The sequence below is a fragment of the Glandiceps talaboti genome, chromosome 8 (genome assembly GCF_964340395.1).
Source record: "Glandiceps talaboti chromosome 8, keGlaTala1.1, whole genome shotgun sequence".
Classification (NCBI taxonomy): Eukaryota; Metazoa; Hemichordata; class Enteropneusta; family Spengelidae; genus Glandiceps; species Glandiceps talaboti.
The window spans coordinates 15,797,475-15,916,459 of NC_135556.1; the positions used below are offsets into that span (position 1 = coordinate 15,797,475).

Genomic DNA, 118,985 nt, shown 5'->3' on the forward strand with positions numbered 1-118,985 from the left:
AACACCGACACAGAGGCAAAACACTTACCGGGCAATATTGGTTTATATTGCTCCCCGGTTCATATCCCTAGCTCGATACACCCTGGCCATTTCCCCCTTTGCCAGGTGTATCACATCTCCGGTTAAGTTTCTATTTCATCGTAAATGGACGACGTAATTCATACATGTGATATATATTCGTATGCTGGTCAAAGAATGAAATTACCTTATGTAGTATACTATAAATCGTATACAAGACCGCCAATGCCGCTGTCTTGTGTATTATACATTCATGGAGCACAAAAAGTACCTTTGAATTCTTTTTATTATTTTTGGTACAAATCGTTGCATATTGGCACCATTAAAGGGTGATACGCTCGACAACCTAAAATTATCACAAACGCGAACAGCATGGTTTCCCTAGTTAAAAGGAACACTCGTGTCATAGGTTCCAGCAGCTGTGGTTATGATATGCTAAACAGTATGTTTCTATCTTTAGAATATTGCTTTGTTTGGAATGGTTCCAATTTATAGACCAGAATTCGCTGGGTATGAATTAAATTCAAACAATAAGCGACAACTATATTTTATTATGACTCAATGTCTGATAAAAGGATGGCTGATTTTTAATGTAAAACTCAACACACCTCCATATCACTGTTACCAGCATAATAAAAAGGTAATATTCAAATCACAACTTTCAGTTTGATATAAATATACATTGTTCACACATGGTTTGTCTACTGGGCAGGACGTTTTGTATGCTAATACATTGTCAAGTTCATATTTACAAGCAATATTACAGAGGCCAAGGTATAAATCTACATTTAGAGACTAAATGTAATGTTTAGTGAACTTACACTGGGGTGATCTGACACAAAGCTACCCCACTCTATCCACGGCTGAATCATGCTGGTGTCAACAATAGTGCATTTGGTAAGAGGAACCACGAAACGAAACAATACACATACACAATGATAGATTGTTCTCGATCAGTTAAACGATTTCACAGGTCAGCATTTGTAATCCTGGTGATATCAAGTGCTACAACTAAGTTGGTACCAGTCCGTGTTGACTGGTTCGGTATATTGACAAAAGAGTTGAGAGTGCGATTGTTTTATGTACAATAGTTTATTGGTATTACACTTTGAAGTACCCATGAAAGAATACTTGCCCAATATAACCAGTGGGTCTATTCCGTTGAAATTAGCATAGGTACGTTATAGTGACAGGAGACAGGCTAGCTGGCCCGCTGGATCATTGTTTTTAGATTTTTTATCACAGCATAGACAGGTGTATTATAAAAGCTGCCCAACATACAGTGAATTGAGTATGGGAGTGTCAGTACTATAGAAAACAGAACTGTAAAAGTATTGGGCGTCTTGCACATCACCATCATCATCATCATCATCATCATCATCATCATCATCATCACAACAACAACCCCACCCCCAAAGAATCCCAAACAAAAACAAAGCAAAAAACAACCCAACATCATAATCACCACCACCACCACCACCACCATCATCATCATCATCATCATCATCATCATCATCATCATCATCATCATCATCATCATCATCATCATCATCATCACCACCATCATCAGCTGAAAAAACTCATAGCAATATATATATAGACACTTTCTAACTGAAGAATTTTTATTTTTACTTACATGTAAAATTATGTGCAATTCACATATGGAAGGTAGATGTTGCCCAATTCAGACCATAACATTCGAAAGGGTATTTCAGTGATGACTTTACATTGCTACAACCATAAAACTATTCAGATGTCTAAGATATAAACTACTGAAGTAATCTAAAATTATCACCTATAAGTTCCAAATCTGGACAACAAAGTGTCGTAGCTCTTAACTGTATAAGTAGGAAGTAGTATTTCAGTGTTATAATGACAACGTTTGACGTACACACACACACACACTGTCCTCGCACATTTGCTGCATTATGAACTGACTGCGCATAAGAAAGCGTCCTCCTTGTGAAAATGGATTTGAACGTAAATATTTAGCTTGGTTGTACCAGAAAATAAGTACAATGGATGCAATAATTATTATAGTGATCTACCTTTCACAAGAGAGAACTGCCTTGAGACTTGACCATAACAGATGGAAGTTTAAGATTGATATTCAACTGTATTAAATCATTAAAAAAAATCAAAAGGAGAGATATTTGTTGCTACACGATTTTCAAGTTTGCAAAATAAATCACGGATATTCACATTTCGAAATGATCGAACATGACAGATGACCATTAGTATCTTAATAATCTACAATTACATGTATATTACATTATGTTATATTCATTGGACTAAATGCAGTATGACTACCAATATTATGATTATCGTATGTCCAGTATTTTTGTAGACTATGTTTGGATTCAGACTGCGATAGTCAAGTGGTCTGAAGTTGGGATTAATAGCTGCGTCCAAACATGCAATATTTGATTGCTGTATTCTTGCAATCTGGATGTATACATTTAGTTGTGGCTGTCACCTCGACTGGTTGCTCTAATGGGTAACACAGCGATTTGGCACCCATTGATGGAGCACCAGGCTCGATATCTTGATCCCTGTGTTAAAGTTGGAAATATAAACAACATGATCAATTAATTGTTGTGAACGCAAAACTATTGGTAAAATATTTCATTGGTGTAAAATTTATTGACAAACTCCACTTTCACCCAATCATTCATGTTCAGCTGTTAAGATGACTTACAGAAAAAAAATCTTGTTTAAGAAATTGTGAGATTGGAGTTTTGTACTGAGTTGATTCTTCCATGATAAAATCTTTTCGTTAATTTTGTTGAGACTTACTTTGCACTACCCTTCTTTATTCGTTCTTCGCATGGGATTTCGCCACAGAATGGTGCCATGATCAGCTGCTCAAGAGAAAGAGAAACATATTATTCAATATATTAGTTTGGGGCAAGGATAAGCTATGTTTCTATATTTGAAGGTGTATCCTTGTGCAATGAAGTAACCGTTCATATCCATCCGCAAACATAGAATTTTATCCTCTCTATATACATCCGACCTTTTGTCACAGACAAACACTTTGCAATCTCACAAACGATTGAGTACTCGACCGATGTCACCAACTACACAGGCTATTTTTATCATCTTTGGAGTGAAACTTACATTTTTCTGGTCAAGAAAAGTACAGAACTCGTTCCAATCTGTAGTCACTTTCAAATGTTCATCACGTTGTTTCTTAGCCCTGCAATAACAAAGAATAGTAATCTTATTCAAATGCTATAGTCATACACTATGTTCGACAGTTAAATCAAAGCACATGGCAGTAGAAACGTTAACACAACACAATTGTCCGTTCTGATTTTTGTACAAGTTCAACTGAGAGAGGGAAATAATAAGATAAACTGAATGATGATCTAAGTGTTTGAGTGTTTTAACCTTGAAGAGGGACCTCACAGGTCAGTATCAATGTCTGACTGGCCATTTCTATGTCATATATATGAGATAAATATTCATTACTCACGATAACTCTATGGTGTAATAAGATAAAGATAAGACTAGAAGATGTATCATTATTTTTTAAACCTAAATACTTGTATATATCTTCACTCTGATAGTACAAAGTACATATGTATCTGAAATGCCATATTAACCACCGAAACTCACTTTTTAAAGAGGTTGTCTTGTATATCTTCCAGCAATGACTTGATCTGCTCAACAGCTCTCTCTTCGGACAGCGTAAACCTTTTCGCCAGTATCTCGACGTACTGCAACAAACTGCTTCTGCTTCAAGTCCCGTGGTCCCAGTTCTATACGTATGGGCACTCCCTGTCAGAAAGCAAATTGATATAAGTATTGCATATTCACTTCATGTAGTGAATGCACCACAAGATACACAAAACTTAAACAGGGCGATGTAGTAAATCAACTTAGCCTCGGCTTTCCTTTTACAATTTCGAGTCACACATACAACATTAACTCTATGATTATGAAAGATAGTTTGATTATGATTAATAGTCAAAAAACACCATCTAACCTTTAACTCCCAATGATTGAATTTCCAGCCTGGAGAATAGTTATCTCGGAAATCACCCTTGGCTTTGATATCAGCATCGCTGAATATTTTTACGTACTGCTGACACTTTTCCATCAACTCTTTCTTGTCATCTTCAGATAGTGTTGCAGTGATGCCACATGGTACAATGATGGTCTACAAGGAGAACAATTAAAGAAAGGTCATTAAGATACAGTTGTTGGGGAGTAATAATATTCTCCAAAATTTACAAACATCCTGCGAAATAACCATAATACTAAACCCTGAGTAATGGAATACGTGCTGCTGAACAAAGACAGTTTGAGGATACACAGAAGGGTGTGGACAGCTTGTTTAGAAAAGTTTCACTGTTTAAGTTACATGTATGGGGACGAAGAAAATCATACGTGTACGTCCTTTTAGACTCACTCTAGTAGTACATCCGTCTACAACATTTTATGGAGGATGGGAGCATTACATGTGAAATTAAGGCACTAACCTGTACGCATGCAACTCTTGGTGGTAATACCAGGCCCAGATTATCACCATGTACCATACAAACCACACCGATGGTACGAGTTGTCACACCCCAGGAGTTCTGATGTACATATTCGTGTTTGGAAGGCTGAAAGAACACAAAGAATTTTTGAAATTTTCGAATCAAGCAAATGCTGATGTAAAAATCACCCAAGACCTGGTACCACCTACATGTAAATGTTACAAAGCATAAATTTTGCCATCTCTCTCATCGTTTTGGAAATACATGATAAACAATGACAACTAACTGGCTATCTTAATACAAGCTATCTAATTAAATGAACTATCTGTTGTTTTTGGTTAATATAATAGTTTGTGTTAAATTTTGAAAAGTTATAGCTCCCTTGAAAAAAGCGTTGAATGGCACGTAGTCTCACCTGTGCTGGATCTTCAAATGTAATGTCGAACATCTTAGAGAAATTCTGCCCAAGGTGATGAGACGTTGCACCCTACATTTTATAGATAAAGGAATGTGAGTACGATTTGATTTATAACAACAGAAGTCTATCAAATTTAAAGTTAATAAACAACAATATTCTTCTTCTTCAAACTTGTTCAAACTTGCTTTGCCTTAAGCAAACAATAGAGGCAAAGTTATGACCTAATTAAACAAGAATTCGAAGGGGATTGTATTCCAGCCAGTGCTAGTCACTCTGTAACCAGTGACATTGAACATTGAAGAATCGAGTGTCAATCAACGGAGCAAGTTACCTGGATAGCCCTACCATTGGCAGATATGTATGCTTCGACAGTGGTTGTGAAATCACCTCCGGCAAACTTTTCCTTTTCTGTTTTCTCTCCCTTGACCACTGGAATGGCTAATAATTCCTCATACAACTTGGCATAGAAGTCAAGGATGGTATAAACTTCTTCCACGGCATCTGCACGATTCGCCCAGGCTGTGTGACCCTCTTGCCATAGAAATTCACGTGTTCGCAGGAATGGTTGTGGGTGCTTAAATTCCCATCGCTGTCAAATACAAAAGCGTATTTTTTATGCAAACGGAAAATATGTGAAATATCAAAATAAATCAAAAGAAAAAAAATCACTAGCTAGTCTTTCTACACAATTACCATAATCTGTCATTTATTAGATATCCTATAATTTTTGTACCCACAAACGTGTAAGATGGTCAAAGAACTTAATTTATATACTCTTCAATTACAACAATTACATGGGTTAGGGCATATAGGCTTGCAAAGCCGCCGAAGTAAACCAGATATGCAAATATTGTGTGTAAAGGCTCGTGATTTACTTTAAGTCGAGATTGAAATACTTACCACAACATTGCACCATTGGTTTAATTTCAAAGGCAGGTCTCTGTGTGATTGAACCCACTTTGCATATGCTGGATACATAACTAGAAAGGGTAAGTATTTCAGGTTATTAGTTGAAATCATGGACGTCTCACAATAACATTGCTAAAAATATGTAAAACATATGCAAAATAAATCGTCAACTCTTCGTACGTCTGAAGTCATAAAACATGTAAACGAACAAACAAATAAACAAATAAATGAATAAATAAATAAATAAACAAATAAAACAAACTCAAAATTAATACTGATTACCTGTTTCACTAGTTGGTCGAATAGCAATGGGTTCAGTGAGTTCTGTTGAACCTGATCTTGTTACCCAGGCAACCTAATTATTTGATATACGTCAATAATATTATGATATTAATAAAAAATCAAATCAAATCAAATCAATAAATAATTAAATATATAAAAGATCTGATTTACAGATTCACAATAATTCTTTGTGTATAAATAATGCAAGACCTAATTAGTTCTTGTTAATTCCATAGAGAAGATATGTATAAGTTTCAATAGTCTCAGAATTAATAATATAGTTTTGAGATATAGAGTTCACACAATCGACAGACAGACAGACAGACAGACAGACAGACAGACAGACAGACAGAGACAGACAGACAGACAAGGACATAACGCACCTTTCTCTTATCGAAGGTAAAAATGATAGTACGTGTCCTCATTAAAACTGTTGCCTCAGATGGAATAAAGACGCTGCATACATATATAAATTCCATTAGAATCTTTCATCATTATCATATCGATAAACATTATTCAATTAAAACTTACATCCACAGACAAGGAAAGAAACCTTGAATACTAATTATGACAAATAGTCAGATACATCACCTCTGGAGCAAAGTCAGCAATGTGTGTCTTTTCTCTTTCTAGTGCACTCTGAGATACAAAGATTGGAAAGTAACAGTTTTCGACACCAAGTTTCTTTATCCTCCTATCAAAAAACAATTTGATTTCCTCCCATATATTGTACGCCCAGGGACGCAAGACGTAGCAACCACTGACGTCATAGTACTCTATCATTTCAGATTTGGTGATAACCTATGGAAATGGAATTTGGGGATATAAAGATGGTGGCGAGAGGGAGGGGGATAACAGAAAGAAGGGTAACGAAAAAAGCGGGCGACAAAGAATTCGTTTATGTGCTTTATTCCTTCACCTTTACTATATGATATACAATGTATGTTTAACCATTCAGATGTCTTGAAATAATTGTATGTACGAAAAATCCCATGTGTTGGAACAAATCTTGATGGCACTTATGGTACCTATTGATAAGAAACGTATTGGCAAATTCAGAATAAAATTTGACGAAAGATAATTTCTGTAAATAAAATGAAAGTCTACCTGAGAATACCAGTCGGAAAGATTTTCTTCTTTCTTAGCTTCCATACCCAATCTTGATTGTTTCTTGGCTCCGTCTGTACTTGATTTTTCATATAATGATTTATCAACATTGCTTTTATCAGTTTCATCTTTACCTGGTGGTATAGGAGTATCTTTCTTTTCTTGGTCAGTAGACATCTTACTTGGTTTTACATCTACTGGAGTGTGGTATCCTTAAATAAACAAATGGTGTACGTACGAATTATGAGGACAATTGGGGGCTTTGCTATGGGCCACATTGCCCCATGAGAGTCAGTAGACATGTTTATGCAATTAAGTGAACAATGAATATTCATGACTTTTAAGTGGCTATTACATTCAGTAAAAACGTCATGAAGCTGGTCGAGAACTGCAGTCAGTCCAACTTCAATGACAAACCAATTAGGAGACGTGAACTTGAGATTGGTAAATATGAATAAAGTTGACAATTCCTTTATAGTCTAAACTACGTTAATACTTTATTACCGACGTTTTGACCCCCACATGGGAGATCTTAGAGGGGTGGGGTGGGGTGGGGGCATTTCTTACCGCTGCACTAAGAAACGTGCGTGTAATAACTGTGTTGTCTGTGGAATGAATTACAATTCATGTCAATACTTATTGAATGAAAAGTTTCTGACCTATGGTGTACATACTTGGAAGTCAGTAAAATAAGTTGCCTCAAGGTTAGTATGTAATAAATCATAATAACGATATACGTGTGTAAGTACACTGCCACATAGCTTAAAGGAAGTCATTCAAACTGTTTTACCTCACAACATGAAACGTTTATAGGGTGCTCGGGACATTTCTAAATTGCTAAAAAAATGACCAGTATAAAAAGGAAGCAAACCGGCCTACAGTTATTGTACTGAAATGTGAAGATATTAGTGGACAGGTAAACTGTAATGTATACTCAAGGGTTGTTGACTTCGGCCATATTGTTCAGTCACTCAAACATAAAACGGATATTTTGACAACATTGGTTGAACAATAATTCGTGGTGGTGGTGGTGGTGGTGGTGACAGTGGAGAGGGTTGGGGTTGCGGAAATGATGGTTGGGTTAGTAATACTTTACTATTGACATCGCAGTGAAATCTAAAAGGTCAATTAGTAATTTTTCATTAGTTGGTATAACTATTCCTTACAATTTTACACAGGCTGAAAACGAAACTACACGATATATTTGTTCCATGGGTGACGACTTGGCGAAATAATTCAGTGTTCGTAACATATAGTGAAAAGTAAGATAACGTTTGCAGTATACCTCAACATATACAGCACGATATTAGTTTTTGAGTGTGAATATTTCTGTTTTTATAAACCTGGCATAGGGTAACCGATTTTACCACGAACCAAAAACAGTTGCATCATCAAGTATACATTATACATAGGGGGCAGCATCGCAAACGATTTGGTAAACATAGTAATATGTGAATTGGACTAAGCTGTATATTTCAACATGAAAAATTATCTTATAATATATCATACAGTGAATTCATAAAATAACTATATCAGCAAACAATACAACTGACGTCACAAAAGTGGATAAACTACAATAATTTTTTTAGTAATTCATCAGACCAGAATGCATAAAATCCATAAGGCTAGCTATAAGAACGTTGTCTTCTTGTCGAAAATGTCAAACGTACAGAGATTACACCACACGGGCACTAGTACTGTTATTCGCTTACCTTTGATTGCACTGACTGACAGGGCAGGGCCTCTTCTCAAAACGTTTCGGACTAGGAAAAGTTTAAGTACTGATTCAGAAAAGTTGAGTAACAGTAGTGAGTCGTTCGTGTATCTGATATGAAACCCTTCACTCGTTGTCATTCGTTGCTGACTGGGTAAATCAATTGCTGTTTTATAATCCTGTAAATACTACAGGAAATTAAAGGCATGATCTCAAGTATGAATGCAACTTTGTACGTATAGCTGGCGCTCTTTAAAACTTCAAAAACTTCTGTCGGTGCCAACTCTGTGTAGTCATTGACATGGGTATCTTGACACTTCTGTTAGCAAGATATTTCTATGTTTTTTTCATCTTACCTTTACGAACGTTCGTTCGACGCCATGGAATATTACATTAAATTGGATTTTCGTACTCTAAAATGTGTTATGTTCCTGATAAACCCCTTTGCAAAGAGGGCGTCAAACCAGAGGTGAACTTTTACTTTAAACACATATTCAGCTAATAAATGAATCAAACTGGCATTGTGTTTTCATGAAAATATAGTCGACAAACCTATCATTTCTGTAGTAATAGAACATTTCTTATAAAAGTCCAATCCACGAATTCAAATTTCCATCAAATATTTACAAAATTCCATAGCATTCGGTAGGATTCTACAGAAAGTCTATAACCATTCCCTAGAAAACTATACCCTTAGATTCTGGCAAACATTCCTAAAATGGCTGCGTACAGTTAATGAAGCTCAACATGGCAGAAAATTACCCAAGTTTTGACATTTCAAAGTCATTATATGTTTCATTTTATTTCTAAAATTCACGTACATATCAACAAAGATCTACTAAAACGCAAGTTGCAAATATGTTTGATTTGACCTTTCCTTTAAAAGTCGGTGGTTTACTATTAAAGGATTGAATATGCGAGTGGGAACATATAGAAACATAATACAAAATACCTTTGCAACAAAAAATTGATGTATATATCAATTTCCAGGCTGGTATTATAAAACTAACAGGACTTGAAACAATCGCTTTGATTCAAATATCACAATGTGGTCAGAAAAAAAGCAATGTAGGCGCCATAATCACCATTTGTTGGGAGGCATAATTAATTATAGTGTAACCCCTTGTCCAACATACACGTTAACCGACTTACTTCTGAATAATATCAATAATTCCAGCCTGGTGCCACTATCTGTTTCTCGTCACTTTCATGGGTTGACTATTTTTAATATTTGGATGAAAATAGAACATGTAGTTACCATGGGTCGCTCCAATATAAATTGCCCTACACGGAGCCACCTTCAACAACTGTTCAATCATCGATGAAAACTATACTTTCCCTACTCATTTTTTTGCAGCTTTTCATGTTTTTTTTTCATGTGAAAGTATCTCGGTAGATCACAAAAAAGCTGGGCGAGGAATGTTTGTGTATAGTTTTGTTTGTTGGCAGAAAAATTTGTTCTACTGAAATTATTGAAAAGAAAAACGCTCTTTCCTTGATGAGTTAAACACTTTCATAGTTCATTAGTTTATAGCGTGAGCTATCAGCCTGTTAGTTTAACCAGTCATCATGTCTAGACTATTAAAGTGACCATGTGGATAAGGACTAGGTATTTATTTTTGGATTTTTAATTCATAAAACATTTTTATCACGGTTAACTACTTGAAAAACGAATGTGGCACAACATTGACCAAATCTGTGTTTGTAACTCAATACATTGCAAAAAACTAAACAATGTGTAAAATGTTGTTATTGTATGTAAAATAACAACCATTGTATTAATCTCTTACAAAATAGTTACATTTTGTAATACATACAAGGACTTGGCATATGTTCTTCGACGTTGATTTTTCAAGCAGGAAGTCGTGATAAAATTGTTTCATAAATCAAAATTCCAAAATGAATACACAATCCTTATCCATAAGGCCACTTTGACATATATACTCCCTGCTTAGAAACTTTAGTACAATAAAATTTCAAGCAAGCAAGCAGACAAACAAACAAAATATACGTTATATTAATCCTTTATGAGGATGAAACACAGTGGATTACATAATAACCGCTGAAATGGAACAATACAAATAAATGATCTCGTACAACAGCTGCAAGGACATTGTCATAATGCCATTTAACACATGCAAGATATTTATTCTAGCTGTGTATAATTAGACGTATCAAATACAGCTGTGCGCATGCTCGAATTCGTTTTACGAAGTAGGACCTAGGATCTAGGAATAACTACGCCAACATGTCCTCCGAGGAAAGCAAAGTGGATCAACAATACAATGCTGATTTGGGATCGATATATCACACACCTAAAGAGGAGACAATGACACCTATTTCTGCAAGTATAAAAGGTACTTTTATGATTTTAAAATTAGACGGTGACTTGAAATCAGAATTTGAAATGTACTGCTTGATAATTTGATGTTATACTGATGACACAGTCAGGCAACATAGAACATGATTGCCTTTTTTGATTCAAAATACAAGATTTACTGCCCATACAATGGTCGAGAAAATATAAATCACAAATCCGGCATCCTAGTACCACAGAATGAATAATTTTATTTTAATATTTATAAAACACAACAACAACAACAACAACAACCACAACAACAGCAACAACAACAACAACAACAGTTTTAGTTTTGATAAGCAATTTTCATAATTAATAATTTTGGGTAATTAAGCCATATGGAAGAATGCACACTTCAAATTCCATAAAATGTGGTTAAAACCTGTAAGCGTGTTGGCATAGCTTTTTTTTAAAGGTCTGATGAGTAATTTGCACAAATAATAATTTTCAGTAACCAGGTTATTTCTTAAGAATGCATACTTCAAAATTCATCTAACTTAGTACACACATAAGACATAACAAATCACACGTATTTGACATAATGTTATTTTTTAAAAGTAGTATGGAATTGTGATGTGTAATTTGCATAAATAATCATTTTTTTATTATTAGGTATGCTTTAAATTTCATATAGTTTCATATAATTAATTTATTTTCCAATTAAGAGGTACATCATGTAAAAGAGTTATAGCTCAGACTTTTGCATTCCAACAATATGTGTAGGACCAACAAATCTATGGTATTGCCCTTATGGGATGCATTCAGTTTAAATCTGTTCTTGTACGTATAAAAAGTACAGTGGTACAGATTACAGTCAAAAGTAAATAGTTGATTTAAGCAGTACGTCGACTACTGAATTACGACTCTGGTGATTTTACGGACTTTATTGGAACAGTTGACAATTTAGAAAAAAATAAAATGGCCCGATTACGGAGTACGGAGTACGAAAATACCCTTGGCAACCCTTTAATAAGTATTGAAACCCCTTGTTATTTTACAGGTGTGATTCCTAGTTGGTTAAAGGGCAGCCTACTTCGTGTGGGGTCCAATATGTTTGAAGTTGGAAAAGACAAGTATAATCATTGGTTTGATGGTTTGGCTTTGTTACTTCGCTTTAACATCAGCGATGGTGACGTCACTTTTCAAAGCCAATACCTACGAAGTGAGACTTACAAGAAATCGTTGGAGGCCAATAGAATCATTGTCACCGAAGCAGGTACAAGGGCCTCTCCTGATCCTTGTAAAAGTATTTTTCGGAAAATATTTTCGTATTTCATTGATGATGATGGTGATTCACAGTCGGATAACAATGCCATCAGCTGGGTTCAGATTGGTGAGGATTTCTACGTGTATGGAGAAGGTACCCAGATAATGAAAGCCGACAAAGACTCCCTGAATGACATGAACCAAAAGGTCAGTTAATTACCAGTAAACAACTCCGGGTGATATGCCCGGCCCCAAGGTTTTGACCAGTTGACGACATATACAAATATGCAATTGATAGTCAAGGCCACGTGTCACCATTCTCGCAAGCCGGAGCAATTTTTCCTGGCTGACGCAAAGAAAAATAATGAATTTCGGCGTTGGCTGATAAGACTCACCGTAGAGGGCGTGTGATGTATGACGATGACTTGTCACATGTGTGAGCGCAGGGTAAAGGATGAATAATTAATTTTGTTCTCGCGATTTTACGGATTTCTCATATCATTTTTCTTCATATTTCAAATTTTAAATATTGCCACCATAACTATTGTTCCCTTTCACTGTTTTTGCCTATTTCCGACAGTTATCACTGTCTTATCAGAGTTTACCAGATTTGCATTCATTAGTCACTAGTATAGTGCTAATCCTAGAACAACCTCACTGGCAATGTGCATTGCATAGTAAGTGTACACATCCACTGATAATGATCCGACTAATGGAAGCACACTGTCATTTCTTTGCAGTTTGATATCTCACAGTATTTTGCCCTACATACTTCAACTGCTCATCCCCACACGGCTGAAAATGGAGATCTATACAATATGGGATCAAACTTTGCCTTTAATTCATCGTACAAGATTGTAAAAATCCCGAAACCAAGCCCCGGTATGTATATAATGTTTGTGTCCTATTTAATTTCAACACTTTGTTTGGCTGCTATTAATCAAGATGAACTTATGTTATGAAGATGTGGCCTTTATACACAGAGTCTTAATTTGCATCATTTTTTGAACGAAATTGTGCTGTTTGTAATTTTAGTTTTTTTTTAACTGAGCACATGCATATTGAAGTTTGCTTTTTGTATAATACTTTCCCACTTTGTGGTCAAAGCGCTTTCCAATTATTACCCCTGGCATCTATAGCGGCACAACGGACATTTTAATCCTCAACTCCCTGGGAGCATACAATCCAATGCAGCCTTTATAAGCGCATAGGATTAAAGCATTCACATTGCAACTTTTATCCTACCAGGTCCCCAATTATACAGCTAGGTAGATAATTACAATATAGCAGCATATTTATATTTCTTGATCAATGAACAGGCACCGACGATCCACTGAAAGACGCTTCCCTAGTATGCTCCTTTCCAGTGAGTCAGTTCCATCCTTCGTACTATCACAGTTTTGGTATGAGTGAAAATTACTTCGTCTTCGTGGAGCAGTCATTGGTGATCAATCTCCTGAAATTACAATTCAGGAATATGACAGACAAATCAGTTCTTGACTGTTTTGAGTACCGCGGAGATCAACCAGCTCGTTTCTACGTGGTTAAACGTGATACTGGTGAGGTTCTACCTATCAAGTATACAACCATTCCATTCTTCATGTTTCACCACATTAATACTTATGAAGAGGATGGTCACATCATAGCAGATGTCAGCGGTTACAAAGATGGCGACGTATTTCCCGATCTGTATCTAGAGCCACTACGGAAGGGTATTGTACCAAGAGGTCCCCAACCATGGAGATTTGTTTTGCCTTTAAGTATAGACAAGGTAAGTAATTTACAAGTTTTGTTTATTTTTTAAAAGTACATATACTTTGCCTTTGCCTCGATTCGGATAATAAACTGCGAGATTCGTCGTTGGTGGCGCTCTGTTTAGCAAACAGCGAATCTTTCATCAGGCTATGTGGATACATACACGCTAAAACTGCACTAGCTGCAACTGGATTTAAAAAATATATATATATAATGACTTATATTGTTCACCATGACATGTATTCAATCTATACGGGAAGGCATATGCAGTACATAGTATTTTGCAATACAACCAATCAAATTGTTTTTGGGGTCCGCACCCAATGATTATCCACAAGACGTGACTTGTTTTAAAAAGCGAGTCATTCACTCGCTCTTATTACACAGCTGACGGGTTATAAAAATGCAAAAGTGTAAAAGGAAATGTAGACTATTCTTAGACTACTAGTCCAATATTATACATGTTGGCCTGCATGCATTTGTAGTGGCAAGATGCAAGGGCGATGATGAAATATGGAGTGAGTATTCTAAAACAAGATAGGAGTGATAATTGAACAGAAGTGGTGACATACTAAGTATTTTGTTCCTAAAATACCTTCGTACACAATTTTGAATGATTACATTATCAAGATGAATGTTGGCAATTTTAACATCGATCAACGTCGTATCGAATTTTGAAAATTATTTGATTGATTGATTGATTGATTGATTGATTGATTGATTGATTTATTCATTATTTGATTGATTGATTGATTGATTGATTGATTGATTGATTGATTGATTGATTGATTGATTGATTGATTGATTGATTGATTGATTGATTTTCTTCAATGGAAAAAAAATATACAGAAAGCCGCATTAGGGACGGAATGTGTCAAACTAGAAGGTATGACTGCTTCAGCTGTTAAGAAGGGAAATAACAGCGTATATTGTATGTATGAACCACTCATAGACTATGGTAAGTGAAATAGGAATGTCTTAACTTCATATTTCAGTCACCAATATCAACAATGTCATCCTTTAAGCAGTTAAACCGTGTCACTGTTCTAGATTTCAACATTTACTGTTGATGTGTGTTGTATATAAGCACACGGTTACCTCTTAATTATATGCACTCATAGCATACTATACTGGGTACGTAGAACCCTGCATTCATAGAATCTCACACCTGGTAAACTACTTACATTTACTGAAATAACCACACAGAGAGCCTTACCAAAAGGTACACAGATGAATGATATATTAAAGATGTCAGCAAAGAAAGCCCTTGTATGCAGGTAAAATAACAATTTTACATGTACATTTCAGAACTTGAATTACCCAGAATGAACTATGATCATTATAATACCAAACCATACAGATATGCATATGGAATGGGAAGATTCTTTCAAGACGTAAGTTAAGTTTGTTTCTATGATTGAACAAATTTTGTAAATAATAACTTATATACACAAAGAGCAATCGTGACAATTACAAACATCATACGAAGAATTTCAAGTTCTGCTTTTAAAAGATGAACCAGTCACGTGATATCAGCTGAGTGTGTAGGAGACAGCGATGAAGATATAGAGGCAGATTTAAGAATTATGCATAATGTTAAAAAATTCTATTTTTTTTCGAAAATAAAATTGGAAATATTTCGAGTTGTTAAGTATATCGAGAACTGATGCAGGTAAATGTTGGTATAGTAGGAACAAAAGTTGTCTGGTCGTCATCATTTATAGCGGGAGATAGTGAGATAATTTGGGCCTTTTGCAATCATATCAAGCAGTCTTCCATTACTATAATTTATGTCTGCATAGCTGGTAAAAATGGATGCCAAAGAGAAGACGCACAAACTTTGGCATGAAGAACACTGCTTCGCATCTGAACCTATATTTGTACCTGCACCAGATGCAAAGGAAGAAGATGAAGGTATGTTTTCATTTAATAGGTTTTCAACGCTCAGTTACTGTACAATAACACTTCATGTATTCGTATTGTGACGAGAATTGGATAGGATGACCCTTCAGGTAAATTCTACAACCACTACAAATCTGAAATGATTTATTGTTGATAGCTATAGGTGGATGGTTTGAAAAAATTGTAACGACCCAAATTTTCAGTGTAATATTTTTTTAACAGTCAATCTTTATGTTATGTGTTGCATGCCATGCCCATACGTTCTCGTAGTTCACCTGAGAAAGCAAATTTTCCATTTTAATTAGTCCGGGATAGAAATTTCTCCAAAGGCACATATTTTCCCTTTTTGTGATATTATCATTATACACAAATACTAGTATTTAGAATGTCTCTCCTTTATATTCAGGTGTGGTATTGTCTGCTGTCACAACATCACAGGAGTCAAAACAGGCTTTCCTCCTTGTATTGGATGCCCAGACCTTCACAGAAATAGCACGTGCCGAAGTACCGACAGAAATTCCTGTTAGTGTCCATGGCATGTTTGCGCCAAACAAAGAATAAGACGGTCAATAATACAGACGCATGCGCAGTTACATTAAGATTAAAATCGTTCCTTGAATGTGCTCAAACGTAAAGATAAGTCTAAATTTGAATTTTTTGGTATACACTAAATAAATCTGGTTAATATTTTATTTGTAAGGGCCATTATTTGGATTAGGAAAGAACACGACTTGGTGATTTGTTTCACCAACAGCGAATACAATTTAGTATTAGCTCCGTTTCATCGAGATTTGATTGAAATCAATCGCCAGGTTAATGGGCAAACCAATGCATACTGTAAAATGTTTGACAAAAATTCATTTGTGGCAGTCAGTCAACATAATTTATTGTAAGTAGAAGGTTTAACATCTTTTACCATAAACCTAGATATTTATTGATATTTACTTTTAAATTTTAAATGCAAAAATAATGGTTTACTGAAGCTTCCCACAGAAACACTCAGTAACAGTTATTCCTCAACGACAAACCCTGACTGTGATTTGAATATCTGATAAACAAAACAACCCAAGTTTTAGCTATATTATATGCGAAGCTCCCAGGACTGTGAGAGAGTCTAGTATATCCCTAGGTTTCGTTGATATTTCCCAATAAAAATACCCACATTACAGGAATTCTCTGCATTCTGTAATTGTCGGTCTGTCGGATTTCACAATGAATCTACAACAAATGTACAACATTGCTGTAATTCTGACGGTTCTGTTGAACATTGATGGATTTTCAATACTAATATAATATATTTGAGTTTACTATATATTTGTTTGCCTTTATTTTGTAACCATCTGTTTATTATTTTTGAGATATATTTATGTTGTAACAAAGTATTCTCATATATATATATATATATATATATATATATATATATATATATATATATATATATATATATATATATATATATCAAGATCTCAACTATTATTATGATCTATCATAAATATTTTGTCCTCTTAAATTCTTAAATTTAATATTATAAATATAAATATAAATATAAATATTAAAACGACAGCAAGCAATATATAGTTGGGAAAACGTTAGTCTTAATTCCATTGTATTTTAAAATAATATTTGAATATATTCAACCTAACATTTTCTGATGTGAATACTGAGTAACAACCTAGGAGAGCGTGAACGGGCTAAGAGAGCGTTTACATTAAATTTCCCGTGGTTCGAAGTAAAGCGGGAAATTATTGTCTGTGCATGACGTAATTACGTGCTAATCGTTACGTTGGCAAGCTTTGCACAGGTGTTCTGTGCAACGCGGTGTATTTAAACGAATGTTTGGGAGTATTCGTCAGTCGAGCATTGCCACTGTGTGCAGTGATATCCACTTCAAAAAAAGTTTGTTTTTTAGTCTGGCAAAATTCGGTTTCTTTCGGAATTCATTTTTTGTTCAGTTGTTTGCTTCGATTGATATTTTGCAAAGCCTTTTTCGTATTCTGTAAAAAAGATACTCGACTTTTTTAGCACCTGCAGCATTGCATTCGAGTACAGGTTTCCAGACGTTTTTCCCCTAAAAATTGCAGGGTTTTTATTTCTGATTTTTCCTGGGCGGCCAGGTGCTTCTTGTACTTTTTGAGATTCGTTTTATGCAGACCTCTTCCGTAATGTTTTCCAGGGTCTTTCGCAAGTTTCGTACCGGTAGCCAGTGTGGCTGTCCGGCTTTTCAGTACTTCTTGTATTGTTCTAATAAAGTTCTGCGTGGCCGTGCACACATTAAACAGGCAACGCTTCCTCCTACTATGATTTGCGTCATGTGAGTGTTTGTGTGTGTAGTCTGGTTAAGACATAATATAGTCATCCTTCTATCTAATTATACACAGCTAGAATAAGTATCTTGTATGTGTTAAATGTCATTATCACAATGTCCTTGCAGCTGTTGTACGAGATCATTTTTATTGTCCCATTTCAGCGGTTATTATGAAATCCATTGTGTTTCATCCTTCATAAAGGTTTAATTAAAAGTATATTTTATTTGTTTTTTTTAAATTTTAATGAATAATTTCAATGTATTAACATTTCTAAGTAGGGAATATAAATGTCAAAGTGGCCACATGGATAAGGATTGTGTATTTATTTTGGAATTTTGATTTATGAAACAATTTTATCATGGCTTCCTACTTGAAAAAGTCCTTGTATATATTAACTAAATCAATTGTAAGAGATTAATACAATCGTTGTTATTTTACATACAATAACAAACATTTTACACATTGTTTAGGTTTTTGCAATGTATTGAGTTACAAACACAGATTTGGTCAATGTTGTTCCACATTCATTTTTCAAGTAGGAAACCATGATGATAAAAATGTTTTATGAATTAGAAATCCAAAAATAAATACCTAATCCTTATCCACATGGTCACTTTAATAGTCTAGACATGACTGGTGAAACTAGCAGGCTGATAGCTCACGCTATAAACTAATGAACTATGAAAGTGTTTAACTCATCAAGGAAAGAGCGTTTTTCTTTTAAATAATTCAGTAGAACAAATCTTTCCGCCAACAAACAAAATTATACACAAACATTCCTCGCCCATCTTTTTGTGATCTACCGAGATACTTTCACGTGAAAAAAAAACCACATGAAAAGCTGCAAAAAAAATGAGTAGGGAAAGTATAGTTTCCCTACTCATCTTCATCGATGATTGAACAGATGTTGAAGGTGGCTCCGTGTAGGGCAATTTATATTGGAGCGACCCATGGTAACTACATGTTCTATTTTCATCCAAATATTAAAAATAGTCAACCCATGAAAGTGACGAGAAACAGATGGTGGTACCAGGCTGGAATTATTGATATTGTTCAGAAGTAAGTCGGTTATTTAACGTGTATGTTGGACGTGAGTGATACTGTAATTTATTATGCCTCCTAACAAATGGTGATTATGGCTCTTAGCTTGTCTTTATTTTGCTTTTTTCTGACCACATTGTGATATTTGAATCGAAGCGATTGATTCAAGTCCTGTTAGTTTTATAATACCAGCCTGGAAATTGATATATATACATCACAATTTTGCTGCAAAGATATTTTGTATTGTGTTTCTATATATTCCCACTCACATATTCAATCCTTTGATAATAAACCACTGACTTTTTAAAGAAAAGGTCCAATCAAACATATTGGCAACTTGAGTTAGTAGTTCTTTGTTGATATGTATGTGAATTTTGGAAATAAAATGAAACATATTGACTTTGAAATGTCAAAACTTGGGTAATTTTCTGCCATAGCTTCATTAACTGTACGCAGCCATTTTGTGAATGTTTGTCAGAATCTAAGGATATAGTTTTCTAGGGAATGGTTATAGACTTTGTGTAGAATCCTACCGAATGCTGTGGAATTTTTATGGCAACATAATGCCAGTTTGATTCATTTATTAGCTGAATCTGTGTTTAAAGTAAAAGTTCACTTCGGCTTTGACACCCTCTTTGCAAAGGAGTTTATTAGGAACATAACACATTTTGGAGTACGAAACTCCATTTCAAAGTAATATTCCATGGCGTCGAACAACGGTTCGTAATGGTTTAATATCAACGATTAATAGAAATATCTTGTCTAACAGCAGTGTCTTGACGCCTTTCTCAATGACTACACAGATTTGGCACCGACAGACGTTTTTGATGTTTTGAAGAGCGCCAACTATACGTACAAAGTTGCATTCATACTACAGATCATGCCTTTAGTATTTACAGGATTATAAAACAGCAATTGAATTACCCTGTCAGCAACGAATGAAAACGAGTGAAGGGTTTCATATCAGATACACTAACGACTCACTACTGTTACTACATAATGCAACTTTCTGAATCAGTACTTAAACTTTTCCTAGTCCGAAACGTTTTGAGAAGAAACCCTACCCTGTCAGTCAGTGCAATCAAAGGTAAGCGAATAACAGTACTAGTGCCCGTGTGGTGTAATCGCTGTACATGTACGTTTGACATTTCGACGAGAAGACAATGTTCTCATAGCTAGCCTTATCCTGGTCTGATGAATTACTAAAAAAATGACTGTAGTTTATCCACTTTTAATACGTCAGTTGTATTTTGTGCTGCTATCATTATTTTATGAATTCACTGCATGATATTTTATATGATAATTTTTCATTTTGAAATATACAGCTGCAAAGTCCAATTCATATATTACTATGTTTACCGATAATCGTATGCGATGCTGCCCCCTATGTAAACATGTACATGTATAATTGCATGATGCTACAGTTTTTGGTTCGTGGAAATAGGCTACGTATACGCTATGCCAGGTTTACATAAAAACAGAAATGTTCACATTCAAAAACTAATATCGTGCTTCATATATGTTGAGCAAACATTATATTACTTTTCACTATGTTACGAACACTGAATTATTTCGCCAAGTCTTCACCCATGGAACAAATATATCGTGTAGTTTCGTTTTCACCCTGTGTAAAATTGTAAGCAATAGTTATACCAATTTATAACGATATAAATTGTAATTTGACCTTTTAAATTTCACTGCGATGTCAATATTTACGTATTACTAACCCAATCATCCGTTCTGCACCCCCTTCCACCACCACCACCACCACCACCACCACCACCACCACGAATTATGGTTCAGCCAAATGTTGTCAAAATATCCGTTTTATGTGTGAGTGACCGAACAATATGGCCGAAACCAACAACCCTTGAGTATATGCATAACAGTTTACCTGTCCACTAACATCCTCACATTTCAGTACAATAACTGTAGACCGGTTTGCTTCCTTTTTAGCAATTTAGAAATGTCCCGAGCACACTATAAACACTTCATGTTGTGAGGTCAAACTGTTCGAATGACTTAATGTGGCAGTGGCACTTTCACGTACACGTATATCGTTATTATGATTTATTACATACTAACCTTGAGGCAACTTATACTACTGACTTCCAGGTATGTACACCATAGGTCAGAAACTTTTCATTCAATAAGTATTGACATGAATTGTAATTCATGCCACAGACCACCAGACAACACAGTTATTACACGTACGTTTCTTAGTACAGCGGTAAGAAATCCCCCCCCCCCACCTCACCCCATCCCTCTAAGATCTCCCATGTGGGGTCGAAACGTCGGTAATAAAGTATTAACGTAGACTATAAAGGAATTGTCAACTTTATTCATCAAACCAAATTTTACCAATCTCAAGTTCATGTCTCCCAATTGGTTTGTCATTGTAGTTGGACTGACTGCAGTTTTTAGTGAATGTAATGAATATGCATTGTTCACCTAATTGCATAAACATTTCTACTGACTCCCATGAGGCAATGTGCCCCACAGCAAAGATCCCAATTGTCCTCATAATTTGTACGTACACGATTTGTTTATTTAAGGATACCACACTCCAGTAGATGTAAAACCAAGCAAGATGTCTACTGACCAAGAAAAGAAAGATACTCCTATACCACCAGGTAAAGATCAAACTGATAAAAGCAATGTTGATAAATCAAGTACAGACGGAACCAAGAAACAATCAAGATTGGGTATGGAAGCTAAGAAAGAAGAAAATCTTTCCGACTGGTATTCTCAGGTAGACTTTCAGTGTTTTATTTACAGAAATTATCTTTTGTCAAATTTTATTTTGATACATATAATTATTGCAAGACATCTGAATGGTTTATAGTTAAACAATATAGCATATCATATATAAGTGAAGGAATAAATCACATAAACGAATTCTTTGTCGCCCGCTTTTTTCGTTACCCTTCTTTCTGTTATTCCCTCCCTCTCGCCACCATGTTTATATCTCCAAATTCCATTTCAATTTACAGGTTATCACCAAATCTGAAATGATAGAGTACTATGACGTCAGTGGTTGCTACGTCTTGCGTCCCTGGGCGTACAACATATGGGGGGAAATCAAATCTTTTTTTGATAGGAGGATAAAGAAACTTGGTGTCGAAAACTGTTACTTTCCAATCTTTGTATCTCAGAGTGCACTAGACAGAGAAAAGACACACATTGATGACTTTGCTCCAGAGGTGATGTATCTGACTATTTGTTATAATTAGCATTCAAGGTTTCTTTCCTTGTCTGTGGATTTAAGTTTTAATTGAAATATGTTTAACTTGTGTTATCGATATGATAATGATGAAAGATTCTAATGCAATTTGCATATGTATGCAGCGTCTTTATTCCATCTGAGGCAACAGTTTTAATGAGGACACGTACTATCATTTTTACCTTCGCTAAGAGAAGGGTGCGTTATGTCCTTATCTGTCTGTCTGTCTGTCTGTCTGTCTGTCTGCCTGTCTGTCTGTCGATTGTGTGAACACTATATCTCAAAACTACAACATTAATTCTGAGACTATTGAAACTTATACATATCTTCTCTACGGGATTAGCAAGAACTAATTAGGTATTGCATTATTTATACACAAAGAATTATTGTGAATCAATAAATCAGAACTTTATATACTTATTTATTTATTTATTTATTTATTTGATTTGATTTGATTTTTTATTTATATATTTTATTTACATATATCAAATAATTAGGTTGCCTGGGTAACAAGATCAGGTTCATCACAACTCCCTGAACCCATTGCTATTCGACCAACTAGTGAAACAGGTAATCAGTTCTAATTGTGTGTGTTTTATTTGTTTATTTGATTCTTTGTTTACATGTTTTATGACGTCAGATGTACGAAGAGTTGACGATTTATTTTGCATATGTTTTACATATTTTTGGAAATGTTATTATTAGACGTCAATGATTTCAACTAACCCGAAATACTTACCCTTTCTAGTTATGTATCCAGCATATGCGAAGTGGGTTCAATCACACAGAGACCTGCCTTTGAAATTAAACCAATGGTGCAATGTTGTGGTAAGTATTTGCATCCCGACTTAAATTAAATCGCGAGCCTTTACACACACTATTTGCATATCTGGTTTACTTCGGCGGCTTCTGGGAGCAGACTTTGCAAACCTATTTGAATTAAACCATGTATTTGTTGTAATTGAAGGGTATATAAATCAAGTTCTTTGACCATCTTATCCGTGTGTGGGTACAAGAAAGACGGGATATCTAATGAATGATAGATTATGGTAATCGTGTAGAAAGACTAGCTAGTGATTTTGATTTATTTTGATATTTCACATATTTACCGTTTGCATAAAAATACGCTTTTGTATTTGACAGCGATGGGAATTTATGCACCCACAACCATTCCTGCGAACACGTGAATTTCTATGGCAAGAGGGTCACACAGCCTGGGCGAATCGTGCAGATGCCGTGGAAGAAGTTTATACCATCCTTGATTTCTATGCCAAGTTGTATGAGGAATTATTAGCCATTCCAGTGGTCAAGGGAGAGAAAACAGAAAAGGAAAGGTTTGCCGGAGCTGATTTCACAACCACTGTCGAAGCATACATATCTGCTAATGGTAGGGCTATCCAGGTAACTGGCTCCGTTGATTGACACTCAGTTCTTCGATGGTCAATATCACTGGTTACAGAGTGACTAGCACTGGCTGGAATACAATCCCTTCGAATTCTTTTTTAATCAGGTCATAACTGTGCCCCTATTGTTTGCTTATGGCAAAGCAACTTAGTATTGTTGTATATTATTATAAATCAAATCGTACTCACATTACTTTGTTTATAAAATGTAGGGTGCAACGTGTCATCACCTTGGCCAGAATTTCTCTAAGATGTTCGACATTACATTTGAAGATCCAGCACAGGTAAGACTATGTGTCATTCAACGCTTTTTTCTTGGGAGCTATAACTTTTCAAAATTTAACACAAACTATTTTATTAACCAAAAGCAACAGATAGTTCATTTAATTAGATAGTTAGTATTAAGATAGCCAGTTAGTTGTCATTGTTTATCATGTATTTCCAAAACGATGAGAGAGATGGCAAAATTTATGCTTTGTAACATTTACATGTAGGTGGTACCAGGTCTTGGGTGATTTTTACATCAGCATTTGCTTGATTCGAAAATTTCAGAACATTCTTTGTGTTCTTTCAGCCTTCCAAACACGAATATGTACACCGGAACTCCTGGGGTGTGACAACTCGTACCATCGGTGTGGTTTGTATGGTGCATGGTGATAATCTGGGCCTGGTATTACCACCAAGAGTTGCATGCGTACAGGTTAGTGCCTTAATTTCACATGTAATGCTCCCATCCTCCATAAAATGTTGTAAACGGATGTACTACTAGAGTGAGTCTAAAAGGACGTACACGTACGATTTTCTTCGTCCCCATACCTGTAACTTAAACAGTGAAACTTTTCGAAACAAACTGCCCACAACCTTCTGTGTGTCCTCAAACTGTCTTTGTTCAGCAGCACGTATTCCATTACTCAGGGAGTAGTATTATGGTTATTTCGCAGGATGTTGGAGAATGTTATTACTCCCCAACAACTGTATCTTAGTGACCTTTCTTTAATTGTTCTCTCTGTAGACCATCATTGTACCATGTGGCATCACTGCAACACTATCTGAAGATGACAAGAAAGAGTTGATGGAAAAGTGTCAGGAGTACGTAATAATATTCAGCGATGCTGATATCAAAGCCAAGGGTGATTTCCGAGATAACTATTCTCCAGGCTGGAAATTCAATCATTGGGAGTTAAAGGTTAGATGGTGTTTTTTTTAACTATTAAACATAATCAAACTATCTTTCATAATCATAGAGTTAATGTTGTATGTGTGACTCGAAATTGGAAAAGGAAAGCCGGGGCTAAATAAGATGATTTACTACATCACCCTGTTTTGTGCATTTTATGAAGCAAATATTCAATACTTTAATTTGCTTTCTGACAGGGAGTGCCCATACGTATAGAACTGGGACCACAGGACTTGAAGCAGAAGCAGTTCGTGGCAGTGCGTCGAGATACTGGCGAAAAGGTTACGCTGTCCGAAGAGAAAGCTGTTGAGCAGATCAAGTCATTGCTGGAAGATATACAAGACAACCTCTTTAAAAAGTGAGTTTCGGTGGTTAATATGGCATTTCAGATATATATGTACTTTGTACTATCAGAGTGAAGATATATACAAGTATTTAGGTTTAAAAAATAATGATACATATTCTAGTGTTATCTTTATCTTATGACACCATAGAATCATCGTGAGTAATGAATATTTATTTCATATATATGACATAGAAATGGCCAGTCAGACATTGATATTGACCTACGAGGTCCCTCTTCAAGGTTAAAACACTCAAACACTTAGATCATCATTCAGTTTATCTTATTATTTCCCTCTCTCATTTGAACTATTACAAAAATCCGAACGGACAATTGTGTTGTATTAACGTTTATACTGCCATGTGCTTTGATTAAGTGCTGAAAATAGTGTATGACTAGCATTTGAATAAGATTACTATTCTTTGTTATTGCAGGGCTAAGAAACAACGTGATGAACATTTGAAAGTGACTACAGATTGGAACGAGTTCTGTACTTTTCTTGACCAGAAAAATGTAAGTTTCACTCCAAAGATGATAAAAATAGCCTGTGTAGTTGGTGACATCGGTCGAGTACTCAATCGTTTGTGAGATTGCAAAATGTTTGTCTGTGACTAAAGGTCGGATGTATATAGAGAGGATGCAATTCTATGTTTGCAGAGTGAAATGAACGGTTACTTCATTGCACAAGGATACACCTTCAAATATAGAAACATAGCTTATCCTTGCCCCAAACTAATATATTGAATAATATGTTTCTCTTTCTCTTGAGCAGCTGATCATGGCACCATTCTGTGGCGAAATCCCATGCGAAGAACGAATAAAGAAGGGTAGTGCAAAGTAAGTCTCAACAAAATTCACACGAGAAGATTTTATCGTGGAAGAATCAACTCAGTACAAAACTCCAATCTCACAATTTCTAAAACAAAATTTTTTTTTCTGTAAGTCATCTTAACAGCTGGACACGAATGATTGGGTGAAAGTGAAATTTTTCAATAAAGTTTACACCAATGAAATATTTTACCAATAGTTTTGCGGTCACAACAACAATTAATTGAAATTATATTTCCACCTTTAACACAGGGATCAAGATGTCGAGCCTGGTGCTCCATCAATGGGTGCCAAATCGCTGTGCTACCCATTAGAGCAGCCGACCGAGGTGACAGCCACAACTAAATGTATACATCCAGATTGCAAGAATACAGCAATCAAATATTGCATGTTTGGACGCAGCTATTAATCCCAACTTCAGACCACTTGACTATAGTGGTCTGAATCCAAACATAGTCCACAAAAATGCAGGACCTATGATAATCATAAATATTGGTAGTCATACTGCATTTAGTCCAATGAATATCACAAATCTTCATAAAGTATAACATATACATTATTAAAATACTAATAGTCAGCTCCAATCTGTCATGTTCGATCATTTCAAAATGTGAATATCCGTAATTTATTTTGCACAATTGAAAATCATGTAGCAACACATATCTCTCCTTTTGATTTTTTTATAATACAGTTTAATATCAATCTTAAACTTCCATCTGTTATGGTCAAGTCTCAAGGCAGTTCTCTACTGTGAAAGTTAGGTCACTATAATAATTATTGCATCCACTGTGTTTATTTTCTGGTACAAGCAAGCTAAATATTTATGTTCAAATCCATTTTCACAAGGGGACCCTTTCTTATGCGCAGTCAGTTCATAATGCAGCAAATGTGCGAGGACAGTGTGTGTATACGTCAAGGGTTATCAGTGTAACACTGAAATACTACTTCCTACTTGTACAGTTAAGAGGTTAGAGCTACGACACTTTGTTGTCCAGATTTTGAACTTATAGGCGATAATTTTAGATTACTTCAGTAGTTTATATCTTAGGCATCTCAATAGTCTTATTGTTGTAGCAATGTAAAGTCATCACTGAAATACCCTTTTGAATGTTATGGTCTGGATTGGGCAACATCTACGTTCCACATGTGAATTGCACATACTTTTACATGTAAGTGAAAATAAAAATGTCTTCATTTAGAAAGTGTCCATATCATATATATTGCTATGAGGTTTTTCAGCTGGTGATGATGATGATGATGATGATGATGATGATGATGATAGTGGTGGTGGTGGTGGTGATGATGATGATGATGATGTTGGGTTATTTTTTTATTTGTTTCTCTGTAGTTTTTTTGGGGGTGGGGTTGTTGTTGTTGTTGTTGTTGTACGTTGTTGTTGTAATGATGATGATGATGATGATGATGATGATGATGATGTGCAAGACGCTCAATACTTGTACACTTCTGTTTTCTATAGTACTGACACTCCCATACTCAATTCTGTCTCCTGTCACTTCAACAGACCTATGCTAAATTCGACGGAATAGACCGACTGGTTTTATTGGACAAGTATTCTTTCATGGGTACTTCAAAATGTAATACCAACAAACTAGTGTACATAAAACAATAGCACTCTAAACTCGTTTGTCAATATACCGAATCAGTCAACAAGGACTGGTACCGACTTAGTTGTAGCACTTGATATCACCAGGATTACAAATGCTAACGTGTGAAATCGTTTAGCTGATCGATTGAGAACAATTTATCATTGTGTATGTGTATTCTTTCGTTTCGTGGTTCCTCTTACCAAATGCACTATTGTTGACACCAGCATGATTCAGCCGTGGATAGAGTGGGGTAGCTTTGTGTCAGATCACCCCAGTGTGAGTTCACTAAGCATTACATTTAGTCTCTAAATGTAAGTTAATACCTTGGCCTCTGTAACACTGCTTGTAAACATGAACATGACAATAGATTAGCACACAAAACGTCCTGCCCAGTAGACAAACCATGTGTGAACAATGTATATTTATATCAAACTGAAAGTTGTGATTTGAATATTACCTTTTTATTATGCTGGTAACAGTGATGTGGAGGTGTGTTGAGTTTTAGCTGCTGTGCAGTTTAAAAATCAGCCATCCTTTTATCAGACATTGAGTCGTATTAAAATATAGTTCTCGCTTTTTGTTTGAATCTAATTCATACCTAGCGAATTCTGGTCTATAAATTGGAAAGCAATATTCTAAAGATAGAAACAAACTGTTTAGCATAACATAACCACAGCTGCTGGAACCACATGTACAGCTGCTGGAACATATGACATGACTGTTTCTTTTATCTAGGGAAACCATACTGTTCGCCTTTGAGATAATTTTAGGTTGTCAAGCATATAACCCTTTATATGGTGGCAATATGTCACGGATTCAAAGGTACTGTCTGTGCTCCATGAATGTATAACACACAAGACAGCGGCATTGGCGGTCTTGTATACGATTTATAGTATACTACATAAGGGTAATTTCATTCTTGACCAGCACACGACTATATATCACATGTATGAGTTATGCCGTCCATTCGTGATGAAATAGAAAATTAACGGGAGATGTGATACACCTGGCAAAGGGGGAAATGGCCAGGGTGCATCGAGCTAGGGATATGAACCGTGGAGCAATATAAATCAATATTGCCCGGTAAGTGTTTTTCCTCTGTGTCGGTGTTTATTTAATTACAGCCAACAATTAAATGTCCGTCTGACTAAGTCACATAATAGGCACCATTTTATATTGTTGTAGACAAATACACAACCATTGATATTCCAGTTTATCATTTCAATACACAGCAGGTAATATTAATTTCCATTTCTACCAGACATATGGCAAACGAATAATTGTATGAATCATGTCCAACGACATGTTAGAGGAATACCATTATCGATAAACATGCATGAACACATGTACATGCGCATGTACCACAAGCAATTAATTTCAAAGAGCTCCACCAACGAACCACTGTGAATGTAAATTAATCTACATGACGATTTAATGATTGCATATCATGGTCAAATGACCTCAACAATCTGTATGGACGAAATGGTTTTACTGGATGTACAATGCTTTCGGTGCCCGGTTTCCTGAATATGTACATACACACCAGAGAAATTCGTTATTTTCGCAATGTCCTTCTAAGATACAGACTACAGTGCAGTGCAGTGCAGTACATCAGGCTCAACTCTAAGTCATGCAATCTCCAATTCACAATTTGTCTTTAAATTTACTCCGAATTTGCCAAGGGACAAGAGCAGCTCCACTCAACAGACTTAACGTCCCAAGCACACAGTAGGCATAATCGTAACTCCCCCATGTATCGTATATTCTTCCTGCAAAATAAAGCAAAAGATATACTATATCAAATATGTGTGTTCATGGAATTCACAATGATGAACGTTGTGACACTTTCCATGTAAATGCAGACAAAAGTATACGATTTGGAATAAGGCATTGTACATTGAAATTGGACACGCTCACTATTGTTTCATTTTGATAATCACTCCAAAAATAAATGTTATTAATACAGTAAGGTCATATTTAATGATAGTTGTAAATATAAATATTGTGATTTTCATCCATCCATCCATCCATCCATCCATCCATCCATCCATCCATACATACATACATACATACATACATACATACATACATACATACATATACAAAAAGTAGTAACTACTTAAAATTATCTATATTGAAGAATTAACATTTCAAAAAAGTAAGTTGGACCATGTCACTTACCTGCTATAGGTGGTCCAATGACCATGCCGGTTCCTAACGAAAAGAACACCATGGCAATACCAAATGACACTTTTTGTAAGCCAACAAGCTCCCTAGCGCAGACAAGACTCACTGAAAAATATGTCCCTGAACACATGCCAAGTATCCCACTAAGAATGCTGAACCCTATGTAGGTATCCGCTAGTTGAGGTATTAAACAGGCAACACCAAATATGGATACACTTAATATGTACGTATTCATTGCCGAAAGTAACTTGAAATGGACGATTACACTACTACCGACGACCCTGCCAATCACACTGCAGATTCCAGAGATAGAGACGAGGAAGGCTGTTTGCTGCGAAGTACCAACCATTGCCACATTGGAACGTGGCTGTAAATGTAGCATAGCCCCACTATATGCACACCCAAGTAAAAACCTGGAAACGACAAACGTCATGAAACGGGGCTCACGGTATAGGGCAAAACAGTCTGCCAAGTAAGAGTTTCCCGATTTTGTCTTTTCGGGTGTACAATCTTCACTTTTCTCAGAGTCCCGGCATTCACCATTTTCCAAGGCATCAGTTATTGGTCGTTGGCCCCTTTTACAAAACGTATTCTCCTGTGTGTTTTTTACAGAACGTAAGGGTCTTAGAATCGCCCCACAAACTAGCAGATTCCCAATAATGGCCGACTCAATTAAGAAAGCTCCTCTCCATCCGTACCGATCGACACAGGCTTGTACAATAGGCGGAGATATGAAAAGCCAAAGTCCAGGTCCTACCATGGCAATGCCAGTTGCGAGTGGATATCTTTGTGGGAAATATCTTGCAGTCATCACGTGCAGTGGGGACAGGCTTCCGGAAAAGCCTAGTCCTACAAAATATAAGAAATAGTTCGGTCATCGTCATACTATTAGTATTTACTTATCTTTTACTGAAATGTGTTGTTGGGTTATCACTTTAAATACAATCAGAGATTTTAATATTTGCCATATCATGTTTTGAATTCGAAAGGCTAGTTGTTCATGCATAGATCGCCACTATAATATGGCATACTATTCCCAACCCCGCAATTCAACCTCAGTCAATTTCACAAACATACGCTCACGCAATTACATTTTGTAAAAGGTTTCTTCCTCTGAATTTACTGTAGGATAACCGACAAGCATTTGTAGTTAGTTCCATTGACTTGATTTTATATTATAGTGTACGTATCGTACCACGTATGGTACGTGTGGATTACTGACCCGTTGTGACCCCAATTTGCATATAGGCATTATTGGCGTTCCATTTTCCTAAGGACCAGGGCAATATTCACGTAGCAGGGAAGTATTATCCGGGATTGCTCTGATTATAGAAGGCATGTGTGTGCCTGATAATGTGATGTGTTTACACTTATTGCAGGCCTTATTTGGGCAAAAGGATACGTCATATAGTTACCCCCAGTGCTGTTATTCAGCAACTAGTATTTGCTTTCGAGGTATTTGCTTCGGCTCAAGTTTAGACGTCTACAAGCACTCTCATTGCCAGACAATATGTGTATATTACATGACATACCTGTTATCAATCCAATGGATACATACAGATAGTATATATTCCAGGCAAACTGACTAATGAAAATGCCAAAAGTCGCTAAACTGCCAAAAATTATCACCGTATTACGAGCCCCGATACGATCAGATGAAGATGTTCCAATGAATGCTGGAGGAGACCAGAATAGAAGAACATATTTTTTTTAGGATAGTGATGAAGTTAGGCAATAATATATACTCAATATAGTATCATGTTCTTTAAAATACAGTTTAGCATTTCAGTGACAAGTGTTCATCGCCTATACAATCGCAGAGAGGTATGTGTATTACAATATATGCAATGTAATCAATTTCCGAAAGTCTGAATCAAACAGATAGATGATCACAAGGAAAGCAAAATTATTGTAATTTTAGCAAGTACAAAGTACTGTATACCAAATATCACACACTTTGACATTAAAGCAACCATTTTCTATTTACCTAGTGCGAACGAAATGCATTGAAGTGATAAAAACCAAGATGTTTCTTCAGCTGTAGCGTTGAAATATCGTCTTAATTCGATAAATATTGGACTCATTACAAAAGCGAAAGTAGAAATGATGGCATCACCAGTTCCTGTTGCTAAAACGACCATCCAGCCCCACCCTCCATCGGGACCCTTACCAATAGGCATCACTTTCCTGTCCATTTTCAAGTCATACAAGCTCACTCGGAGTTAGCTGAAATAAAATGGCAGCAGACGTAAACTGAATGCCCTCGGAAAGAAAACGTGATTTTAAATCTCTGTGCCGTAACACATAATTGCTTGTATATATGACATTGCTCGAAGGCGAGTGTGAAGGAAGTGTGAAATGACGTTATCCGTGTGATTTCAAATCATTGAAATATTTGATTTGGTGAATAAGTTGTATTCTGTGCTACAAGGTGGGTGATGTCCATTTCTGCATTATATACACGACACACACACACATACATACATACATACATACATACATATATACATACATACATGTACATACATACATACATACATACATACATACATACATACATACATACATACATACATACACACATACACATACATACATACATACATACATACATACATACATACATACATACATACTATCCACTGCAATGCAAAATTATGAACTACATGTATCAGTATATAATAGCTATTAGGATAGGAAATACAGCGCGGCGCGTCAGCGTTTCCATTTACGACTTCCCCATGCTGCGGTAGATCTAGAATTAACAACGACAAGTTCTCTAATTCATTATTATCTTTCCGAAGTTTACAGACATGGATACTAACACAATCTGATTAAAATCTGTCTTTATTTACCTGTAAAAAGGCTGTATTTCCATCGTTTTGCGTATATGTCGTTTGTTCTGTTCCAGGTGACCGCCGCCTTCCCACATCCTGAGACCACTACTAGAGCTACATCTGACCCTGAGATTCAAACAGGATTGTCAATGACAGGGTCAGATGTGAGAATATGGCGGCGATCACCCGGAACAAAACAAACGACACAAAACGGTGGAAATAGACATCAGAAGTAGCAACTATTCTGTTTATTTGATTTTTAATCTACATAATGACCTCTGTTTGGACTTCTATCACAAGTTCAAGGAGTGGCCTACATCCTTTGATCTCGCAGGCATAGGCCCATAGAACAGTACAAACGATGAGTGCTGGCTGATAGCATGGCACATATGTCTGTATATGTTACAGACTACCAGAGCAACTACTGTCACCACAGTGGTATCAATTTATTGTTTTACATTATCATATGCTATGCCTATGTTAATATAGTTTTGTAGGTTGATTTATTTGCTTATTTTTCGTTTCAATTAAGGCTGATAATGAGCGAATGGTGATTTACTAAGAACTTCACGTCCCATTGGAGGTCTAGAATACTGGGAATCGGGCAAAGATAGACGTAAACCGTGTAATTATTTTGAATAATCTATTCAAGTTTATACCATTTATTGTTGATACATTGCCTTCAAGGTCACCTTCATAAATAAATTGTAAATCCCTACATGAGGCCTTGCCCTGTTTATGGTAAGCTATGTAACGGATAACCACAGTCACTTGTGAGCTAATATTCTATTCCAGGATGGTAATATTCTAGTCTAGGATGATCATAATACAAAACAATGAAGTTATTATAGGTATTTACGATATTCAAAAAAATACCGTTGCCGGTATTTGTTACGGAATATACTAATAATATTAATGATCATAAATAAATATAATATATTAATTATTATGATCAAATGGCGTTTCACTATCACTATTGACTAAATTCCAAATATCGTCATAGATAGAGAGAATAGAAATAAGGACACATACTATAGTCTCAAATCTTCCGTTCAGACAAGTAATGGCGTCGTCGCAAACCACGCCACGGCCTCTTTTAAGGCACCGTCCAAAATAATGTCGCGGAAGAATTAACAGCTCTGGTTTTCGAGAATGGGTAAACATGATTGTCCGATGGTCACCAGAGAGCAGAGAGTACTAGTATCGACACTGTTTTCCATGACGCGTGAGGTTGTTTCCCTGTATAAGATCATTTTGATCTGCATCAATGTCTATCATATCATGTTCATTGTCTACTGCACGCACTATGTTATAAGGAATGTTGGCATGAATTATGGAGGTCATACGATTTCTAGGTCACATTGCGGAATAACGTAGTGTGCATCCTACACTGCACTGTATCACTTCCGAGATAAGTACTTTATCTCATCCACGCGCATGCGTATTTTTGTTACTGAAGAAACCACTGTGGAATATGTTGTCTGATGGGTTAAGGCCGAGTTAGTTTTGTTTACGAAAACAATCAAACAAACAAACAAACAAACAAACAAACAAACAAACAAACAAACAAACATACATACATACATACATACATACATACATACATACATACATACATACATACATACATACATACATACATACATACATACATACATACATACATACATACATACAAACAAATTAAGAAATAAAGAAACAAACAAACACTGACAAACATCAACAATAAAGTAACCCTGAATCAGTATTAACTGCAATGTTACGCTGTATTGTATCTTTGTATTTAGTATGTATATGCGAAAGTCACAATTGGTATGTACAATATGTGTCAGTATTTCCTTATTTATTTATTTGTGTGTGTGTGTGTGTGTGTGTGTGTGTGTGTGTGTGTGTGTGTGTGTTTGTTTGTTTTCGTAAGTGAAACCGAGTCTGGGCCCTTCCCTCTTTCTCTCTCTCTCTCTCTCTCTCTCTCTCTCTCTCTCTCTCTCTCTCTCTCTCTCTCTCTCTCTCTCTCTCTCTCTCTCTCTCTCTCTCTCTGACTCTCTCCCACTCTCTCGAGATCTCTCTCACTCTCACACTCTCAAGCTCTCTCTCTCTCCCTCCCTCCCTCCCTCCCTCCCTCTCCCCCCCTCTCTCTCCCTCCCCCTCTCTCTCTCTCGCTCACTCTCACACTCTCAATCTCACTCTCTCTCACTCGCGCGCGTGCGCCCGCTCTCTCACACTCTCAAGCTCTCTCTCTCTCTCCCTCCCTCCCTCCCTCCCTCTCTCTCCCTCCCCCTCTCTCTCCCACTCTCCCTCCCCCTCTCAAGATCTCTCTCTCTCTCTCTCTCTCTCTCTCTCTCTCTCTCTCTCTCTCTCTCTCTCTCTCTCTCTCTCTCTCTCTCTCTCTCTCTCTCTCTCTCTTATATTCTGGTATGTGTGGTGATATATACAACTATCCCAACCTGTTATATGAACACTGATAGACTAAGTTATACATTTTACAAATAATAGTTGCGTAAAGAAAAGTGATACCACTTGTGTGAGAGTTATATATCGTCAACCGGCTAGTAACTTCAGCAACTTATTCTTTTGTGTATATCATCTTTGGACATGTCTTCATAAAAAATAAAAAAATATCCCAATACATCGTGTATACAAGGCTAAGAAGGCCTTGGACCTTTTGTTTCTTTTTGTGGTCAGAGGATTATTGTAGTCGATCAGGTCTATAATTCTCATTTTCCTCCGCACTGTGACTCTAAGAGCTCACGATGTCGGATTTACTTGGTTCAGACTGATCGTAATTCATAAACATCCTCTTTAGTCTTTGAACAAAACAATCACATTTGGATTCAAAGAACAGCAATATGATTATATCACCAGCTACGACAAGTCAATGTCAACACAACAACAAAAGCATTTATTTTAATGCAAGTGCAAGCAAGGCCACGTACGGTGGGCAACTTGCCCCAGTAATAGTATGTAAAGTAGCCTATCAGCAGATCACGATCTGGACGGCTCTGCTGCCCTCAACGCCAAAATGTCGATATATGTATGCCTTCAAGATGAGTACTGACTTTATATGGCCCAAAACAGGACTTGTTTCTGGTCATGATGTGTTGTCTAGAGAGATGTGACGATGCGAATAGTTATTTTGATTTTTTTAAATTTTCAACAAACCTGTCGCCCAATCTACTATTTATGACAGTTACTGTTCTTTTTTACAACGGGTAACACTGAAGTAAAGCACTTTCTCTATGTGCTACACTAATTTATAGCATTCATATTACAACGGGTAACACTGAAGTAAAGCACTTTTTCTCTGTGTGCCAAGTTTTTCGTCATCATCGAACAGTTTTGCGCACGAGCATTTCAAATAAGAAAGCTTGACACTTCTCGTCTGCTAAGTGAGGAAAGCAAACACACACAACAAACACGTCTAGTGCAGTTGTCATCACAACGAGGTTGACATAATTTAAGTGATGTATTTGTCATTTGTTCTAGGCCTACAACATAGACGCAAAAGTGTATAAATGTCGAACGATAGCGAACTTTGGACCATTTATCGCTTTTGTATATATGTCATATTTTAAGTAAGTTCGCCAACAAGTTCCATATGTGCGCTCAAACCCTATATTCGCCGACTATATTCATGCAAAGCAGAATGAAAATGAAACATTTACTAATTAACTAATTAATAGTACACTTCTCAATAAATCCAATAAGTTCATCCATGTAAGGAAAATCATGTTCACTATCCCAGTTTTAGAACACGTTCCGATTTGAAAACGACGAGACTCACTGCCAGTCTGAGAGTAATAAGGAGTTCTCCCTTCTGGTTATTACAATGTATCCTACACGACCCCAACTAAAAGAGGACCTACCTTGAAGATGTGGAACATGAACTAGTATTGACGCTGTGCATCAACGAATTGGTTTGGTTTTCCTTCCTACGAATTATATAAATGCAGCAGAAAATCAAAGTTATGGCAGCAGGTAATATTAAAGGTCAACTGTGAGGGTGTAAGTCATATCAGTACATCTTTGTTGACTAAAAAACATGTCAAATGTTAGACTTACATGTCTAATGCTTGTATGAGGCGTATATATGTCATATGAAGAAAATCATAATGTAACATTAACACAACGAGCATGCGTGATGTTAATTGCATATCTTTACACATGAATGTTCCCGCCAAAAAACACTTACATAGCCCTATAGCTAGTTCAAATAATAAAACTCTTATTATAAATTGGCATCGCTGTAAATATAATAATAAATAAAGCAATAGGCACTGTGCCATATACGGAGACCTGGTGTTTCCATCCTAAGTAATGTCTATTTTTTCGTTTGGCGCGCAATTATTTAAGTAGCTATATGAGAAATATGAGGGGATTTTTAGTTAAGTATGAACTTCTACAAGAAAACTCAACGAAACAACAAAGATTACTATTAAATTTGTGTTTGTACACAATAATTGCAAAAAATGTCAAAAAGGTGTAACACTTTTAATTTTGTTATAACAGAGGCAAACAAATTGGGTGAACAGGAGTAATCACTATAGGTGTGAGAAGCGCGATCGCCTGTTTGCCTTGTCACATCGCTTGTCAAACGAGGTCACCTTCGACTTGGGTCAAATCACCTGCTTTCTATCGAAAATCTTGAACGGATGTTGTCTTTTTCTTACTATAGCCATTTAAAGTTCACAAGAATCCGTCTATTTTGCAAAATTTGTAAATTTTGGGCGAAACAACAAATGGGCGAAAACCCGGGCAGAAATTTACGACATTTTGTTTTTCGTCATCATCGAACAGTTTTGCGCACGAGCATTTCAAATAAGAAAGCTTGACACTTCTCGTCTGCTAAGTGAGGAAAGCAAACACACACAACAAACACGTCTAGTGCAGTTGTCATCACAACGAGGTTGACATAATTTAAGTGATGTATTTGTCATTTGTTCTAGGCCTACAACATAGACGCAAAAGTGTATAAATGTCGAACGATAGCGAACTTTGGACCATTTATCGCTTTTGTATATATGTCATATTTTAAGTAAGTTCGCCAACAAGTTCCATATGTGCGCTCAAACCCTATATTCGCCGACTATATTCATGCAAAGCAGAATGAAAATGAAACATTTACTAATTAACTAATTAATAGTACACTTCTCAATAAATCCAATAAGTTCATCCATGTAAGGAAAATCATGTTCACTATCCCAGTTTTAGAACACGTTCCGATTTGAAAACGACGAGACTCACTGCCAGTCTGAGAGTAATAAGGAGTTCTCCCTTCTGGTTATTACAATGTATCCTACACGACCCCAACTAAAAGAGGACCTACCTTGAAGATGTGGAACATGAACTAGTATTGACGCTGTGCATCAACGAATTGGTTTGGTTTTCCTTCCTACGAATTATATAAATGCAGCAGAAAATCAAAGTTATGGCAGCAGGTAATATTAAAGGTCAACTGTGAGGGTGTAAGTCATATCAGTACATCTTTGTTGACTAAAAAACATGTCAAATGTTAGACTTACATGTCTAATGCTTGTATGAGGCGTATATATGTCATATGAAGAAAATCATAATGTAACATTAACACAACGAGCATGCGTGATGTTAATTGCATATCTTTACACATGAATGTTCCCGCCAAAAAACACTTACATAGCCCTATAGCTAGTTCAAATAATAAAACTCTTATTATAAATTGGCATCGCTGTAAATATAATAATAAATAAAGCAATAGGCACTGTGCCATATACGGAGACCTGGTGTTTCCATCCTAAGTAATGTCTATTTTTTCGTTTGGCGCGCAATTATTTAAGTAGCTATATGAGAAATATGAGGGGATTTTTAGTTAAGTATGAACTTCTACAAGAAAACTCAACGAAACAACAAAGATTACTATTAAATTTGTGTTTGTACACAATAATTGCAAAAAATGTCAAAAAGGTGTAACACTTTTAATTTTGTTATAACAGAGGCAAACAAATTGGGTGAACAGGAGTAATCACTATAGGTGTGAGAAGCGCGATCGCCTGTTTGCCTTGTCACATCGCTTGTCAAACGAGGTCACCTTCGACTTGGGTCAAATCACCTGCTTTCTATCGAAAATCTTGAACGGATGTTGTCTTTTTCTTACTATAGCCATTTAAAGTTCACAAGAATCCGTCTATTTTGCAAAATTTGTAAATTTTGGGCGAAACAACAAATGGGCGAAAACCCGGGCAGAAATTTACGACCTCAGAGTCAAGTGTGCTTCACGAAATCGCCGAAAAATCCGTATTCCTAACAATTATTCCAAAATTGATTCTTGTAGCACGAAGGGAGAAATATAAGTCGAGATTGTCGCTTTTATAGTATCTAAAATTATTGTGAAAGTTATGGCGAGTTGAAAATACCCCAAAATACGGCTGGTGAGCACTGAGCCAGCCACCATCGTAAACGTACAACACACTAGAAATGTACACAATGGAGGCTCACGGAGATCCCAAAAAGTACTTGGTCAATGAGACTGAAATTTGGTGAGATGTTTCTAGAAGTGTTATTCTGCAGATTTTGTTCCAAACATTTTGACACAATTGGCCCTAGCAATCATGACTATGCCCTTAGCAACAACCAAAAGCCAGTATATTTTGCTAAAATAACAACATCATCTGATAGGCAAGTGAGTAAACTTTCAAAAAATGTATGTAAATATCCTAACTAGCAACTCTGACAACGCCCACATCAACAGCCAAACGATGGTGTATTTCACAAAGATAACAACAGGGATTCTCTACAAGTGAACAAAACATTCAAAAGGTGTGGGCAAATATGCCTAGCAACAAGACCACACTCATAGCAACAGCCAAATGGTCGCATATAAGGCAAAGATACAAAGGTGGATTTAAAGACAAGTGAATAAACATTCGTGTCATTTCCGTAAAGCTGAATTGTTGATTAACTTTTAATTTTAATGAGTAATTTTGCACACACCAACCACAACAAAGAGCGTATGTCCCAACAAAGCCTTAATTTGTTTAATTACTCATGTTCGGTAATTAGGTTATATCTTAAGAATGAAAGCTTTTGTTGCTGATCTAACCTCCCCCCCCCGGGGGGGGGGGTTACGTTATCTATTAACTGATCATTCCATTAATGAAGTTTTGAGTCATATGTAGTGTCAAGTTCTCATTGTGTCATCAGTGATTAAAGGTCATTGTCCTTTAGTCAGTAATCCATGCATACATTACATACTATGAATATAATGACGTCATAAAATACCTACCAATCATCTTAACACAATTGGAAAACACGTGTGTACGCCTACGACCTATACAAAAAATATATTGTAAATATAAAACATATTGATTCAAATAGTTGCAAAACAATGACATTAAACCTCTGCACACGTGTTTTACTTTCTTTTTACTTTAGAAATAATCCAACGCGTAATCGGAATTTTACAGCATACCTCAAGGTCGCGTGATATGTCACTTGTATTGTATAAGGTCGCGTAAGAGTTATCCATTTTATTTCTTTAGTTTCCCATCACACCCAAAATTAGTAAAAAGTACGTAAGTATGCATATGCATATGTCGATGATGTTTTCGATTAATAATAATGCTACCCCAGTCTAGATGTCACAGAAGTAGGTGTCAAATGAACTTACAGATTCAGAAGGCTACTATGAACCATTATGCTTACAATTTGACTTGCTTAAGGTTCCAAATTTCTGTAAAACTAAATGTAGCTTTTGCCCAGGGCTCATCGTGTCGCCATCTTACTATCAGAATGTCGTTTTCAAGATTCTGCCACAGAGGGCGTTATTTTGATTTTTGTTGGAATTTAAGGGTCGGTTGGAACTCGAGAAACCAAAAAATTAATAAGGCCATCCATGACAGATAAGAGATATCTCGGTGTTACGCAACACGAATACTTATTCTTGGTGTAAATATAATTCAAGGGCGATCACACCTGAATTTCTGGATTTTTTTGACGGTTATCGGGAAGATAGGAAATCACTTTGAGGGAGTCATTGGTTTAATCTGCCGCACTGCTCAGATTCCCACGCGCTACATCGTGACTAAGGCCTGGTGCACAACAGGTAGGTGATAATGTAGAACATCGTCGCTAATTCACTATTTTCGGCCAAAGAAAATAATTTAACAAATTTAGTTATCCTGTATTTTAGGGGCAGATCTCACTTTGATTTTAGATTTACATTTGGGTAAATATCTCTAGTAATTCATTCGTGCAAGAATTTGAGTTCAAAGATACCAATTTTTACGAAAAGAAATTTAATGTGTACGCTTTCGTATATGTTCGGTGGGAAAGTTGTTAGCTATATTCATTCTCGTGACTCAGATTTCTAACTTTTCTGACCTCGAGTGTTCAGAAGTTACCGTAAAAAGGTATAATTATGTAACGATGACTTGTTGATTGAATATGTGTACATGTGGAATAAGAGAGATGTTTGTTATCGTCAAGGTTATGATAGGCCAGTGAGATCAAATATAATGACAGACGGTTAAGTTGAAACAGAACGGCTTCTGGCTCTACACAAATCTGACTAACACTGTTATTATATCGTCTGTCAGGCTATATAATTGTTACATTTCAATCAGTCGACAAAACCGGGGGAAAAATCATACGTCATACAACACACTTTTTCACACTAGCTTATATCAAAGGGGGGTCCATGTCTCCGCTTTTGCCTTTCTGGTTTGAATCCAAAATATTGCATATATCTCATACCAAATTCCCAACTACAGCCACAAATACGAACTCTGAACTCTGAACTCTGAACATTGAATTCTGCGTCAGTAAGGTATTAGGCAATAGGCGATTGGTAAGCTTCCTTTTACGTCACAATCGCCAGATTGCTAATCCCCTCACATTGAAAATATTTGACGAGGTGTGAGATCATAATATATATAGTGCATGAATGAAAATGCTGTACTTTAAATCCAATTCAAGGAACTATATATTGTATTCTGGTATACCATGGTTTCGCAAAATCTTCAAAAGAAAATGTTATTTCTGATATATGTTCTCTCCACCCATGGTGTATGGTACAAGCAAGCTTTAAGGCTCGATATTCACTTTGATATCTAATCGGTGGATAAACAACAAATCTCAGCTTCACCGATAAAAAATATATTAAAGGCAACCTTTTTGATAACCCGATGACGTCATCAGTTGTTAAGTTAGGGTGTACATGCTAAGTTTATATGTTTTGGGTGTAAACTTTGGAGCACATTTATCAATTGAAGTTTAATATTGCTGTTTTCTGCTATCACTTGCCCAAACTCAAACCTGGCACGTGTATCAAAGTATAACTCATAGATAATCAAATGAAAACTGTTAGGAAATCTCTTCCTATGCAATCAATTGTTCTAACAATATCAAAAGACATTATGTATTGTAATGTAACGGATGGTATATATCAACATTATATGAGAATAGATTAATTAAGGTTTTATGTAAATATTTTCACTTGGAGAGTAAAAAGTTATAAACTCAACTTATGTCACTTTTAATACATGTGATCCTGTAGAGGGCGTCTGTAGGTAAAATGTAAGAAAACCCATAATTCGAGTGCAATTCTCTGTATATGAATGAGTTGTTTGTACATATACATGCACCTAAAATCCTGATTTTCGTATCCCCTCAAGAAAATTCGCTACATTAATTTTTCTGACATGGTTTTACACAACGGCTGTATGATGCTTCACCAAAATTAAAATAATATTATAATACTTGAAATATAGTATTATATGATTTATAATGTATTTGACACATTCTCTCCTCCCTCCCCCCCCCCTCTCTCTCTCTCTCTCTCTCTCTCTCTCTCTCTCTCTCTCTCTCTCTCTCTCTCTCTCTCTCTCTCTCTCTCTCTCTCTCTCTCTCTCTCTCTCTCTCTCTCATCACCTGTATACAGTATACTCTCATATCTGCTGAATAATCATGAAAATCACGAAGATTATCATTTACTCTGTTATCTGCTTGGTGGCGCTGTCACAATTGTCTGAATGTGGAAGGCCAAGAGGTTCCAAACGTCTCAACGCTAAGTTCGACCGTCATTCTAAAAGACGTATAAAAGACGTGGACAGATGGCTGCTACACACGAATGAAAAAGGCGATGAGGGCAGTGGAGCTGATATGATAGATGATAATGTGCCAGCTGAGGTAAGCTGTACACAGACACAAACCGTATTACACTTCAAGTTTGGCATTTTCCACTCAATTATTTTACCTCTATCAAACACCGGCACCTTTTCTTGTTTTTCATCAGCAATTCTAACTTCCCTATGGACACATACCTAGCGATCGAGCTTTTTTGAATTCAGTAATTACTGTCAAGAAATTACTATCATACAGAAACCGAAACAGCGCTTCCAACGAAAACCGTTAAAGTTCAATCCGAAATATAGCTTTGTCTCGGGCAAACAGACAAACCAAAATTATTTCGATGCGCCAAACAATTTATCGTCGTCATCTCTTGTTTGTTTACAAACCACTGCCTTGCGTACAATATAGTATAGTACAATACAATACAATACAATACAATACAATACAATACAATACAATACAATACAACTGTTGCACATTAAAATCCTCTTACTATTATTAAGTTACATACACGGAGTTCTTCTATGTAAGACGTGTTATTTCTGATTATTTTTTCAAATACAGTAAAGTTGTTTGTCGCTAAAGTTGTCTGATATTAAACATAATTTCCAGCAAATGATGTAACTTTCTTTAAAATTTGATAATTTTATATCTATTCTGGTATCTACATGTAGCCAACGACACCTAGTCAAGAGCACGAGGACGACGACCTTGAGGACAGCAACGAAAATCCAGGCGACGAGGAAAGGGATGAAGACCAAGACAGCGAGGAAGGTGACGAGGGTCGTGAAGAAGGCAACTGTGGAAAACGTGGTAGAAAACGAGGTAAACATGGTAAGGGGCGATGCGAAGAAAAGGACATGCCTGGAAAAGGCAGTAAAGAACATGGGAGACCAGGAAAAGGTAGTAAAGAACATGGCCATGGAAGACCTGGAAAAGGTAGTAAAGAACATGGTAGACCTGGAAAAGGCGGTAAAGAACATGGCCATGGTAGACCTGGAAAAGGTAGTAAAGAACATGGTAGACCTGGAAAAGGTGGTAAAGAACATGACCATGGAAGACCTGGAAAGGGTAGTAAAGAACACGGAAGACCTGGAAAAGGTAGTAAAAAACATGGAAGACCTGGAAAAGGTAGTAAAAAACATAGAAGACCTGGAAAAGGTAGTAGAGTAGAGGGCAGGCATCGACACATGTAAAATTATGGTCCTTGACCTTAACACTGCCATTCCTTTCTGATTGGCTCAAGTTCTGAGACAAAATTTGAACCACACCAATTCATTAAAGTCTAATCAGTTGTGTAAATGTGGACCAGTAGGATAGAGATTATAAGGTGAAGGGTTTAAACCGTGTGCTTAGTGGCAACATTGATATAAACATTGATATTAGTATCATTGCTATCGTATACTCCCCAGGGAATTGAGATATCGTAAAGGGTTGTGCCACTATGTATATGTGTCATGGGGTAAATACTTGTGCTAGCGTTCTGAACATTAACGGTACAATTGTGAGAAATCAATACAGACATAATCAACCTTTTAAAATGTATAAACTCAGCTTGTGCCCCTTTCACAGGAACACTACCAACAAGAAACCATTCAGTCTGCACGTGTATGTGATCGAATTGTCAATAAAGTCATACACAAAAAAATGATTTGTTTAAGTTTTTTATTATAATTCTGTACACCATAATCCAAAGCATTATACAAGGAATAGAAAAGAAATGAAAGATATTCTCTCAAGTATTTATTTTATTTGTTAATCACCATTTCCTTGCTCAAAAAGGAAACAGAAATGCATGTGTAACAAAGCAAGTGTATTGAATATAACTTTGTACACTGACCAGCTACAATGCACTTTTTCAATTAATTTTATTAATTTGAATGTCAACATCTTTACAAGGATGACACAGAGGCTAGAGATGAGTAAAGATATTATATTATTTGATACTGGGTGTCATATATTCGACTACTTGACATCTTCATTTAAGGAAAACTTCTTTAATTTTCAAACAAGGGGCTTCCGTACAAGTAAAAAAAATCACAAATTTGAATTTGTTTTGGTTTCCATAGAAACCAATCCTGGAAAGTGTGCCTTTTTGCACTTTAAGATCGATTGCACATGCCTTCTTTGTTTAAAGACATGCTCCAAACTATCATCAACACTATTATGTCGTAGGAAATAAGGTTCACAATTAGCTGGCAATTCACATAAGTTTATAACACCATACGTAACAATGTCTACTTATAATAAACATCAAGTGATATTACTTGATGCCTTTACATGAGGAAGTGAACACTACAGACTTCACAGTGTAAGACATAGATATATGAGATGCAATATAACCTTTTGCCATACTCTAAATCAATGATAAAAATTGCAAATATGTTTCCTTGTCTCTCGAAAACGTCAACTTAAGGAAGCGCAATGATAGACACCACTTTTACCTTTACTGCTACTATTATTATCACAAAATAAATGAATCAATTCAATTCAATCAATCAATCAATCACGTTTCTATAGCGCTGATTTCCACAGCAATGTTCTGTTCAGTAGCGCTGAATGGCTAAAGCACATCATGGGCTTTGGTGAACGAATAAGTCTTCAGTTTTGTTTTGAAGCAATCCAGGCTGGAGGCTTGTCGAATGTCAAGTGGCAAAGAGTTCCATAATTTGAGGGCGACAGATAAGAATGAGTGATCTCCATAGGTGATTTGTCTGTAATTTGTTATTCAGGGTTCGTACACTTAAAGCAAAACAAAATTCCAGGACTTTCCAGGGGTTTTTCGTCAGTTTTCCAGGGGTATTCATATTGATTTTGGCCATTTTCCAGGGGTGTTGACACTAAAGTAATGACTAATTAAGAAAAAATTTGCGCTGCTACTCCATTTGAAAAAAATATTGATGCAGGACTGACAGTAGAAAGAAAAAATTGCTGTCACTCTGACTGGAAAAAAAAATTGCTCCCGTACCTACTTCCTCCATACCCCCCCCCCCCCCGAAATCAAATGGTTCTCCCCTAAGTAGCCGTTTCGTCAAGCTGGTACACTGATCGTGTAAGATTGAGTCGCAGCATTCGTCAGTCTAATTCAGACATATACAGAAAAATAAATAATTTTTTTCTTCAAAATTTTGAATGAAAACGTCATTTACGTTACGAAATTTCGAGCTATGAATAACTGAATACATTCATCGCTTGCGTCTCGATGTTAATGTACGGATGCCACGAGTTGCGGAACATCGCGATTTCTCAACTTAACTTGACCACTGACGAATGTTACTGTACCGAAAACATAAAACAGTAGTTTATTTTTTTAGAACATGTAACACAAATACCCATTTATCGACGACATAAAAGTCAAAACCGTACTTCCACAACCCGGAAATTCAACTGCACTTCCCTAGGCCGTAGTATTGCCATGCCTGAGTTTCTAGTAGTAGTATGTCGGACTCGTGCGCCGAACTTGTAACAATTTCTAGTCGTGGTTGATGATGCTTTGATACTCGCTACAATGTTACGATAATCTTGTTAACAGACCCACTGTTACCCCTGGCCGGGACTGTTACAATATCATGTCCCTGAATGGCGACTGGGAGATGGAGTAGCAATATGCAAGATCGAAACAAACACTGCGGTGCCCATTCAACTACGCATAGGTACGGTCTGTGGGGCAAAGTGTCTCGTGGAACGATCGTTTGACTGTCTGGGTCTAATCGGCGTGAATTTTGATTCACCACCGTGGCGAAAGACTTTGAAAATATTTTCGACATTTTACATTTACGAGATTCAGAATCATATGAATGGGTGGCTCGAGCACAGACATGACGATCGTCAATATTAATTGATCGATTGGTCATGATCATTTTCCAGGGTTTTCCAGGGGTAGGGCACATTTTCCAGGGTTTTCCAGGGTTTTCCAGGGAGGGTTTGAAATTCCAGGGTTTTCCAGGGTTTTCCAGGACCGTACGAACCCTGTTATTGTACGCAGATTCTTGTTTGTAGAACGCAGAGTCAATGAATCAATAACATACGTACATAAATAAATATGACTATATATATACTGTACATACTCAGGTTAAAGCCACCTCTCAGATGTCAGTGTCATCCATCATTTCCTTTACACAGCTTAAATCAAGCATTCTGCAAAGATCTACCATCATGAGGGATATCTGATCTTTTCGCAATATCAAATCTTGGAGAAGGAAGCATACTGGAATAAATACTTTTAAGTGGTTAATACAAATGATCTGATAATTGCATAAATCAATCTATTAATATATTTCTTACAAAATCAAAAACATATTTGAAATCTTATGATGACGGGGTAAACTTCTAAAATCATATGATTTATCAGATTCAATGAATCAGTTTAAACCTCTCTACACTACTTGTTGCTGCTACACTTTCCATAATCCTGGTTTCACTTTGGAGCAAGATCAATAATTTAATGTAGGATAGTTTGGTGGTTGGGGGTTTGAGCCATTTTAGTTCTCATCCTACAGAAATGATTTTACTTTTAATAGATCTGTTTTGTACTCCTAAATACAAATATTTCTAAAAAAAATGTCAACAGTGGAAAAATTTCTGCTATAAATGTATGGCAGTAAAATTCATTAAAGTGTCATTAAACGAGCTATTTTATTCCTCACTACATACTGGCTTTGTATTCATGATAGCACTACATACATACTACACAGATTTCAAATTGATTTGTTGTCGAAAACAATTTTCAATTTTGACCAATTTAGTAAGAAGGGGGTGGGGGATCTGAGGCCTAACGGTAAGAATTTAGTTTTTTATTCGGCATTGAACTACTGATCTTGCCCCTTATCAAGTTTGGATTTGGTTTGGCGTGATTTATTTACCCTGGAGAGGAACTGTGGGTTTTACTTAATAATTATACAAACTGGATAATCGAAACCCTAAGATATTCCATCTAATGAAATAATGATTACTCCAAACCATTCCTGCCTATTTTGACTAATTTTATGACTTTCAAGCCCACAGAAGTCTCTGGTATTAGTTAGGGTGTGTTACAGAGAATAATAATAATTGCTATATTTGTTTTCAAGACCAATAAATATAAAATGATGAAAGCATAATAATTTCTATGAGAACCAAATGCCACCAATAACAAGACAGGACACTGTTTCTTAAAACCTCAAGGTGTATCACATGTATGTTTCTTCTTGGAAATGCTGCAATGAAAATGTGAACTGCTACCATAATTATGAAACATGTCTGTTTTACATGTGTAATTGCATTGGTCTATGACTATGGATGCCCAGGCGTAACGTTCAACATGTACATTCAATACCACAGGCATGCATCTGTACATGTTGCACCAATGTTTAATAAATACAAACAAATACATGTTTAATTAACCCTGTCCATGAAGAGTGACACAAGAACAATAAAAGACTATATTGCTATTCTACTTAATAGATTACATGCATAAGTGAAATAAAGATCATCTAAGGATTTCATGAAAACAAAAGGAAGACTAAAACATAATATCATTCTTTCCAAATTGTCTCATATATATTTACCATTAACCCATTGCCAAGATTTTCTGTAAACTTTCCCATAAAAATTTTGCCATGGTCTATTTAGTAGTGAAACTAGAATTGTAAAATGGGTAACTGTGACTTTACAAATAACATATAATATTATACAATAGCTGTTTCCTCGTTTACTCAAAGATGATAAATTGATTGACAGCCAGTTTTGTGGCATGACTGCATTGGCAGCAAATTTGAAGATGTGGATTTGAAAATGCTGTTGCGATAATGTACCCAATATACATGTAAGGTATATAAAATATCATTTAAATATATGAAATTAATTACTTTCCTTGGAAATAACTTAAACAAATACATAGACCCTCATTATTTTAAAATCAATTAACAAATTTGCTAAACTTGGTGTTACAGTTCCTGCACACTTATTGACTTTTTCCCGAAAACCGTACTTGTGGAAGTTATTATGAAGAAAATATGCATTTAAAGTACATGTATATTGAAATTGTGGTCTTTCTCTCTAATTAAATTCAATCATGTGAAAATGAGTTGACAGAAAACTACTAAGAGATGAATCGTACAATATATAGACTTGTATATACTTCAGGCTTGTAAAGTAACAACCCATTTTTGCCATTGTACCTCTTTGATATATACTTCAGACTTATGAGGTAACAACTCATTTTCCTGGCCCCATTGTACCCTTTTGTTACAAGGCCAATGTGATCTTGGTCAGTTTTATTTGGTCTTGACGGCAGTACATCCTGCGGCACAGCACAGACAACAACAGCAGAATGCCAACATGATATACGTAGCATTGGTCAACCAGAAGGCAAACTTGTAGAGAGGCTCGTAGCAATAATCTGGAGAGGAAATGTCATCATACACTGGTTCATATGTTCTATAGATCCACACATTGCCTAGAGGTAAGAAAGAAAATATGTAATATATTGTCTAACTAATAAATAATATACATGTAGGAATAAGGATTGAGAGAGTTCTACTGAATCAAATGTATCATTCAATATACAGAGTATGATAACAAGCCTTCAATTGAAGACATAGTGCCCCCCTCCCCCCCCCCCCCCCCCCCAACTTGTGTGTTTTATTGCAAAGTTATTGAGAAATTTGATGGGGTCTCCAGATACAAAACTGCATAAATATTGACCAATTTGCTATTTGACATTGAATATGGAGGTCAAAGTCAAAGGTCACGGTATAAAAAGAAAGCTGACCTTTGGGGTATAGGCATTTAAAGAGTCTTTGAGTATTCAACTTCTTGAGTTAATGTAGAAAAAACATTTCGGTCCTTTCACCTCATTAGAAAGTCTCATTAGAAAAGTCATCATTGATCATATGAGGTTAGACACTTGAATGGTGTCCATATGTATCAAACTTTTGGAGACAACATGCAATATGTGCTTTTGTATCATAAAGATGGCAGCCATTTTGTTATATTGGTCAAGATCATGAAATTAAGTGACTTGCATATATGTCTCACAAAGTCAAACGCAAGCCATGATTAAATATTATTGCTTGAAATGTTTTATTCAAAATTCTATGAAGACTGACAAGGTCAAAGGTCAAGGTCTTAAAAGAAAGCTCATATTTTATAATGTGGGTTTAGGCACTTGAATTGAGTCACTATGTATTATACCTACAAAGTTATGATGCATATTGTGAAATTTAACAAAATAATATGGACGCCATTCAGCCATATTTGATTTGTTGGCAAAACAAAGTGACAAGCATATGTTTCACATAGCATGTTATCTTTGTGCCAGGTTTGTGTGAAATATGTTGATGTGTGCATGCACGGATGGACAGAAGGAAGTTTGCATGGACAGACACACTCACGGATGGAACCCAATGTAATAGCCCCCTCCGGGCGGTGCCCCCTTGCGGGCTAACAATTTACACTCTGAATAGTATGTGATTGGTGATTGGTTCGAAAGTAAATCATATGACTGTCTCATGGCATTGATGAACAACTGCTACCACTGAAGTTAATCAATTTGCCAACTGTTGTTATATTTTTGCTTACACACACACACACACACACACACACACACACACACACACACACACACACACACACACACACACACACACACACTCAACTAGCCATCCACTCAAGTTAATACCAATTTGCTGCCCGCCAATTTAAAAACAAAAAAACAAAACAAAACAAAAAACCAAGAAAAACCCCCCAAAGAAAAACAAGGTAATATCTTACCTGCTATAAACCAAGCAAGCAGAAAACAGTTTAGCAGTGAATTAAATGGATCTGATTTGACATTATCATCTGGATTACCACTATCATCTTCATTGTGTCTTTTCACTCTCTGACCCAATGATACTAAATTCTTCAACACTCCAAAACAACCTCCAACTATCAGGTATATAGGTATGTAAGGTTCAACAGGACAATCGTGTAGATAGAGTGATCCTAATAGAGAGAAATATTCACCAGGTATGTATAGTAACTACATGTATGAATCAACAAGGCAATCATGTACATGTGCTTGTAATATGAAATTATACCGGTATGTGCTGCCAAACAGCGCCTCTAGTGGCAAAACAGCAGAATCTTTCTCTCTTTTTTAATAACTAGAATATGGCTCATTGGAAGAGTGGTATTGAGTTGAATAATTTGAAGAAAAAAACATCACTTTATTTACTCAATTACATGCCTACATGTAGGGTGTGATGTTTTTTACATAAACAATTTTCAGACATGCGAGTACAAAAATTTTAACCAGTACACAACATAATTTGATGAGTTGACAGCATTTGACTGCAAACTATCAACCTTGTTCACTCAATGATAGATGGTGCTCACAGTGACCAACTAGGTAATATCCCTAACACATACCTACCAGGTCTTTTGTCCACATACACACACACACTCACACACACACATTTACAACCAAACTGTACTATTTTGATGTACAGATTAATTAAATAATAATTAAGACAGATAAACATAAATCTTTAATGTATGTCTAAAATTATGAGATTACACAATTTCTTTTTAAATGATATAACTTACCCATGACAATCATTGCTACAGGAATGGCCATGATAAATGCAATTGCTATGGTACATCCCACTGAAAAAAACAAGACCAATGTCAGTTTAATTCCCCAAAACTTATTTTTATTTCAAATGAGGGGTTTTCAATTCTGTTACCTAAAAATTACACTGTGCAATGTGATTTGTCAGTTATTGTTTGTCAAGATTTGAAATATGTCTATCTTTGTCTCAAAAACGTGTCCCATGAGCGAAACACCAAACCAACATCACTTTAGCTGTATGTATTAAATATAGTGCCAATGGCAGTGTAGCAAAGTTGACCACACATATATCTATGCTGCTGCCAAAGAGAAGCAAGCTGCAACTCACTTCATTGCTTCATCAAAGAAATACTCTGACCAGGTAGGCATTGAAGGGGTGGAGTGTTACAGGTATCATTTCATCAAGGGAGTAGCGAGAAGTAGACAATATTTCCAAGGTGAAATATCAAGTTATCCGCAAACAAACAAGATTAATAAATGAAGTAATATAGATGACAATGAATGAAATCATTTCAATAAGTGAGTCTTTACTTTTCATAATTTTAGAGTTATTATATAAAAGGTGACATGTTCTCTAGACAAATACATATACATTGTATAGCTAATATTTGTGTACTGGTATCAACACCAATACAAAGCATGTAAAGATATCTCTGATAATCCTATACACAAGATTTGAAAGTATCAACAGCACTCGGTAACAATCTGTCAAATGGATGAAATGGCTAACTTTTGACATTCAACCACTGATCCTGGAGTGAGCAGGATATGCAACTAGTGGCAACATCGATGGCTTAGGGAATATCCAGTGTATGATGTTCTTTTGCATAATCTAGATAGTATGGTTGATATGCACACTTAGTGTTTATTTTTGAATGCTAAACTTCTGAACTATCCATTAAGGGTTCCTACCTTTGCAATATATAATCAAATTTTTGTACGATCATGTATTTATTTTTTGAAAGCTCAACCACTTATCTACCCATTACTGTTGCTATCTTTGCAATAAATTCTGACATTTTGCTGTTGATAATGGCATAGTCTTCATTGCTAGACATATTGTGTCAATTTTTGGAATATTTATACACTTGACTATCCATCACTGTTGTCATCTTTGAACAAGCCATCATTGAAAATAATCCCAAACTGGCTTGGCGTATGACAAACTTATTTTCCAAATTTAAGTTTGACCCTGAAGACAAAGGTCAAGGTCAAGAGTCATTGTCTGAATAGTAAATTTACCTCTAACAATGTGGGTGTATGCACTTTATAAATGGAGTCTCCTGGTATAAAAACTTCTATTTCTAGAGTTGTTGAACAATTTACTATTTGATCTTGAAGGTCAAGTTTAAAGATTTAGTATCCAGCTGAAAGAATACTGCTACAAGGAAAGCTTACCTCTGATAATATGGGTGTAGACACTTGAACTGAGTTATAGTAGGAAGACAAATTTTGGCTATTTGACCCTGAAAATGTTGGTCAAGGTAAAAAATTAAGGCCTCCTTAGAAAGCTTAACATTGATAATGTGGGATAGACAATTGATTGGTGTCTGTATGTATCAAACCTTTGGAGATATGGGACAAAATGTGTTTATCACAAATATGGCTGCCAGTTTGCCATATAGGTCGAGGTTGTGATCTAATAAGTGAGGTGCATATACCCCAGATAGTGTGTTACTTTTGTGTCAAGTCTGGTTGAAATTGAATGGACAGATGGACAGAATGAACAGAACCCAGTGTAATAGCCCCTTTCGGGCGTTGTCCCTTGGGGGCTAAAATACATGCACAGTAATTAGACTATAATTTGAAATACAACTTGATCAAAACTGAAATAGTCCATGACCTATATACACATGAATTTGATTGATAAATGAGGACACATACAATCTCTGAGAAATATTCGAAGTTTGATCAAAATTATTGCAACTGTTGTACACTGTAATGGAAAATCAACAGAATTCTGCTGTATAGAGCAAGAAGATAGTATTACACTGCATGGTGCATTTTTGTTAGCCTGCTGAGTTAGTATGAGAAAACGGTACTGAGTGCTTGATTATTAGCTTGAATAATGTGTAATGTGGATTGAATACCTTGATCATGTCTGTAAGAGACTCCATAAAATGTAGTGCATCCATTCCAATTTTGTATCCATTGACATGTGTTGACTCACACTAATGCAAAGAATCAAAATTGGCTTCATTTCATGCCAGTTTACTTCTTTTACGTCTCGACCAATTTAATATACCTTGTATGCACTTTGCCATTAATCCATCTATTTGGCAATGTGGACCATTTCACATTAACCTGTCTTGAATACCAAGTAATGTTTGTATTCTCCTTTAACACTTCTACCTGGCTTATTAGCAGGGATTTCAAATGTGTCATGGAGATTTTGATATGTTTTATGCATTTTGATGTCATGAACAGTGTGTGAAGGAGACAACAGAGACCACGAAGAACATTTGTATGATTTCGAAGGTGACTTGATAAGTAAAGAATCACTTAGGGCTATGCATTTAGATGATGCATAGTTCCTGTGCTTTATTCAACAGGAAACACCAACATTGATAATCATTATATTGAAAACTTCAGACTTCAGGCATCAATCTGTGAGAGTGGAGTGGAAAGCTTGGCTGATCAACATGACATTGTACCTTTTGGATTTTTAATGTGGCAAGATTTCCAACTACCATGTCAAGTATTTGTTAATGGAACTGTCGATTTCCCATTTACTTTCCTATTATCTTGTTCTTCATACTTCATCGATTTTGTTGAATTTCAGATTTGAAGCCCAGCAGAATTTTCCAATTTGATCTACATGTAGACTACGCATCGAATCTGAAGTTATCTGACATAAAAATGTTGAAAATGCTTTATATGAGATTAAGGTGACATATTTTAGTCCCAGTGTGCACAAACAACATTGGCTTGGAATCTACCAATAAATCCTCAATGATTTGAACTGAAATGGAATTTTCAAACTTCCCTTGAGATATCATGGCGTCACTTTCATGTGAAACCAATGCATTCCCTTCTAATACAGCATACCACAGTGGCATGCTGTTCTCAAAATAGATATAGGGGGTTTCTGCATGTCTGAAATCTACATAAACTGAGACACTATCAAGCAGACCTCAAACTCATCACAAGGAATCAATTTTCAAGTGTTAGTCAAGTGTTCATGTTTTTATCAGGCAAAAGACTGACTCAATAGGCAAATCTACTGTTTTCTTGGTTTTTATTTAGCACATGTGAGGAAGTTCAAAGCTATTCAACTTGGCACCAAATAGTTGATAACACCACATTGACTAAACTTTCCTTGTCTGAACAGAACAGCAAAGGAACCAGGAGAAATCGTGTTCACAAGTCTAAAAGTTGTTCATTTATGCAAAGAAAGAATTAGCAGCAGTGGATGTTTATTACAAGGACACAAATGACAGACTAAGCTTGACTGAGGGAAAAGTTTTAGCAAGTTTAGCCGAGTTTTTGGCAAGTTTCATCACCTGTAGGAAACATGACCATATTTGAAAGTTTGTCAAAGTTACATTCAAGACATGCTGCACAGTATGTCAAAAATGTTCATCAAAAATGCAACTTTAAATAACACGAGATATTGACACCTACATGCAGTGTATTGTCTTGTCTTTAATGTGAAACATTGTGTAGAAAATACCATATAAGGCAACAATAGTGTATCTTGCAACTTTGATTTTCAGGGAAATTTGTCCATGTGTAATTTTTAGAAATGTTCAAGTTGTAAAATCTCTACAGACGTTGCCATACGAAAGCCTGTTCAATAATAAAAGAAATTTGGGAAATTCAGCATCTTCCTTTAAAGGAAATTGACATATTTTCCAATAGAGTTAATACAACATTCAGCAGCCATTTTGAATTCTTAAATGTGTTAATTTTTTAGTATGTCATTTTGACCTCTATTTAAATGTATTTTATGACCCGCAATTTATTTCTTGATTTGATATGGGTGCATTTTCTTGAACAAAATAACAGTAAAAATATAAGAATTTTATTTCCAAGGTGCACACTACGTTAAATGCATTTGAAGACAATCAGACATTACAAGACAGTTTTGTACATAATCTACAACACTAATGTCTACAAATGAAATCTCTATCATTGAGTTAGACATCATTTGGAAAACAAATTCCCCTGACATAGCTCTGAGATGTCAGTGAGCAGATGCGATTTGTTTTCCAAAAAATGTTTGACTATACAAAATTGTCATTTAGTACTATGAATCCATAGTCAAGAACATCCAGTCTCTCGTGACAACATCTAAATAATACATGATCTAGACAATCAAACTGTGTATTTTCTTTATGGAAAGTGTTATTTGGAATTTATCTGTTTTATTTGGAATGCTCATTCACTTGGGCACAGTAGATATCTATTGCTATGAAGGCTGTTATGCAGTAACACCATGAGGTGTTACAAATATAAGTTTTTCATCACACATCATGTTCTCAGGCATATACTCTTTCCATATTAACACTGAAAACACACCCGTGCTATACGAATTTTACCCTAGGGAATATAGAATATGACAATTGCCTTGCATGATCTATGCAAATTGAGGTCACTATGTGTCACTAGTCCATACCACATGACATGCTCTAAGCCAATCACTGAAGGCTGTATGAATACAATACCATAATAACATTAATAGCTAAGAAAGTTGTATCAGTACATTTCCAAAGGATTTTCAATTATCTATGATATTGCAAGTTCAAATTTCTATATTTATTTGACAACTAGAAGTCATCTTAGACAAATTAAGAGTCTCAGAGCAAAAATTGAGGAAAAAGTGAAAATAATTTCAAATGAAAATAAGTTACTTTAGAGTGTTTATAAGATTATATACAAATAAATGTACATCACACTGCATGAACAGTCTACTGTGCTATTCATCACAAATGGCAACACTCAGACATTATACATTTTGTCATCACTGTTTTACTCACAACATGTTTCCAGACTGACTGACAGAGACAGAATTTAATTCCCTAATACATAAACTTCATATTCAGTCATTTGTACGCTAATGGTCAGAAACATCAGTGACAGACTTCCGTAAGATAAATTGAGTTGAACATGAACCTCCTTTGCTTAACAATACCATTAAGTAGGGTTAATGCTTTCTGTGTAGCTATCTACAATCAATAGGTATTTATATGTCTATGCTGTGTCTACGTGCCCAATACTATTTGATGGTGTGCTCATACAGCATCATTGCTTATTGACTCTGACCCTAAATGTCACATGTGCAGACCCTACATTGAACATTTACTTTTAGTGGATGGCTCCATTTTTGTTAAGGCTTACATGTTTACATTTAGTAGATTCAATGCTACTATCAGCTTTATTGAAGTTTATTCAGTACATTAGGCCACTGGCCCTATAGTGTACATTATGAAAATAAGGATACAGAAAAAAAACTGGAGGTAGTTACAAGCAACATGAACATCACAGAATTATGATCTTGTCCCTTAATTTAAAACTATATGCAACAAATTTGCCTAGATTCTGGATTGAGTCCTCAGAAGTACATAGCATTAAAATTGAAATTTTTTAAAAGGTGAAGGGTAACGATAATAATATGGAGCAATAAATGTACATCTTTATATATGGAACAAATTAGAGCGAAATGAAATTCATCTTCGACAAGATTACGGCTGCAAAGTTGACAAGGTAACTTGAAATTTTCACCCATTCTCAATACAGAGATTGTGTTCAGAGGCGTGAAATTTGCTAAGTGCTCAATGCAGAAATTCATTGTTAATATACAGAAAGGTATACATAAACATGACAGAAACTTTAACATGCATACAGTGCTACTGAATCTGTGATAAACTGGTTTTACACAGATGGGAAGTTAAAATATCTAGTTTGGGTGAAGAATCTGCATCATTCTGTATTCCAGTTTTGGTTTCAGAGAGGTAAAGACTCTCATTACCAACATTTTGTTCAGTACAGGCAATATCAGCATATGGCAGCTACATGTACATGTGTATTATTTTACGTCACTGCTACAAATTAAAAGAACTCTAGGCCTGTACTTTTAATGCTGCTGAATATCATTTGATACGTTTTCAAAAGAATCTTGTATATTATACATAAAATGTGATTTCAAATTTTAAATTAAGTAATTTAACCACTAGAAAATAGTGAGCCTAAATGTGTGTACTCTGTATAGGCAGCAAAGTTTGTACATAAGTACACATTTATATGAAATGGAGATCACTCTCGGACATATTCTGGTTGTTGTTTTGTAGTACTGTCTCGTTAAAAATAGTGTAAATCCACCAGTATATATTCATTGTTGTTTTACTTGCTATCTTAATTAAAATGCAAATAGCCTAAATCAACAAGTATATTCATTGTTATTCTATAGTGCTATTTTAGAATGCAAATGGTATTCAGTGATTCACATTGCTACCATAATTTACCATCTTCAAATTCCTATCCCTGGAAATGTGCCTGTGTGTGTTTGAATATCGATCTTAGTTTTGATTCCTACTCCATTGAACACTCTGCTGTGCATTTCTTCTTAATGATGTCACAAATGATTGATGAGCATATAGTCAAAGCCTAATCAATCTTTAGTTCCAAAGGGATACGTTCTGGAGTTTGATATTGACTATATTCTAATAGATATCCTAAAGTATATGTTCATAAGATCAGTAAAATTTACACTGAATCAGTTCTGACAACACAACCAAAATTACTTGCCACCTATATTGCCCAGTAGTAGAACAAACAAATATTGTCATACAGTCTGACAGACACTGACAGTCGGAGTGTTCAAATAATAACTTGTATTTGTAAAATGTTAAATATAACTTTCGGTCTTGCTAGAACTCATGCAACTATAATTTCAAAGGATAATAAATACAACCAATCTGATTAAAATCTGATGTGGTGAAAGCTGCTAAATGCTTTATTTACCTCTATTTCCATTGTATTGTGTCGTTTGTTTTTGTTCCAAGTGATCGCAAAGGAAGGCGGCGACCATGCAGAACAAAAACAAATGACACAAAATGATGGAAATAGAGGTAAATAAAAGCATTTGGCCGCTTTCACCACATCAAACTTTAATCAGATTGAAATACAACTGGATTCAGATATTTAATACATAAGTTATGAGTATGAATATGATACATGTATATATGATATGATATATGACATAAAATATGAAGTTAAAGGTTAAATTAGTACAAGCTCAAGTTTATGACTTTGACTTCGGTGAAAGTACACCAGTCAAACCTCAATTAAACTATTTTTAGTCTCATGCTAATGTTGACTACACACCTACACATTCAATATCATTAAATTTGTCACCTGGTGTTATTATCACATTTGATGGCATTATAGGCTTTCCTCAGCAAATTTGTATATAAAATTATTACAATGTATATACGGAATCATGTCATGAAATCCTACATGTCTGAATACTAGGTTTGAGTGCTGCCATTAGCATGTTATGGTTAACTATGCTTGCACAACACTACAAGAATCTTTAATTAAATATGCAGCAAAAATTAATCGTTAAATGTACAAACTCGACTTTATGCCTCTTTTAAGGGATTCAACAATATGAGAACTTAATAGTCAGAGCAATTTTCATACCATTAATAAGTAACTAACAACATAATATGAAGTTCATGACCCTGTGTGTTAAAATCAATGAATTTTCAATGTAAACCACCCGAGGGTTTGACCAATGTTTGCTTGAGCGAGAGTACAAGGAAAATAAGGCTTCATCTAATTCTGTGGTGTAGCTTGAAGCGAGGAAACTACCTAGATTTTTCCATTAGTATGTATAAAGGTATAGGACGAAGAGATAAGCCGTAGGGTGAAATCCTCTCCTAATAACTGTCTTATCAGAGAGAAAAATACACTTCATAGTTCAGGAGTGTAGCTACATGTACTGTACAATTATACTCTGCTGGAATTTCTAGAATGATAACCAACATTTTATTGGAGATATCTTTTTATGGGGTCTTTATAACATGGCTAGGAAATATTGTACTTCAGAGAGTCTTATCTGCAGGCTATGAAATCTGGTGAAGAAATGAATGGCTACACCGACAAAATCCCAGAAGAATATCAATAACGTCTTGCAGAAATGACATGAATTTGTGTAACGTTCTTACATGATTTCAGAACAATGGCCAGAATTTCTTGAAGAAATCTACATTGTGTATGAATGCATGTACGTATATGTTCCTAGAACAAACATTGAATGTACTTTTTTAACAGATCAATAAGAAAGAATTCCTTAAAGAAATCCACAATGTGTACTTGCATGTACATGTTCCAAGAACAATATAAAAGAATTTCTAGAAGAAATTTACTTTGTCTACTTACATGTTCCAAGAACAATGGCCAGGAATTTCTTGAAGAAGTCGGCAGCTCCTGTTGAATTCTTTTTTGCATCTTGCATCTGACCAAACAACGACTGGTATGATGGTGGTGCATCTGAAATCAAATATTACAATTAATTACAACTTTCACCAAAATTGTATAATTTGACAACTTATTATGAATAATGATGAGAGTCATTACAAGATTACTGTATACATATTTGATAAAAGCATAAATTAGTTTCATTGAATTTGTTTAATTGAGAGAATAATTAATATACGCAAAAAGTTAAATAAATGATAACAATTTCTTCAAAATATTAATCACGAGCCTTCATAGAAGACATACATGTAGCTTCCAACTGGTGTGTACTGGTAGTATATGGCAAAGTTATTCTGCAAATTTGAATAATGTCTCTGGATACAAACTATGATGATAAACAAAATTCAACCATGTGACCTTGGGGTAGACTTTCAAGGTCAAATGTGAAGGTTTCAATGAAAACTCACATTTGATGATACAGGTGTAGGCACTTGAATGGAGTTGCTATGTACTACACTTCCAAAGCTATCATGCAAATTGTCAAATTTGACTACAAACATGGCTGCCATTCGGTAATATTTGATTCAGTCACAAAACAATGGGATATGTAGTATGTTCAAGTTCTCATAGCATGTTATCTTTGTGCCAGGTTTTGTTGAAATCAGATGGTGCATGCCAGAGATCTGAGTGTGAATGCCGGACGCATACAATGTAGATGGATGGACGGAACACAACACAATATAATGTATTAAGTAAGTAAGTAATAAAGTGGTGTGCTTATTGTCCCAGACAGGAACTCAACTTTGTGTTAGATTTCAAATGGCAGCAGATACATGAACCCACAGACACACAGGGTACATTCCTATTGCCCCCAACAGGTACTGAGTGCCCACTGGGGTAATAGTTGTGTTACATTTTTCTTTCCTGTTTCCTTGAAAAGACAATGCAAAAAGCATAAACACAGACATATGCATAAAAACACACAGGTGTTGTCGAGAACAATGTGTATTCATAATTTGAAGTCAAATTTACTACAAAATAAGATGGAAATTGAAAGTTAATCTACCTGTATTTAAAAGCCTAAACGGTGTTATTGATGTAAAATTCTTTAGCTTTTTGAATGATTTATTTTGACATATAGCTATGAATAGTCTCTCTTGGTTTTAACCATATTGACCTGTCCTTGTATTTCTGACAAGCCGGCCTTCATTTGTATGCCAGTCTTGTTTTGTCATAATCTGATAACATCTGAGCTTTTATTCAATAATCCTAGCTGGTACAATAAAAAATCCAACTTGCTGTGGATGTTGAAGTTGGAAAGTTTTCCCCTTTGATGATCAACTACATATACATGAACTTATCGAAGTATAAATTCAAGACTTTGTGGTAAGATTTCCAATGAGATGATTCTACTGACTCAGAGGCAAATCCTTCTGTTATCTGTCCTACATGTATGTCATTACGAGTTTGTGGATTTTTTTATATTGATTTCTTTACAAGTTGTGCTGTGGGTAATTGTTGTGACTTGTCATCACAAAATGAGATAATTAAGTTGTCCACAGAAGGACACAAGCATGCGTGAATGGACATGGGTCATTCTTATAGCCTCCTAAGGACTGTGCCTGTTGGGGACTAAATATGCACTTTATTTAATATATTCAAATTATATTCACAGTTGACATAATTACATATTCGCAGTTTCCAAAAAATAGTAATTTCTAGCAATTTCATGCAATTGAAGACTTCAATATTATTCTGAGCATATTTTGTTACACAAACAATGGATGCACTACCATGAATGCTCCCTAAATATTTTTCTACCTTACGATTCAAATTTTTTTCTCTCAAACCTTCCCAATTGCACATCAAAAGCAAAATCTCATATATTATCACTGCAATTGAACAATTTGTTTTGACTTAAGTCATACACAAAAGTCAGCTCACCCATGGACAGACTAACAGACATGACAGAAACTTTAACATGCATAGAACGCTACTGAATCTGTAATTCAGTTATGTTATCAAGTCATGGCAGCATACCATATAATGGCTCAGTAATAGCTATCGTGAAAGCAATAAATAAATTACTTAATTTATATCTACACATGAAAAGAAGAAAGTATTGCATTTCATTAGATTGCTATCACGACATTTCAATATTGTTGACACACACCTAGTAAAACTCAATGAACCTTTTATAGTGACTTGTCAAAGAATGAGAGTGAAAGAATTCAGACAGCAAATTTCAAACAAAAAATGTCCAATTCATTGCTACTCCACAATAGAACTATACAATGCATATCAGATTGTACATGCATTGATTCACTTTATTTGTGTATGCTTTACCATGCTTGCTATGGCATGTTGTTATGCAATAAAGATTGAGTGATTGATTGATGATCATTGACATTTGGTTGCACTTTCATTGCTTCATTTTTAAGGGAAGGTGTCTATCAACAATTTCTTGTAATTGCTATGCTTGGATCAATATCTCTTAGGAACAGTGTACACTTTGACACACAAGGAGATTTCTATTCAATGTAGTTTTGAAATGCTTTGATTTGTGGGGGTGGGTTGAGGGATATCACTTTTTAGCATGTTGTATAGAGGTATCTGTAAATGTGCACGTATTTGATTTAAAATACAATTCATATGTCGATCAGGATATATATATAATACATGATGTTACTTACCCCTGTTAGCATCGTCATAGGATGGTGGTGCATTTGCATCATTTTGATACAACGGAGGTGGTGTCCCATAAGTTGGTGGGCCATCGATTCCTGATGTAGGAATAGCCGATTCCTCATCCTACAAAGAGAAAGAAAATGTGTAAAGCTAGCGGTCTCTAGATGGACATATTGATCGTTACAAAGAAAATGGATAAAGGAACAAGAATTCCCATCAGGGTAAAAACAGAAACTTTAGCTCAGATCAGCATCTGCAAGAGTAATGAATCATCACCTATTAAAAAAAGAAAAGGTTAGACCATTTCTTATGCAATGGTAGTCATCTTGTCTAGTGCTGTGGGTGGTAAAACTCTCATAAAACTTCAATATTGTGTACACATTTGACAGAAGTACATATAAAAACTATAAAATTATTTGTTGTAAGATACATGTAAATGTAACCAAAGATGTGTGCAACACCTGGAAACAGTGTGTTTTTAGCATCTTGTGAATGGGGTAGACTGTTGACTGTTATACATGACCATGCTTGTTTATTATTATTATTTTGATTGCGTTGATGAAGAACAGCATCTTACTTCTCAGTAAAAAATAAAGTGCCATAGGTGTGGCAGGGGTATAACAAACATAAGTAACTGTTGCAACATCCCTAATGTAAGAATACAAGAGGACAGTGTGATGAATTAAAGCCAATCACATTACAGAATATTAACATGTCTGACAAGAGCAAGAGTAAACAACAGAACTATCCAATTTGTATGTCCACAACATCACTAATGATCATTTTAAAACAGTAATGGCTGTGACATATAAATTGCAAAGTCTCTAGTATGGCGAGTACACAACACATTTCTTATGTGTCAGAACATCACTGAACATTCCCACTATCTCAATAAGACAATAATAACTTTACTATGTGACTGAATAACATGTTCTGTTTATTCATTTCAAGTGTTAAGGCCTCAGCCCATGACACACAAAAGAAGTACAATTTACTCAGAGAGAAAAATAAAATATTTACAAGACATAAGAAGAGAAAAGATTGACCATGTTTAGTTGACGTTTTCCTTTACAACATTATCGCAGCGTTTGTGATTTAAATAAAAACACTGAAAACTTATAAATAAGATTGAATAAGTCTCACATATGGAGCACAAAACACTTGCTTATTGTCTCCAGAACATCACTGAACATTCCCATAATTTCAAAATAGTAATAACTGTTTGAACACATATTATACTGAGAAATAGCCACATTTATACAATGGATGTATTCAGTCTCCTGGTGCTGATTAGTATGCTTCTTAGCTGTGAAGTAACCTGGGGATGTAGCAGCATAAATGTGCACTGTACCTATTCACTGATAGACATCACACTGACTAGTACATAGCAAGGCTTAAATGTAGTCAGATAGGAATCATACTAGTGAATTCAAATGAAAATCAGAAAGCTTAAATCCCAAATGAATCGTTATTCCCTGCATGATGTATGTTGTACAATCTCTGACATCTAAATTTGTTCAGATGGCATTACAATCTCTCCAGTGTACTGCTTTTAACTTATTAAGAAATATTTTAGCTGACGATATCCACACTTTGATCATGATTAAAAATAGTGCCGTGGGCATTCTAACACAACTGACTACACTGAAATTGATTAAGTTCATATTGTTTCTGTATCTTGTATGAATGGCAGTAGATGATTTTCTCTGATTTCCAAAAATGCATTGCATAAGAGTCAGACACCAAAATATGTGTGGTCACTTTTCAACTTGTTAATTTCTTTATTATTTGAAATAACTCTTTCATCATTAAACAATTGAATCACATATTGACAATCATGTTTATCAACGACACACAGTTTTTACTTGTTAAAATCGACACACAGTTTTTACGGTCCAGTTGACAACTATCCTCCCGAGTAGTGTGAACAAAATCCTCTGTGCATACAAAACACATGACGCTGTATACATGTACATGTATGGGAGGCACACCATTCTTGGTTGTGTCATAAAATAACGTATTGCCACATCTTTAGTCTATTCACAGGGGAAATCAGTATCAGGGGAAAATTCATGTTGTGTTGACATGAGACTATCCTCATCTGTAAAAAGATCGGTACCTATAATAGTATAACATGCCAAATTTGATATTTCTTATGAACTCAAGTTATCAGTAATGGCATACCCAAATGTAGCACTCTCTTGATGTCATTGTACTAAAGTTTGTACAAAGACACAAATCTGTTCTTTCGAAATGGTACATAATAAACACGTATATGTACAACAAGTTGCTTGTTGAATATTAATTTCAATGTACTATAACCTGTAAAGTTATAACAAGTTAATATGGATATGATGTACATTGTACTTCTGGCAATAACACCATACTTTTATTTCCAGTACATACTCTTTTCCATAGAAGCTAGGCAGCAGCCTGTAACAAGCAATCCACGATCAATGATCCACAGCTGAAAACCCATAGCACATGATTGAGAGCGAGAGTGTCTCTAGCCTGAAAGATCCAGGTATTCCTTCCACTTATAAGTTATATAATGTGCTCACCAGTGTGAATACATATTAGTGAACCAGTGCACCTTTCAGACTACAGTGTCTCTTAACTGCAGTTCTCTTACGTTTCATTCTTTTCACCATTTAGAGTACCAGTTTCATTATTACTTTTGTGGACTCTAGCACTGTATATATGTAGATTGATTGATTGATTGATTGATTGATTGACTGCCTCACTGAACCAAGTGTGAGAGTTATCAGCATCACTCATCAGCATATTATATAACCTTATGGCCTCTATTTTCCTTTAAAAATTTGATACCTTCTAACAGTTTCCGAGTGAGTGTATCATTCTAAATTACTTAGAAATAAGGGCAAAAAGGTTAATGATGACGGTGGCCATATACTCTGACAATTTAATAGAACACCCTACGGGCTAGCAGAATTTAGAAGCTTGTGCAGTTTTCAGGAATGGGGTGAGTACTTTCCATGCAAGCTTACTATTCTGTACAGATGCACACTTGGCATTACAAAGTAACATTTTCCCCAAGATAATTAGTATTAAGTAATGGTATATTTAATGTTGTTTTGTACATTTGTATGCTTACAGTGTTTTCAACAAATTGATATGCTTGTCTAGTAATAGCATAAATTTCTATGGAAAGATGAAAACTTGCATTACAGTGTATGTATGTGGAATACATAATTATTCACATACATTTTGTCATAAAGTTGTAGAATTTTAGATGGCACTTAAATTTATGGCATTTTATATTGTGGACATGCAAGGACTACAATTATATTTTCTTGTATAACTGTTATCAAAAGGTGCTGCATACTCAAGCCAATAGGAAAGAGTCTTTTCAAGTACACACTGCAAGAACACATCAGGTACAAGTCATATTCATTGCACCCTGATCGTAAATATTTTGTTTATTGATTTGATAAATTCTATAAAAATTAAGGTTACCGTAATACTGACTTGAAAATACAACACAGAAAAAAATCCACTGAATGCGGGTAATGAGGTAAAGCAGGAACGAGACAAGTGTCATGCAAAGACATGCAATGTATTTAGTGTCAGTAACTCATCAAAGGATAAACACCACATGAGCCCAGATCCCATGACTCTGTTTACTGATAGAATGCTACACATAATAAGTGTTACTGTTGCATTATAATTTCCACAAAGCAAACTGATAAAAGCATTGCATGAACCTACATCAAAAGGCACCCACTGTTGTTCTTGTATCAGTTGTAGTGTTGTTTTTACCTAATTTTGTCTTTGCGTGAAGTCTTCTTTCCTTGACTCATTCATTCAAGCAAAGGTACTGCAATTTTTTTGCACGTTTTAGGTACATTTTCATTATATTATATTTTTTTAGTTTTAGAGAAGTAACAATTGAATGTAACATGATTTCAAACAATTGTACAAGCAAAACAAAAACTGACCAAAGACACATATTCAAGAATATTAACATGAGTAGACTAGAGACTACAATGTACATTTGTACATGTAGTTGTTGGCTTTCCAATCTAGCAATCAAACTGAGTGACTGGGATGATGTCTTTATATTCTACACACAAATCTAGCTAGACATCATGTTGAGTAGGTCTACAAACAGATGAATCTAGTTACAACAACATGCACATCAGTATATGTAGTAATCCATCACACTTTTGTAATTGCCCCCTTCATTCGCATTCCTATTATGTACAAATTTTGTTTACGTTCGAACTCCACGTCCATTCAACTTGTGGATGTGATAACGTCATTGGTCATTTAAAATTCAGCACAGAAACTTGCGCTACATGTAAATAACACATCATCCTTGCATTGAGTATGATCACTGAATTGGATGGACAGCAAACCGAACTAATATACTCTAATCTATATCTGACTGTATATTTGTATGTTGATATTTCTACTTGATAATCTGGTGTGTTTTTTTACAAAGTATATATTATAAATATCTACATTGCAATTTATAGTCTGGGTTCGTTAAGCTACATTCTACACACATGCCACCATTTCTACCTTTTAATTCTCTGTGTACTGTCAACTTTCTCTGTTAACTTCATAATGGAACTAAGCATGGATTATCTTCTATTGACCAGAATTTAGCACAACCTCAATTTAAATTCATCATTCCAGCTGGGGGTTAAGGAGCTCCAATTCATACATGACAGCTTTATTGCCTGTTTAGAAATGAGGTGTTAAATAGATACAGTTCAAGTACATTTTGTTTATCAAATTACACAAGTCATACTATAGAAATGTCAAACACAAAGCAATTATGACTTGACTAGATAAATTGAAAATCAAGATTATCATTTGATACTTAAGAGATGTCAAGACGCTCCCATATATCATGACTATACGGATTACATCTACCTACAAAAAGACTGGAAAAAAGTCGATATAAATGCTCTTCAAACATTCCAGTTTCATTCCGATTCAGTTTTTGACCATTCATTTTTAGATCCAATTTCAAAACACAAATCTGATAACTCTGACTGTTATTATCAATCATCAAACTAGATACACTAGGTACATTCCTTGTAATTTACCTATGTATTAATCAGCCCCAGCTGTTTTTGTATTTGAAATCTTTTGAAATTTGATCTCAAATCACTTTCCTCATACCTAATTTGCATACCACAGATGGGATAAGTGGAAATGACACATGTACATGCCATTTTAATCATCACAAATAAGACCGATCCACTGAAGAGTTTTTGAAAGGCTTCCAATAACATACCTAATTTGCATATCAATAATGGCATCATCTTGCCTTGAACAATTCGTCATTGAGGTACATTTACCCCTAGGCATATCCCCACTCCTAAGCTCAGTAAGTTGTTTCTCCTAATTTCACTGGTATACATTTTGCTTTGTAATTGTATAAATTCCCAAATTCTAGATCACAAATATGCTGATTGTGATTGACTTTGCCTATAAGTAGCATCTTCTCCAAGTACATATATGTACAAATGTATCACCAAGCAGCATTTAATTATAAGCTTTTCTCAAAAATATCATATTTATTTATCTACATACAGTTAATTTATGAAGTTAAGTTAGATGTTCTCAATTGAGCATCTGAATCAAAGATACGGCCAAGTGGACTTTTGACCACATATTTTTGATTTACACCTTATTTCTTAGTGAAGATGGGTTCTTAGTCATTCTTAGAAATAATTTGCATATCAACAAATGAAATAACTCTGTATGTACACTCCTTGGAATAAGTCAAGTAATTTTCAAATAAATCTGCTCTGTATTTTTGGCCTATAAAGTTATGTTCTTCCAAATATGATACTTTTTGGTCTAATTTGCAATCAGTTATGTTATCACTATGTCCTTGTATCATCCACCAACTAGACACCCAACATATCAATCTCAATGCACTCAGCTAAGGCTTTGATGCACATGCTCATACACATGCTTTTAAAGACTGACAAATACACTTTCATTTGCATTTTTATTTCCGAGAAAAAAGACGACATCACACATTATAATATTAGCATGCTGATCAATCCAAAGAACACACTTTTGTTAATAATACCCCATCATTCAAAACAAATGGCCAACACACCATTGTCAATCAAACTCCATCATTCAGAACAAATGGCAAACACACTATTGTCGAACCCAATCATTAAAAACAAATGACCAACACACATCCATGCCAATCAACCCTATCTATCAATCAAAACAAATGGGCAATACACTCAATTGTTAATAATTACTTAGAACGGTCTTCTTGTAGATACTGATCTTGACCATGGACAACATGATAATATTTCATTGCATACATATACAAAGTAATTTCACCTGTCACTCATGTAAATGTACATGTATAATGTATCTGTTACAACTTTAAGTGTTTCCGTTACAGTTTTTTCCAGTGCGTTATTTGGCTTGATAATAAATATTGCGTATTTTCATTGAGTACAGCAGATGCACTGCTTCCTCCAAACTGCATAAATTATTATATCTTTACGTCTATTACGCACATTTTTGCATAAAGGCAAACACTGTGTATTCTTATAAGTATGGTAAAACAATGACTTCCAGGGTACATGTCCCCATTTTATGATTTTATCAGTTATTCTTCAATACTTCGGACTACATACATGTAAATACCAGTGCATTTCATCATGAGCATGAAAGGTTAAAGGTTCAAAAGGTTTTCACACAAAGCAAAATTTTTATGCAGTACACAATGTCATTATATACATGTAACAAAGCAATGTACAAGTATTTAGATGCAAGCCTTGAACTTCAGAATAAGAATTGCAAGAACTCTAATCAACACAAAAATATGGTTCAGCATACACGTACATACCAACTTCTTTATATACACAATGTAGAGCTAGAGGTCAAAATGATATCAAACTTCAGGATTTTTAACAAAACGTAATCCAATATGATCACAAAACATCATCTGTTTACTATATGGAAAAATAGGAGACCGTCTATTTCCTCGAAAACAAGTTGGTAAAATCCAATTTCTTTCATTATTTTAAAATGACCAGGAACAAGTGTTCATATGGCAAAGCACAGAGAGACTTATAAACTTTGATTTTCAGGGAAATTGATCCCTGGGGCACAGTCTATCTCAATCAAGGTTTAGTACTGTACTACTATGTAAAGAGAAAAGAATTGGTTTTCAAATTAGGAAACTTAAGATTGTAATTTTCCCTTCTCCCATATCTGATGAACACTCCATGCTACTACAGACGCCAAGGTATTTTAAAACACGACCATTTAAGGATTATTACTGGAAATAGCTAGTTTGTTTTTAAACTTCAAAAAAAATCGTTTCCCATAAACGCCAATTTTAAAGATAACGAAAACATACCACAATCACACATTGCCTTCACAATACATTTTGCCATTTAATCAATGAACAGTCAGGTTACTGCTATAAAATAACCTACAACAGGAATTATGCAGAATTTAATCTAAGGTATATTACACTATATGCTCTGTTAGTGCAAGGAAATTGGTACCTTCCAGTTTAATACAAACATGCATATATGAAAAACTAGCTGTTTCATGCATGGATGGATTTAATTATCCCCATATTTCCTCAAAAGTGGGTTTTAAGATTACTAGTTTGCATCAGCTAGCGCGCACACATCTACATTACCAACAATCTGATTACAGCCACTGTGCTTCTTGAAATTGATACTATTAAACTTCCTATCTCAATATTGTGCATGAGCTGTATTGCGTTCACGTAATTCTGGTTCATTTTCAGACAGGCAAATGCTTCACACTACTAGTAGAATATCAATGAATAGCAACTATATGAGTATAGCCATGCAAGACCCTGACTGGAGCCAGCCAGCTTATCAAGACCATCATATATGTGCTAACCTTATAGTTATATAAATCATTCTGTCTATCAAGCTAAGTATGTAGATTACGGAATTGTAGGCTATTACTATTGATATCACTATTGATAAAGCTTATCGTGGTTCAAATGGTACTTACATGCAAGATATCCCTGATCTACCATGTAAGCTAGGATTGACAATGTGACACATGCATATTGTTCCGTGCAAGAGTTCCTGTCCTAAATGCATGTCAATACTTAGCTAAATTACCATACACATACACACTGCAGTAATAGATTGGCACTGTGTTGGCTGCAAACTAAGGAATTGGACAGATGCAATTAGAAATATTGTAAATTTGTTAAATTCTATTTCTTGTCCAATGAATTATTTCAAAAGAGGACATGAAAGGTTATAATATAAATGATCTTATTTGAACAAATTGAGTAACATTATTTTCCATGTTTGTTGATTTTTTTGTACATATCTCATCAATCTGATTAAAATCTGATGTGGTGAAAGCGAGTAACAGAAAATCTCGTTTGAACCTCAAGGATCTTGAAAAATTTCTTCAACCAATCAGCATGCTTCTTTCAAAATCGTTCGACTGCCACCGACAGGTCATGTCGTCAATGCAATCCTCTGTGTGTACGTTCATTTGTTTTTGTAATTTCTCCATTATGCGCAGCCGCCAACATAACGGTCATCCTGAGTGGCTACTAAAATGTGAGCGATTCAAACGAGATTTTCTATTACACAGGGTCAGATGTGGGAAGGCGGCAATCACCTGGAACAAAACAAATGTCACAAAATGAAGGGAAACTGAGGTAAATAAAGACATCTAGCCGCTTTCACCACAGAAAATTTTAATCAGATTGATATCCTCTACAATATTTTGAAATATCAAAATATAGCAGGTTAAAGAACACATCAATGTGACAAAATCATCTCACTCCGGGCCTTGACTATGGAAATTACATGTAAATTAGATATTTGACGCAAGCTGAGTTGTGCCAAAATAAAATCACATTTTAATATTCATACCTTATCTTCTTCTGTGCTATTGATAGTAAACAGCTATTTAATTAATACTAGTATGACAAAGTATCGTTGATAATTTTACAGAAATTCAAATATGAATATTATATTTTACACTGAGGTGATAGATCATATACAGTGTAGACAGTATTAGGCTGAGTAGTTATTTTGGTTACAAACAGAGACTGCATTGAAAACTTAAGACATCATTATTCAAACAGCCACCAGTGTGATTGAAAAGCCTGTCAGATACTTATTCTGTCTGTCACAGTTCCTTAATGCACTGGTGCTGTGATGACATAGAGTTAATTGTACCCTAGCTCTTGGACAGTTAATGATAACCAGAATCAGAGTTGTCAAGTATTGCTAAATATGGCATTGGTCCAATGATGATAGAGAGTGAATTACAGCTTAGATATCAGATAGTCATGATGGAGTCATGATGGGCATATGGTTAGAGTGGCCGGCTTTGAATCTGCAGATTGCATACAAATACATTGTACAAGGCTATATATAGTGAATTATGTATTGTTCATGTAGTGAATTATGTAGCTTAGATCTCAAACACTGTATGATAACCTGAGTCAATGCTGTAAAGTATGACAGTTTAGCACAGCTAAATATGGCATTGGTCCAGTCATGATGTAGAGTGAATTACAGCTATGATGTCAGATAGTTTATGATATTGATAACCTGAATCAATGTTGTCAAGTATTGATTTTACACTACAACTATAACCACCATTTGGACAAATTTACATATGTTGCAAAACAAAGTGATGTGCATATGTCACCTTTGTGCCAGGTTTGAAAGAACTCAGACATTGCATGTCTGAGAAATGACGTATTAGGGACGGACGTATGGACGGATGGACAGAGCCCATTGTAATACATTGTACATTTGTAGTCCCCCCCCCCCCCCCCCTTGGGTGACTTACAAAAGACCATGACGGGTAATGACCATGCATGCTTTCATATGGCAACACTTTGAGAACTTTGTTTTTCAGTGAAATTCGTATGCAAGATGCATTGCTACCTTAATTTTACATGCACACGGAAAATGACATAAGCCGTTCATGTCATGAGTGTCATTGCCGAGAGCTCTTTCAAAAATATCTAACTTGCATTAGAGAAGGAAATTTTACAATTGTCAACTGTGACAAGATGTCATTAATTTACATCAATCACAACCCTAGAGTCCTATAACTTTGTACCTGTATAGATACTACTAACCGTCCATTATTTCATTAAATTCAAAGCCATAATACGGAACTGAGAGAGTACAATATGTTAGAAAGGTTAACTAACTAGCCATATAGAAGTATGTGACTAAAATACATATTATTAAACTGATACATCTGTACTGGTAATACATCCTTGGTGATGCTAGTGTTTACATACATGTTTGTATGTGTGTAAATGTAAGTTGTATAAGTACATTGTACATACTGTGAATGTACCTATGTATTTTGGGTCTAAACTTATTTAGCTGAAAATGACTTTGTGCCATAGTAAATCATCTGTGAGAATGGAATCCTTTTCACTTGGAAATTTGAAATGTGACAACCTACATCAAAATGGCTGATTCGTTTTAATGGGAATCACTTACAAAAAGAAGTATACTGTCATCAATACATGTAATTGTTTATCAGTCAAAATATATTTAGTAAAGTGGAATCCAGATTTGACAAATTATCTGTTAAAATGTTTGTGTGGCAAATAAATACAACATACATTCACAGTATAAAGTATTGCTGCAATGTTTCAAGTATGACACTGGTACTCCAACCTTCATTTTACTAAGCTATATAGACGCAAACTAAATCTATTGTTCTTCAATGTGGTAGGTTCCACAAGTGGGTGATAGCAGTTCCTCTGTTGTGTGATTCTAATCATTATATGATCAAGATAGTGTAAACATCGCAAGTCCCAAAACAACACTGCAAGTTTACGGAACTTTTAATATTACGAAACTTTTAATAAACTAGTTTTCAGAGACGCCTCCTTACTGAGACTATAATTAAACCAACATCCATCCAATAGTTTTTCACTGTTGTATCAACATGTTGCGACAATACTTTTAGTTTGTGTCTATCTTAGAAAACTGAAAGCTCAATTACCAATTGCTGCAATGTTAGTACGTATGATACATTTCAAACAATGAACAACACTTTCACCCCTGTTATGTACATGTATGTCATAATAACCCAAATATACAGGAATCAACTCTATCATGTACTTGGAACAGATACGAAGTTTTTGGTATGCATACTGATGAGACCTTCAAAATGCATTACATGTAGGCCTGTCGAATCTCCCACTCTCTTCACATTGATGCGGCTTGCCTGGATATACAAATTAGTATTCCTGACTGAAATGCATAAACTGATAGATCTTGACTGGTAATGTACGCTTGGTACTGTTCATGTTTAAATGTACTTACATTAGTACATGCCTGGTGTATTTATGTACATGTAATACATACAATGTACATGCATTGCGACAATGTTTCAAGTATAATTTATACATTTAAAACAATAATCAACACTTTCATCTGTCATGTATGCCATAATCAAATAGATAGGGATCAACTCTATAATGTATTTGGAACAGTGCATGATTGAGCATTTGGTATACACACTGATGAGAACTACAAAATGCTTTACAGGTAGGTTTGTAACATCTCCTGTTGTCTTAACTTTCACATCGCTGCAACTCTCCTCGATACACTAATTAGTATTCATTCCATGCCAGCTATTAATGTCCAGAGGCTCCACAGCATTGCTGTCTTGCCATTACTGCTTTTCTATTTGCTTTAATTGGTTAGTCGTAATGTGTGCAATGACTATATGTAGGTTTCTCACTAGAATAAATGGTGTATGTGCACCAAATGAAAGGAATGCTAGTTTTGCTAGATTGAGGCAGGTGGAGTTTTCAGTCTTGATATACCGTAAGTAAGCAATGAGTTGTACATGTATTTCTTAGACATGCAGTATTTCCTGGGGAGTAAAATGCTTTCGGTTTCCTTGTACTTGGTATGATCTGAAAACACCACATATATGTACATGTATGTTAGGTGTTCTCCTGAGACTCCATCACCTATTTGGAATACCATTATAAGTAAGTTTACCTGACTCTGAACATGCAACTGTTACACTTCAACCTGTTACCTGTATTGTAACAGAGTAACCTCACTGTTAGCTGTATTGTAACCCAACTGTTCCCTGTATTGTAACTGAGTAACCTCACTGTTAGCTGTATTGTAACAATGTAACCAAACTGTTCCCTCTATTGTAACATAGTAACCTCACTGTTAGCTGTATTGTAACAATGTAACCCAACTGTTCCCTGTATTGTAACAGAGTAACCTCACTGTTAGCTGTATTGTAACAATGTAACCCAACTGTTCCCTGTATTGTAACAGAGTAACCTCACTGTTAGCTGTATTGTAACAATGTAACCCAACTGTTCCCTGTATTGTAACAGAGTAACCTCACTGTTAGCTGTATTGTAACAATGTAACCCAACTGTTCCCTGTATTGTAAGAGTAACCTCACTGTACCTGTTAGCTGTATTGTAACAATGTAACCAAACTGTTCCCTGTATTGTAACAGAGTAACCTCACTGTTAGCTGTATTGTAACAATGTAACCCAACTGTTCCCTGTATTGTAACATAGTAACCTCACTGTTAGCTGTATTGTAACAATGTAACCCAACTGTTCCCTGTATTGTAACAGAGTAACCTCACTGTTAGCTGTATTGTAACAATGTAACCAAACTGTTCCCTGTATTGTAACAGAGTAACCTCACTGTTAGCTGTATTGTAACAATGTAACCAAACTGTTCCCTGTATTGTAACAGAGTAACCTCACTGTTAGCTGTATTGTAACAATGTAACCCAACTGTTCCCTGTATTGTAACATAGTAACCTCACTGTTAGCTGTATTGTAACAATGTAACCCAACTGTTCCCTGTATTGTAACAGAGTAACCTCACTGTTAGCTGTATTGTAACAATGTAACCAAACTGTTCCCTGTATTGTAACAGAGTAACCTCACTGTTAGCTGTATTGTAACAATGTAACCAAACTGTTCCCTGTATTGTAACAGAGTAACCTCACTGTTAGCTCAGTGTACTGTACCAGTTGAACCTTTATTAAGCGATAACAACCATGGTAAAAGTCCAACTTTTTATAAATACATGAAGTGTACAGTTATACATAGCAAATAGTCTGTCTCAAGGCAAATGATAAACCTCCAAACACTGACATAACAATACAATGTATGGTAATCTAAGGGATTTGTATAGTATGGCTTTGAGCCAGTTTAGTGGATTTAACAGGACACTTTGGGGGCAAGCATCTGCTGTTTTGTCCAAGGAGAAGCTGAGGTTTCAACCCAGTGTGTGTCTACATTGAAAGCAGTACTGTTACATGTACTCTATTACATTCATTATTTATTCTTTATATGTATTCATTATCATGTCTATTAGCAAAACAAATATGGCAACCTAGTGTCCCACAAATCACTTCACAGCACAATGATAATAAAAATAAGGTCTATTCATAAATAATTTTTTTGGACAGGTTTATTTCAGGTTATTACATTTGCATGATTTGAGGGCAGGGTTCAATAGAATTTATAATGAAGTAGGCAATCGTGTCCTAAATATGAAATAGCTCACTACAGAATGTATATGGGCTGAATATCTCTTTTATTCAGTCCCGCTATCTAAGAATGCATCTTTGCTAGCATTGAATCTATAAGTTTTACATGTCAAATGATCATTCGTCAAAAACCTGAAAACACGACCTTAATAATAAAAAAAAAAAAAGATTACCTACAAGAAAATGAGATATGACCAACCTTATGACCTACAGTAAGTCTAGCTTTATAAATAGAATACTTAATATATTACTAAAATTATGACGATTTCCTTCAAACGCCTTCAAGTATTTTCTGTGCATGAAATCATCAAAGTGATCCTTCAAGTACCTCAAATGTGGGACACATAACAAGAGATAATGAAGTTACTTCTTATATTTTGCTCTGTTCAGCCCAGTGGAGAATTGTCTTACCCTAGTTAATCTTGTAATACACATGTGAGCTACCTCACAGCCTGTAAGATACAACATATCATGTTGCTGTATCAGCCATGACAAATAAAAGGTAGATATATTACTAATAATATTAGTAATATTAGAGCAAAGAAACATGACAGTGACTTCATAGCCTGTACATGTAAGATACAACATCATGTTGTTGTATCAGCCATGACAAATAAAAGGTAGATATATTACTAATAATATTAGTAATATTAGAGCAAAGAAACATGACAGTGACTTCATAGCCTGTACATGTAAGATACAACATCATGTTGTTGTATCAGCCATGACAAAAAGGTAGATATTAAAAAGCAAAAAAATATGACATAACTTCATAATCTGTACATGTAAGATACAACATCATATTGCTGTACAAATGTATCAGCTATGAAGGTCGATATTAGAGCAAAGAAACATGATATATCTTACAGTCTAGCCACCTCATATCAGTCATATTTCAATGACCTGGATAGTTCTTTTATTAAATATGACTGATTTATATTTAATGTTGTAGAGTGGTTATGACGTTACTATGAACTCACAATGTAATACAGGAAACACTGACACATTCTTTTCTTCACATTTTGCGTGATAAATCTAACAAAGAGTCACTGAGAGACATTTTCTTTCCGTGACAATTTGCGTGATAAATCTAACAAAAGACACTGAGAATGTGAGATATATGATAAATCCATTCTCGCAAGCCACAACATTTTTAATACTTTCAAAGTGCCTCTCAGACAGTGCTGCAAATAGACTTGCAGTTTCACAATGATGTACATCCATCAATGACGCCGAGATACTTGCATTCCTTCAGTTTACGTGACAAATCCATCAACGATGCCAAAATGTTTTCTTTTCTTCACAGTTTCAGTGATAAATCGATCACAGACAGGCTTTATGACTTACAGACATGCATTGGTTAATTGTTCTTGACATGCATACTGCATCTCAATCACTTATCCTATCAGTTCTGATATCTTCTCATATATCTTCATCACCTAGCCCTCTTCGTCAACATTTTACCCACTATCTCCACATACACATGTACTAACTATATATACATTGTATGCTCCATAATAACATTCGATGGTATAAAAAATAGAATTATTCGGTAAATATCATTACTTTTTAAGTTTGACTTTTATATTATTGAGGTGACTATTTCTTTGACACAGTACAAATTTCTGTATATTTACTTTCATTAGATATATACCGGTACATACATTTATACCTATAGTTCACACGCTAAACTGTAACATATGTCATATCATTCAGCCCTAACCAGTCTTCTCTGTGAGTGCTGGCTAATAAGGCAGAATGACATATTGTATCTTACAGACCTGTCATACATGTACATTCATGTAACTGTCTTATTCTACACTAAAATCAGAAAATGCCGGCAATATAACACTGGTCCATGTTCAATTGTGTCTAATAACAAGGCTCTACCATATATACACTGTACCGTATGTATATATACATTGTAACTGAGGTAACATAGAATTTACTCTCACTGGGAAGAGCAGTGCTCTGTGCAATACTTGTAGCAGAGCCTTATAGACTTAATCTGAGGAATTAGGAAGTCACAAGTTGTAACTCCAGAGTTTCACGCAATTGCAACCTTCAGGAAACATTGCAAAAGCATAAAATGAAACTCTTGAGATACAACTTGTGACTTCCTACTTCATCATGAAATGAAACTCTTGAGTTACAACTTGTGGCTTCTACTTCCTCGCATTAAATCTATATACCTAATATATACTGTACATGTACATATATATATATATAATACTAAGCAGGGGTTTTGTCTGGGGGTATTTTCCAATTCGGACTAGAGAAATTTTAGCCGTACTATGTCAAGTTCACACAACAGTTTTATGTGAGATTTGTGGGATTTGTCACTGTCAATGCCTGCCTGTCGAGTGCTACTCATACGAAGCGATTTGACTTGGTCTCAATTCAGTTGTGTTTACATGTTATGCCATATCTATAATACTAAGTGGGGGTTTTGTCGGGGGGGGGGGGAGGTATTTTCCAATTCAGCTGAATGGGTTAAGAAAATTTTAGCAGTGTTATGTTGACAAAACAGTCCTACATGAAATTTGTGAGATTCACTGCTGTCGAGGGATACTCATGTGAAGCAATTTGACTAACTCGAGTTGTGGTTATATGTCAAACAAAATATGTATATCCCATGCAAAGCACAGCTTATTTTTTAGTATCACACATATTTCTATAGTGTTAAACTGGAGATAACTTATCATGTAATATGTGTGATTTTTACCTAAACTGAACTATACTAATCATTGCTAATTCATCCTAAATGATGTGTATTGAAATCACAAGCCTGCTAACACCGAGGGTTAGGACAGGTTGGTTGTAAAGGTGTCTACTATGTAGTACAGATCAATGAGCCACATCACTACAGCCTTACAGGCGCTCCTTATGGAAGTGAACATTTTAATGATATTTCCTCATCTTTTGATGAACATACTACATGTGTTAAAGATACAGCTGTCATTTCTTTGCAAACTTTTAAGCATATAGATTGCCTATTTTCACAGTATTATGACATAATATTAGAAAACATCACAACATCGATATCCATTCTGTAGCTTTTAATTTTAGGTTTCTGACCTTCAATCACATCTGTTTGACCTAATTTGCACATTTGCATGACATCATTCTGTCTTGAATATTTCTTCAAGACACCCTCAGAAACATCCTGACCAAATTCCAGAACATTTCATTCTTTAGTTTTTCAGTTCGCTTTTTAAAAAAAAAAGCAAACAAAAGTAACATCCCCATCATTTACATAGATAGATACTGAGACAGACATTTTAAGTTCACCTCACCTACATTATATACTATAACAATATTGAACTTGAAACGGGAAAATGAAAGAAAACCCGTTTTTTTTACATTGAATTTGGCCCTTGAATTTGAAGGTCAAGGTCAAGGTCAAGGTAAATGAGAGTTCATGCAATGAACGAAAATGAGTCCCTATGTCTAATGGTTTACAAGGGCTTGTTTGTAGCTATTTACATCAAAATTGAAAACCCATCAGTGCCCCCTCCCCCACCCCCCAAATAAAAATTCTCAGGCATGTCACAGAATCAGATTATATCGGAGACTAAGTCTGTTACTTTGTGGAGTTAGTACTTTCATTTGAGCTCCTATACAATATCCTTTTTGAATTCTATTTCTAATGCAAAATCTAATTTCCCTACATACACAGACATTTAATTCATGGACTTTCGGCCTTGTGGAACAGAATGATTCTTGGTGGATGGTTTTCAGCTTGCGTGTGACGCTAAATTCACTTAACCCCCAAAATACAGTCATGTTGTTATAATCAAGTTATTGACAAGTAAATAGCAATCTGTTCATCATTCAAATCAGAACAAAAGAGACATTTGGACATATAAGCAGTTTACACGTACTACAGCTGAGGCCTACATGTGTACTTGTATTGTACATTTTGTTAGGATGAAATGATTGCATTAGATGTGTATTGTCTCTTTTCTACTGTCACCACAATTAGTGCATTACTATCACAATGTGCGATGTCATCACAATAAAGTCAATAGATATGGCAATGTGTGATGTCACCAAAAAAAACATAAAGTCAACATATATGGCAATGTATGATGTCACCACAAGTTCATAATATGGCAAAGTATGATGTCACCACAAGTTCAATTTACGGCAATGTGTGATGTCATCATATGGCAAAGTATGATGTCACCACAAGTTCATTATATGGCAAAGTATGATGTCACCACAAGTTCATTATATGGCAAAGTATGATGTCACCACAACTTCATTATACGGCAATGTGTGATGTCATGGTTAAATGTGTGATGTCATGGTGAGTTCCTTGCATGGCAATATGTGATGTAGGAGAAATGATTCTAACTCATTTGAAAGGCTTGAGTTCTTATTGGAATCAAAATTTGGTAATGAAAAACAAAACAGTTGCCTGACAGAGCCATAGAAAAATTTGGCTACAGACAAAAAATGTCCTTTTTTAATAATCCTCCAGCTCCACTAATAATATAACACTAATGCAAAACCCTGACATTGAATCTCTCGTCTTTTTACCATGGATCCATAATATTGATCATAATGTAAGAATTGTGTATTTCTTTTCTATTCTTTTTATAAAATTTGTATCATATGTGTATGTTCTTTGAAAGTGTTGCTTATTTTTGTTATCTAAGTGAAATTTCATTCATTCACTCACTCAATTTCATTCATTCATTCACTCACTCACTCACTCATTCAATTTCATTCATTCATTCATTCATTCATTCATTCATTCAAAGGCTCCAACAGTGGAAACTATTGTTCCTGTCCTTGCAATAATTTGTTAAGATGAGCTGAGGCTACTGTGTGATATGTTGAAAAATTATGCCTGGAAACATATTAAAATACACATACATTGTATAGTAAATTTCAAGTGTATTTTTATAGAGTTCTTGTAAGAGGAAATTAACTTTTTTTCTTCAGATTGTGTTATTAAAATTTAGTCCGACCTTTAGACATGTCCTGATATAATCTCGTTGCACAGGTGTTCAGCTGATTCATGTCAGTAAGTCAATCCAGGTTTACAGCTTTTAACTTGGTAAGACTGAACATAATTCAATTGATACATACATACATACATACATACATACATACATACATACATCCATCCATCCATACATACATGCATGCATACATACATACATACATACATACATACATACCAGTACATACATGTACATACTAATAGTAATACTATCAACTGCATTATTGAAACTAACTTACATTAAGTGAGATTTAAATAATCTGTGATCTTAGTGTGGATAGTTCTTTGAGTTTTATCAGCTCGTCTTAAAAGACATCCCGTGAGGAACACCCATCATGATTTCCTTTTACTGCAGGAGGAAACAGAGGTGTCCAGGGAAAGCCTACAGTGTTCGAAGAGAATCAAAACGAAACTTCTTCAAAAAAGTCCACTGAGATGAGAAACTAGTCAAAGCATCAAGCCTTTTTTGTATTCAATGCAGCATATGCATTAAAATCAAAATGAATGCCAACTATCTTCTTGCTCACAGTTTGGCAAATATAATCAAACCCAGACTATGACTCAACATCTACATGTATATTGAGTATTGAGGCAAGCGGTTTGATCACTCGGCCACCAACAGCCAGATATATTTTGCAAACCTTGAAAAGAAAGTCAAGTAAGAGAGAATAATGCTGTAGGTAAAGCAGTATGACTAAAATGCTCCATATGTTAGACCATTCCAACACTGGAAGGACGAAGCCAACTTCACTCTGTATGGCGTCATCAATAACCTCATTGAAGTATCAAGTCAGCTACTCCAACTAACAAGGTCATGTCCAGGAGCGCAAACAATCACAGCATCATGGTACCTCATTCTAGATTAGCTTGTCATCAGTAGCCTTTCTTTCCAGATGCCATCAGACTATGGAACACTTGTCCAAACCACATCACAGACGGTGTAGACGTACCTGGACACTTTCAAAATGATGGTCCACTCAATAAACCCGTGCAAATGAATGCAGCAAAATGTGCACAATGCCACATTAGTCAAATACAATTGGCAGAATTATTTTTTTTTGTTTCTCATTATCTGACTGACCTAAACTCTCAGCTCCAACATCAAAATAAAAAAATAGTTTTATTTTCACCCGCCCTAATATTTTGTGGAACAACGGCCTCTCTGGCAAGAATAAAGAAGTGTCTGGGCTGTCGACGTCATCTACAGTCATGGCTGGCGGTGACAATCACACTTGTTCATGAACAGAGCATTTCTTTTATGATAGAAGTTATTCAAGTAGGGGGTGCTGAAAACATGCCAATTGTGTAGAGAAGCTTGGAAAGAGCTTGTTTCTTGGAATCCAATAAGATATAGAGGAGGAAAAGGAGAGGCAGAGAAACATGGAGAAGATTTTTTCATCTTTTTTACTTCTTTTTTTTTTTAAATCGACCAGCCAACCCATAGTTCACATTAAAAAATCATGAGAAACATAAAAAAGTAGGGTTACCCTAATACAAAATATCATTTATTTCGGTAATTAAAACAAACTCCTAGACTAGCATTTTTATACAAATATCAACTATTTCTCAGTACAAACAGTGAATTTCTAACACAAAATGTCTACCATACCTCCGATACAAATCGTAGAATTTTATTTTTTACAAATTTCAATTACAATTTGTGGAATTTTTTTAATGAAAAACATATCAGCCATATTTCTTATACAAATTATGAAATGTTATCACAATGTGTCAATCATACATGTATCACTACACAAATTGTGTTTTTTTATTACAAAAGGTTTCCCATTTCTATAATTGAGGAATTTTATTACAAATTATCAACTATGTGTACGTGCAGAATGTCAATTTTCATACAGCATTTGAAATCTGTCAATGTAATCTAATTGCCTTTTTGCAAGTCAAGGGGATGGTTGTGCAAATATCCACACACAGGCAAAGGAACCAAACGTAGAAGTAAAAACTTGAAGACATTCACATGGAATATTTCGTACCTACACATTTCTCAGCATTTTGCTTCATATATTGATAATTATATATTTCTTTTATAGCTTTCTCTCTTAAAATATTGCCTGTGTGCATACCGGAAATAGCATTAAATAGACGACTTGAGCAAAGAAGTTTGTGAGCCGCTCTCGCTATTGAAGTCACAATAGATTACTTATGTATGGTCTGATCATCAGTATTCTGTGTACAATAAATAGCACATGCTGTGATCCTGCTTCCTACATACTTTTAGAAATTTCACTAAAATGTCTTAAGTGTGTCGTAATTGGATTCTTTCTTTGTTAAGCTCTAAAGTAAATTAAACTAATTCCTCTGGAACACACATTTTAGCAAATATGATTCATTTTCTCCCTCAGAAGTAATGTAAACTTCACATGACATTAAATGCATAAAGGACACCTAAATGAGAAGCAGTGAGCCAGTCGGGTGTTTTTCAATAGCCTTCCCACTTACTTTGTAATTTTAGGGAGAGATTGATGTAGTGAATGGGTGAGTGAATCAGTACGAAGTACTTCAAGCTAAATGGTGAACTGTTTTCAAACTTAGCAAAGAGTAGAAAAGAGGGCTAATGATTTAAACATCTCTGCAGTGTAGAAATACTTGAGTGATACATTTTGTAATTCTCTAATGTACACGTATTGTCTAATTTAAGTTAATTGTTATCAGTATACACATCCACATCTCATTTCTCCATATGTACCTCAATTTTCTATTAAACTTTATGAAAAAGCCTGCTGAGGTGTGAAACTAGTTGAAGATTCCAGCTGTCTCTGTCCTTATTTACTGCTTACTTTTCTATATGTGTTACAACATCCTATTCTGTTCTAAATATACAATATATATTCCATGTTATTACAGTGCAATTTGGAAAACGCTGTTGATTGGTCTAGTAGAAGTCACATGTTGTAAACTAGTATACACTTATTGCCTGGCTATCAAGGCACTAGTCGACATTTAATGTTAACATTTCCAATTGATACAGCAAACTTTCTACACGAAACACTTAATCGTAGGGAAAACCTTTATTTATAATTAAAACATATGTGATATGTATTTATTTATGTATTTTGAAATGTTCCTTTGTGTCCTATAAACCAGAGGGCTGGATGTGGCTCTTTTGTTTGTAAATTTTGTTTAAGTATTGTATAATTTAAATAATAAACAATAATATACAATACAAGATACAGTAGACCTTTATAACCCCAAGTGCATTTATGCAGCAACTATTTCCCCCGGCACTGAGAGCCAAGGGAAATAGCAGCTACATAACAGCATGAGGGTTAAAGATGACGTCAACTAGTGTCCGAATAAAGCCAAGCAGTAAGTGTTATATGACACATCACATTCTCAGGCACATACTCTTTACAGAATCAAAGGAAATGAAACTCCTATGCTACTGTAACAGTTCCCTTGGGGAAACAGAAAGAATATTGCCCTCTGTATGTAAATTGAGGTCACTATGGGTCACTAGTCCATACCATGTGACACGGTCTAAGCCAATCACTGATGGCTGTATGACAACAATATGTTATAAGTTATCATGATAGTTTCCTGTACTATTTGACATCACCATGCACTACTTTTGTTTTTAGTCCATGGTCATTACTGGCTGGTGATGCTATTTCATGGTTGCCACCAATGTTTGTGCAGAGGACGAACCACAACACAAAACATCATTCATGATTTTGTTGTATTTTCAATGTTATGTGTGCGAAGTGGTGACACTAGTTGACATACATATTATATTTATATGACGTAGTCAGAAATTTCTATGCAGCAGTCTGACACAAATATGAATTTGTTATCTATCAAGTTAAAAAAAAAATCTATTGCACGACCTTATTTTTAGCTGGAATGTGCCATTTAGTTCCCCTTGTATAACTGTGAGGTAACACCTATTTCCCTGAGGCAGCACAGTCCCTCAGAAAGCTAAGTGGAATCTAGCACCCACATAGTCATGCAATAGTTGTATAACATCTCTCTTCTCTACAAACATCTCAATATCCATGCACCATGTACATTTATTCTGAACACCTAATCTCTCTTCTCCACTGTGTATACTCCATTGTATCTCTATCCACAGGTGAAGCCAGCTTCAATCTCTGTGAAATAAGCTAATGTCTTGATTTATTTTAACTTGTTTGGAACGAAAAAATTGAACTCTGAATGGGTAATATCAGGAAGTTAATTTATTCATCATTTTATTCACACTGAATGTCAAACATACATGTACCTGTGTATTGTGTATATATAGTCAAATTCTAATTGTTTCAACTGCTCAGAACTATTACATAAATAACATCAAGATCATGATGTGATAACAAATGTGTGTGTTTTTATGCTTTTATCAAATGTCACAACCATTTGTAAATTCTCGTTATCAAATGAACTTATATTTATATGTATGCATGGTATACCACATCAAATGAAGCGAACACATTAATCTAAAAAAAAATGGATTTCCATTAAATAATCATTTCGCTGTATTAGTAAAGGCATGTAAAATACAAACATCATAATGTGGATAGCAGAAAATCATATTTTATGCATGAACTGTTCAACAGATATGTACATCATACATGGATATAAATACATATATGAACATAACTGATATTAGTATTTTATATCTAACTGCCTTTATACCTAAATTTGTTAAAAGATTAACACTAAGGTACCTAAACATTAGTAACAGGAAAAGGCCTCCGAGTTGAATGAATACCTATACACATGTATGCTGTAGTCATATTGTAGCGACTTACAAGTAATTCATCATGGCAGAGTACCAACGTCGAAGGGTATGTCATTTGAACACCACAAATCAATCACTTATAAACACAATTTACTTAAGAACTATGGCTTAAAATACCAAACTACTGAGATTAAATAATACATAAATTTACACATTGAATATTCGGCTATCAGCCTCGCTTTATCGCAACATTTGCACACAGCTGATGGACAGCACAGTCATTTGAACGCAAATGTAATATTTCCAAAACCAGATTTATGACGCAGTTTCTAATTGAAAAGCTACTATTCAGACAATTACATTCACTGTTTGTCTCTTCTGATTGGAAATCACTGACTTGATGGATGAAATTAAATGGGCTAAGGTCTCTAATATCATAGAATGTGGAAACAGGAGGACAAAAACTAGCAGAAATCAAACCACCTAGTAGTATCCATTTGCTCGCATAAAAACCCAAACGTAAATGTCTATTTAGACAGCCATCCCTCGAGTCAATACTATCAATTCATATGTGATCAATTCCATTTTTACTTCTTGACAGCCTAGGAGAAGTAAATTAAATTTGCTACATTACAGTTACCAAGCTTTTAGACTTAATGTGAGTGGGGAATTCAGTCTTTGTAAAGAAAAGCATGATTTATTTTCTTTTATGAAACTTTATATGATTAGCGAATCTAATTTACAGACCATTATTTTTTCTAAGTGGGTGAAGCAAGCCAAATATAACAGTTAAATGCAAAGCACGGTTTGCAGTATATGAACTCTGACAAAAATCTTGATTTTTAATTTCACTACTCAGACTGACACTTACTTTATCTTGTGAGCATTCTCAAACACAGCTGTGTCGTTGCAACGTTTCGAATGGTTATAATTTTAGTAATTGACAGATAGAATTCATTTTCATATCACCGCAAATGAGGGATCAGTCACAACACATTAGGATATGGAAGCCTGTACAAACAGACAAGTTCCTGTAACAGTAGTCACCGTGCATATGCATACTTGAATATAACTAGAAAATATTGAACAGCAGGGGAGATACATGTACATGTAGATACGTGTCCATGTATGTTAATGCACTAGATACAATATCATAGACAGAATGTGTGTCTAACAGACTGTGACAAAAAGATGCAAGTTATTACTTTAAATACTAAAAACATATCATAGATAATTGTGAACTAACAGCACAAAACAGATCCTTAACTGTCTTAGAGACTTCATTTAGATGTTAATTCCCAGCATTTTTCTTCATTTAGCCAAGGAAAATATGAGTGACCACATGGGGGCTTTGTCACTATGAGTCGCTAGATGATTAGTAACAAAACCCATAGGTCATGAGTATTTTCTGACTGAATGAAGAAAAATATTGGAAAATAACATAATTATACCAGTGCTATCAAAGCACTGTAAATATCAAAGAAATATAATGCAAAGTAATATCAAAGAAATATTGGGGAACGTAATGGCAATTTTGAATGTTTTGGCTCATATTTCAAACACAGCAGAACCAGTGATGTAGACATGCACTGTCATGAAATAGCTGCATGTTGTAGAGCGACCAGGGTATACATTTCATATTTTTTGTTCAACTTTCGTGTGCATGGTACATGTATTTCTCAATATTTTTCTTTATTCAGCCAAGGGAAATACAAGTGACATAAAGTGATCTTGTCAAAATGATTCGAAGAAAAGAAATGACAAAGCCCTTCTGGCACAAGTATTTTCTGGCTGCTTGAAGGAAAACATTGAGAAAGATATATTAATTATATTTATACATGTGTAAGCGTAATTTAAGGACAATAGGGAAAATATTGCAATTTCAAAAGTTTAGACTTGTCAATGTATTTTTAGAACTGCAGAAGCAATGATGTAGAATTGCTTTGTTCTGATGTAGAACGACCAGATCTTATGTTTACTGTTTGAACATGTACATTTTGGTCAGTGTGTGGTACAAATCTATGTTGCATGTTCCTGCGTTAGACTCACATACTTGAAGAATACTGGAATATATACGTGTACATGTAGTAAAACACACAGTTGGACAATAAGTCATGCACAGATACATGTGGTGTTGCAGCACTGGACTCAAAATACTTGAGATGGAACACAGTTAACATGCAAAATAGGACAGATGTACGCAACATGTAACATTACAACTACACTGGACTTAAATATAAACAAGATACACAATAGATACATACGTGAAGGTTGACATCATAGCGTAAATCCAGAAGTAGACTGAATAGAAATGTTATCATTGTGGGATTTCCTACGATACATCCTATGCTTTAGGAAAGCCAGACCAGTAATACATCTGGTACATGCGCTTGTCTGTTTCCATTCAAGTTACACACACAATCATTCACATCGTATCCAAGGGACAGTGTTGTAAGTCACTTTTAACCAAAAAAGTATATAGAGTGTATACACAACACAACACTGCGATGCTTTTGCTGGTCACCTCAATGACTTTCTGTTTCAGAAGCTGAACTGTGTTCTAAGAGAGAAGAAACCATTCCCGACAATTCAGCCTAAACAAGGATCATCATGATTATGGAGCAATGTACAATGTACATAATTTTGTTATGTATCACCAAAACGGCAGAACCATTGGTTATTGCATCTTCAGATGCACAGATCTAACTAACACTGTGATTCAATGACTAGAGTGGTAACTGATCACGTGAGTTTGCATTCAATGTGCCATAATATCGTGCAGACAAATGTATTACTTAATGTAGTTTTCCTGTAAATTATACTTGGTACCACCCCTATCCATCAAATAGTTGAACCCTACAATGTAAGGGATGAAAATCATTGAGACTTCACTGTCACTTTGTCCCGTTCAGACTCATGAGAGAAGTGATGACTAGTGGAGAGGAATGGTACGGAGGTATGTACACGTATGTACAGGTGTCCCCTATGGCAGATTCATTTCTTTAACTCTATTTCATCCTTTTGAATGAGATTGTAAAGGATATTTTGATAAGGTACAACGTCATCAATATTCTAAATGTGTAGAGTATATTGAGTACATGATATATAGGAGAACAATCTGTACAGCTACCTTGACTAGGTATCGAACACATTACAGAACTGCATGACTGGAATAATAATTAACTCTTCACGGAGGCTGTACACTCTATTAAACCTGTTTTCTCTTGGCTGCGTCACTAATTCCTGCGTCCTTCATATAATTCTCATGTCCTTCAGGGGGTTGGGACCTACTAATTTTTTAATAACTGGTGTCTTGGAAAGAATTTTTTCATATTTTTTTTCTCTCACAACATAACAAAGATTACAAATCTAAAATGCAACTCACTGCTATTGTCTTGTAAAGGAAAAGATTACATTATTGTTCTCACGTTACATTACTAGAATTCATACTAATAGCACAACATTATGACGTGCTTTACTTCCATGCCTAAAGTGGCAAACACATTAATTATCGACGCGGTATTGTTCATGATTTCAGCAGTAGAGACACTGAATTGGATATTTTAAGTTGATAAATGGACTGATCAAATCATCAATTAAGGACAATTATTACAACGAGGACATGTTTTTGTATACACATGTGTAGTACATTTAAGTCAAAACAAAATCCATTTACTGTTTAGTGAGGAAGTTGTCAACAGCTTATTACTCTTTTGTCAAATCAATACAAATGTAAATGAATACAAAACTGGTTGAAATTTGTATGTGTGTGCTTCACGCGATTTTCTTTTTATGGAGACATATCCACACAATCACTAATAATTCTACAGAATTCCATTCAGGTTTGGGACTACATGTCAGGGCTACGTTGCACGCTCCATATCACGTCGCTGTGGAACTGTCAAGGCTTTCCCAGTCAGTCCACAGGCTATCCGGGAGTCATCCGGGCCTGGCAAACTTAGCACCTGCGGGCTCTGTGTGAGTAATCATCCCCAACTTTTCAAGTCATTATTCTAGTCGTCCCCCACCCCCAATTCACACTTGTCTTGTGAGTGAAAGTGGTTGAAATTTAACTGTAGTTTCCTACCTATGCTGGCCTTTAAATTTAGACAGAAGTGTATCTGAATTGAGAGAAATAGTATTATCTTTTAACATTACAAATTTAGTTTTGAGTCTGAGTGTGCGTTAACATCTTGGACAAATATTTGGTTTGGATTCAAACACTGACAGTTTACTCTGGAGTCTGATAGTGTTTGAACTCAAACAAGTTTAAACAGTCACATATTTGAGGTTTTTTAAATCAAATACTCACAGATTAGTAAGGAGTTTGATGGCAGTTTGAATTCAAACTCACAGATTAGTAAGGAGTTTGATGGCAGTTTGAATTCAAACTCATAGTTTAGTAAGGAGTTTGATGGCGGTTTGAATTCAAACTCATAGTTTAGTAAGGAGTTTGATGGCGGTTTGAATTCAAACTCATAGTTTAGTAAGGAGTTTGATGGCAGTTTGAATTCAAACTCATAGTTTAGTAAGGAGTTTGATGGTGGTTTGAATTCAAATTCAGACCAGTAAGGAGTTTGATGGTGGTTTGAATTCAAAATTAGACCAATTAGCAGTTTGATGGTGGTTTGAATTCAAATTCAGACCAGTAAAGACTTTGATGGTGGTTTGAATTCAAATTCTGACCAGTAAGGAGTTTGATGATGGTTTGAATTCAAATTCAGACCAGTTAGCAATTTTGATGGTGGTTTGAATTCAAATTCAGAGTTTGATGGTGGTTTGAATTCAAATTCAGACCAGTTAGCAATTTTGATGGTGGTTTGAATTCAAATTCAGACCAGTAAGCAGTTTCATGGTCTTTTGAATTCAAATTCAGAGTTTGATGGTGGTTTGAATTCAAATTCAGAGTTTGATGGGGGTTTGAATTCAAATTCAGTTGAGGTAGCAATTTTGATGGTGGTTTGAAAACAAATTCTGACCAGTAAGCAGTTTGATGGTGGTTTGAATTCAAATTCTGACCAGTACAGTAAGGAGTTTGATGGTGGTTTTGAATTCAAATTTAGATCAATTAGCAGTTTGATGGTGGTTTGAATTCAAATTCAGACCAGTAAATAGTTTGATTGTGGTTTGATTTCAAATTCTGACCAGTAAGGAGTTTGATGATGGTTTGAATTCAAATTCAGAGTTTGATAGTGGTTTGAATTCAAATTCAGACGTTAGCAATTTTGATGGTGGTTTGAATTCAAATTCAGAGTTTGATGGTGGTTTGAATTCAAATTCAGACCAGTTAGCAATTTTGATGGTGGTTTGAATTCAAATTCAGACCAGTAAGCAGTTTCATGGTTGTTTGAATTCAAATTCAGAGTTTCATGGTGGTTGAATTCAAATTCTGATCTGTAAGCAGTTTGATGGTGGTTTGAATTCAAATTCTGACCAGTAAGCAGTTTGATGGTGGTTTGAATTCAAATGCTCACAATTGTATGGGATTTGAAATCAAACACTGCTATTTTAGCTTGGAGTTTGATAGTGGTTTGAATTCTAAGATACATTATCTGATTATTGGGCCGAGGAAATGAAGATTTACAAAACACACAACTGGTTTGTATAACACTGACATGATGATTTGGGTTGTCAATGGTTACATCATTATTTGGTGACGGTGTGGTGCATTATCAGTGTGTTATAAAAGAAACTCAGTGAAATTGACGCGTGACAACTGGAAACATTTTTTTAAAATCAAAAGTTTGAAGTTTTTACTACACTGTATGTATAAGCATACTAATAACATGCTATGGTCTATGAATTGGTAATTGTAGTTTTGTTATTTATGGGGTATTTTGATTCAAATATTGCTGATAGGAATGTTAATGTAAATCAAAAGAAAATGCGAGCAGCTCATTTTACCTTCTCATCCAAATAACAATTTCTATTCTCTCCCAATTATTTTCATTTCTATAAAAACAAATTTTTCACATTGTACCTAAATTGCAACTGATATAGTACCGTTAGTAATCATACTTTGCATGGTTATCATGATCCCTTTTTTCCAAATTGAGAGAGAATTTGCATACATTGTCGCTCAATTTACCAAATGTCAATAATCGAAATTATTTGTATTTCCATAAAACACATTTTTTTACGCTCAAATGAATTTGTATCGTAATTACAACAACCATATAACTATTATAGTCACGCTTTATGGGGTACAGTGCGATATTTTTTCAAATGTGAGACAATTTACATATTTATAAACATTAAATGTACTACTCTTGTACATGTACAGGAAATGAAGAGATTGACAATTTTTTTGAAATTAAACTGCTTCTATTCTGCAGGTGTTGACTGTTCTTTATTGAATTCTGACAGGTAGGAAAAGGAGTCTGAGACCAAGATCAATATGACATATTTCGTTAAGCCTGTGACGTATACTTTATTTAATAGTTGCATTACTCAATAATTCATATACTATAATTACATATATCACTTTGTGTTTGTGTAGCCATGCCAACACATATAACATGTATTGTATGTATGTATGTATGTATGTATGTATGTATGTATGTATGTATGTATGTATGTATGCATGTATGTATGTATGTATGTATGTATTTGTGTATTTATTTGTATATCTGTGTATGTGTGTGAGTGGTGGGGTGTTTAAGGGGGAGGGGGAGAGGGTTAAATCCAGTAATTCACGTAATATGTGTTTATGTATGTACAGTTGTCAGGTACGTCTTGCATATCTAAGTTACCACCAACTTATATGAATTTTTAATTTACTAATTTTTACAGACTGCATTATTTACAATATTTGCATGCCTATATGTATGTATTTAACATTCATAGTATGTGTGTGGGGGGAGGGGGGATACATAACAGAAATATCTTCTCTATTGGGGTAAGTCACTGCTGTTATCACTCTTTGACATAGCATTTGTTATCTGTACCATCTGCAGTGATATTGAATTCCCACCATTGACCAAGATATCAATATTTCTCTTCTCTACACTCTAAGTGCATTCATAAATTACCTAAAAACCACTGAGGAAATGAATCACGAATTAAAAACTGGTAAAACTTCGGTTGATTCCTACAAGAGTATTGATAATAGAGAGTTTTGGCTACACGTTCAACGTGTACGCGCACGTGTGACGTAGGAGATTTTGTGCTACTATGTCGCAATTTTGACCTACTTCTCTGCGTACTGACATGTTTCACAGGCGTTTCGAACGTGGCGATGGCTGTTTACATGAAAGTAAACAACTTGAAATTTCTTTTTAAATTTTTTGTAAAATCATCACTAATATAATAAAAAATGTTGATGCTTTTAGCAAGGTTGACCCTTCACAACATAATACACCTCTGAGTCAGTAATTTTGTTTTCCTTGATAAAATATTTAAAATGCAGCCTTGAATCTGTGGCTGCCTTCACGTAACTGATTTTGCACAGAAATCACGATGTATGATGATGACTGTCGCTGCAATCTTCAAGATACTACAGGGTGATTTTATTGTGAACATATGAGATTATTCATTACAAGTAAATATATCTGCTTAATTATTTGTCTTGTCATAATGTTGAGCAATACGGTTATTGTCATTGCGCTATTTATGTCATATAAACAAAACATTAATGTAATATTTAGACTACCATGTAATCTATTATTGATATACGTAAACGGCTAGCCGAAGCAAAATTAGGTCACAGTTGGTACGCGAACGTGAACGTGAGTGAGTTGCGCGAAACTCTCTATTGATATTATAGGTTTACTAAAAAGCAGGATTTACAGGTCAAAGTTGAAAGGTCATGATCACTCAGTACTGTCAACGTCATGGCGACAGCAAAGAACATGTACAAGCATATTCACACTGTAATAAATACATGAATTATTGCAGCTCTTATTTCTTCAAATTTTGCCTTCAAGCAATTTACAGACTTTATTGGTTTATGCTAAATTGCACTAAATCTAGTGGTGATCTACTAAAACTGGCGAAATTGCTTTTTAGGAAATTACTCAGGTTTTCAATATCAAATACGTAAGGTTATCGGTATTCTTTGGCACTAAAATCGTCAATAAATATAAAAACTCATCTCTCAACCACTACCAGGTAACAATATTCTGATTTGTTATGGATGTAATGAGATTGAAAATGGTGAAGGAATTGGAAATGTCAGATATAAAAATGTAGCTGCCACATACAAAGTGTAACGATGCAAGACTTGAAATTTGATTCATACTCCAGAAGGTATATGATAGCTAGACTATGTACACGTACAATGTATAATGTTCACAATGGTCAACCATATAACGTAGCCACATTATCAATACATGTATCGTAACCATGTAATATAACATTTCAACAAACTGTACATATACCTTAACATTAACTATTAAACTTAACAATTTGGTAATTTAACAATTTGGCATATTCACTATAAACAGAGTACGTTTCTATACATTGTCAAGTGAACTAACGAATTTTAACAGTGCGTGAAATTAACGTCGGCCCGTGGGCCTGGCGACAGATTTCCATTTGGACTGACAGTTTTTCAATTACAACTACTTGTCGGTCCTTATGACCAATTGGAATTTGGAGTAAATAATAAAATTTATTCAAAGATATATCCACTTTTATCAACACGAATCTGATCACACGTATGTTACCTGTTTTACGCTTGCTCAAATTACACCTGTCGAGTGTCACAGCTAGCTCGCTAGTGTCGTTTTCAATGTTGTCATTTGATTTGTACAGTGGGTTTGGGGGGGGGGGGGGGGTTTATGTGAATACTAGTCATGAACTTCTACTAAGTAAGAACCATAAGCAATTTTCCATAAGGACCAGCAGCTTTTGCTACCTGTCGGTCCTTATCAGTATGACCAGTAGTCATTTTCCCTTAATTTCACACACTGAATGCTAATAGTACATGTATTTCTAAAATATCAATCCCATAACTAAACCATATACATGTAGTATGTTCACCATGTAAATATCATAACTAAACCAGAAATATATTCACAATGCAAATACCATAACTACATGTACACCAGAAATATTTTCACAATGCAAATACCATAACTACACCAGAAATATGTTCACAATTCAAACATCATAAACTACACCAGAAATATGTTCACAATGCAAATACCATAACTACACCAGAAATATGTTCACAATTCAAACATCATAAACTACACCAGAAATATGTTCACAATGCAAATACCATAACTAAACTAGCATGGTAAACCAATATGTTCACAATGCAAACAGCATAACAATAAAACCAGCATGGTATGGAGTATATTCACAATGCAAATGCAAACTAAGCTCTAATAAACGGTACCATATGTTCAAAATATAAACACAATACCGGTAAGTACAGTACTGGTATATGGAACTTATTTTCATGAGACTGGACAGACTACAGGCTTACCTGTGGCACATTTAAATTCCGTAAAGAACTAGTACATGTATTAGGCAGATCCTCATTCTGAAAATAGAAGTCAAAATCATCTCAATTTTTGTCGTGATTGTTCCAATGTTACATTATCAAATAAGTTTTTAAAACACAGGATAGATGGATGAAATGGATGAGTATGTTCATTTCATGTTTACAAACAAAGATGAGACAGAAGTTTCCAGTTTTTGAACAAGAAGGATTTAGATATTTGAACAGCCATGACATGCAGTCTTTTAATATCACAGAACATCAGTCCGTCAAACTTCCTTAGTAAATAGTGCACATCACCATCAACTCACACGTTATGCCAAAGTTTTTCGACAATCCCTGTATCACCAGCAAGAATATTTCACCCTACAAATATTCTAAGACCACCAGGAAAGCATGCATATACATGTAAGACTTGAAAAAGTACATTAAAAGTACAAACCAAGTCTGTACACTGACTGAGTTGTCGCAGTTCTGTAGCATTGCAGACTACATACATGTACTATCAGCTGTCAAGTCTCTTGGTATCAGGGTACTACAGAAACAAACAGACAAACTCTACCTCCACACACACCCACTGTACAAGTCAGATATTGGAACAATGAAAACAGACAAATGAAAAGAATAAAACTATAAAATCTAATAAATAGTTATGACACTGCAAATAGTCAAAATCATACAAGTCTATCATAAAATTTCTATAAAGCTTTATTAGTTTAATTGTTCTTCAGCAACACTACACACACATTGATTAGTAAAATATGATAAAAGTTGAACTAGGTGCTGATTTACATGATAATGAAATAAAAATTTTCAAGTGTATTGCCAAAATCAATATCATGAATATTCCATACAACAAAGGAAAATTTAATGAAAAATATTGAAAAACATGAACATTATCATGCAAGCTGATGTGGTGAATACGGCTCTGTTTCTTTTTTTACCTCAATTTCATTCATTCAGTGTTGACATTTTCTATTTTGTTGGTCCAGGAGTGATCACCTTCCCAACAATCACTCATGGAACAACAAAATCAAAAACAAATGACAATAAACAAAATGAAATAGATGTAAATAAAGAAATAATGCTATATTCACCACATCAGATTTTAATCAAATTGATTAGCATGGAAATTGTTATTAAAACTTTACAGAAAATAAACTATTGAGAGTGAATCGAAAAGAACATATGATAATGAGGTACTGGTAATTAGTAAAAAAGAAAGAGGCAGAAAAATCATTTCTGCCACTTGAGGGTGCACTGTTGCATGCTATATGCCTCCTGCTTGCAATACGACCTGTTACTATTATTTACCTATTTACAATAAATGATCATACACGTTAATAATCAAACCACTTGAGTTCTTTTGATTGAATGGTAAATTCCTTTGAATTAATTTCAACACATACATTCTGAGCATGAGCGTGAGCGATTTACCAGTGATCATTTTAAATTTTAGAGTTTGACCAAACTAGAGATTAATACATGTAATGTGCACATACATAGGCAGAGAGCAGAATGTTAGATGTAGCAGTTGGGATGAGCATTTAGAAGGAGAGGGTTAATTTTCCATGATTTCTGAAAAATTCCACACTTCATGTCTGGAAATGTATGCACTCCAACACAAATATTTTATTAATTTCTCCCATTTCAGGGATTATGAATGATAAAAACAGCACAAATATGACACTGACTCCAGGCATTGTCATTTATCATATTGTCTTGAATTCACACCAACTTAGAGGGTCTTGTGAATGATTTACATAACAACAGTGTTTCACTCTGATGATGACAAAAAGGTTTGTGGTGTAGTGTTAAATACATATTTACATGTGACATAACACTCACTAATATTCTAAACATAAATGTTTGACTGATAGCTCATTTACATAGTTCTCTGGGGAATTGAGTTTCCCCAACTACCAAATAGCACTGTTCTTTTTGTTTGCATAGCAGAATACAACCTGAAACCACAGCTGATAATGCAATAAAATCCCTATATTTATAACTGCATGAGTTAAAAATGAAGGTATAAAAATAAAACAGAAAGTGTGTACCAGGATTGTTTTATCTGCATTTTGCCAAGCTCAGCATACACATAACAATAACCAACACATAATTCTGGTTAATAATACCATGATGGAATATTACTTTTTGTTTATGAAGAAAAGGGCTGTAAATTGTTCAATCATGAATGTATTACTGAGACTCACTTACACATATCTACATTTGTATGCATGGGTCTATCTCTAGACGTGTGGTTCACACACAGGGTACTAAGTAAGTAAAGGCTAGAAAGTTACAGGTACATGTACATTTGTATACAAGTGGTAACCTCAATATTATAATACAATATCACTAATCACATGAATTCACTTGTTTAAATATATCCATACTGTCTTTTAACCCAAAGACTTGTCTACGTGACTAGAGGCACTGACCCAACAAATATTTGATACATGAGATGTGTGGATTTTTCAATGTGATCAAACTTTTAGAATGTCACTTTACCATTATAGTAAAAAAGACTTGTGGAATTAATATAAGATTATATAGATGATGATGATTGGATTTTAGAGGCTGTTTTAAAATACTAGCCTAGTATCAGAATTTACCTTATATATAAATATACATATATATATTTATATATATATATATATATACATATATACATACACACACACACACACACACACAGACATATATATATATATATATATATATATATATATATATATATATATATATATATATATATATATATATATATATATATATATATATATATATATATATATACACACACATTTATATATACACCTATACAGTTACTGTATATGCAAGTACATAATTAGGAACAATGTAACTATTGTTAGTATTCATGAAATAACTGACAATCTGCAGTCTGCATAATTTGACATGATCTGACCAAATGAAATGAACAGCCAGTCTGGTAGCATATGTGTAAAAGGACTGGAATCCATGCATGCACTCAAGGGACTCCTGGCTAGTTTATGGAAAACAACCTGGAATCTCACATCAAATGACATGGATTCATGAATAATGGAAGTCAGCCTAGAGAATGCACATAATGCATGGATTACAGACTAGTCATGCAAAACTGGCCAAGACACATTATTTGTCAGTACTGTGATAGAGAATGACAATGTAAGCATACAGCAAGAATATATACATAGATACCTAGATTGTTACAAATAACCTACCAGTACATATATAATATACATATATCAAGGGACTTCAGCTACCTGACCCTAACATTATCCGTCATAAATTGTATTACACTATTCTACATGTACATGTATATTGTGTAATTATTCTCTCTCTCTCTCTATAGTCATTTTAAATATTTTGGTTAGAAATGAATGGTTCATGATGCTTTTACTTAGAAACAGAACTTCAGTGTAAAGTTGTTTGTACAGATATACGTGTATGTACTTCTTTGGTTTAATTTTGCTAGCAATGTATGCGAGAGACAAAAATTATATCCCTTATTTCTTTTTATTCATTTAATCGCAAATGAACAACAGAAGTTGGTTCATTCAGTGTCATTTATATGGTAACATTGATTCCATCCAAATCATGTGAGTCAACCACTAGAACTAAAATGATAGCCCTGAGACAGGTAAGTTTAGAAAAGTTCATACATGTATTATATGTAACTACAGATATAAATCCACATGCCATACCCAAGAGTGACAAGACTGCTCAATTGATCCAGGTTGATACTACTATGTAGCACATTTCTGTCAACATGTCAGTCTCAGTCAATTATCAACACAGTAATAATACATTCTTGTACCACAACCAACGGTTCTTATTACTTACGAATAACATTTTGCCTGTTCAGGTCAACAGGCTTTGTCAAACTGTCTGTTTGCTGACTTTAACGCATGGTCTGAAGAGGCGAAACATTACTTGTAACTTTAAGCAATAAGAACCCTTGGTCGTTGTACAAGAACATATTATTACTGTGTTTTACCAACCTGATGAATGTGTTTATGGATGTCAACACAGTGTTTTTGTTCATGAAGATAAGTTGGTGAAATTTAAGTTCCCTGGGTCTTTTTCTTGTGGGTTACCAACCAAATTTACTGTGTACATGTGAAGTATGGGAAATCTATGCAAATTTTATGTACATATACATGCAAAGCATTCCTCTAGAGATTGATCAAGCCCACTAACTTTCATGACACCAGTCTCATATCAAAACACTAATACTTAATTTTATACATCAATCTCATTTCAACTGTCCCCCACTAGTTCAACTTGTACTAGTTGTAAAACCTTGCATGATTTAATATCAATCTGACTCACCATTTCCATCATGTTGTATTTTTCAGTTCGGAGTTATTATAAGTCCATTGTCAACATTAACACAACACAGTACACCTTAAGTTACTAGCCTTGAATTCAGTGGAATCAAGATTGTAGATGTTTATTTCATTACATAATTCAGACACATGCACTAAGGAGATTTACTTTAATAACAGTTGCTATGGTATACTATCTGTCCTACCATGGAAGTATAACTTCATGTACCTGGAGGTGATATAGTCCAGAACACTACATCAAAATACATTGAGCTATGGAGCATTGTGTTTAGAGAAGTCAAGTGTGGAATAACATCACATACCTGAATCCATAAATAACTCATGTACATTTATGTGTATTTATAAAAAAAACACCACTTTATTCTAGTAACGAGACGTCTCCTACATGTAAAGACATACATGTTGCCCCCACCCAGAGTCTCAACACCCAATGTGCTGAGTCTGAAGCAAGGTAAGTAAATTCATAACTTCCTACTCAGTCTGTCTTCTCATAATATCACTTGACACCATTACAGAAGAAATCAGATTATTAACTGACATTTACATTTAGTGACTGACACCATTACTCTGATAATGTGGATGTTTCAAATATTAACATTTAGCAAATACTATTGACCCAAGAGATCAATGTGTGAAGGTTAAAGGTCAGTGTCTGAATAAAATGGTCATCTCTAACTATAGGTGTATAAGTACATGTGTACATGTATACAATGTATGTATGTTACTATGCACACAACAATCTGTCACAAAAATAGCTTTTCAACAAACAGACTTATAATTTGACTGTGCAATATTTTAAGTTATATTGGTGGTACAGATTTCATTTTAATCAATACCATTGACAGATTTTTTTCAACAATTTTGTCTGAATCAAGGAATGTGTATATTTTTTTAATAATAAAAATCTTTCAAAATTTCCTGCTGCTAATTTTCTCCATGACACAAAATCTGAATCAATTCCTAATATTTTTTTTTCAATCTACAACTTAAATATTGTCATGCATTGAAAAGAAGTAAGTGGTCAACAAGAACCACTGCAATGTCAAAAATTAACATTCTGGTCGTTGGACTCAACACCACTGATAAATAATCGCACCTTGTATTAATATACATGTATTTAATGTTTTATCAAAAATTGCATGAATTACCATAATTATCAGCAGACTTTATTTATTAGTGAGACATGTTGTAATCGTTATCTTACAACATCATGAACATGTGGTGTACATTATTATGTCTATAAATATGTATATACTGTTAATAAGCATACTGATTGCAGCTGCCAGTTTAATGTTTGTAAAGCACACAATCCCCACTTTTTGGGGCTCTCAAACGTAAACTGGTGTACAACTTTTTTTAACGTATTGGAAACAGTCATAATAATTTAATTGCAGCGGTGCTAAATACCGATACAATCCTCTATTTGGGGATTCATAAACTGAATAGAGATTTGTTGTATTTTTAAAATGCTTTTATTTGTTCATGTGTGTATTTGTCAGTTTGTCTTTTTAAAGTCTTACTTGTTTTAAAATGCTGTTTTTTATGTATAGTTTTTATCTATGGGATGTTTCTGAGCATTTTTGCATTCTTTTATCTCCCGAAATAAAAGTTTCATAATAATAATAATAATAATAATAATAATAACAATAACTGTTGACAAAATTTGAAATTCAATGATTTCACTATGACGAATACTACAAAAATAGTACTTCTTACATTATTGCATTGTTGAACTTTATTCTATTAGAAACTGAAACTGAAGCACATGATATGAGCAATGAAAGTAATAAAATAAATTAATCTCACTTGATGTAGTAACAATAAGGCAATATAATTCTGATAAGGGCCATGGAAATACTGAATAGTCAACACAATATCCTTGGCATCGAGATCAAAGAGGATTGAAGCCGTGGATCATAGCTTCTAGACAATGGAAATAGTTCCCTGGGAAACTACTATAATTCCATGGACCAGATAAAATACATGAAACAAATTATTCCTACTTTCTGGTGCAACTCGCACAACAAACATCAAAACTGGGGGTTGTTTTTTTTTGGCAAATATTTAGATACAATTTTGTACAAGAGGACACAATATGAATATATATGTCTTTGGTTTTCTCAATGGAAATATAAATAAAGGCTAATAATAGCATGAAAAATGTTAAATTATTTTGACTGATCCTTACAAGTAGATTATTAACTATACCCATGGTTACACAAACAGCTGTATGCAATTTATGTGTTTAACATTAACTACAGGCAAATACTTGAAAGGTACAAGTATATGGAGAACTATTAATGTTTACAGCTGAAGTAAGTATATAGTTATACAAATGTTCCACACTCAGCCTGATGGCATTTCCTGTTGTTTTTTATAGTCTGATACCACAACCATACGCTTTCAAAACACAATATAGTCCACTGCTTGGCTTGCAGAGAGATGACTACCAAGCTAGTCTTTTCATGACATTTTAACTGGTTTTATGACATTAGATATTATTTCCCACTATTTTCTTCATTCAGACAAGAACATTGCAAGTAACATAAGAGGCCTTGTCACTATGAGTTGAAGATGACCCAAAATCCTTAGGTCACAAGTATTTTCTGGCTCTGTGAAGAAAAATATATAAAAATACCTGCACACGCTAAAAGTTAAGAAAAATGGGGGCAGAATGGCAATTTTAACTATTTTGACTCATATTTTGATAACAGAACCACTGACATAGACATGCATTGTCTGGATGCAGTACAACCACAAACCGTAAATTCCCTATTTTCCATTTGAATGCCGACATGAACATTTTGGCTTGTGTGTGTCTAACTATGTGTAGTCGATTTCATTTTCTATGATCTCTCCCTCTCTCTCTTTCCACATATAATACAGTATAGTCAAATGACAAATTTTACCTAAACATCTAGTTGACTTTCAAGGGAAATTGTGAACAGAGCATGTCAGTAGTAATCCATCACACACTTACAGGTGGTTACTTCATTCACTTTACTACACACTCAACCTCCAGTTTGAAAGTTTGTGACCTGAGGATGTGATTACGTCATCACATTTTTATCAATGCTCCAATAGCATAAAGTACAAAAAAATGTAATGCTGGCAGTGGTGGTAAGAACGGAATTTGGTGCTAGAGAAATCCATTTGACTAGATGGCGGAGATGATTGTAATGCGTAGACCAGTGAGATTATAGGTTAAGCATAATTATGTTTTGTAAAGAGCAGTTTTGTGCTACAGCAATCAGTTCATTAAACTAACAATTATGATATCGCACATTACATAATTTCCACCAGATGTTAACATAAGATAATTATGAACTATAAAAAGTGTAATTACCACATCAATCAAACAATTAAACTAATTTATATAGCACCAACACTGTTTCTGCTCAATGGTGTTAGAAAGTAGACCACAAACAAGTAATACATCTCTCTTCTTTGGTCTATGGTGACTACAAGGTATCAAAGCTTTGTTGACGAGTTTTCAGTTATGTTTTTTGTCAACAATCCAGGCTGGAAGCCTGACAAGTGACAGCAAATTCAAAATATTGGAAACATATAATTTAAGACTTATAATTTTGAAAAACAGAGTGTATATAATTATCACAGAAACACATCTTGGGTAGGAATGAATGTAAAGGGTCAGGTTATTTTTGGACAAATGACAACAGCTTTTACAACAACATGTATAAAAAACAGTCCCTTTTATTTATTCAAAATCCAAACAGTTATATACATATAACTCCTAAAGATGTACTCCTCTTTATATCTAAGTCAGTTGCTGGGAATTTTTGTGGACATTTGTATCTGGAATTTTTCATCACGAAAACCAATGCTCAATTTTTATAAATGGTCGATTCTTACTAGTATTGGTGGAGGGAATAGAATTGTTATGCATGTTGTTCGACATTCATCTTACTGTGTGATTTCTTTACAGATACAAATGGAAAGAATGTTGCCTAACTAGTTCGCTGATGTACACAGTGTTTTTGCTAAGGTTTGGGAACCATGGTAACAGGGTGGGGGTGGGGGGGGTAAATTTGTATTAATTTCTGCATTACTGTAAGGTTTGATGTGGGGAAATTGGATTCATAGTAACAATGGAGAAAATTTGTAAAACTTGCATAGAAAAAAAAATCTATATCTTTTACCAAAATGTAAAATTGACGAGTGAGGAACCCCAATAAAATACCTGTCAGGTTTTGGGACTCGAACACATGTACATGTTACATACTTGTAATCCTTAGCACAAAAAAATATGTACATGTAGAGATAACATTTGTATTCTTTCACTTGGTTTACTCTCCTCAGCTGAAAATCATTGAGAGAGAAAAATGTCCTCCGTCAACTTCATAATCACTATCCATCCAGACTTATGAAGAATTTGTTGGAACAGTAACTTCATACCCTGAAATGTTATTAATGTTTTGTTTTTTTTAACCCGTATTAAATAACGGAGTACAAAAAACAAGAAGTTTATTTCTGTATTTGTTCTCAATTATAAATATTGCAGAAATCAGGTGTATACAAATAAACACAAATTGTAAACTTTAGAATTGGCATTAAATTGCCATGGTTACTGGTATTTGTTTATTTGTACTGTTTGGAGTGATGTCTCTTATGACACAATGTATTCTCCCATCAAGTTGATCTTGTAAATTGTATTAAAAGAATTGATATTGTGTGTGTAGTGTATATTCCCCAATATTATTGTGCCATAGACAGCTAGTGGAGAAAAGCCATAGACAGTGGAGAAGCTTTTCTCCACTGTCTCCACTGTCTGTGGTTATACACAATACAAGGGGGGTGGGGTGTCAAAGGTGTCATGGGCCATTGAACAACTGTATCGAAATGACACTCCACTCATGACACACAGTCCATCATGTGATTAGTAGTAGGTACGTGTGACGTGAATACAAGAGAACTAGGCCAATTGCAAATCTGGCCAGTATAGGATTGTGAACTCAGCATGTTTTACGTATTTCTTGTACTGTGTGGTTGTTTTCATCCCTGTGATGTTGTGATCGCATCACACATACTAGGTCTATATAGTGTGTACAACGTACATTGTGTCCTGATTATCACTCATTTTCAAGTTGGATTGTTAATAGTGTTATCACCTCTGCCTCCCGAACACAATGGTGTAGGCCATTCCGTACTCACAGTGTACACGTTGGTATCAAAAGCACAGTCTACGTTTTCGAAACATTGTTTTATTACGTACACAGGCCGAATTTGCAACTGACCGACTTCTCTCGATATCGTGACAGTCACTGACCCAGTGTTCTACAGCCAACACTATTAAAATAGCTATTAGTAATACAACAACAACATCGAAACAAAACTTTAGTATCAATGATAGATATTTCAAAATGCACTATTTCGAGTGAAATACGATTTCTGCTGTTTTAAGAGAAAGGGTTTGTATAAAAGTTAAAAAACCATTACCGAAAGAAGTATATTTCGCTTTCTATCGATATATCTAAGGTAGTAACGCACGCCACGATATATGCTCACTCGGTGCACGGACGAAACTTGCGTTCAAGCCTGGGGTCAATCACAGGTCATATCTGCACTCTGCAATCATCCCAATATCGCGTTAGTTACGGTAACATCAACAACTGGTGGCTATGTAAGCCTTGACTGTTCAAAAAACGAAAAATACTAGTACCCGTAATTTTGTCAGCCTCAAGACGGTTTTGGCGTATAAATGTACGTACTAACCTGCAGAGGTTGCTTTACGTTCGAGTCCGCCATCTTCCTGGTTGACTCCCCAGGTTATTGAAGATAATCCAACGCACTTTCGAAACGGGCACTTTCACACGTTTCATGTCGTCATATTCACATATTGACTCGACACAAATATTCGATAAGAAATCAAGAATTTTGCAAGATATTACTTTTTAATATTTTTACTGAACTAGGCCAATGGGTTAAAACATAGTGTGGGTGGAGGGTCTATGGTCAAGTTAAAACGGTATATTGGGCACACACAAACGAATTTAGTAAATATAACCTAGTATTATTTAATTAGCCTCCTACATTGCATTGTATTCACATATCATACACATAGATTATAAAAATAAATTTAAAAAACAATAGAACCTTTGTCAAACTCTCATATTTGATGGTATACAACATTGCCAGCTAATCCACTGGCATACGTTCAGTAATAAGGTATATTGAAAGGTGTATAGATATGGTCAATATCACAGACAAGTGTCAATATGGATACCACGTGAAAAGAATGACGAAATAAGAAAACTTTTGTGACCAAAGGTAAGTAACATATTTTTTCACTTTTCGTATTTGTTATGATAAATGCTAAAGGTTATTGGATATATACAAAAACTGGAAACAAGGTAAACACAAAGAGCGAAAGTGGTGGGAGACGTTTCTTTACCATTCACTTACAGGGGGAAATGTTTACGATAAACAAACAAACAAACACACACACACACACACATACATACATACATACATACATACATACATACATACGCACGCACGCACACACACACACACACACACACATACATACATACATACATACATACATACATACATACATACATACATACATACATACATACATACATACATACATACATACATACAAACAAACGTCCTTAAGCCTAATAAAAAGTTTGTTTGGTTCCGGTTACCCGAACCCACCTAGTTTTTCATTCCGACCCTACACTTTTTTTACGTATTCAAGCAAAAAAATCGCGAAGTCTCCCAAGAAATAGTGGATGCGGAAACTGATATCAACTTAAAAAGACAATATAAAACTGTTCTTCCAATCTGTAATGGCTGTACATCTGATGAGAAGAAACCAATAACACAGAGACCATATGAAAAACAACGGAAAACGTAACTACCTGAACTAGACACTCACATACGAAAAAAAATCAACCTACCCCACCTATTCTAAAATTGAATGTAATTCGGGACCATACAATTTTTTTCACGCCTTATTATCCCTTATTTTGGCCTGGAGTGCTGTCGAGACACTTACTTATACACATGTATTACCTACCATGATATTAGTTACTCTGCATGTCGTGTCACACGTCATTAAAAGTTACCTGTACGTGCCGGAAAACCTGTGAAAGTGTCGCCAAAATGCCATTGCTAACCTCAGAACTGCCTTGAAATAGCCAAACCTCGCGAGCTTCTTAATTTGAGCACTAGTACTAGTCTGATGATTGTTGTCCAAATTATTCGACCTCTATATGCATACAAGAATGTCACTGATTTAAAATCCCTCGGAACGATCACTTTATCATTTTTTTAAATATACATATTATTGAACTTCGGATCAGCTAAGCTAAAAATGACACTTTTTAATCAAAAAACCCCACGTGCACTGACGCGGCGGTGACGATTTCAAAGGTACCCTACCAAGTTTACATACCTCAAGTTAGCATGACCGCACCGTTTCAGACGGAACATGTCATGGGATATTTGTAGGATTAATGAAGCCTCAATAAATCCCTGAAAATGGTCACATATAAACCGAACGGGAGAACGCTTTTATATTTAATATCAATTGTGTGTAATGACAGTCAACAAATGCCTCTTGTCGAACCAATGGATATGATATTGTCAATCTAAATCTGTAATGTTATGACCGCATATCATCGTGTTCAATTAAATATCGTAAATATTTGGAGGAAAAAAATGACTCATGGCCAACTCTATTTTATTTATATTTTTTTATATTCAATCATTTTAATCTTACATACGCATGCGAGACTCGAGCATTTTCTATTCTATTCTATTCTATTCTATTCTATTCTATTCTATTCTATTCTATTCTATTCTATTCTATTCTATTCTATTCTATTCTACCCTACTCTACTCTACGCTGCTCTGCTCTATTCTATTCTATTCTATTCTATTCTATTCTATTCTATTCTATTCTATTCTATTCTATTCTATTCTATTCTATTCTATTCTATTCTATTCTATTCTACTCTACTCTATTATATTCTACTCTATGGAACTCCAAGTCTGGCAACCAACCAACCAACAAACCAACCAACAAAAACGAATTCACCACCATGAGACGAGAGGATACGTCGACGTCACTGAGGTTAATAACAGAAATGAAGTTATTAATAAATTCAGTATAAAAAAGTTACAGCTGTTTTGTCCAGTATACAAAATGTCCAAACTGTTAATATGAAGCTAGTAAAATGCGTAGTTGCCCAGTAATAATTCTAAAACAAATTTATCTCAATATGATATTAACACAGACTGGGAACTATGTGAGTGATCACAATGACGTAAATGTAAAACTCTGAGTTGTTTCACGCCACCATGTGGCTAGAGTCGTTAAGTTCGAGTTCATTCCACGACGGGTAGAGGAAGGATATCGGATAGGTTTTGGACCATTTACTGAACACTTCTTTTTCAGAGATGTAACGATGTCCTCCCATGTGTTTACTTTGTTGGCTTGTATACATCTCACATTCTCGGAATGCCTTCGGTCTATAATAATGAAATGGGACTGTATCGTTCACAACCTTTCCCCTGTAACAAGACAAATGAGAGAGTACATATTTTGAATGAATCGCATTTTCAATTGTTACTCTGGATGTTGTATGCAAAGTCAGACCATATAGAAAATATGGTGTGAGGTGAAAGGGGTAAGTACAGTTCACAAGTCTTTCCACTTCTATGTACCGAGGGCGCTGTCTGCACTGCTTTAAAATCAACGTCAAACAAACGTTTATATAGTGGGAAATGTATACTGAGTTTGCAATTTTCATTCAGATAACAGACTGCCAAACTGTTGTCTTGCAAAATAGTAATTTTGACGAGATACCACTTTTGATATCTTTTCAGTCGTGAGCATCATGGCTTTTTATGAGCTTCACCTGTCCGGTAAGTATCCCGGATGTGCCTATCTGAATGCATGGCACGATTGTAAAGTGAGCATGTACAGACCAAGATGTAGTAATTTGCGAAGAAATGAGAAACAGAGTAAATGACAGGGTGACAGGCTTTGTTTGTGGATGGGAGAGATAGACATTGGTTTACAGATAGCAGATTTGTGGAAAACAAAATGACAACAAAATGAATATTGGTTTAGTTACGTGATATACATGTCTCGTCAATAAATTGTAATACACTGACTTGCAATGATCTGGTGTTACCATGCCGTATACTTTGATGTCTTCACATACATTGATAGCTAGAATGATACTGAAGAATCCAGTCGAAATCCACGAACCCGAACCATGCCTGTCAACATAAATGCGAAAATTATTGTTTAGCTCTAATGGAAAAGAACACAGATGTCCAGAAGTTCTGACAATATTATGGCGAAGTCGCCGAAATAACAACTTTAACGACAGCAGCGGCTCTTTGTTTTACACCACCACCACCACCACCACCACCACCACCACCACCACCACCACCACCACCACCACCACCACCACCACCACCACCACCACCACCACCACCACCATCATCATCATCATCATCATCATCACCACCACCACCACCACCACCACCACCACCACCACCACCACCACCACCACCACCATCATCATTTCGTTAAATTTACCAATGATTATTAATACCTGCTCATTCCAGTTTCCTTCTCAAATAGTGCCTCAACGAATTCCATCTGTCGCTCTGATAGTATGTATGGTTTGATATCAGGTTTTCTTTTAATCATATTTAACAGTTGTCCATAGGTCTTGCCAGCTACCGTTCCATCGTCAGACACGTGTAGAAGATTTGGCGGTCCCCAAGTAACAGTGATTTTTGGCGCCGCGGGACCTTCAATGAGTGTATCGTTCAGTCTTAGTAAGTCGATGGCTTTAAATGACATCACTGTAAGTGTTGTTCTTTGACCGACATGACGTTCATAACCATAAATTGGGGAATTATTCATACGGATGACGCAGGTAGCATTGTCAATTTCCGGGCCTGCCTCCTGTAGTAGAAGTCGGCCGGCAGAGGATACCACGGAACATGTATCACACCGTAGATTTAAGACCTTTGATGAAATAAAAGTAGAACGTTAAAAGGGAAAAATACATACATTGTAGTGTTAGGATTAAGATCTATACATTTCAGGATTTATTTGCAAGTGGAATGTTTGCTATAGTGACCATTGTGTGTCTTATGAAAATGTTTATTACAAGGAGTGTTAGCTGTTTTTTGTCACGCATGCGCATGAATATTCTTGTGTGCCCTCCCATCCCCCTACATTTTCTTGAGTAACATTTATTAAAGTGAACACAACCTAAAGTGCGTGACCATTACAACATCGATGTGGTACCGTTAGGGAATTTTGAATCTGAGTATAAAATCAGATGAATTGCAATTTATGACAACATCAATTTGAGTATTTACTAATTACCGTTTTGTCAGGTACTGCAATGTAGTCATGCGGATCAAGCGTGAGTGCATCGCCCGCTAGCGACTGCATCACTTTCGCTATATCCTGTCCAAATTTGCCGAGGTGGTGGTGGTCACCAAGTTTTAAAAGATCGTCGTCCTTAGGTGGAGGTTTAGGACCTTTGACGTATGATTGAGGGCGAGGTGGATAACGGTTTATCACATCATGCCATTCGTCTGTCGCATCAATAAATTGTTTTAGTTTCACTCTTAGTTCATTGATAAAGAGAAATCCGATCTGAATGAGGAGTACCACAACAAATGTGAAAGCTAAATGACGTCGATTTCGCAAGAGGAATCTGGCCAATGCCACCATTGTGATAGAATCGTGGATGTAGCACTTCGCAGTTCAGGATTGTCCCTATGGAAGAATAATGACAACGATTTGTGTTTATTTGCATTACAAATATTGATAGGTGAGACATACAGACAGAACGGTGTCGACATAGACGAAAAGAAAATAGAGCAGTGCTATAGACTCATGTATCAAACTCTCGTCAATGTATATTTTTCTCAATAATCACATAATCAACGAGGAAATAAATCTGCAACTGTATCAACCACAAGGGACACAATTTAAATGAGTTGTTTCGCTTACAGCAAGCAAGGAAACAAATAAATAAATAAATAAATAAATAAATAAATAAATAAATAAACAAATAAAGACAATCATAGACAAATAATGAATAAACAAAATATCACCAGTCCACAACTAACTATACATGAACACGTACAAACGTACATAAATGGCTATGTACATATGTACTAACTATCTGTGTTATTATTATTATTATACTGAGTAACTATGTATGTATGTATGTATGTATGTATGTATGTATGTATGTATGTATGTATGTATGTATGTATGTATGTATGTATGTATGTATGTATGTATGTCTGTCTGTCTGTCTGTCTGTCTGTCTGTCTGTCTGTCTGTCTGTCTGTCTGTCTGTCTGTCTGTCTGTGTCTGTCTGTCTGTCTGTCTATCTGTCTGTATGTATGTATGTATGTATGTATGTATGTATGTATGTATGTATGTATGTATGTATGTATGTATGTATTATTGTTAGTGTTATGGTATAATGTGGGTACTTATTTTACCACAAGCTCATGGGTGGAGAGAACAGGGTAAATGGTGCGTGCGCATGTACCAGGCGAGATAGTAAATTGTAGGACGGTGAGAAAAGGAAAGGTTGTAGTAACTCTTTCCCAAGGATGAAGTAGTCGGGTTAGGGTCAGATACTAGTATTTACCCACATGCATAACAAAACAAAGAGCCTCGCCGAGCTATCGATAATACTGCGTCTTAGCTATTGAATTATATAGATCGAGTGCTAGTTAGTGTTTGGACGGTTACGTTGAATTTGTTGTCCTAGACAGAGCAACTATATGTAGTAAAGGACTACAAATCCTATCGCAACAAAAATGCTACCATATATACGTACTCACCGTCAGTTTTGGTAGCTAGGTCAACTTGTCATGTCCTACCATACATGTGGGGATACAAGTAATTCGTGTGATTACACACGTAATTCTTCGTCATTTGTCTATACACTAGCATGTACACGATACAGAAGGTGACTGTCACCTGTCTTTGTCACAAGTCGTAGATCCAGGCTACTAAAAGTAGCTATTCCAAAGTAAATGTATTTGTATATTCAATTTGTAAAATATCTCGTTCGCTTATCAAATGGCGACCTGTACAGCCAAGGCAATATTATAATAAAAGTTACTGAGTAACTTATAGATTGATAGCTCATAACATGTGCTGTGTAACGCCCTCTACGCCTACTTGTAGAGGTTGTTCAAAAGATTACATGGGGAAGTACTGACGGCACTATACTAATACGCTATCGTCTACACTGGACAATCACTTCGCTACTGTGGACCCAGATAATCTTGATATTCAGACATCCACAACATCCTTTGAAATGTATGATGTATTTATTGATTTTTAAGAAGTTGTTTTACCAAGCACAATGAGCATTCTCAATTCACGATCACAAACCCATTCATAGTTTAGTTTACATGGGATTGTGTTAATTGTGCCGAAATTTAATGTCATATCTAATGCCGTATTTAATGTACGCATGTCATTCTTTTGTATGTATATTAGTGTTTTAGTCTTCAATTTTGTACAAGTTTTGCCTTCAGCTTTCAGGATTGAATTGCGCATGAAGACTGACCACACTATGGCACTAGCTGTACTGAGCCTGGAATCCATGCGGATTGGGATTTAAAATTTAAAATTTAAAATTTTGCTTTCCAATCATGAACTGATCATTTGTGATTGCAAAGCAAACTTTAAAATCTTCAATCCGCACATGGATTCAAGGCTACATTAGCTGTATCTGGAACATTTTTATTTAAAATAATGTTTTGTTAGGTACGATAACTTACTGGTAATATTATATCGCCGTTCACCGTGAACAGTTCTGCATCAGCTGACAGTGGTAAAACGTATGTTTTGTAGCTGTACACAATAAATCAAGTGAAATTGATTTTGGGGCCCACACCCAAAATCAGCGCTCTCAACGGCGGTTTCAACCTGTTTTTGTACCACTTATGGATAATATTAATATATCGACCACTGGTTACCATGTACATTGTCTAATTATTGGCATTTTAACAATTTTCAGTGAATATATTGTGGTTGTCCAATCGAAATATGATAGTTCAGTTACAACTAGTAAAATTTTAACATCATGGTGAAATATTTAAAACGGAGCTTTCGCTTAAGATTTAAACTTGCCACTACACTATAGCAACCTACATATAATATTGAACCACTAATTAACAGATAAAATGTCCGAGGCTATTTACAAGTAAGTGACCAATTTTTAGTGAATATATCTTTGGTAATTTGATGAAAAAAATGTCCAAGTTGCAGCTAGTGCAGGTTTAAAATACTACGAGCATTAATTGTTTGATTGTCGTACGATAAGATACTTGTCAAAAACGTTTTGAGTCATTTACTCGTAAAATTATGCTTTCTCGTGATTAAGTAGAAACTAATATGGCGATTATGAACAAGTAAATTTATCATCTAGGTCACGTGCCTTCACAGATATGCTTGTATTTCAATATGGGAACTTAAGTTCACAGCCACTCACGGCCACTTCAATGACAATAAAATGTTTTCCTTAGGTAGAGAGCGCCCCAGGCGGGGGGGGGGGGGGGGCAAATTTCCTGAAAATCAAGGCGCTTCAATTCTCTCCAAACTCTGCCACACGGAAGCTTGTTTAAATGACTTAGTGTTCATATAATTTTTAATCTCTATTTTACCCGATTTGTTTTTTTGTATTGATCTTAACTAAGAATAGGTTGGGGTTTTCTTGAACAAACTAACAGCAAAACTCTAAAGAGTTTGTTTTTCAAGGCACATTCTACGTTAATTAGAAGAAGTTACAAATTCCACCGAATGTTATTACAATTATTTAGATTAGTAACATTTAATTAACTACAAATAACGTCGAGGATTTATTACAAATTGCGTCAACAACTTAATTAAAAATAAAGTCGACCCTTGTTTTACAAATTATAGACACAAGTGATTACAAATAAGGTTGTTTTGACAAGTTACAACTCAGTACGAATCCAGCAAAGTGATTAGCTTGGCTAATATTGTTGTCTGTTGTTGATTTTCAAGTCTGTTTCTGCATATGAGATTCGGAAACTTCAAATGATTCAGAATTCTGCAGCTCGTTTAGTTATTAGAGAGAAGTTGTGAGCATTTTGCTCATGGTTTGCCGCACACACGAGCAAAAAGTCATTCGAGGCAAAAATGATCAAACACGCTAGATATTTGGCTCACAGCCCCGAACGTTCGAAATCTCATGAAAATTTACGCGCACACATGAGCTATATATCTGCTGAGCAAAATGGCACGAATGACTTTTTGCTCAGCACTTTGCTCGTGTGTGCGCCGGGCTTAACATTCAAATTACTTCATGGTTTTGCACCTGGCTATCTTAGTCAGTTACATACCCGTCGTAGCTCCAGCCGTGCTTTACGCAGTAACTCATGGAACGACATTTACTTACACCGCAACCACTCAGCAATACTGCTTATTATGGTGACAGAGCATTCTCAATTTGTGCCCCACACTTGTGGAATGCTCTGCCATCGTATCTGTAGAGTGTCACTACATTCCTTTTATATAAATCAGGTCTTAAGACCTATTTCTTCAATAAGACTTTCGCTTGAGTCTGTTTTGTACACGTTTTTCTGTGCTTTGTAAAGCGTATTGTGATAGTTATCATGGAATGCGCGCTATATAAGAAAATTAGATTAGATTAGATTAGATTAGATTGGATTAGATTGTTTCAGTTTGTTAGATTTCTAAAAAGCTGAGTAGATAGAATTGTTATTTATTGTATCCGTGTATTTAGATTCTTCTAATTGTCATGGTGATGAGGATCGCCATATGTAACATCCGATCTGGAATACATGATTATTACATTCTAGTAGTCCATGATGTTGACGATTTCCAAGAGAAATATGCATCAGAAAATAAATAGGCAAAACAACTCTCACACAAGCATTTGGGTTAATTGTAGATCTGTTCCGATCGCTCATATTACAATGTTAGTTGGTTGTTGTGGATTTGATCCACTTAAACTTTGAATTCCATTCGAGCCTTGGCGATTCTCTGTGCCAACAATGGTTGATTTCCTTCAGACTCATGATGAGTCAAAAACGGTGTCTTCTCATTAGGTATATCCATATTCCACTGTGGATAATGAAATGTTAGATTGAAGTATCTAGCCCATCTTTTGAATACGTACTTCTCCGTCATAAACCGATGCCCCTCCTTGAGATCAATTTCATGCTTCCTAGCGAACATACATTCGGATGGAAGGCTGTCCTTATAGTAATGGAATGGTTTATCCTGTCTGTAGCTTATTCTGTTGATAATGAAATAAAAAAAAAAGGTAAGATAATATAACACAAGATTAGATAACAGTCTCGGGCATTTTAAGTGTCCTATGAATGAGTAATGAGTAATGAGTATTTGCCTTTGAAGGCATTGATAATAAACTGCATAAACGCAAGTAATCACCACATCACGTCCAGTCTGCGCAGGCGTCTGTTCTTTCCTTACATTTATATGCAACGCTCATACATTTATGTTCATATAGTATGTATGTATGTATGTATGTATGTATGTATGTATGTATGTATGTATGTATGTATGTAATATGTATGTGTGTATGTATGTATGTATGTATGTATGTATGTATGTATGTATGTATGTATGTATGTATGTGTGTATGTGTGTATGTGTGTATGTGTGTGTGTCTGTCTGTCTGTCTGTATGTATGTATGTATGTATGTATGTATGTATGTATGTATGTATGTATGTATGTATGTATGTATGTATGTATGTATGTATGCATGTATGTATGTATGTATGTATGTATGTATGTGTGTATGTATGTGTGTGTGTGGGGGGGGTGGGTGGGTGGGTGGGTGGGTGGGCGGGTGGGTGGATGGATGGATACCTGCCTGAATAAAGGAATGAATTGACTTCGAAAACATAGTTTGGAACTGTCAACTGACACACTGATATAATTTTATGGCACATTGATATATTGTAGTGTTTTTATTTTCAACTTACCGATTGCAGTGGTCAGATTCAACCATACCATATACTTTGACGTGCTTACACGTTTTTATGGCAAATATTATGCTGTACCAACCAGTTGACAACCACGAACCGCTGGAATCTCTATATAATAAATGAAAGATGAGAAAAAGTCGAAAGTTGCAAAGGGTTTAACTGACCTCTTGATAAGGATATGTCATGCGAAATTAGGCTTATAAATAACATTGTTATATGTAATTTTACAGCCAGCGACAAGCAAGCACGAAAAAGCAGAACTTGATAGAAACTAGAATTCTGCAACAGATATTCAGAACATTTGTGTGTTAGAAGTGTTGAACTGACAGTTCACGTGTCTTTCGACTGTTTTAGAATAGCGCTAAGCTTTCTACAATTTTTTTTTCATCTTTTATTTATGTATTTCTTGATAGATTATGTCGATTTTATTTGAGGATGCGCCACTACAACTCTAGCTGTGCATGTTAAGAACTCTTCACCAAATCTGAAAACATCAAGATTAGTGTGTGTGAAGATAATTGCATCAAACATTGAATTGAGTGAAAGAAGCATTGCCAGAGAGGAGCCTCGGAAGGGATAGAAATACGTCAGGTAGTATGCAACGCCCGCTTGCGGTCATATGACTGTCCCCATTGACTCGTATACAGTATTGACGAAAGAAGGCTGAGTGATTTAACAGAAATGAACCAGGTACAGTATTTCCGCTCTGAGTTCGGAACTAATAAAAAAAATTGCCAAGTGTTACCAAACCTAATTCATTTGTTTACTTTCAATGTTAGTTCCACTTTTTCGATACTATATAGCCAGTCACTGGTCGTATGTTGTTCGGCTTGTAAAATAACGAGCTCCTGCCTGTCTAGAGTGTCTAAATATAAGCTTTTCAACTGAAAAGAAAACAACTTTCCAATAAGTTTGGGTTGCAAACTTGACTTTGCGTCTGTCGAATATAAAACAAGTTTGTGAACAGTTTATGTTGTTAAAGCTTCCGAGTCCCATGCGGTGATCACCGATGAGAGGACGCCTCTAAAATACAAATTAATATACTCCGAGTCCTCAGGAGGATGTTGCTTGCTTACGAGTAGCCTACCTGTAGACTCGAAGGGCTAGCGCAACTACGTAATTGATATCCTAACAACTGACATTTCGGGTTTTTTAATTACTTAAAGATAACGAGGGAAATGTTCGAAAAATAAAGATAGCAGAATAGTATAGAAGTCTGCAGATTGGCTAGCTTATCATTACGAGTTCAATTATGGAAAAAGACTGTTTCACACACACACACACACACACACACACACACACACACACACACACACACACACACACACACAACCAAAAAGATGATCACTTTTACCTATTCTTGCCGGTTTCTTTCTCGAAGAGTTTGTCGATGTGGATTAGTTGGTCTTCAGTTGTTCTATAAATATCTAAGTCCCTGTAGTTTTTTAGCAACCGTATTGACTCACCCTTTACCATACTCATAATCTGCCTAGTATTACCGCTCCATATTATAAGCTTATCGGGCAGTTTTTCTCTTTCAAACAGCTGCTCTTTTTCAAACATTTCATATTGTAGATTAACAAAACTGGCAATTCGTACGTTCGTTTTTGACCCAACATCACTCTCATAGCCTTTAGTTGGTGCGCTATTCATCCGTATAACACAATCAGCATTGTCTATTTCAGATCCAGCATTGGTGCCGAGTAACTGACCGGATGTTGACACAACAGCACATACGTCACAGGGTAGTTTCAGAACCTTAGTTGTGAAAAGAAAAGAAAACAGTCATTTAGTATACGTACTTTCTGATTTTGCTGACCTAAGTAGCATATTGATTATAGATCACAAAAGTAATCATAACAAGGTTTTATCTTAAAGTGGCCATATGGATGAGAATTTGGTATTTATTTTGGATTTTTATTTGATAAAACAGCTTCACCATGTTTTTCTACTTGAAAAAATAATGTGAAATAACATATACCAAGTCTATGTTCATAACTCAATAAACTACAAAACATTAAACAATGTGTAAAATGTTTGTTATTGTACGTACAATAACAAACTTTTTACATTTTGCATCTTTTTGCAATGTTACAGTATATATGAAAATTCTATAATATTGTATTGTATAAAACAATTTGCAAGGGGTTAGTATCTGAAAGTGAAAACAGTGCCAAACATGTTCTAGTATTGGCAAATATCAATTTGAAAACATTTAGAATATGTCCTATTTGATAACTTATGCGATCATGACTGACACATACTAGAATTTAAACTGACCTGGCGATCATCGGTGACTTTAACATATCCGTACGGGTCATGTCGAAACCACTCTACGGTTGTAACCCTTCGGAACTCCTCCTGTGGCTTCATCACTAGTACTAGCCCTCTACCTTCAATAAATTCATCAACTTGTTTGGAGATTTTCTGCGAATCTCTCAATATTGGTACGACTTGTTGTACGTTGTCAGCATTTTCTCCGCACAGGAGTGGGATGGTATTCTTGGAGTCATCAGGATATGTTATAGGTGAACACATCAGATATTTACCGTCGACAGACAATTTCACTATGTTTTCATTGTTTTTACTCAGTACTATACCTTTTGAATCGTTAGAAAACCAATACAGTATCATCAGCAGTTCAAAGACGGCTACCAAACTGACAAGTGCAAATCTTTTCTTTAGATCCATCGGACCGGGCAAATCAATGGGTTTTCTTGTCCGTTATTCCCTAATGAATTTAAGACAAAGGAAAATTAAAGTTAGAGAACGATCACTTGATTATTTTGGTATAATTGTATGAAGATTGTCGTGATAATGGCAGTAGGTTGACCTGTGAATATACTTATTGGTTACTTCGTACACATCTTATCTCAGTACTCTGGGTTGGAAACCGCTCAGCGTCTGCTGGATTTTGATTTTAAAAAATTAACTAGATCTGTATGATGT

At 35.2% G+C, this 118,985-nt stretch overlaps 6 protein-coding genes across 6 annotated transcripts; 2 read left to right on the top strand and 4 right to left on the bottom strand.

Moving 5' to 3' along the window:
* Window positions 1–2,413: 2,413 nt before the first annotated feature.
* Window positions 2,414–7,398, bottom strand: LOC144439257 (bifunctional glutamate/proline--tRNA ligase-like). The gene is given in 13 exon segments (XM_078128531.1): window positions 2,414–2,570; window positions 2,815–2,879; window positions 3,139–3,217; window positions 3,640–3,713; window positions 3,715–3,801; window positions 4,010–4,183; window positions 4,506–4,631; window positions 4,921–4,992; window positions 5,255–5,512; window positions 5,824–5,903; window positions 6,115–6,187; window positions 6,706–6,915; window positions 7,222–7,398. Coding segments are annotated over 13 exon segments (1,632 nt in total).
* Window positions 7,399–11,167: 3,769 nt separating this feature from the next.
* LOC144439258 (beta,beta-carotene 15,15'-dioxygenase-like) lies at window positions 11,168–17,423 on the top strand. Its single transcript, XM_078128532.1, has 8 exons — window positions 11,168–11,292; window positions 12,295–12,707; window positions 13,241–13,382; window positions 13,820–14,271; window positions 15,105–15,213; window positions 15,564–15,649; window positions 16,058–16,169; window positions 16,564–17,423. Exons 1-8 carry the CDS (start codon window positions 11,184–11,186, stop codon window positions 16,716–16,718), a joined length of 1,578 nt encoding a protein of 525 aa, XP_077984658.1. The 5' UTR covers window positions 11,168–11,183; the 3' UTR covers window positions 16,719–17,423.
* A 4,671-nt stretch (window positions 17,424–22,094) lies between these two features.
* Window positions 22,095–26,887, top strand: LOC144439259 (bifunctional glutamate/proline--tRNA ligase-like). Its single transcript, XM_078128533.1, has 12 exons — window positions 22,095–22,256; window positions 22,498–22,707; window positions 23,225–23,297; window positions 23,476–23,555; window positions 23,871–24,128; window positions 24,343–24,414; window positions 24,705–24,830; window positions 25,143–25,316; window positions 25,505–25,665; window positions 26,085–26,163; window positions 26,423–26,487; window positions 26,731–26,887. The coding sequence occupies exons 1-12, from the start codon at window positions 22,095–22,097 to the stop codon at window positions 26,885–26,887; spliced, it is 1,617 nt and encodes a 538-aa protein (XP_077984659.1).
* Window positions 26,888–30,579: 3,692 nt separating this feature from the next.
* Window positions 30,580–33,199, bottom strand: LOC144439260 (monocarboxylate transporter 12-like; the record flags this gene model as incomplete). The annotated part of the gene is made up of 4 exons (XM_078128535.1): window positions 33,128–33,199; window positions 32,260–32,498; window positions 31,805–31,948; window positions 30,580–31,121 (listed from the first exon to the last, which is right to left on the bottom strand). Coding segments are annotated over exons 2-4 (894 nt in total), but the record flags the coding sequence as incomplete, so codon positions are not given.
* An 11,692-nt stretch (window positions 33,200–44,891) lies between these two features.
* On the bottom strand, window positions 44,892–105,752 carry LOC144438528 (transmembrane protein 272-like). Its single transcript, XM_078127594.1, has 6 exons — window positions 105,719–105,752; window positions 62,921–63,038; window positions 60,189–60,299; window positions 51,779–51,838; window positions 50,963–51,175; window positions 44,892–49,646 (listed from the first exon to the last, which is right to left on the bottom strand). Exons 1-6 carry the CDS (start codon window positions 105,749–105,751, stop codon window positions 49,465–49,467), a joined length of 717 nt encoding a protein of 238 aa, XP_077983720.1. The 5' UTR covers window position 105,752; the 3' UTR covers window positions 44,892–49,464.
* Window positions 105,753–108,309: 2,557 nt separating this feature from the next.
* On the bottom strand, window positions 108,310–110,729 carry LOC144439261 (alpha-N-acetyl-neuraminyl-2,3-beta-galactosyl-1,3-N-acetyl-galactosaminide alpha-2,6-sialyltransferase-like). The gene is made up of 4 exons (XM_078128536.1): window positions 110,376–110,729; window positions 109,588–110,009; window positions 109,139–109,246; window positions 108,310–108,532 (listed from the first exon to the last, which is right to left on the bottom strand). The coding sequence occupies exons 1-4, from the start codon at window positions 110,727–110,729 to the stop codon at window positions 108,310–108,312; spliced, it is 1,107 nt and encodes a 368-aa protein (XP_077984662.1).
* Window positions 110,730–118,985: the final 8,256 nt, after the last annotated feature.

Bases quoted from the DNA above. Each gene is read 5' to 3' on its own strand.
- LOC144439258 (XM_078128532.1), top strand. From the start codon at position 11,184: ATGTCCTCCGAGGAAAGCAAAGTGGATCAACAATACAATGCTGATTTG. The intron at 12,708-13,240 runs GTCAGTTAATTA...ATTTCTTTGCAG, and splicing joins TGAATGACATGAACCAAAAG to TTTGATATCTCACAGTATTT. The intron at 13,383-13,819 runs GTATGTATATAA...ATCAATGAACAG, and splicing joins AATCCCGAAACCAAGCCCCG to GCACCGACGATCCACTGAAA.
- LOC144439259 (XM_078128533.1), top strand. From the start codon at position 22,095: ATGTCTACTGACCAAGAAAAGAAAGATACTCCTATACCACCAGGTAAA. The intron at 22,708-23,224 runs GTGATGTATCTG...TCAAATAATTAG, and splicing joins TTGATGACTTTGCTCCAGAG to GTTGCCTGGGTAACAAGATC. The intron at 24,831-25,142 runs GTTAGTGCCTTA...TTCTCTCTGTAG, and splicing joins CAAGAGTTGCATGCGTACAG to ACCATCATTGTACCATGTGG.
- LOC144438528 (XM_078127594.1), bottom strand. From the start codon at position 105,751: ATGGCGGACTCGAACGTAAAGCAACCTCTGCAG. The intron at 63,039-105,718 runs GTTAGTACGTAC...TTCTCTTTGTAG, and splicing joins ACGTAAAGCAACCTCTGCAG to GATGAGGAATCGGCTATTCC. The intron at 60,300-62,920 runs GTAAGTAACATC...ATTTGATTTCAG, and splicing joins CTATGACGATGCTAACAGGG to ATGCACCACCATCATACCAG.
- LOC144439261 (XM_078128536.1), bottom strand. From the start codon at position 110,729: ATGGTGGCATTGGCCAGATTCCTCTTGCGAAATCGACGTCATTTAGCT. The intron at 109,247-109,587 runs GTATTAATAATC...TTATGTTGACAG, and splicing joins AAGGAAACTGGAATGAGCAG to GCATGGTTCGGGTTCGTGGA. The intron at 108,533-109,138 runs GTCAGTGTATTA...GTCTTGTTACAG, and splicing joins GTAACACCAGATCATTGCAA to GGGAAAGGTTGTGAACGATA.